Source organism: Hesperophylax consimilis, chromosome 22, assembly GCF_061612785.1.
Source record: "Hesperophylax consimilis isolate HC1 chromosome 22, BYU_Hcon_1.0, whole genome shotgun sequence".
Taxonomy (NCBI): Eukaryota; Metazoa; Arthropoda; class Insecta; order Trichoptera; family Limnephilidae; genus Hesperophylax; species Hesperophylax consimilis.
In genome coordinates, this window is record NC_142857.1 from 23,257,064 (window position 1) to 23,401,242 (window position 144,179).

Sequence of the window (144,179 nt, forward strand, 5' to 3'; positions counted from 1 at the left end):
AATAAAATATCTTGGAATAATTATTGATAATAACATTAAATGGAAAAGTCAAATAAATTCCACAGTAGACAGAATGAGAAAACTAATCTATATATTTTTTAGACTAAGAAATATTGTATCATTAAAAATACTAAAAGATATTTATTATGCATTGGCGCACTCTGTCCTACAATATGGAATCGTGGCTTGGGGGGGTGCATATAAATCATCCCTACTCCCACTGGAAACTATTCAAAAAATACTAATAAAAATCATCTTAAAAAAGCCATATTACCACCCAACTATAAATGTTTTTCAAGATTTCCCGGTTCCCCCACTTACAAAAATTTATGACAAAATTGCACTTCTACAAATACATAAAGATTTCTTTAGTCAAAATAATTTACCACAATTGAATATTAGCAAAAGAATAATATCTGTTGGAGGACTAACCGTGCCACTAGCACGAACCACAACAGCACAACATCACTATATATTCAAGGGTGTAAAATTATTTAATAAATTACCCCTTGATATACGATCGGAAGAAAACTACGAAAAATATTAAAAAAAAATTAAATTAAAATACTCTTGTACCACCTCATAACTTTACTTATTGTTTAGAAATATGTTTTTGCCTTTTAAATTCTTTGAATCATTTATTAACTAACCTATATTTTTATTACTTTTATTGTTATTTTTTGTGTTATTTTTTGTTTTATTACTAATATTTTTTGTTTAATTTAAACAAATGTAAAAATATTTTTGTTGTCCTCTCCTAAACACAAGCAGCTGCTTTATTAGGAGAGTGATTGATATATTTTTGTTTATATTGTTAAAAAAATTGTAACCTTGTTTATATGTTTCAATAAATAAAAAAAATAAAAAATAAAATTAAAATATTTAAATTGCAATATTGCTGTTTACGGCTGGAAGTCCAAATCTCTTTACTCTAAAATGAAAGGGATGCTGAGCATCTACAGCATAACCTATGTAGGTTATTAACCATATTTTGGGTTTACTAGCGCAGATCCGTGATATTATAATTCTAGGATTTGTGAACCTGAAAGTATTTATAAAATATTTGTTTCAGGATCATTGCTTATCGAAAAACAATTAGGAAGACGATCAGAAATTTACCTTTCCGTTAGTAAACTTTAAAAATCTTCAGTGATTAAGATTTAGATAAATCAAAAATTTTGTAAAAAAAAATGCACATCACAAAAATAAATAAATACTATGTCATGAAATCTTCCACAGCAATAAGCCCGGTAAAGAATATAACCGAGAGGGCTATGGATATCAATGACGATCCTATGGTGATGAATGACAATCACAATGATCTGCACCGTGGAAATGGTGTTGAAGATGACAGCAGATCGAATTATTTTTCTGACAATGAGCACGAAGACACAGTTATTAGTACGAATAATTACACTTCAATTAAAGATAAACCTAAAGAAAGTGTTCCTATTGTTGAAAAGCGACCACATCCCACAACCACTAAGGAATCTACAACTGCAGCTGCAACAACTAATAACAAAAGTGGGTGTGTCAAGCCTACGCAAGACAGAAGTGAAACTTCTAGTATTCCTCTCTCTCTATTTTCATTTCATCATCTCTATTTTCTCTCTTAGGTTAGTTTGAAAATTAGAGGTTAAATAATTCAACGACGAAGCATGGATTTGCTTTTTCTAATATTTTCTTATAGATGAATGACGTTCGATTAATGTATAGTTCCAAAAATTTTCAATTTATTCACAAGTATACAATATTACATAAATAACAATATTACAATTAAAAATTACAAAGAAATTACAATGACAATTTACCAATCATGTGCCATTTTCATTGTCAATTTCATGAATATCATTTCCTAATGTCGTGATAATTGGGTTATGGTAACTAAAGTGCGAGATATATACATGAGCACTTAAATCCTTAATGAATCGTGCAAAAACTGCATCGATTGTTGTCCCGTGTCGGGAGAGAACGTTCGTGAGCGGCTCCCCCACCTCAACAAGCGCATATGGTGAGAGAGGGACAGTGAACGGTGAGCGGTGGTGGGGGTACCCGCATTTTCGTGTCGATCCTGACTCGGTTTTACTCCGTCCCCGAATTACGCGCCTAAAGAAGTTTCACTTCAAAAAGTATGATATCTGTGATGACGAGATTTCAAACATTATCAGTAAGAAGAATAATGATCACCGAAATGGAGACGATGACACATTCTTCTTCAAAGGGTCCTACACCACTCCGTCTATAACCTCTGAAACTGCAGACTTAAATTATTCTATTTGCAGCAGTAAACCTTTTTCTTCCACATCAAGAATGGAAAACTCCAAGACAGGTGCTGGCAACACTACGAGATTGTGTGCTGATTTTACAAAGAAATACAGTTTAGCCGTAGCGGTAGCAAGCACTTCTTCGACGCAAATACAAAATAAATCATCAGTGCCTGTTCAGAAAAGCAATCCTGTTTTGTTTGATGGCCCATTTAAGAAACCGGTTGTCGTGGATAATAGAAATAATAACAAAACTAATATAATATTTTTAATATTTTAATATTTATTTTAGATTTAATAATAATATTTAATAATATTTTAGATTTTTTTATTTCCCACGACAATAGCATTACATTATGCATCAATTTTTCACATCACTGCCTTACAGCTTTATTATAAAAGAATGCATTTCGTTGCCCAGAGTACCTAGTATTGTCGATCGACAAAGGATTTATCGATAATGTCGACAACTTGTCAATGTTCCCGAGCACGACTGCAGACCACTAACGTATTTATTTATTTATTTATTTATTTAAACGCCCATTGGGCTTTTACATACATTGTTATTAGTGTTATTACATTAACTATGTGACATTTAAAAGTTTACGTACATATATAAATAAAATAGTTATTATATCTGTAGTACATAAATGTTTTACAAATAATACAGAATACCATTATGGAGAACAGTTTTTTTTTTTTTTTTTTACTTACTTAGAAAAATAAATGGATTGAAATTAATCAGCATTTATAGGGACTTAAAATCATATTCGAATTGTTATTTAAATTACAATATTAATTTGTAAAGTTAAAAACATATCGCACCTCCGGTGCTAAACTGTCACTTATGCAAGTTTTGTCAAAATTGATCTAAGTATGAGAAAAAATAACTAATGTACCTCTTTACTTGGTGTGTCATAGTCGTTTGTGTAGTGCGTATAATTTCCGCGTGAGGGTAGTTATGTCGTTATGGTTTTGGTGCAAATCTAACCTCCACTGGGAGAAACAACGTTTGATTGGTTAGTTGCGCGCGGCACCCCGCACGAATAGCAGTCTCCTGGAGCTACAACGCCACTAAGGTAATTATGACAATTCATTTTTATGATTTTGGAGCAATAACAACACTTAAGTTGGTTGTGACATGAAATAATAAAGATACTTGTGTACGTAGTGACATTGTTTCCCCAACCCTTGTGTTTTATGGTATAAAGTTTTCGTTCGATTAACAATTGTGACAATGTTCCTGATTCGTGGGGCGAAGAAGCCTGGTAAACCATTTGTTGTAAAAGAAATGAATTACGATGATTTCTTTGATTTGAAGTCACTTGAGGAAAACATGAAGTTCAATATAGCAAAAATTTAAACGGAGATGTAATCAAAACTGGTGATATTAAATGCATTAAATTCACAAAGAATTGTGAAAATTACCAATATCGAACAACTTACAAAACTGAAAACTGGGAGGAAGCAAAAGCTATAATTCAACCAAGAGGAAAAAATTTACGCGGAAGTAGAGGCAACGCCCAAAGAATAGATGACATTCCCTTCAAGCAAGCATACACTTCAAAAATACCAATTACAGAACGCAAAAAGCGTGATTTATTGCAATTAGTGGAGGCAAATATCATACCAAGATACTATGAAAGTTTCTATAATGATATCATTTAATTTTTTGTGCTTCTAACATTCTATAAAGTCACATTTCCACTTGCAGGGAAAACAAGTTTATTGAAACCACATCGTTAAAGACTCCCTGATTTTCCTGGGAATGTGACAATAAATTTAAGGTTGTTTGTTTTTTTAAGAGTACCCAATTAGTACAAAATTAATGCTAATTAAAATAATAATAATAAGTAAAAGAAATTGTATTTGTTTGATACTATTGTTAATTGCGTAATTATAGTATTTAAATAGGAACCATACGTGACCAATGACTGATTTAATATGAAACATCGCTGAAAACCGTTCGTAAAATGGTAAGAAGACTGAGATTAAAAAGTCTGATTAATAGTAAAGTTCTATATGTAGAATTATTAAAGTTTGTTATACTGCTTTGATATTTTAATTAATAAAACTTTAGAAAAGTATGATATCGTGTTTTGATTGTTATGACATAATTGCCTGGTAAATTGTTTTCTAGTGCCATAATGTCACTTCTGGGAGGGTTGTAAATTTAAAATGTTTATATTTTTTTATTACAAAGTTGTGAGACGTTTGCTTTTACTTTGATATGAAGTTTAAAGTTGTAGTTTAAATAATTACCAGTTCATTTTTTAGACAAGAAGAACTATACATTATAATAGGATGTCGAATTTTCAAACGCTTCTCCTGAAAAATTACATTATTTGCATAAGTGACAGTTTAGCACCGGAGGTGCGATATATATTAAAGTTAAAAAGTCATAAAAGAAAAGAGTGAAAAAACAGAAGCTAAAAAATGGGTTTTTTACTATGGAGTGGAGAAGTCATACATTTCAGTAAAGTGTTTATGTAGATTTCGTTTAAGCACTGCTACGGAGTCTCTAAATATATCAACAACATTACCAAATTTATTACCAAAATTTTGTATTCGATTTAACGATATGTGCGCATGATAATTAGATTTGAAATTGTCACAGAAAAAGGTGGAATTTTGTCTCGTATTTTTGGAAGGTACAAATAATTTTATTGTGGCAAGAATTTCAGGGCTGTCGATTCTATAATTAATAATTTTATTTAGTAGAACAAGGTCGGAGATAATTCGCCTATCTGATAGCGTAATCAAATTTAGTTGATGCATGAGTTGGATATAATTTATATTTTGGATTGGAATATTTAGTTTAAAGTTAATAAATCTTAAAAATTTGTGTTGTACCCTTTCAATATTGTTGGAATGTACTTTATAAAACGGGGACCAAATAGGCGAATTGAAGACCCCAAGGCAAGAAGTTGTTAACTTACATTGAAGGCATTCTGAGATATTTAGACTTTTGCGTTTTGCCTTATAATTTTTTATTTGAATGTCATATACAATGTACTGATTCTTCATGGTGTAGTAAACAAACAAAATTTTCATTACATCTTGTAATATGAGGTAGTTTTGCAGTCTAAAAGTTAAAATAAACATGTTTTCTACAAAAAAATGTAGTTAACATGTTTATGCCATCTTCAGGGATAGGTGAGGAAGATACAGAATTGAAAGGCAAGAACATGTTAAATTCTTGTTGTTTTACTTAATCAAACAAATTAAACATTTTTTTAATATAAAGTAACTAAATAATAATTATTATTGAAAAGAAAAGGTAGCAGAGCATGAGTCAATTTTTTTTTTGAGAATAAATCCACGAAAAACCTCATCCAGGTATGGTAACAATTTTTGGATATCATTCCATTTGGCCGCATCGATTTCTTTGTTATCTTTCACTTTTGATGACAGCATTGGCGGGGAAGATAATGTTTCACACCTTTTTTTTTTAAGATCCACGTCTTTCTAAGGCTCTTCTTCGGAGAGTGATTTGCGATATTTTTAATTTCCTCGCTCCTTCTGCCCCCTTCGTTTTCACTCCAAACATGGAAATATGCCCTATTTAACTCCTTTGTCACACAATGTACTCCCAAATTATAGTTTTCTTAAATAGAAAGCCACGTTTGTGGATATCTTTGGGAGAGGTAGAGTCTTTTCCAAATCAAATGTGTTTCATCAAATTCAGATGCCTTTTTCTTATCATGTTTTTGCATTTCAAATGCAGCTTTATACATATTTACATGAATTTGGTCAGATTTTTTGCTATTGCAAGTCCCACAAGTGTCTGTCTTAGGCACACCAAACGAAAAGTTGAAATCCTCTGTAAAGATCCTAGTGTAACGATTCAACGAAACAGGGGCATACTCTTTTTCTCCACAAAACATATTATAGAGCTCATACAGTTTTGGGATTGACAAATCGGATGCAAGGTACAATTTATGGAGATTTTTGTTCCTGGAATAATGCGAAGCTTCTGCAGGGAACATATTGATTCAGGGTGTTCTCTTACTTCTTTAAGCTGGTTATCTGGTGTTTTGTTAGGCCTCGTGCAGTAGCGACCTCTGTGACTTACTGCTGGTGATGAAACTCCTGCAGCTACTTTTCTCCTCGAAATATCTAATCTGCCTCTACCTATTTGGTAAATGGATTGTAAGGCTGGTTTGCAAACTTGTTCATTATTTCCTTGTATTGATACAGAGTACGTAATATTGCAGGATCGTTTGGCCGAAGTGATCCTGGTTATATTTTTAATATTCATCGATCTCAATAAAAAAAGTTGATTGGGCTTCTGAATGTAGTGAATAAAACTCTAGAAAGAGTTTTTTTCCTAATTCTTGAATTACATTTCAATCTGCAGTTGCTACCACAAAGATTTACTTCCTGTTTTGGTGTTTTAGCAGGTTTAAGGCTTTTTTTATAACTAACATAAGAATCACCTCTCATCCTAGCGTCCTGCGCTATTTCTCTTGCTCGCCCTAGCTTGGGCCTCTTCCTACTCTTTTTAGTGCCTGAAAATAATACACACATTCATATCAGTTAGCGAACAGTCAAAAATGATTTTTTTTTAAAGTTTATCTAAAATTATATACCTAGGTACAGCAAGACAAATTACCTTCTAAATGACTGTTTTCTATATTAGAAACGTTTAAATTGTTTTCAATTTCGCTTTCAGCGTCCTCAGTATATTGTTCTACACTGCTTTCCACAGCAAGAGCTGCATCTGAAAATAATAATTTAATCTTCATTACATGCAAACCAGTAAAATAAAATTCAATTCAAGTTATAAAGCCTTATCCTCACCAGTTTGATTTAAAGTATTGAGTATCTCATCTTGTTGTACGTATTCCAAAATTATATCTCCTGTACCAGTGATAGTAGCAATATACTCTAGACTACTCTGATTATCTTCTGAAAATACAAAGTACAATAAAATAATAATTTTTAGTTCAATGTTCGAAAGAATTTAGTGTCACAATAAAGTATTTTTAAGTTTACCTTCCATTAACATGACATCATGTTGAGGTATTCCTAATAATATCCCAAACTCAACACCAGTCAAAGAGTCTTGAACACTTTCTGAAACGAAATATTGTACAGCATTAATGAAGGAATTCAAAACATAAGAAAACATAAAAGAATATTCAGAGTCACAGAGTAAAACATTTTTTTTGCGTTTACCATCCATTAAAATTACATTATTTTGAGGTATTTCTAAATGCTTCTCAGGTTGTACTAAATTAGTGGACTCTTGAAAACTTCCTGAAACAAATTAATAAGCATTACAATAAAAAAATTGTTGACTTTTAGACAGAAAAACACCAAAACAAAAATGATTCACCCATTTTCAAACTACTTTAAGGATAAATTAAGATGAACGATAATGTTTTATACAGCTTACCTGATTTCCTGATCAATATTTGACACATCTTCACCATTTTTTCACCTCTGGAACTCATTTTCGATATTTTTTAAATAAAAAACACCCACTGCAAAACTTTTTAAAACCACCAAGGTAAACGTCAAAGTGAGTGAATAACATGTTAACCATAAAAATCTAAACCAATGTAGATGGGAAGAAGTTGTTAATTACAGAATTACGGCAAGAACTTGCTAACTTAGTAGTTAACAAGTTCTTGCCCTGATTTTATCAACTTAATGTCACAGAAACACGTAGTTAACATGTTCATCACATTGATTTAAGCATGTTCTTGCCGTTTTTAAGCTCTGGCATGGTGTTCATTGGAAAGAGCGTATGCGAATTAGTTTAGAGAGCATTCTAACTCATTTTTTACGAAAATGTAAGTTAACAACTTCTTGCCTTGGGGTCTTCAATTATACTCTACTTGACTTCTTACTAAAGATGTGTACAGTGTGTTCAAACATTCTAGTGACTTGAAGTCACATGCGGTTCTACATATAAAACCAAGCATTTTTAGGGCTTTATTTGTGATTTCATTTATATGCGGATTGAATGTTAACTGTTCATCAAATATAACACCCAAGTCCCTGATTTGAGTGACAGCTGTCAATTTTACATTATTAAGCGAATATTCATAAATTGTATGATTTCGTATTTTACAAAAACGAATGACCTGACATTTTTTAGTATTAAGAAACAGAGAGTTGATGATGCACCAACGATATAGTTTATTTAAATTAAGTTGCAAAGTATAACAATCGTCTAAACTGCGTATTGTTTTATATATTTTCAAATCATCTGCGAAAAGAAGAACTTCTACATCTTTAAATATGCTAACAATATCATTAATAAATAACAAAAAAAGAATTGGTCCCAGGTGAGACCCCTGAGGGACCCCACTTGTGGCTTCGAAAATGTAAGATTCCACAGATTTTATTTTGACACATAGCTCTCTTTTACTAAGATAACTTTCAATCCAACTTAACAGATTACCCTTGATACCCAACATACTTAATTTTTGTACAAGGATATGTCGCCTAACTTTGTCAAATGCTTTGGAAAAATCAGTATATATTGAATCCACTTGATACATGATACATGATAATAAACTGTTGTATGAACAACAGTTTATTTATTTATTTATTTTGTAAGAAACAAACAGCTTTTATATAATGTACAATGATAGATATAAATATACAAGTTAACTGAAGTCAAGCCACAGAAGTTTCTTATGTTAAAGTTCATTGGAAATGAAGTTTTAATGTCTTCAAATTAATTTGGTGTTAAAGGAAGGGGAGAGGAAGAGGAAAATAGGAAGAGGATAGGAGATGCTCCCGATACATTCCACACTCTCAAATTAATAATCGATCTTACGCATTACTTCATATCGATCTGTATTTAGGTTATTACCAAAAATGTTAATGCTGTAAAATTTTGTATTATATTGTTCATGGCGAATGAATTAAAAACACTTAGAACGGGTTGTTTCAGAGAATTTTAACAATTCTTAAAGTTAATTTTCAAGTTCTGTGAATTTATCAACATGGGCCAGTCACTTCACAAACCTGAAATAATAATAGAACTTGAATAGAACTCTTTTACAGTCCTTGAAAATTACTGTGAAATTTGAACAATTCATCAAATTTCAACGTTCATTTTCGGGTTCTGTAAAATTCCTATTCAAGTTCTGTTATGATATCATTATTAGCTAGTTGCTTGACAGAACTGAAATAATAATAAAACTTGATAAAATCTTTCACAGAACTTGAAAATTAAATTTGAAATTTTAAGAATTGTTCAAATTCTCCGAAACAACCCGTCCTTAGTAGTTGTGGACTGTAGTTTATTCGTTGGCGGTCTGCAGTCGTGCTCGGGAACGATGACAAGTTATTGACATTATTGATAAATCTTTTATCGATCGCCGTGCTAAATACCTTGGAAGCAATCCCAGATCGAATACCTTATTTTACATACAACAATTCAATTCAAAATACGCCCAAAACTCTTTACTCAGACGTATCTGCAAAACTTACAATTCCCTAAGAGATATTGATATTTTCCACTCTAACCTAAAATTTTTTAAAATCTAATAATATTACATTGTACTTAAACCAAAGCAATTCTTTTTATTATTCATCTATTCTTTTCATATATTGTTTACTTACAACATTAAACTGGTTTATTTTACACTCAACATCTTAAATGCAAAATTAATTCACATCTATAACTATATGCTTCCCAAATATACTCAGTTAAAAAAAAAATCACGCACATCATCACAGACAACTGAAATTACTATGTTTTAAAGGTGATTAAAATTTGATGTTACTATCTAAACTTGATTGATTTCATTGAGGCATTTCGATATTAGTGAAGTTTTTTTCAATTAAAATCAAATTTTTTTTAAGTGTACTATTATTACGCATTTGACGTCAGTACAATCTGATCTCTTTGCATTTTTTTAAAATTTGTTTTGTCCAATTCATTTAGCGTATTCAGAGCAAGTCCCAGGGTCCACAAAGCAGTCCTGCCATTCAACTCGTCAACCGGCTGAAAAAAAAGAAAAACGATGAATCTTCCTACAGATCAAGCAACTAGTCCTTTGGAAGGGATAGAGGCTGTAATTTTTAAGTGCATATTTTGATACAGTTTTAAATTAATTAATGACACAGTACCCCTAAATAAAGTCGGAATCCTAACGACTTAAGTAAAGAAGAGGTCTATAAAAATATGCGACGAATACTGGACGGATCAAGGGTCTCAATTTGCCCTAGCAGGCCTAGAAAATTGATCATTCTGCGGGGTTTATTTTAATTAATTTTGATGACTATCAAACTCATCAAGCATTCTCGAAACCTTCTGTTAATTACTAATTAATTAATTAATACTGTTAATTATTAAAAATCTGGTCAAATTATTCGTTTTCTTGTTAAAAACGAGGCTGCAGGCCTTTAACGAATACATTAACAGAGTTCCCAATAATGTATCACTTAAAAACTAATGTTTTATGAGGAACGCGGAACGGGTGTTCATACAAATATTGATGTGCTTAAAATAACATGGGCTTTCGATATATATTCTGAATTACTTATATTTTTATTTATTTATTTATTGACGCCCTATTAGGCTTTTAAGTACATAAAAATTACAAATTTGATTTTTAGCAACAGTATAAAACAAACAATAGAAAATCGAAATAAAATATAATGATTTCTCATACATTATTTACATTTAAAAAATGGTGGACTAATTTGGCTTTAAATGTATTGAAGTTTAAATTAAATATGTCAGCGACATCACTTAGTTCATTGCCCAACTTTATCAGGAAATTGGCGTGCTATCACTTTTTTAACAGGATAATTTTTCTCCGTGCAGTTCATCAAAACGATACCCAATTTCACGTTAATGTTAGGTAATTGTATTCATTTGGATGTCAGTGGTACTTACTTTTAATGTGGTGCTAGAATCAAGTTTTAGAGTATTGGAGAGTAGGGTGGATATGTAGGTGAGATCTGTACAAAGCCACGGATTGTTCTCATCCCATTTTTCACACGCTCTCTCAGAAGCGTTAGAAATATTTCCAACGGTAAATATTTGCGCTTTCCTTGGGTCAGCTAAAAACAGAGTAAAGGAGAGGTTATTGATTTCTTTAATTTTAGTAGGTATCACAATACCTGAAAGTTAATAGAAACAAAAGGATAAATGGTATGAAAGCGTACCGACCAAAGATATTAGAAGAACGAGATGTGCTATGAGCAGTTCGTACTGAGTGGAATTGTTTTGCCGAGTGTCGCCGGTTTTGTTCACCAATACTACTGCACACCTTCGCTTACGCTAAGGCATCCGCACTAATACAAAGAACAGATTTCTGTGCGTACACGTCCCGATACCGTTCAAAGTACCCTAATTAGGTAGTACTCCGGCTACGGTCCGGCGGCCAACATAGCATATCTCGTTCTTCTAATATCTTTGGTACCGACATTGACTGTCGATGACCAAACTGGACAGACTATGAAAGAAGATACAATGAAGTTATACCCTTAATGTGTAGGTAAAAACAAAAACAGGGCGCTTTTGTGCGTAGCTAGGAGCAGTAGTAATAACGTTGGACTAACTATGTTGGCGACAGTTTAGTGCCCGCGGCTCGCGGAACATCTCCCTTGTTTCTGTTAGCTTTTAAACATTCATTATTACCTGAACCAAGTCCGGCTAGTCTGATGGTGTCCAAGAGATATCCCATGATGTATATTTGCAAGCTCTCCAGCTTATTGCTATGCCTCTTCAATTTCCATTCGTTAGGGTTGTTATCGATTACTTCCGTCATTAACTCCTTGCACTTTGACATATCTATCGCAGTGCGGTTCCCAACATAATCATAAGTCTGGATTTCTGGTAGGACTCTGCAATACAAATTTGTGATTATTTCTCTATTTTAAACTTGAATAACTACAGTGATAAACCGATAGAAACGTGATATGACGCTAGTTCCTTTGATCATCATACAAGTGGGGCAAAATCAATGTCATAATCTGAATGTGCCATAATTTTTGCAAATGGCGTCAAATGTCATTGTGCTTTGACTTTTATTTTGTAGACAGATATAGAATCAGTTGACAACAAGCAACGGAGCGATACACACCTGAAGATCGCGGAATTATTGTTACAGCTTATTTGACCAATTTCCGGTCTTGGTAATTATGGCACATTCACATTATGATATTACTTTTGCCCCACCTTGTACCACGAAAAGAAACAAACAAATATACACATAAATCTTGCATTAAAATGGACAGCATTCTCACCTGACGCCTGTGCTCTAAAGATATCTGTTTGTTAAGATAAGCCGGGATTTCACCAGGATCTATTATTTTATCTATGAAATAGATCCGAGAGAACAGGCTTTTCTATGGAATAGAAACCCAAAGTTGAATGGATTTCAACTTTCTCTAAACTCATTGACAGAGACTAATACAGAAGAGATCAGGTGAGAATGCGCCAATAGGGGAATCAAATCTATCGCCAGATTTTTCACAGAGTCAAGGAACTGTTTAGATTTGTTCATGGTCAGCAGTTGTGTATTATTAATTGTGTATCGTTCATACAATATCTTTACAAATTATCTCGTACCTCATGACAGCAGTTTGTTGCTCATATTCCCAGACGGCTACGACCGAATTTCCCAAACAGACAGAGGTGCTCAGGACCTTGCAGACTTTGGGACTTTCAGACCCTCTGCTGATCCGGAGTTTGGTCAAGGATACGTGTCGGATAGTCTGTAAGTCGAAGCCTCCAAATCTGCAATAATTGAAGTAGGCAGAGCCATAGATAACAGAAACAAACGGAGATTTGTATATTTTATTTTAAATGTACATCAACATTCGTTATAATCAACAATAAACATACGTTCAATTGAAAAATATCTATATCAGGGTACAAGATATTTAATAGTAGAATTTTTCCGAACGACAATGGTAGGTTAGTTCTGCATCTCAGAAAGCCAAAAGTCCTGTGCACTTTCTATCGGTGAGGCTTCCCAGCATACCAGACCCCCTCCTCATATCCATCTATGGTTTCCAGACCAGAGGTGGTTACCAAATTCACGTACAGTTCAGAGCACTTTTGAATATTGATGAGTAATACAAAGAAAAATATACCTGTGTATGTCATTTTTTAGGTCGTTTAAGACAAGTCTATCGGCGGTCATTTTGTACATTATTTGTAATTGTTTGTCTCCCAGTACTAGTAAGGCTTTAGGTTCAACTGAAATCAAGATTAATGTATTATTGCACTGCATCTTATAATTATATTATTGCTGAATGCACTTTTATCTTTCGTGGAGAACTTTTAGCTAAGAGTGGGAAATTATCAGACATCGGAATATACATCTCTTCCTATAGCCCCTACATTAACGCGCTTCACAACACTGCCCAACCAGATGGCGACATAATTCCCCTGTCTTTTAATTGTACAGAAAGGGGTTGTCTTGTCAGATTTTTTTATGCCTGTCTCACTGGGAAATTTCCGTGTCAAGAGATACACGTGGGAGGCACTTATATAATAGGTATATTATGGTTAAATACAGTAATATTTTAAAACATTTCTTTGAGGGAAATAAGAAATGCAAGTTTACTCCACACAATATGCACTAGCAATGTCAAAACATGCACTAGCAATACCGAAATATGCACTAGGAATGCCAAAATATGCGCTAACATTGCTAAAATATGAGCGATCGTTGATAAATATTGTAGCAGTTCAATGTTGCCTGCTACGTTTTCACTATTATTATATGACGTATACACGCTGGCGCCTTCGAGAAGAGAGCTGGAGACTGACAACACGACGGGACAAATTTAGTACCATTTGGGCAGCCTTCTGGGAACCAGGCGATTCGCGGAAGGACACGAGCGAGCGCTCCAGACGACATTCTACCGACATTCTACCGACATTTTATCGGCAAGAAATAACGCAGTAGTTTTGTTAAACGTTTTCGCTGGTCATCGTTTTGCTGGCGTTGTTTGGCGCCCTCTTCTAGTTAAACAGGTCAGAATATTATGTTTCACACATTGTCATGCCTAATTCATTTGCTACCAATTTTAAATAATATCCGAGCGCCCAGAACTTCGTTCTGACGCTAACGCCTTGGGATGCAATATTTTATTTTGTTATTAAAGGTCTCTTGCTTTTGCACTTTTCGTTGTTAAAATAAATGCTTTGTTGAAATTCTAAATTTTTTCATTATTGCAAACGTAACAACCCGTTGTTGGTTCCCTTTCAGATTGTTACAATATATGCTTGAATTATAAAAACTGGTGCCTTATGTAGACATCAGTTTATAAAATCTACTATCAAAAGAGTGAAATATGCACTCTGAATATCAAAATGTGTACTAACAATTCCAAAATATGCACTATGAATTCCAAAATATATGCATAAATTATACCATTAAAAAAGTGGCCAGAGTAATTACAGAAAACAAAAGTCATGGATTCTTAAAAAATATTTAATTCCTTGGAGTCGCAAATCTTGTCTGAAAATCAATTTGTGGTTTTATTGTCAACTGTAATCAACATTTGACACAACTATTGGTCTAGCTGTGGTTAACAATTAGAATTGGAGAGGGATTTCAACTTATCCCTGGTCATTGGTATATGTCTTGTTGTAAATCGATATTATGGCCTTGGGGCACACTGCGGGTGATCACTGCTCAAGCTTCTGCAATAGACTCTAAACCAGGGCTTCCCAAACTTTTTACAACTGTGACGCCCTTGGGAAGTTGCCATATTTTTGCGACGCCCGAATTGGGACCTATTTATTAAACGGAATATTTGTCGATCTCTAATTTCAAATTCAGAATTAAAAATATCATCTTGCAACTAATTTTTCCCGTATTTTTATCAGCCACCTATTTTTTAAATGATCACAAAGTTTCTAATGAAATTGGTTCGTAACCTAGATAGTGTCTCGGATAAACCAAAGGTTGGGTTAGGTTAGGTTAGGTTAGGTTCGGCTCGGTTGGGGGGCCCCTCTACTATACCAAGTCAACCGGGCAGGACCGGTAGACCATTTTAGGGCGGTGTTTGTTTGCGGGGCTATTTTTAGAAAGTGGGAGGAGTCTGGTCGTGGAATCGTCAGAGTCGTGGGAGGAGATTAGTAGGTTAAAAAATCCGAGTGCAGATTCGGATAGAAGAGCGAATTTCAATTTTTTTTTTTTTTTTGTTTTAATTTCAAATTCAGAATTAAAAATATCATCTTGCAACTGATTTTTCCCGTATTTTTATCAGCTACCTATTTTTTAAATGATCACAAAGTTTCTAATGAAATTGGTTCGTAACCTAGATTGTGTCTCGGATAAACCAAAGGTTGGGTGGTTTAAGACGCCTGTCAACAAGAGATCCTAAGTTCGATTCCTAATTGTGTCCATTATCTTTTTATTTTTCTGGGTCTTGTTCTGTTCCATGTTTCCTTTAGATAGATTTATAATAGTAATTCAGACCTTTCAACGCATTTAATGTGATCCACCAGCTGAATTCCAACTCATCTCTGGCAATCAACTTGATATATCCACTCTCAGTGTGGAAGGGGGTCAGCCTGAGTGCAAAGATGAGAGATTTCAGTAATGTATTGTCCATATTGACATCTCCATCTTCGATTCTCAGCAGAAGCGGAGTCTTGTACAGGGCTTCTGCCGGAATTTTTAATAGAGCAAGGTCCAGCAAAGCTGCCATAGGTTGCAAACTCTGAGATAAATAATAATTCATTTAGATAGTATTCGATTGTAGTATAGAATACAGAAGAACACTAGAAATGCAATATACATGATTTTCCAATAAGAGGTGTTATTTTGATATTCAAATAAACTTTTCCCGTATAAGATCAATGGTTTCGTTGCTTGTGTGGCACGTAGCGCCGTCTTGTTGAAAGTAAACGTTGTCCAGATCAATACCATCCAATTCCGATCATAAAAAATCATTAATCATCTCTCGATAGCGATCCATTCACCGTAACTGTTGCTCCAGTCTCATTTTCGAAAAAGTAAGGTACAATGACTCCGCCGGACCATAAACCGCACCAAACTGTCAGACGTTGAGGATAGAAAGGCTTTTCAACAATAACTCTTGGGTTTTCCGAGCCCCAGATGCGACAATTTTGCTTGTTGACGAAGCCACCGAGGTGGAAATGGGCCTCATCACTCAAGAACTCAAGATGATTTTTCCATGGAATTCTAATAATTAATAATAATGAATTTTAATAATTTCAATGCGTTGTTGAAGCGTGTATCGTTCCATTTTTATTTATCGTTCATATTCAAAATAACACCTCTTATTGGAAAACCCTGTAGATTTGAAAAGAAATCAATCTGGCCACCTAGATATCCAATTTGATGGACCGGCCTATGAGAGAAAGGAGAACAAGCCAAGTGCGCGGAGCAGGGAGGGGGCACAACCGTCTCGCTTTGCGTGATTTGTCAATAAATGAATCTTGACAGACAAATAATTATAAGCAATAATTTGTCGACTGAAATAACGATACAAATTGAAAATATCTCCCGATTAAGAATAAATGCGACCAACGGGAATTCTGATGTCCGGTCAGGTTCTCTGAACCACTGAGCTATGTCGGCTTATTTCCAACCCGCCAAATGATTCAATATGTACTAGTACCTCAATCAACAATTACTGCTTATTATATTTTTTTCCACCTGTAAACAACCAACTTTATTTTTGTAGGAAAGGCTTTGTTAGTGCTAAATTTCTCACTAGATGGCGTCGAGACATATTATATCTTCATTTGTTGGTGAAATATTTTGACTTAATTTCAATTTGTATTGATATTTCAGGCGACTAATTATTGCTTATAATTATTTGTTATCCTTTGTGCTATGCATAAAAACCTTGTTTTATAAACATTAGTTTATCATTAAAAAAATAATTATAATATTTGACAAGTCAAAAAGGCTGCGTAAAACATTTAGCTACAAATCCTAAATCGGATAAAAAAAAGATCAGAATCGCTCGTGGTCGGTCAACGTACGACTGACGTTGTAGTTAATTCAAAGCATTCTCGAACCCCGAAAAATATGGTTTGCCTCCAGCTCATCGGAATGATACCCTGATTTTATAGGACAAGTCTATCGATTCGGATATCTATGGTCGCCACTGACTAAGTACCTTTTGGTTCTACCCATAAAAATTCGAATTAATAGACCTGCCCTAACACGAAATCTGGGTATCATGTTGAAGAGCTGGAGATAAACCATGTGATCATATTTTTGGCACCAGTCGAGTATGCTTGAATAAACGTTGGTCGTACATTTACCACCGAAGAGCGCACATTGAAATAACCAGACCATGTGCAGAAAATTAAAGTTCGCTAAAGTAAAGCAAAGATTTTCACATTGTGGGACTTTTCTACGCAGGATCTGAATATTCGTTATTAAACAAATCTTCTGGCGTAGCAACACAAAAATTGAGTGAGGTAACTAAATTATAACACATTAAGTGTCTAACTAAATAGTGTAACAAATTATAAAATTTTGGAAACAAGCCGTCCTTTTGTTTACCCAATTTAAGATTGTAGTTATTTTTTTACGCCGCCAGCAATTTACGCGCCACTGTAAAAAGGACTAGTAGCATAGTAATTCATAAGGAAATTTTATTTTCGAGGATCGATTGGTGATATTGCAATGCGAGTAGCCTGTATACTGTCAGATTCATTTATTGACAAATCACCGAAAGTGGGACGGTCACGCCGCCTTCCTCTGCGCAAATTGGTTTCTATTAATTTGTATGTCTATAAAGGTACTACCCCATTCAGCAAGCAGTCCGTCCCTCTTACACTAAACTTGCCTTAAAATTGTATATTGCCATCCAATTTGAATTCACAAAACATTTGATCACAAAACACGCCCACATCCCCCCATGGCATTTCTAATGTTCTTATTTACTCTATTCGTTGTAGAAATATATAACCTGGCCACATATTACGTAAATAACTAACAAACCATCACAAAGTTTCTCCGCAGGGGTAGGCAGACAATAAACCGCTACAAAGTATTGTAACACAATTCGCCATCATCAATTCAGTCTGGCACACACTCCTGGCTTCATCCACTTTCATACATGTTATCATACGTCTGAAACAGCCTGACTCAAGTATTCGATTGTCCAATTCCTTCTACCATTCACTACGGCATCATAAATAATATTCTCCTTACTTTGTGCATGTTCTACATGCCTAATCCATCTAAACGCCCCTTTCTTAACCTTATTCAATACGCTTACATCAACCTTTGCATTCTTTCCAGATCTCCACATTTTTAACACAATAATACTTAGTTTTACCACATTTGCCTCAGGGATCTTATTTCTACAGACCAACAACACACAATAGTCTACAACAAACTAGTGCCAATTTGTTTTTTTGCTGTTGTTTGTTCAATGAACATCATAATATAAGCACCTAGTAAAAATAACAACAAAAAAATACGCTTACGTCCAAACTTTCCTTGTAGTTCCCTTCTAAAATACTTGGTTGTAAGCTGTAGTTATAATCTGAATGGTATAACAGATCCCCATCTGAATAGACAAAAAACACTACATTAAAATAATTGCTTAATCTAGTGAAAAAGTATTACGGCCCGGTATACCAGTCGGTACATTTTCTCACTATGTGCGATATTCGTTGCTCAAATTTAAGCAGGCTAAATCGGCAGCTTAAGCCTTGGTATCTTGGTAAGCCGCAGAATCGTAACCTTTTGTAGACTCCGAGGCGCAGCAGTAACAAATGTCAAATACCACGTTTTCATAAGTAATTACATACTCTCACCGAAATTAGTTCCCTAATTTTATCAGTATGGACTATTATATTCATCGAGCGATGAAGAATGTTTATGTCATTAATTGATAGTGAATCAAAAATAGACAAATAGTCTGGTAAGGTATTATAAGAGAGATTTGTCAACATTAGGTCAGTTCGATTTCAGCGGTTTGTTCGTCATAATTTCATGAATAGTGCATTGAATCAAAAAAATAAATACTAATAATAAATTAGTATTCTAGCATAAAGCACCATACTGATTAAAGTGGGGAACTTTATAAGAAAATCAACTAAAAAAATACTCGTCTAAAATATTTGACATTTTGAAAGATCCACAATCTCGCAATTACATTTTAGAGAATATATTTATATACCACTCACATAGACAGTAGTTTGGTTTTACAAAGACAAAAGAAACACGTTCCTCTATTAAAATCACAGACAATACGTGTAATATTGCTGATGTCTCCGCTTACAACCTGTATACGGGTTACGTTCCTAGTCACGCTGAGCTCCACATTCCAACCAAGCCAAACCGGCCATGACTTTAAAAAAATATGTTCATATACATCAGGGGTAGGGATCCTTCGGCCAGTGAGTCTATTTTATCAGGCCCGCCACACAGTGGTTGCAAATTCTTGTTTTCTGTTTCTTATCATAAAACAAAAATGCTGATTGAAAAATTATCAATCTTTATAATTCACATTTTAAATATATATATACACTGGTTTCTTACAGATGTTTTTACCTACATGAGAACAATCTAGTTATAAGAATTCAGTTATTATACAAATAGGCACTTGCGTAAAATTACAAAAATGTACTCAGACAAAAGATACATAAAACTCACTCAAATGACAAATAATTAAAAAAAACCATGAGGCACAAAGAGATAGAAGTGATACACAATATAATTAATTGATTCTTCATTTTTGAGCGACAGCATGACATTTTTCCTGATCCTATAAATCGTTGGCGAAAATGTCTACTTCGGCACACTCCATCTTATCATAATATTACAGTGGACCCATTTGGGTCAGAGGGCCTAAGATAGGTGATATAATATTCAATTCAGGTGAAACGTGCTATGGCGTCTTACAACAGGAATTGGGAGCATTTATTATTTCAATACTGCTAAGACTTAGGACGAGTTGTTTAACAGAACTGAAAAAATAACAGAACTTGAAAATTTACTTTGAAATTCGATGAATTATTCTAGAAAAATGTCGTCATGTACAACCTCTTTTTGGGACTACAATATTTATACTCTTTTCATGTGGGTATCTAACACATTTTAATATATTTTTTAAAACGCAAACTTCTAGATACCAAAACTCACCATAATAATTCTATTTTACTGTAAAAATATAGAAATTGTTGAAAAAATAAACAGCTTAATTTATTTACCTTTGGTTGGCTTGAAGAATGAATATATGAACATCTGATTGGTGTCTTCTGTAATATCAAATATGACACAGTGATGCAAATCAACAGGACCCATTTTATAAACAATATATCTCACCATTGGTTGCAATCCTATGAAGGCAATTCCTGAAATTATTTGTACAATTATAGTGAAATGTTTATAATATGAAGGTAGTGTAGGCACATAAGACACCAAAGTTGTCAAAAGAAGGAAGACTAGCTAGCTGTCCACAATGGAATGCTGAAACCAATCCTGATGTATGGAAGTGAGGCATGGAACTAGCAGAAGAAGGATGAAAGTCGACTGAATGCTGTAGAAATAAGATCCCTGATTTGTGTTGTAAATGCATGTATTATGACGGTGTTCAAAAAAGTGGACATGCAGAAAGACTGCAAGGCTAATATAAGTTTCAATGGCAAATTTTTTACATGATGTAGGTATAAAGTATAATGAATAAGTATAAATTCAATTTTTTTCACAGTCATCATCACTAGGATTTCCTGTTCTGAGGCGGCCTGTAGTTTTAAATTTTTGTATTTAGTTTCAAGTTGTTTTTACATCGTCTTCATAATGTTTTTATGTTGAATATCACTCTGTTCTTTCAGCCATGTTTTTACTTTTGTTTCGTATATTCATTTCTGTTATTTTTATTGTTTGATTTGGTAGAGCATTGTATAATTTCGTACAATAGAATTTAATATTTCTCTCTCCGTAAGATGCATTAAAACTGGGAGTAACCAGTATATTTTGGCTTATTGCTCTGGTTGAGTATTAGTGTTGGATAGTGGAGTATTCAGATATGTTTTTTTAGTTTTAATAAGATATTTTATTGAATAAAGTTTTTGTTCGTTGTAGACTTGGAAGTTTTTAAATATTTCTTCTGTCGGAGTTCTAACTGGAACATTTAAAATTGTTTTTAGTACTCTTTTTGGGCTATGTTGAGCCGCTCTGGATGAGTGCTCAAGGCAGACCCTCAACCATTTATCCCATACTCTATTAGTGATTGACACAAAGCGCAGTATATTTTTTAATGTCATTTATGTTGAGGATATCGCGAATGTTTCTAAAGAAGTATGTGTACCTAGTGAGTTATTTGTAATTATGTCAATGTGTGAGTTCCATCGGAGATTATCATCGATTTCAATTCGATAGTAATGGTGAATATTAAAAAAGGGTGTGATGTCTGTACGAATGTGGATGAGTGCAAGCGAGATGGAATGCTTGCGAGATCTTATAAAAGGCGATGCACGTTAGTTGTGCGCCCTCTTATATCATTACAAGATCAAGTATCATTATTGTGTACCAGCTACAATAATATTCAGCCTCTACACCACATTGGCACGAGCTACATATGGCATACATTCAGAGATGTGCAAAATGGGTACCCAAAACCATTTGAAATGCAAAATGGAAATGGGTCAAAACTTTTCCATTTGAAAATGCAAAATGCAAAATGGTTTTTAGAAAAGCATTTCAAATGCAAAATGCAAAATACCTATTTTCAAAATGCATTGAAAATGCAAAATGGTTTCTCAGGTCAAACAATTAAAATAATTATAGAATTTTTAAACAGTTTTATCATTTAATAATGGACATCAATGTAGAACAAACATATTACATGATGGTAAATCAAAAAATGCCACGACTACGGATTATGAACCACAAAAAATTTGCGCGGAACAAATGTTGCCAACGTAAAAACATAGAAACTGCTATCTAACATTTAATATTACAGCGTCATGGCCCCATGTTCAGTATTTTTTGTAATGTTATCACTCAATTGCCAGGGCTTCTACCAGGGAGCAACTTGACAAATGTAAATTATCTCTCATAGCGAGGTTGAGGACCGACTGATATTTGGGGCTTATGAAAAAAAGATGAGTGGAAATAGTAGGAAGAATGTTGCAAAAAAGCATTTAAAATGGAAAATGCATTGAGAAAAGCATTTAAAATGCAAAATGCAAAATGGTTTTTAGAAAAGCATTTAAAATGGATTTATTTGAAATAAAGTACATCTCTGCATACATTATAAAGGAAGCCTTAGAAGGTTCGAGCATATGAGAGCGAATGAACAAAGAAAGGAGTTAAAGGAGAATAAATTATGATGCGAATGTTAATGGCTGAAGAATTCAGACAACAGAGGAAGACGTGGCACATCAGATGGATCAAATACTTGAGTCGGGCCATGTAAGTAGTCAAAATAACAGAAGAGTGTATAGGAATGTGAATAAAGTAAGGATTGCGTGCCGAGAAAGAGTTGTGTGAAGTTCTATCCTCTCACTCGATTTATCATGTGAAAATATGTTAAAAGTTGCATAAAAATTATCATCACTTACCTATTAATATTAAGAATGGAAACATAATCAGTATTTTGGCACCCTTAATTGATCTCCGAATACTCATTGGAAAGATTGCGAGATTATTGAAAGCCGCAATACATTTAAAAAACGTTCGCGACATTTAATAAAGTATTTTTATTTTAACTTAAAAATCTTACAACTTATTCTTTGCAACAGTTTTTAGTAAACGTGTATCTGACAGATTAGCAAGAAAAAAGGTAGATATTAAATTCCTTTTTCAAAAATTTATAACGGCAAATTACAGACAATTTACCTATTTTTTTACTGTGGTAGGTACTTGCCTTCCATTTCTATACATTTATAAAAAAAAACATAATTATTACAAGAAATACCTAAGTAGAGTATCTAAAAAAAAGTAACTTTATTGGATTCACCGATTGATGTAAATTGGTTTTAAAATGTTAACTTATGTTAATAATTAAAAGCCGACACAAAAAAATTAGTGCCCAACTGCGTCCAGTGCCAATAAAGCAAGGTGTAACGACATGTCAGCACCCTGGGAGCCTTTCCCGGGACTTCGGCCAGATTTAAACATGTTCACATTGATCCCATTCATCATCATGCCCATGTTAGAGGGATGCCGATACTGCCCGACATGCGTGGACAGGTTTACGAGATTGCCAAAAGCATTCTCTATCGATGACCAAAGGCAGAAACGGTAGTGCGCGCATTCTACCAGAGATGGATCACCGGATTCGGGACGTAACCGGAAAAAAACGTAAAGTGAGCTATTTAAAAAAAAAATTATGTTTGTATTAAAATTTTTATTTATAATAATTATATGTTTGTTTCTAAAAATAAAATTTGAAAGCTTATTTCATCACCTTTCAAAAACAGTGTTTAATTTTCGGATACATTCAGAAATATTCCAATTATTTGGATTTTATTGCAAAGCAGAAATACACACAAATTTTCCAACCTTCTAACAGCTTCTTTATTAAATATAACGGAAAATATGTCAGAGACCTTTAGAGGGGTTAAACGTAAAATCAGCTGGTTGGAAGGCCTTCTACCAACACCATCTTTCTTTCACACATCCCACGCCGATCTGGACAACTCAGACGTGTTGCACGTGACAAGTGAATTTCTGAAGCATCTGTTTTCATAGAAAATGCATGGATTGTGAGTTGTCCAGATATCTTAATGCATTACGATCGTGGGCCCAGTGTGTTCTTACCTTTAATCCGGCTGTGTGAGAATTATTACCACATATATTTTGAAAGCTAAAGACAGGCTGAATTATATTTGTAACAACAAAATGTCAAAATCCATAGTTAATTATTATTATTTACATATTTATTTATAGAGCGGAAACGGTTTACATATAATTCCCGTGAGCACTTAGGCCATAGGCTCATTGAACTATCTCCCATTTTACCTCATTACTTTAACAGTCACCCAGTCCCTTTTATAAAGTTCACCAGGGTTGTCATTGGATATGTGGCTATGTCTTCTGGTTCCACAATGTGTATTCCCAGGTCTCATCTCTCCTCTCCAATCCCCTTTGGTTCCGTGAAGGCCCCACAAGGGAAAAGATTACAGGTGTCCTCATCTCTCCTCTCCACTCCTCCTTGTTTACCTAAAGGCCCCTTATGGAAGAGGACTTCGTCTCTCCTCTCCACTCCTCCTTGGTTCCCTGAAGGCCCCGCGATGGAGGAGTCTACTCCTCCTTGGTTCCCTGAAAGCCCCATGGTGGAAGAGTCTACTCCTCCTTGGTTCCTTGAAGGCCCCACGAGCGAAGAGGGTCTTGTCGCTCCTCTCCACTCCTACTTGGTTCCCTGAAGGTCCCATGAGGAAAGAGGCCTTCGTCTCGTGCATCAAAATCCAATACGGTATAATACGGACGTGTGCACACAAGGCGACGTAACACGAAAGAGACTTTTTTTGATTTTGTACCAATTTTGAAATAATTGCAAACTGTCACCGGAACTAAAGTTGTCGTATGAAGGGGTCCTTAGTCCAAGTGCCCACAAGCAACTTTAGTTGCGGTGACAGTTAGCGAATTTTTCAAAAAGTATTCTAAATATGATAAAACCGGTTGGTATATTAGAGATTTTATTCAATCTCTGTAGCAAAAAATATTTTCAATGCATACTCAAATTTTCAGCAACCATTTGCAAGTAAACGATAACGACAATAAATATTATAAAATTGCAAACCATTTTAAGAGTAATATCTGTGTTCAACAGCTCGGTTGTAGAATGATTTGCTAGTTTTTGTGTTTCCTCCCTCCTGCAACATGGGTCTCATCTATACCCATCTTCACTTTTTCTTTCCTTGAAAAGATGTTTCACAGTATCCCCAAAGATAAAACAGGTATCGAAAGAAACCTAAGAGTCTCCTCTGTGTCGTTGAATTTAAGTTTTGAAGTCAATGGTGATTCTGTCATTCATGATTCAGTCATTCATTATTCGGTTGTTGGTGATTTAGTCATTAATGATTTAGTCATTGGTGATTTAATCATTCATGATTTAGTCATTCGTGATTCAGTCATTCATGAATTGGTCATTCGTGATTCAGTCATTCATTATTTGGTCATTGGTCATTTAGTCATTAATGATTTAGTCATTCGTGATTCAGTCATTCATTACTCGGTCATTGGTGATTCAGTCAATCATGATTAAGTCATTTATGATTCATTCTTTTGCGGTTTTGCCAAATAAATATACAAACTGAGAAATTTGGTCCATTTTATTCAATAATTATTTTAAGAATGTAAAATATTACAAAAGTATCACAACAATCATATAATTATGATAAAGATCAACATGAACAATGATATATTTACGAATTTTAAGCTTCTGTGAATTTTCTAAACATTAAGATGAGAATGTGAGACAATAAAATACTAATAATTGACATTATTTTTGACTTAAATAACAATTAAATATTTTTAAACAATGGCATAGTACACACTAGATTGCCCGACTACAGCAATAAAAGTGAGCCTATTTTAATTTTACCAGCTACAAATGACAACGATCTGCATATTCAGTGGTGTCATCCAATTTATGTAAAAATGGATTTCCAACAAAGAAATTCTCTCAATACTGTTTGTACTGCAGATATTAAAATAAAAAAAATCCAACCTTGCAGCTAATGCTATACATTATTGTTGTTGCTGGAAAATATTCCAAGAACACATTTTCTGGCAAACAAAAGTAAATTTACAGTAATTTCACAAAAATCCTTAAAAACTGCAAGACAAAGAAAAAGCAGCATAAACTGATTTCCCGAAATTTTTATTTAAAGAAAAGGGTTTCCGGAAATTCTCACTTAATTTGAGGGGAGGAAATCCAGTGTAATCTTTGCCATTGATAGTTAAAAAATTAATATTATTTATCATTTATAATAGGTATTAATATCAAAATTGAATTTTAAAAACATTTATTATATCAAAAACAGTCTTAGAGACTATGTAAAAAAATATTTTCAATAAATTATGCACACCATTATCAGACTAATTATATTTCTACTGATATTTGGGAATACCTACTACATACACAGTATTTAATAAATGTACCTAATATATGAATTTTACAATCAAATAAGGTTAAATTTACATAAAATCTGAAAACATTCAAAATTAAAATGTAAATAAATTAAGTTTGGCGAATAAAATATAAGTGTACGGCGGTAGCTTGTACAATGTAACTTCCCTCTTTCTGATATACATAACTCTTGTAACAGAGACAGAGCTCTCGGGGGTAGGAATTACTACATGTATGCAACTACTCATATCCGCAGACGACGTAGATAAATAATGGACTCAAAAGAGATATTCAATTAATCGAGAAATACATACATATGTATATGCATGTTTTCATTTCACAAACCTAAATCTCACCACTCCTCTGAAGGTAGACCTAAATGGCCAGTTCACAACCTTCGTTTTTCCCTTGCCTACTCTCTTAAAACCCTCCTGGATGGAAGAAGAGAGGCTCCTGCAGATAGCTGTCACTCCAGAAGATAATTAGAAAATTGAGTGGCAATTGGATGACATGAGAAATGCCCTCGTGCATGAGACAGCCTGGGTTGTCACTGCCTCGTAAACGCTGGTTCTCCATCAATAGGATAAGGCGCTTCCAAAGCCAATATGACCACATGATGCATAGATGGGGTCTTAAAGAGACAGCTCAGCGTGAATGCGGTGTGGTGAAGACCACCTAACATGTGGTCAATGAATTACCGCTCCGTTCATTCGCCGGCGGGATTGATGATGTCCTCAGGGCGACACCAGAGGCCACAGATGTCCCCTTCTGACCCCCCCCCCCACCATATAAAAGAAGAAGAATAACATACTCCCTTCAGACTCGCAACCCTGATTGGGGATGCTATAATCCCACTGGCCCTGGACTGTCGGGGCAGTTGGGACTCTGTGGTATTAATATTAAATGATGTGGAGGTCAGTACAGTGTGGACCAGTTAGTAGTGGACAAATAATGCATCAGGTTCGTACACAGGAGTCACAGGCTCAATTCTAAGTCCTCAATCATTGCACAAGCAACATTATCGCACTATAATATAAGAAGAAGGAATTCAAATATCTACAGACTGTTCGTAAACCTGGGAATGTTTATAATAGTAGAGGACCATTTAAGAGAAAAGTTGTTTAGATGTCACAAAGTAAAAAATATTAAAAAATCTTAACTGTGATAAATTATTTTATATGATAAATACATAATGTTATTTCGCTAATATTTTGGCTGAATTTCTATCAATTTATTTAGTTTTTTCTTCATATGAAGCGGTTACTTTGTGATGTGAAGTTATAATTTAAAATTAAACAATAACTTTGTAAACATCACTTATAGGTACATACTTAATGCCAACCGGGTTTCGCTACAACCGTAGCTTCATCAGGACAGTATAATACTGTCTGTGTAGTATTATACTATGTATTATACTGTGTAGTACAGTATATGTAGGACAGTATAATACTGTCTGTGTAGTATTATACTATGTATTATACTGTGTAGTACAGTATATGTAGGACAGTATAATACTGTCTGTGTAGTATTATACTATGTATTATACTGTGTAGTATTATACTGTCCTGATGAAGCTACGGTTGTAGCGAAACCCGGTTGGCATTAAGTATGTACCTATAAGTGATGTTTACAAAGTTATTGTTTAATTTTAAATTTATTTAGTATTGAAAAACATTTACAGAAATATATGATTTTTTAAATGCTAGCAATTAAATTGGCATAAAAATAACGCATTGCCAAAATTGGGATTTCGATAATTTTTAAAAATTATATTAATGTATTATTTCATCATCTCTGAATAAACTGTCATATTATTAAAATATACTCTTATGCGGAAAAACATTGTTTTCGAAATGTATTTAACTGCATTCACAGCAAAAACCGTTATGAAATATCAACCACAGATGACTGCACAAGATCTATGGTGACGGCCGGTAGCAAGATATCAACACAAGGCGGCCATTACTTAATTAAAACTGAACTGCATTATTTTAATTTTATTTTTACGTGCACTCCGAACTGTATGAATGAATTGATTAAAATACATAAAACATTTTTTTCCATTAATTGAAATAATTCAATGTTTATATGATATACTACAATCAATTAAAGTGTTTTTCAGTCAAGAACTCAGAACTAACTTTTTCACTTAACGCTGTTTTTCCTCATTAGGGCTAAATTAATCTGTTTCGTCATCGCACCACACTTCCCATTAATTAAATGCCCGTTTTTAGGCGATATGATTAAAGTAACTCGACGATTAGTTACTCGACAGTTTACTCAGGGGTTGTGAATAACCCTGGAAAGTTAGTACATAATAATATTATTATTAAAACATTTTTATAAAAATATATCATGATTAAATTGTTTTAATAATTATTTCCATTTGAAAAAGTGATATTTTTTTATAAATTTAGCACCTGAATTATGTACTACAGAGTACATAAAAACATAAATTATTGTACCTAAATATTTTAAAATCTGTGTCAATAGTGATAAAATAAAAAAAAAATAAACAAATTATTTACATGTGTGTTTGTGCATAAATATTAAAATGAACAAAATGGCGCCCTATGCTCTGTCTATTATACTATCATTTTAATGAAAGATGCTCTGATAAACATTAAAAATATAAGCCATCAGTGTAAAATAATAGTACATATATTTGTCTATTAACCACTCAAGTGATTTTTGGCATATTGTGCCGAGTTTGCAAAAAGTCTTGAGTGATCGCACGCCATAATATGCCATTTTTGACTTGCAGAATTCGCGCACTTAATTTTTTAATATTTTTTTATAAATCCTAAAAATGTAGGATGAACGGTAAAATAAAGGGAAATGCAATATAATCAGTTTATATGTCTTCGTATTAAAATTTAGAGGTGTGATTTTTTTGAATTTCTCGAATGCCAATCACTTAATTCATATTCCAGTTATTGATGCAAGCATTCGATTGGTTATACTAGTATTTCAATGAATAGTGCTCTGAAGAACATAAAAAATATATTGACCTTTCAAAGATTGAAATATAGACGAATTGCTTTGATAATAACATAACTTTCATCGTAATCAAAATAATTGTATTTTTTGTCTGTTATACTAGTATTTTGATAAAGTATGCACTGATGGACGTCAAAAATATAAACCATCAGTCTAATATGTCCCCATACCTATCTTGATGAAGCGCAATCTTTCATCACAGTCAAAATAATGGTACGTCTTTTATACTGGAATTTCAATGAAGAATTCTCTGAAGTAGCACTATTGATCTTGATAGAATTCGTACATAATATTTGCCACACGAGAATTAAGTAATTTGACAAATCATTTTTCCAAAAAACGTGATATAAAAATTTATCATCAAGGAAACATCCCATACAAAATATATCATATTATTTAGCTAAATAAATGTTGACTGCAGTCACTAGGAAAGACAAAATATCGGCACAGATTTAACATCTAATGTTACTAATGGTTTCAACTAGTAATATAATAATAATAGATAATAGGAACAAGGACGATGGGCCATGATCCATTATCAGTGTGAATCCGCAAGCACAGCGCGTGTCGCTAACATCGCTCACTGATACTACTGCAAATCACGTCAATGCAGAGCGGCGCCAGCCTTTATTCCTACCTACACACCAAATGCATTACTTTGCCGTGCAATTTGGACATAGCTCGAGGACAGTCTGCAAACTTCCATGCCACATCTCCCATTGTTTCTATTATCTATGTTTTAACTGTTGAGCGACTGCCGTGATCTACATCCAGTAAAGTTAGATTACGTTGTTCTAGCAGTGGCTGCAAAACGTCATAGATCACACTTAACTAGTGACTGCAGTGCTTTACGTCAAGTAAAGTTAGATTACGTTGTTTTAGCAGTGGCTGCAAAACGTCATAGATCACACTTAACTAGTGACTGCAGTGCTTTACGTCAAGTAAAGTTAGATTACGTTGTTCTAGCAGTGGCTGCAAAACGTCATAGATCACACTTAACTAGTGACTGCAGTGCTTTACGTCAAGTAAAGTTAGATTAGGTTGGGTTAGGTTAGGTTAGGTGAGGTTGCTATAGCAGAGATATGATTTAGCTATGAGTGACTGCAGTGCTATAGGTCAGGTAATGTTAAGCTAGGTTAGTTTGGGTTAGGTTAGGTTACTAGCAGAGGCTTCCTGAGTTAATTGTCCTAGTTTAGCTGCACTGTTATAAGTCCTTGACCAGAGTATTGTAAGCCAGGCCGAGCGCCCAGGATATTTCGTGGCCATCAATTTTCTTCACAAGCTGAAAAGAATGTCGTCATTAAAAATTTTATTTTGAATTTAGTAACATGAACAAAAATAAAATAAACAATTTTTTTTAAGTGAAATAAGACCACCATTCTGATTTAAAGTGTCATGTTTAGTGACTAGATTGGAATAACCAGACACTTCTCCACATTTCTCTTCTTCGTTTACTTCTCCATCCTCACGTCTACAAGTCTCGTAACATTCCACAAAGGGGGATACCGCACAAGAGTCCCAACTGCTCCCAACCGTCTTGAGCCAATGTGACTATGGCATTCCCAATTGGAGTGAGGCTGAAGATAGTTGAGAGGGGAAGGAGATGAGGAGGAGGAAGGTGGGAAAGTACTTGGCTATTCAGATCTGGTCACCAATCACGGCTAAAATAAAATTCAAGTAACATTTCATTTCCGAATGTGGTCTTTTGCCAGGGCGATACTAAGAGTATCGCCCACTCTGGTACATCCCGCAAATATAGTATATTATATTATTTTTAATGAATTAATTATGAAAAAATTGGATTAACAGTTTGGCAAGATAACCTATAAAAAAATTGTGTAATTTTTATTTTCTCGTTTTCCAACATATCTAAATATTTTTATAAAAGCATAAAAAAACACTGTAGAAGAGATTTTGCGGGGAAAAAAATCATTCATTTGCAATTCCGACTCTTCTTCTCTTCTGTTGTAGCAGTTGGGACTCTTCAATATTCATATAAAAAATTCAATAATGATGGATCGCATGTGCATATAGACATATGCATACGGGGATAGCTGTAGATGGATGACATATGCGACAGCCGCACAGCAGAACAATAAGGTTCTTTGCTCTACAAACCTCCAGTTCCTTGGAGGGGTCCAGCTGGAAGGCCTCCTGCAGCAGGATGGAGATGTAGGTGAGGTCCAGACAGGCCCAGGGCTGGTCCACGTTGGGGATCTGGCACTCGCGCTCCGAGGCAGCCATGAAGTCAGACACCTTCACCTTTCCCCCCGCTAAGGGATCTGTAAAGAAGTCACCAAATATATAATGCGCACAACTTTTATTGTTTAACCCTTTCAGCACGGCTCGATATGATTGTTCATTCGGGGCAAAACACATTCAAAGGTACATATAACACTGACCTATCATGTAGTGCGCCCTACTGTCGAATTCAGCAGCCATCTCTGGTCCGGAGCCGCAAAATACCTGAAAAAAACCCTTGACTCTGTGCAGAAACGGGCGGTCCGTTTGATAGATTCCCCAATCTTAACAAACGGACTGCAATCTTTAGAGCACAGGCGTCAGGTAGGTATGCTGTCCTTGTTCTATCGGTATGACAATGGAAGATGCTCTGAGGAACTAGCGTCATTGATCCCTTCGGCACCGGTGCGTAGTCGGGATACACGCCAAACGCGCGCCCAACATTTGTACACGGTTGACATTTGTCACATGAGAACGGGTCGCTTCTACGATTCGTTCTTAAGTTCAAGAGCTCGGCTGTGGAACGAACTGCCGGCCTCTGTGTTTCCTCCCTCCTACAACATGGGACTCTTCAAGACCCATGTTCACTCCTTCCTCTCCACAAAAAGACCCTCCACACAGCATCCCCAAAGATGACATAGGCCCTGAGGGAAATTATTCTCTTGAGGGCCTCCTGCGTGGAGTTAATATATAAAAAAAAAAAAAGTGCAGTTATGTTTTTTAAAAGGAGGGTGAGATAGAAAGCTTTTTCTTTTAATTCTACGATCTAGAAAAAGACAAGCCCTAATTATAGAAATACAAGATTTAACTCCTCAGGACTCAGGCTCATTCTGTCAGAAGGTTGGAGTGTTCCCGCCTTGCAATAAAATCCAAATAAATGAAATATATCTGAATGTATCTGAAAACTAAAAACTGCTTTTGAAAGGTAATTAAATACACTTTCAAATTTTATTATAATAAATAAACATATGTTTTTTGAAATGTAAAAATTTTGAATGCAATCATATTTTAACCAAAACTACTGATAACACACGCTTAATTATAAATCAAATGCAACATTTAATTCGCCAATCGATGATATTTGTCTAAACTCAAACATTAACAATTTTCGTATTCACTGCCCAAATTCAAATGTGGCATAATGTCAATAATATAAACTGTTCAATGCGCATACATATACACACACACACATACTATATACACACACGTCACCTGGTAATTAAAGAATAAACATACCACTTAGCAGACATTACAAGGAAATATATCACAGGTACCCAACATGAAATATGTAATTCCTGTATATTGTTTCATCACTGTAACTTTATATATATATATAAACCCAATAATTTTCACAATTCACAATTAGACATATTATAAACATTTTAATTCTACTGTGATCAACTTATAGATTTGAAAATAACACCATATTTCTCACCACAACAGTAAGAGAGATACAATGATACAATTTTTTTTCCATCCATCAGCTGATTCTATTTTCGTAATAACTTACTAGGTTCAATCAATAATTTTTTTCCATCCGTCAGCTGATTCTATTTTCATAATAACTTACTAGGTTCAATCAATAATTTTTTTCCATCCGTCAGCTGATTCTATTTTCGTAATAACTTACTAGGTTCAATCAATAATTTTTTTCCATCCGTCAGCTGATTCTATTTTCGTAATAACTTACTAGGTTCAATCAATAATTTTTTTCCATCCGTCAGCTGATTCTATTTTCATAATAACTTACTAGGTTCAATCACTAATTTTTTTCCATCCGTCAGCTGATTCTATTTTCATAATAACTTACTAGGTTCAATCACTAATTTTTTTCCATCCGTCAGCTGATTCTATTTTCATAATAACTTACTAGGTTCAATCACTAATTTTTTTCCATCCGTCAGCTGATTCTATTTTCATAATAACTTACTAGGTTCAATCACTAATTTTTTTCCATCCGTCAGCTGATTCTATTTTCATAATAACTTACTAGGTTCAATCACTAATTTTTTTCCATCCGTCAGCTGATTCTATTTTCATAAAACTTACTAGGTTCAATCAATAATTTTTTTCCATTAACCTGACAATATTTAAAAAATCTACTATTACCACCACAGTCGGTAATGTTGCTTATGTTGTGTTGGAGGACTTAGCCAGGCGAGGAATTGAACACACTACGCCTCGGTGGGACCCAAACGCGATGTCAACTCAGCCACCGACCGGCCGATCACTGTGCATTTAGCTATATTTTTCATTAATTTAGGTATGGTGTATAGTAATAGCACCGTCCTAGATGAGACCGTGTCTTTTTTTGTTTTCGTTTAAAAATCGCTTACATTGTCTTCAATAATTAAATATTACAATTTGAGGTTTTACTCATTTAATTATTCCACAAAATAAATATTTTTAATTATTTTATTTCAATCAAATTCATGTAATATAATCGATGAAAGGATTTGATAGGTAAATAATTAAATATTATGAAACCATTATTTGTCGTTTTGTAAATTATCATTTGGATAACCATAATATATTGATGTTGATTCGCTTTCACATTCCTACCATTAGATTAAGATTCCCTAGTCTGATAGTATTATTGTCCTAGCGTCTGGACGATGTTGGCCCTCTGATTGGTCGAATTCAAATTATGTGATTCGGATAAATTCTGCATTGGGGGTCTGCAGGCAAAAATACCACTCTGCCCCTCAATTTTAAGCAACCGTAAGGTTCATTTCGGTTTGCAGGCGACCGGATACAAAAAAAAAATAAGACATTAAAAATTAAGAAACGATTTCATACTGAAATAGAATCGCCACATGTAATACGATATTTCTTCAAAAATATTGTTTCTGCTCATACAATTTTTGGATAATATCGAAGAAAATATGTTTTAGAAAGTTCATAATCCATTGGATTAATTACATTACAGTGAAAATTATCCACAATTACGTGATTACGTTTGACGAAAAAAGCACGCGTTAATTCAATATGGCCGATACGCACCGCGGCAATAGGTGGCCGACAGAGCGCACCTCTGGCGGTGTAAGAACGAACCAAATGACTGGGGCGTATATTTAAATATGCAAAATTACTTGAACATCAAGCGTTTAATAATAAGATTTCTTCTGGAAGTTTATTTAAACTTTGCAATGGCATTTTTCATTATTATTTATAATTTTTTTTTGCTTATTAATTATATCTGATTTTATATTGACATGTTTTCTAATTTCTAAAATTTCAAAATTATTTATTTGCGATGCTTTAATCCTGAGTGAAGTATTTTAAGACCTGAATTTTTATCGAAAGTGTGATTCAAAAGATGATTTGCAAACTCAGATTCACTATTTCCATTTAGAACCCTGAGATGTTTTTTAGTTCTGACTTCAAAGTTTCTATTGGTTCTACCTTTGTAAAAGAAATTACAATCATCTCAATTGAGTTTATAAACTCCTGATTTTTTGTTTGATTTTCGCCATCTTTATTATTGAGAATATATTTCTTCATTCTGTTATTAGTGCAAAACGCCGGTTGAATAGTACCAGGAATGTTTTTATACATAATTTTAGAAGTATCGTTATCCACAAACAGAATTCTACGCCATTGTTTATTTATATCATAAGAAATAGTGTAAAAATACGGTTTGAAGAGAATATGTTTAATTTTTTTATTTAGTATTTCAACTATCAATTTATTAGAATAACCATTATTAAATGTTATTTGTCTTATGAACATATTGTTTTATGGTTACATGCTATTTTTTTCAGGTCTTAAAATACTTCACACAGGATATAAAGCATCGCAAATAAATAATTTAGAAATTTTAGAAATAAGAGAACATGTTTATAAAAGCAGATATAATTAACAAGAATTTTTTTTTATAAACACTCTTTTAAATATTTTCCCACTTAACTGGTCTTTCATATTGTAATTCCTAATTCTTATAAACCCAGCCTACTCTTACCCCTCCCCCCCTCCTTCCACTTCCTTTTTCCAATTGTAATCTATATTTAATTTTTGACTTCGGTGTATACTTCGTTCATGAAACATGTATTGGTTGTATTAATAAAGTGATTTAAAAAAAGTTATTTGTTTTTTAATAAAATAAAGTTTAATCGGATAACATTATTTTATCTATTTCCATTGTATATCAATGCATACGTACATAATAAAATGTAAACATTATATTTATTCATTAATTGGACAATTTGCATAGCGCCGCTTTTGTGAGATATCACCTCAGGGGCGCTAAATTGTAATAATCTACCTTTATATATAGATTTTTACTCTCCTGATGAAGGTGTATACACGGTGTCCGGAAACTCGTAGTACAAGCGGGAAACTGGAGAATCTACACCACATGGGGAACCCAAAAAAACATAAAGTTTTTTGATTTGAGCATTTTCAAAAAAAAAAAAAACCAAAAAAAAATATTTTTCGGCTATTTTAGGGTTAAAGTTTTTTCTGGTGTTTAGGGTTGAATAACAGATGTTTTAACCCTGCAGAGCAGAAATATTTTATGATTACACCGGGTTAAATGAAGGGTGATTTCAAAATAATGCTTCAAATCCGAGTTTCTTCATTTGTTTTACTTTCAAATAGTTTTAATTAGTTGGGTACTTTGATCTTCAGGAATAATTTATAAGAATTTGATTAAAAAAAAAAAAAAATAAAAAAAATCAACTTCAAACTCGATTTACTCGATAGCGAAAGCTCAAATAAAAAAAAAATATACTACAAAATCGACTCCAAATGTGATGTAGATTCACCAGTTTCCCGCTTGTACTACGAGTTTCCGGACACCCTGTATATAATCTAACTTTAAACTTTATTAGATACAGTAACAGTTTTAGGTAAAGAATTACCACCAGTTGGAGTAAAATTCACACCTTTTAATTAAACCGACTGCTGATCTCATCGCACAATTACCCTCCTTTTATCCATAAACACGGGTACAATTAACCAATATGTAATAATCTATTATTTCAGTCAACTTTTTTATAACTATCTTTAATTGTTGTGACAAACTATACGATATTGATTCAACTTATAGACATTGACGGTTGTAACAAATATTTAAGCACTGCACGTCTCCTATGAGCAAATTATATTAGGTACCATACCAGTTAATATCAGTTGTAGACATGTAGTCAATAATAGTGTTTCATTTGAAATAATCCATCCCAATACGTAAAATTTCATTTATTCAAACAACTGTCATTCTTATTATGCCTAAATTGAGCATGTTATTATTCATTAACTCCTTCCTGTTCCGTGTTTTAAGAATATATACTCACCCTCTCTCTGTGAATGACCTAATATCTATCTATTAAATGTAACTGTTGTTAGTATCACTTAAACTGGGCCAACCAAGTGCCGCCCGCAGGGGTATGTATTATTGTGACAATTATACTACGGTTTTATGCTACAATTCTGTTATAAATAAAATACACACCATTGGTAACTCTTATGCTATGTTAACTGATGTTTTTAATATGCCTAATTATTATTATTATTATTTAATGAGCAGGCAGCATTCTGCTGATGTGCTCATATTTTCATTCAGATTTCACAATAAGTTTAATAGTAATTGAGTTTTTTTTAAATTTAAGTTATTTAATCTTAGACGACAAAAACTAAAAGCTGTACTAATTAAACATTTTAGCAATGTCCTTTTTTTTAACGAGGTCACTGCGTAATAGATTGTTCTTGTTGTTGTTGTTTTTTCTTCATTTCTTTCCTTAACTCTGTATATTCGCTTTTCTTTTGTCTTGTTTACTTATATAATCTTACATTTTTTCTTTTCTTTCTTCTTTCTATATTGTACTGACTGTCAATAACTATCATGTAAGTAAATGGCACTTGCGCGGTTAATTATAAATAAATATGGTGGTTAGGATCAAACCTACACCCATTGAGAGTGAAAATTTTCCTAACCCCTTGGGTTTTTTTTGTGTCCTTTAGTACACAGAATCTCCTTGTGTTAGAAAGAGTCAATATTGTATATTGATCGCTTTGTATATTGATCTAAAAGTTTACCATACACTGATATTTTGAAATATGTAACTTATTTAGCAACAGTTTTGATGAAAATCATATCGTACTTACCGATAAGTCCAGCTTCCGAAGCCCTTTCGAAGTAGTAACTGAAGGCATTGACGTGCTGCTTCTGGAGATTTATGGGACTGGGAATGTTGGCTATCAGACCCTTCACCAGAGTGTATATGATGTTCCTGCAGACGTCAATCTGCACAATGGGAATCTTGTCTGCCACTGAAATCTGTGTTTCCGCCACGTTCAAATACGCAATATCTTTCTGGGAGCCGCTGCAAAAAGAAAACAAAACACTCAGTAACATTGGATTTTATATTTTTTCATTGTCTGCCTGTATAACATGTTGCATGGTTTATTGTATTCTGACAACCATCAAACTTGGCTCAATAAGACAAGTGATGGGATCTTACCTGACAAGATACTCCTTATTGGCATACTTCCAGGACTGTTCCCTGACGATGGGATTAATGCAGTTGGACTCGACGCTCTTGGCAACCTCGGGATTTTGCGCTAACAGAACGCCACGGCGTACCGCCATCAGCCCCAAGTTGAGGTAACTGCAAACACAACGCCACAAAAATAAATGCAAGATTGGTACAGATCGAAATAACGCCAAAAACTAAGACTATGTGGGTACCCCAGTGGAAGAAACCCCGAGGCTAGATGGAGTAAGAAGTAGATAGACTGTGTAGAACTGGTTAAAAATCTACATAATGCAGTATAAAATAGTTAACGACGGATTTGTAAGACATGTTTGAGGGGTGCCTGGAATATTACAGTGAAGCCCAAACACTAGCATTGGACATTTCCAAGTCCTTTGATTGTGTTTGACAACGAGGACTTGTCAACAAACTGCCATCTTAGGGAATTCTCACATCTAACAATATGAAAAAAAGACAAAAATAAGCCCAGTGGAGCAAAGTAAAATAGAGCGGTAAACAAGCAAGATAAATTGCCTATTATTGCCTATAGTCGAACAATTGTCTTGCCAGGCAGTGTCGTCAATATTGCCGTAACATATAAGACAAATTCATAACACAAAAAATGACCTCTTGCAATAACTCCACCATTCTTGTATAAACTAAATCGCGAAATTATTTATTAGGATTAATTGCGTTTAATTATTATTATTATTATTGTGTAAGGAGCAGGCAGCATTCTGCTGATGCGCTCATATCTGATTTCACAACAAGTTTGACAGTAATTGAGTTATTTTAAGTTTGAACTAAATCCTTTCTTCTCTCCAAATGTGAATTCAATAGAGCTTTGAATTGATTTATATTTGTTGCATCGCTGACATGTTGTGGGAGTTTGTTCCAAGCATTCACTACTCTATTTGCAAGGAAGTGTTTTCTAGGATTAGATGCAAAAGGCGTTTTGGTAATTTTTTTTGAGTGACCACGGAGATTTATATTTTTATTAGTAGTGAAGATTTCTTGGATGCTAGGGCAACTGTAATGTCCAGATAAAATTTTGAAAGTCTCGATCAAGTCACCCCTTTCTCTTCTTTCTTGTAAGGTTGGTAATCCTAGCTCCTTGAGTCTATCTTCGTATCGTAGATCTTTCAGAGCTCTTGGTATTTTAGTGAAACGTCTCTGTACTCTCTCTAACAGATTTATATCCTTTGCGAAATAAGGACTCCATTTTTGGAAAGCATATTCCAGGAGAGGTCGAACATATGTTTTATATATTTTTAACGATTTATTTAATGATTCAAGTTAATTATGACAGTTATGGTAGCAGGTTTGTAGCAAATAGATATTTTTACACATGTAATAGCGCTCTATTACATGTGTAAAAATATCTCTAACAGCAGCATGTGGACATTTATGGTTTCCAATATAACCTACTGATGATCTTGTACTAACTGTCATGCAGTCAACCTGATAACACCATACCGTCAGACCTTATTCTTTACCTGTACGTATACAGTGAGAAATTCTTGTGCGCCCCGGGAACCGACACCAGGGGCTTGGGAGCATTCAATGTGGGGGGCTCGTAAGTGATCTGCGTGGAGCCCCCGCCCAAGTCCAGGGCTGCAGCGCTGGCTTGGCCATCCAATCTCCCTGCAACAAGTTATTTACACTTTAAAGAAAGAATTATATCCGTACAGAAAATTAGACCCAGAGGCAGACCGACGAAGAGGTAGATCGAACGTGTAGAAGAGGATTGGAGCAGAATGGGAAAGACCGAGGACTGGAGGCAAATGGCAGGATCCGAGATAATAATTATATTATTTGGCTAATTTATATAGCACCGTTTTCGTGAAAAATCACTTCAAGGGCGCTGGATGTACATAGTGATGATGATGAACTTTGTACAATAATATATTTTGCTGTATGATCGTCTATAAATCAGTTTTTCAATTAAAATGCAGGTATGTTTATAAGTATCAAAAAAAACATCAGTATTTCATTGTTTATTAAATACCCACAATATAATACAAAATAAAATGCTTGATAATACAGAATGTTATGACAAAGTCCTCCAGCGTGTTTAAAATAGTTCCTTGTTTGAAACGATTATATATTTCACTATATAATGTATATTTCATTATATAATGTATATTTCTCTTGGCACTTAGAACAGGAGTTTTTTTTTAATCTGCTATAATATATTAAATATAGAAGAGTGTCCCGGTGTGGGTTTGTTTTTTATACACATCTACAGTTTCATTCTGAGATTGATGAAATTTTGCACACTTGACCTTCAAAATAGGAGGAAGATCACTGTCTACATGAGATTTCGAAAAATCACCACCCATCCCTTTTCCCAGCCTTAAAGCATAATTTTGATACTTCTTGATGAAATTTTGCACACTATCTCTAAATATTATAAAACAAAGTCACTATCCGCATCTGTCTGTGTGTGCGCTTAGTTCTTCTAAATTACAAAACACATTTTGATAGGGTTTTCACTATCATTTAGAGAATTTCTTCCGGAAGGTTTATATGTATAAAACATGCATATTTTATTTGTAAAAAGTAGAGAACAGTCGAAAAACACCGGGTACACGTCAGCTAGTTCAAAATAAGAGAAAAATTACTATAATAAAATAAAAGCTGACAGTGCCACAAAAACCTTTCATTGTAGATTGCCACGAAACCCTCTATTGTAGATTGCCAATAACACTTTTTGTAGATTAATTTTTAGGTTACAACAAAATCTTTTTTGTAGATTGCCAAAAAATCCTTTTTGTAGATTACTTTTAAGATTGTCACAAAATCTTTCCTTTCCTCACAAAGCATTTCCAAATCCTTTCGTCACAAATGTTTTTTGTACATTGCCACAAAAACTTTTTTTTAGTTTAGTTTTGTTGGGTCTCTCTTTTCAAGACTTTGGCCTCACTAAACTATATGTATATAGTGTATAAAAATAACTCAATCCTCCCGCTTAAGCCGTACATGGTGGGGGCAAGGGATAAAGGGGGGAGGGGGTAGGAAAATTTATTAGAAATTTTTTGAGACCTCTACTTATAACCAATTTTGATAAAAGATATGGTGCAAATAATTTAATATATTTGTATTTTCCAGGAAAGTAATAGTAATAAGTACTATTCTCTTTTTTCCTACGCAATACTGAGGAAGATGGGGGGAATTTAAAACCCTTACCTCCCCTCCTTCCTCCCCTTATTTTTTTATTTTATTTTTTTTTTTTTTGTACGACAGACAGGTAAGTTCAATTATGGTACAATTTTATTAAAACTAACAATACATGTACATATTTTTTTTAAAACATGGTATAGTGATATTAAACACATCTATATACGCTGGTAGGGCATTTAGCAAGGTCATACCTCTTGTCATACTATGTTGGGCAATGACATCTGTCCGACCCTGCGGTATACAGAATAGGTCGTGGCTACGATTTCGACAGTATTTATCAGGAACGAATAAGCCACAGCATGACAGGAGATATGGGCAATCGATAAGGTTTTTTAGTAACTTTAATTCAAATACCATGAGTCCGGCACTACGCCTAGTCTCCAGGCTTTGGTAATTTTTCTCCTTTAGCAGTTCCACGTGATGCATGAATTTCGGATATATTCCTTATACACGCACTTAACATCCACTTACTGTCTTTCTCCATACAAACAAGAAGTAGAAGAATGTATATGTAGATAGCTGTCTTTGATTGAATATAACTTACTCTGCAAGAAGTTGACAGTGAACCAAGAGTTGATTCCCTCATCCTGCCCGTCCATGATCTCCACGGAGTCTGCGCCGGCCTTGAAACCAGAGCTGGCCAGCGCGGCCCGCACCGTGTCAAGGAGGCGGTCGGCGGCCACCGGCTCCAGGAGTCGGAGGCCGGCCGTGGCTCGGAGCAGCAGCGGGGTGGCGGCACGGTACTGCTCAGGCACCACGGTGAAGGCTTGCTGTAGAAGGGTTAGAATGGATTGCGCACCCTGGAACACAGAATATTCATGACCTACAGTTTAAAAAAGATAAAACTATGTCATATTCAAAGATACATAATTGACAATATTCAAACTTTTTATTTTTTAACAAATGGCAAAGGGTGCTTTTTTCTTGATGTTATACTTGGAAGTAGGTACACAATAAAATAAGTCATTTATTAGATATTAAACAAAAATAAACAATTACAAAACGAAGAAACACAAACTTTTAGCAAAGAAATATTAAAATAAAAGCATTAAAAAAAGAGTTAAGCACCTGGAGACGATCAATATCAAGTGCCCATTTACACCGCGACTGACAATTATTGCTAATTGGTTGTTTACTGAGGCGATTGAAGCGATTAAGCGATTGACAGTTGAGACTTCCCATTGATGGGGAACGATGTGTATTTTAATTGAGTGCATAGACGCCACAGACAAGGGCCATCAATGCAGCGGAATGATCGTTTCGCTGTGCAATTGACAATACTTCGTTCAATTGCTACATCTATCGAGCCATTTGGAATTGAGTTTCATGGCAGAACGAGATTTCCTTTACTAATAATTGCATTATATCGAAATTGTCCAGAGATATGGAAAGTAAAATGAAAAGATTATCTCTGTACTCGTACGCTTTAGGTAATGTTTCCGCAAACGTCAACAAAGAAACTTGGGCAAAAATATTGACAGGTCGATTGAAGCTCCGTCAATCGACTTCAATTACTTGTATTACTTGTAAATGTACAACAAATATATGCTAAAAATATATTGCTGAAACTATTCAAAAATACTGAATCCTCTACAATTCCGCGTATTCATCAAACAAGGTCCAATCTTCCAGGTCATAAAACCACATTCGGGCAAAGAAATTATATTTATTTTGCGACCAAACTCCAACAACATCCTTCCCCCTGATATGAAGCGAATAGAAAATTTGAATGATTACAAATCAAGAATAAAAATCTGGCTGAAAGAGATTAATGAAAAAACTCTGAACAAAACATTAAAAAAGACATAGAAAACTAATAAAACAGAAATAAATAACTTTAGTCCGCCTCAGCACAGGTTACCCTAGTGAGGAGGAATAAGAAATATAATTTACTATACATATATTTAACATCAGTATGTACAATGTTTAAATAGTCGCTATGATAAAAAAAAAAAAAAAAAAAATAACTTCGCCGATTGATCATTTCTGTATCTCTTTATGCCGTTTTTTCTGTAAATGCCAAAAATTTTATTTTCAGGATTCAATCATACCTCACATTTGAATGTGCTATAATTTGTTCCTACATTGGTGTCACTCGATTTAGCCACAACAATGAAATTTTTTAGTTCTATTTTATTAACCCCTTCAGTAATCATTTAAAAATTAAAAATGGAAAAAAAAACAACCTTTTTTATAGTTTTTTTTATCAATGAATTTTATTTACTCAAAATATATATCCTCATATAAAAGCCATTTCGGGCCCAAAATGGGACTGAATATTGATGTTGTGGTGCATAGTGTGAAAAAATAATTAAAAATTTTCTTTAGTATGAATTCCGAATTCTGGCCGCCTTAAGAGGTTAAATAACTAAACTTTCTTGACGGCCTATTTATTTTTTGTCACTATAAAAGTACAAGACTTTTACCTGTTGAGGATTGTCTACGAAGGAGGAAAGTCCCGGCTTGACTTCATGGAATAGCTCATCATCTAAAATTAAGTGACCTCCTGAAAAATATAAAACACATATTATTTGAAAACCATTCTCCTTGCAAATACAAGCAGTTAAAGTCATATTTTTATAGTCATTTTAACAGCTAATTGCAATAATTTTTTTTAACGGATTCACTGGTGATGTCTGATGTCATGAATTTTATTTATAAATTAGGTACTGTACCAGTTATTTATTTTTCTTGAACATTAATTGTATTTTACTAATAAGGAACTGCAGTGAAAAATATTATGGCTTAAAAAATATATATTCATACAGATTAACAAACGCTGATTCTGAATATATAAGTTTTATTATATATTATTATACATAAAATTTATAAATTCTTGTTTAAAAACGAATAAAACACACTGTTGTACGACCAATCTGCTGATAAATTGCAACCAATCTTCGTCAGTATTATATCTATGGTTTAAAACATCCACATCAGTGTTGCCACTTTGTGGACTATTCCCCAAATTACGGGGAATTTTTAAGAGTCTAGAATTTGTTTTTTGCGGGGAGAACTTTTTTGTGAGGAAAATGCGGGGATTCTGGGCATTTCTTGAATATCCAACCATATTGAACAATAAGTGAGAACGCACTATATATCGTTTTCGTTCACAGCAAATTTTCAAAAAAAAGCCTATTTTTAAAGCCTGAACGAAAGAGAAAATCCGAAAATGAATAGATAATTTTTTTTTTAAATGCTAATTTTAATAGAATTTAGTATCATTTTGGAGGTAAAGGAACTTGTGGGGAATTTGAAAAATCTTTTCAATTCTAGTGAATATTTTAAAAGATATGCATTGGCAACTCTGGTCCACATTCACAATTGAACCGTTGAAAATATTTTAATGCCGGTATTTAAACATCGGTAAATTGTTTATGAGATGCGGTCATAGATGCTTTTTTGCACTTTGATTCAATACAATAACATTAGTGACGAGATGCTGACATTTTACGTAATGTTCTTCGATGTTAAAAACGAGTAATCTTGAGAATAAAAAACGGACTACCATATAAAATACAGCACCGGTTGAAAAAAGAACACAGGCTTTTTGAGATGACTCGATAGACTCGTTGACAATTCATTCTATCAACATTTGGTGGCACTCATTCACACACACAAATGAAATTGGATGACATTATATTTTAAATTTACTACTACTAAAAGCCCAAAAAATGGTAATACGTGTCATTAACAAGCGACCGAAAAGATATCCCTCCACTCGACTCCTCATAGAGTATAAGGTCTTAAACACACAAGAACTCCACCTAAAATTTTCGCTAATACATTTCTTGTTCAAATATAAAAACAAAATTCTCTTACAACACAACTACACCGCCAGAACAATAACCAACGGTCACTACAAAGTACCTTCACTACATACCACGTCAGCTCAAAGACAATTTTTCTTCCTAGCTCCTAAAATCTTTAACCTTATCCCTGAAAACCTAAAAACCGTGAGTCAACCCCATTCCTTTAAAAAACAAATTAATAAATGGATCCTTACACACGGAATACATTACAACTACAATACCCATTCATTCTACACTCTATCAATTTAATCACCTTTCAGACAAAACATAATACATATATCCTTATTCTATAGTATGTACATAATTAATTAGTGTGACCGGTCAGTGGTTGAGTGGGCATAGCGCTTGGGTCTCACCCGAGCGTCGCGTGTTCGATTCCTCGGCTGGCTAAGTCCTCCATCACAACACAAGCAACATTTTCGGCTTTCTGTGGTGGTAGTAGGAGATTTTCAAACATTGTTGGGTTATTCGTAACCTGGGAATGTTGTCTTTCTTTAAAAAAAAAAAAAAAAAAAAATATACTAATAATTTCTCAAATTGTTCATCTTCTTATAATTCTCTAACTTCTCCATCCTCTTCTTGCAACCCAAAATAGCTAAACATCATTTCTCTTTTTTATACTATAGTAATGTGTAGATTCTATGTCCGCAAACTGTAAAATTCACCCGCCATAACACAGGGTCATCCCTAGCATGGAGGGTGAAATATCACAAAAAACCAGATGTACTCTCTAAGGGGGTATTTCACTATCTCTGATTATGTTCTGACTAAGCACTAATCCGCGGATTAGTCATTTTTTCATTTTCACTATATCTGAATAACGCTAACGCTCGGGTTGAATTTCGATTTGACTAATCAGTGCTTGAACCTCACGTTAGGCGCTATTCCTCGAATCAAATATGGCGTCAAAACATTCCGAGTTTGACAGCGGAGAAGTGAGTCGAATTTTGTTGCGAATTATTATGGATACCGAGGTTTTTGATTTACAGAAGCAGGTGAAAGGGCGGCGATGCGAAAGCCGCGAGTTTTAAGAGCTCGAATGAATTTGAATGCTTGTATGATCCATCCTGAATTATTTGATTGTGTTCAAAATAAGAAACAATGTATTAATTCGACACGAATCTATCTAAACATGACAGGCGTGGCAGTAGATGGGGTAACTGCAAACATTTTGCGATGTTGCCAGACTATTTCGAGTGTTATCTATCCGGAAGCTCGGCAACAATGGTGAAAGTCGCCGTTGAATAACGAAGTTATTCCGATCTTTAAAGCCAGCCAACGGCTAGCTAGTCAGATATTTAGCCCGACATAGTGAAATACCCCCTAAATCATGCAACAATAAAATAAAATAAAAATAAAATTTACAGCAGTTAATTTACAAAATAAATGTCGGTAATATCCAATAAGGATTTTGCTTAGGTGTTGGTGGTGTTGGATTCAGTCCCTGGGAAGGAAGGTTCAATCCAAAATACATGCTTCTGATTCTTCCCAGGTGCAAAACTAACTTACCAATACTGATGCCCCTGGGAAAATGTATCAGGTTAAATAACTGAACTTAAATTCAGATTTTGTCGAGAAATTTTGGGTTTTGTCAGGATGGCTCGATGACAGTGACGGTCCTACTAGTATTGATAACTTACCAACGAATGACTGATGGAAGGTATAAGCCAGCACCCTACTGCCTGTGGATCCGGCATCAATGATGACAGCAAAGATGGGCTTGGAGTAACCCAGAGTGTCAGCTAGCCTGTTCACCACGGGGTTTAGGAGTGATGTGTACAGACCTGAAACAAATAACCAAACATCAATCACATTTAACAAAAATAATGTTTAACACAATAACAGAGTACAGTAAAGAGAGCTCCATGGCAAAACAGAACAATAACAACCGTGAAAGTATCAAATCATATCAAACCTAACCTAACCTATTATTTTATCATGTTCTGTTTTTACGGTTTCCAGTAGAAAGATAGGATGAGATTTATTTAGTAATTTGTCCTTTTCTAATACTTTTATCATGTTCTGTTTTGCATGGTTTCCAGTAGAAAGATGGGATGAGATTTATTTAGTAATTCATCCTTTTCTAGTTACTTCTCCTATTGATTTTTTTTTTTCATGTAAATACCGGAGTACCCAGAGCAAGTGAGGCTATGGTATCCCCGTTCAGGATATGTTGTGAGGTTGAAGGGAGTAGGATGGTGAAGAGATAAGTACATTATATTAATCAGATCTGGTCACTAAACATGACTAAAGTCATTTCAAACAATGCTTTAATTTTAAATTATGGTCTTCCACTGGGAGGTACTGAGAGTATCTAACACATTTAAAACATCAAATTATTAAAAAAAATATTACAAATCTTTAGTAAATTTGGTAAATTCATAAAACTTGCCGCAGTGATTTTTTCAGATTAAAATAAACTTTTTTTTAAATACCGATTAACACACCACTCGGAAAAATGATGATTGTGGTGATGTGATGACGCACTTAAGGTTGAATTCAAATTTAGGTTTTGATTATGCATTAATGGTGGCACTTGTTTGGTCGTTAATGCCATCAAATCGTTAAATTATCCAATTTTAAAACTAGTTTAAACAATATGTAACAAGAAATGTGATAGAATTTAACCTATGTTTCCTGAACATATTTGGAGTTTCTGCCATTTTGTTGAAAGATATACCTACTTTAGTTTTCAGTTAATGAAGTAATGCAAAATATGTGTTTTTGGTTTAGTTTAATCTCTTAGAAATATTTTAATTCAATAATGCCAGTAGAACACATCTTGGCCTTCGAAACAATCTAGCATTGTTTTGAAAAGTCTTTTTATAAGCCTAGAAAAAATAAAGTATTAGGCCTATAAAATCTATAATTTAGGAATTTGTTGAAATCCTAAAACTGGTTTAAAGTTAAACTGTTCTTTTTTTGTTTTTAATGAGTTTTTATTATTCACAATGTACATTTGTTACGTATAAATTTTTTATAAAATTAGAGACCGGTTTCGACACGTGGAACACGGACGTGTCGAAACCGGTCGCTAATTTTATAAAAAATTTATACGTAACAAATGTACATTGTGAATAATAAAAACTCATTAAAAACAAAAAATGTCTAGAAATTGTTACATAGTGAATGCCAAAGAAATACAAAAAAATTTTAAACTGTCCTATCTATGAACCCCTTTTCTCTAATGGTTTTATTGTATAATGTGGCAAATTAAGTTCTTTAGAAAATGATCGGACAACTTTTTAACATTTGTGCCTGAACTGCACAACATAAAATAAAACACGCTTTTGGCGATGTATTTCTTTTTGGGACCGTCGATACAAAGGACAGGGTCTGTTTTACTCTACAGCAAATCTACAATTTTTTTACGAGGTTGATGAAATTTTGCACACTTTTATTTTTTTATTTATTTTATTTTATATTATAGAAAAAACAGTACATGATTTACAGAGATGAAACAATATACAGGAATAAGATACTTCATGTTGTGTACCTATGATATGTTTCCTTGTAATGTCTGCTAAGTAGTATGTTTATTCCTTAATTACCAGGTGACTTGTGAAGTTTATAGGTGTGTGTGTGACGTGTGTAATGTATGTGTGTGTGTGTGTGTCTGCATGTATGCGCATTTTAAATTATTGACATGATGCCACGTTTGAATTTGGGCAGTGAATCCGAAAAAAATGTTGATGTTTGAGTTAAGACAAATATTATTTAGAGTATGAAGAGCTTGGTTAATCGGCGATTTAGATGCTGCATTTGTTTTATAATTTAGCGTGTGTAATAGCACTGTGTGTCGTGTACATCTCAAAGGTAAGATTTAAGATTTTCACGGCCAAAAGTATTTTTGTTATTTGTTTTTGGGGTATTATGCCGTGTTGCGCTAACTCCTTCTTTAGCCAACGTTTCGGACAGCATTGCAGAGTCCATCATCAGGGCAGATGTGTTATTTGAGGTTGTGTTAAAATGTGAGCTTATGTATGAGGTTGTGATATAGATAAAAACAAATAACAAAAAATCTCAAAGGTATGTTAAAGTTAATAAGGGACAGAAGTTCAGTACAGTCAATGTCATTGTTTAAAATTAAAAAAACAAGAGGAAGGTCACTGTCTACGTGAAATTTCAAAAACCCTGCGTGAAGCTCCGGAAACCCGAGGAATTAAACTAATCTTGATATATAAAAATTCAGCCTGCATATGTTTGCACTTACAAAACTCGAAAAGTAGTTGACCGATATTGGTAAAAGAATTCAAAGTTTGTTCTTATTAGTGCCAGGAGTGTTAAGAGAGTGGTTTGAATGGTGGAAGATGTCGGAGACGCCCGAGAAAGACATTAGCAATAGCGAAGCATTAATAACATAATAGTACATAATCTAAGATAAGTAGTTTTCCCAGAACAGCTAGTCACATCAAGAGAAATTATTTCTTAACAGCTTCCATAAAGCAAAGTTCTATATCTTATTATTGAAATCACATTGCGCAGTGAAAATAGTTGATTTGATCTAAAAATTCCAGACGGAAAAATTTTGTTAAATTTTATGAATCATCATTGAAGTTTTGAAATCACCACATAAAATACTAGTTATTATATTCTAAGCACTATATATGTGTAATAATAGAAATATTGCCGAAAATTCCCACAGGAAATGAATTGTATAGTGCAAAATCATTATTTCTGAAACTAAATACAGAGTTAGCACATTAAAAATGGCAATTTTGACGCTGTCCAAGATTATAGAATGTTAGAAGTTTCAATAATTTTTACAAAAATATGCAGCTTAATTTACTTACACAAGTGGCCAAAAAAGTAACCAACAAAAACTTTTTTATATCAGAGTTATACTCTTAGTATCGCCCTGGTGAAAGATCACCTTTCAGAAACAAAACATTACTTGAAATGGACTACTCAAAAATTGTTTAACGATGAAAGTGACACATCCTCTGTAGATTTTACATCACTTAGGCTACCATGATCATAGAATATAAATCCTCTTATTAAATTGCATAGCATACGTTTTGAAAGGTTCACAGAATATGCACGTAATATAAAATATTATTGACAGCAATCATAAAGTGGATTAGGAAAGAAAATATTACATTATGGCGTTTGTCAAGCTTATTTGTGTATTGCTTTTAACATTTGTGATACTTCCGTCAATGGTGAGTAAAATATATTTGGCTAACGCAAATAAAAAAAGATATTTGTTACAAATTTTATCATAATTATAATGAAAATATAGTTTGCATGGAAATTAGTATAGCCTGTTTAGAATTGAAACGTTGCTTTAAATGTTTGGTGACTAAATCTAAAAAACCAGGTAACTTCTCAACTTTTCTCTTCTCATATACCTCCCTTCCTCACTCCCTTTCAGATTCCCAATTCGGGATGCCGTAGTCCTACTGGCTTCCGACAGTTGGGACTTTTTTCATTTTTTCAGTTGGTTGTTTTCAGGTGAAAAAATGTAATACGTAAAACTTTAAATAGAAATCGAAAGGACACGGGTTCGAGTCCCGTTGGCGTCATGTATCTTTTGTCAGGAGATTTTTCAATGTGGATGAGTGTTTCAAGTGAATAATTATTGCTTGTAAAATAATTGTTAAATATATTATGTCTCGAAAACTCCTGCCTCTTCAGAAATAACAAGAGAAAAGATATTGTAACACATTTCATCTCGCAATTTGCAAATTTGTAGGATTCTATACTTACGATTTAGGACGAATCTTGCATTATCATCATATAGTAAAAAGTTTAATAGTGTTTTTTCAATCCACAGCTATGTCTCGAAAACTCCCGTCTCATCAAAAGCAACAAGAGACCCGTTGCTACTAAAAACATCAACCGAATAGCCAGATCCCCCGACGATAGCAGCGAAGAGCAAGACCGTTGGGGAGGTTACGGAGGAAGGGACAGAGGAAGAGATAGACATCACCATAACCAAGATAATTATTACTGGGAGAACCAACAGGGTGGTTATCCACCGAACGCTTATCCAAACTACCCGAATAACTCAAACAACTTTTACCCGTGGTATGTCTACCAATTGCTGCTGAACCAGTACGAGACTTCAGCCAACACGATGTATCCAATATATTCAACGTATCCAACGTACCCCACATATCCTACGAATCCCACATTTCCGACCATTACTCCAACGAGGGTAACACCGCCTACGCTTGCCCCGTTTCCAAGTTCAACTACTCTAACCCCTTTCACATTCCCAACACCAGCAGCAACCAGACCAACATCAAGTAAGTTAATCATATTAAACATACTAATTTCATTTATTATTGCACGGGTAAGTTGATAAGTAATGTGAAATATTCCCGTGTAACATGTAATGTTATTAAAGTTCAATTAACTTTTACAAGATTGTAACTATCGTTAGAACTACTTATCTTATTAGACAAGCGATAAAGTATATACCAATATTATTTTACCAATATAACACGGTACGAAGCACTGCAATTGCAGTGTCGATCTTGCATGATAATTTTGCTTTCGGATATTACTTTTACTAAGCTAGTTGAAGACATAAATTAAAATGTCACTTTATCAAGTACAGGGCGGGGCAAAAGTAATCACCCTATTGGAAAACGCTATAACTTTTGCAGATGGCGCCAAATGTCAATTCGGTTTTGAAATTTGTGAAGTAAACAAACGCAGAATACAAATCGATAAGACATGAATCGGTTTACCGAAAAAAAAACAAATTTCACAAACAGTACCAAAGTTTATCATAAAAATAAAAAAATTACAGCAAAAGAACATCGGGTGATTACTTTTGCCCCACCCTGTATGTCTACTAGTTGACTTAACAAAAGTTTATTTTTTGTTTATTTATTGAATTTTCTTGTCGATCTACTAAGGGTTAATAATTCTTTATTCGAAATGTGTATTTTTTCAAATGCTTGATTAATTAATTAATTGAGTGAAGATACGTTACTGGGACAATGCAAGTGATTTCACTGAACCAGGTCCAGTGGACATAATTCAGCGACCCTTTCATATACATTTTCTTTGAATGGTTACCCTTTCCATAAAGTCAGTTCTATATAAATAATTCAAATAGCAACCAAGAGGATAGGCCATGAGCCAATATTAGAGTGAAACCGTGCGCACAACAGTGTCACAATCATACTACTGCAAATCGCATCTACACACAGTGGAACCAAACTTTTGTTTCTATCTACGCACCAAACTTAAAACTCTTATTGCATAACTGCTTTGATAACAAGCTCATAGCTCGGTAACAGTCGACACACTTCCACGCCATACCCAAACAATAGTTTGTAAAAGTAGTTTGTTAACTAAGGTCATACAATATATGAAAAATAGCAGTTTTTAAACAATAATTATTGTTAATATAAAACCTTCATCTAATCGTATCTTCAATTATAGGGTTTTCCAATAAGAGGTGTTATTTTGATATTCATTCGTAAAAGATCAATGGTTTCGTTGCTTGTGTGGCACGTAGCGCCGTCTTGTTGAAATTAAACGTTGTCCAGATCAATACCATCCAATTCCGGCCATAAAAAATCATTAATCATCTCTCGATAGCGAAATCCATTCACCGTAACTGTTGCTCCAGCCTCATTTTCGAAAAAGTAAGGTCCAATGACTCCGCCGGACCATAAACCGCACCAAACAGTCACACGTTGAGGATAGAGAGGCTTTTCAAAAATGACTCTTGGGTTTTCCGAGCCCCAGATGCGATAATTTTGCTTGTTGACGAAGCCACCGAGGTGGAAATAGGCCTCATCACTCAAGATGATTTCCATTTGATTCACTCAAGTGAATTTTAATAATTTCAATGCGTTGTTGAAGCGTGTATCGTTCCATTTTTATTAATGGCGTAGTTTCTACTTGTCAAATGTCAAAAAATGACAGCTTCAAAAGTAACATCTACCGAAATAGCGGGCTATTCAAAATAACACCTCTTATTGGAAAACCTGTATGTGCCATCGAATTGGGCATGAATCATTTATTGTCCGATGAATTATAGTTATCCGGCACTTAAGCAAATTGGTTATGTGTTATTTGCATGGTGAAAACTGTATCATTCACTCGTAATAATGATTATGAATTGACTTAGTAAATATTATGCGCACAAATTTTACATATCTTTTTTAACAGGCAATTTAACTGTACAAAAATTGGCCAAGCTGAATAAAACAGAACAAGATAAAATAAGATTTTAATTACAACTGCTTATGCATAATTACTGAACACAATGTTTCATTAAAACAACCTAACAAAAACTTATTGTATTTTAGTTCTTTCAAAATTCAATATGGCCGCCAAACTAAAAACCATAAATATAAATTTTGTTCAAAAGAAATAGCTGTTTAAATTGTGCTATTTTCCATCTCCAATAACTGAAATAGTGGTTTCTTATTGTAATTAAGTTGAATCGAAGTTTTATTTCATAAAAATATGCAGAATAAGGACAGCTTGTTTCATAGAATTTGAACAATTTATCAAATTTCAAAGTTACAATTCAAGTTCTATTATCATCGGTGTACTGTGAAGCAAACGGCTCATGGTGAAATAATTTATTTTAATATGTCGATGAATTGTTCAAATTCTGTAAACAACCTGTCCTAAGTGTGGTATTAGTAAATTAAATTTTACCAATAATAAGTTAGGTTAGGTTAGATAAGTCCCAATCGTATAGAGTCAGGCATTGCCAATCGGGCTACGTTGTGAGGTTAGAGGTAGTGCGGAGGTAAAGAATATGAGGAAGTATGTGGTATCTATACTAATATTGTGCACTCAGTTTAATCAACAATAACATTTCATTTACAGATCCTCTACAAACATTACCATCAGACACATTCAGATTTGGAGACTAAATTCATGGTCGTTTGCAATTGGAGTGGAGAAAAGTGGAAGCAGCATTCGAATTGGAACATTAGAAGATTGCCTCAGTAAAATTTAAAATCAAATTTCTAACACTTTATTTTTGTACAGTACCTACCTATCATTCAAACCTAATATAATTTTTTAATCTTGTTTATTTTGGGATGTCAGGCACAGCGTTTCATTACATTTAAAAAAATCAAAAATGTATGTACATGTAAAACTATATTTTGAAAATGTTACAATAAAAAAAAATTGTGAATTATTTGAATTATTTATGCAGTTTTTATGTTTTTTTTTGTTATAAAAATTAATTTATTTTATTTATACAAGAAGTGCATAGTGGGCGTGTTTAGTGATCCAAATATTTGCCTAACCGAGGCTTAAATTTCCAATACAACTCTGTTTACGAAATTCCGATGTGATGGAGATTTACAATGGAGATGGAGTGTTAGACTATTGGGCTAAATGGAACATTTGATTCAATTCAAATTTGTAAGGAAAGCACTTCTGATTTTCTTCTTTATTCTGGCCAGAGAGAATGGGAAATCTCCAAAAGGATATCAGAACTCTTTTGAGCGTGTAAACTCGGCCACCCTGACAAATCGACAATTGTCGAGCATTTAATTGAAACTGGCCATTACTTTGAATTTATTCCTGTAGTCCCGGTAAGAACCGAAACGCACAATTAGGAAGGCAATTGAAATTCATAAAAATGTCTAGAAAATTTACAAGATGATGGAAGATAGGCAAGTAGCAGTGGAAGTCAGTGACTTTTCAGTGAGCTAGAATGGTAAGATTGAAAAATATGACATTATTGATGTTGTTATCGGTTTCTTACATAAATATATACCTATATAGATTTTTAAATTTCACTTTTTTGTATGACGATCTTCAGGATTATTTTCAGTTTGGAGAAGCGAATTGATGAACGGAAAAACAAAAAAAATTCTTACGTGGGAACCTTTTGTTGGTTGTACCTATGATCATGAAGTCTGCGGAATAATATTATTGGATGCTTATAGAACATGGTTCTATCAATAAAAATAATTAATTATTCTCTTATTCGCATGTTTACTATACTTACCCCGCTCTTTAACGGGTCAGTAAGGAATCAACATAAACCCGGTACAGTAAGAATGCGGGTAATGAAAGTACGAAATACAACTCCAGTGTCGCAGCAACTCAAGTAAGCTCACCAATAGAAATGAAACGGAGCGCTCTTGGCATCACGCTTTCTTACTGCGCTCGGTTTATGCCGATTCCTTACTGGCCCATGTCTCCTTAAATTACCACAATTTTCACAGCTTAATATAAACTAACACATAACCTCAAATCTTTCTCAACCCCACTATCTATGTTTGCTAGTTTTGCCTCCTACCCATAAATAAACAAGTCACTTCTACTACTCATTGTTCCTACCTAAACTATTTTCCCTCCAATAAAATCCATTTGTCAAAAACCAATTCTTTTGTTTTGTATACAAAAAAAAAGAACACATTTAAATATCGAGAAAGTACCTAGCGACCTACCTAATTTTTATAACATCAGTGTTGCCAGTAAGTTAATTGAGTAAGGTAAGTACTTGATGAAAAATTGATGAAATTGCTGAAGATTAGTGTTTACACCACTATGGAAAATCCAGGTTATTTATAGCAGAACAATAATTGAAAAAATGGCGAAAATCCCAACAGGAAACGAATTGTATTATAACAAATACCATTATTTCTGACTCAAAATTAAATGGGGTTAGTCCATCAAAAATCACCTTGCTGCCTTTGTTAAATTATTTGGTTTACTCCATATTATAAGATTATAGAATGTTGAGGTTTTGATATTTCAAATTTGAAATTAAGAATACTTTTTTGGTAATGTTTCTTAAATTGTTATCTATAGTATATTGTGTACAGATAGACGCCACTGTGGGCGTGAGAGCTTTCTACATAAGAAAGAGACAAAGTTATATGATAGTGTTTGCGCTAAATAAAATAAAACATAAATTTTGGTAATAAGTGTTTCCTTCAGTTCTACTCTATTTATATTTTATTGCGATTAATTGATCAATTATTGAGTTATTTTCAATTAACAGATAGAGATTGTCGCTTTTGTTGTGTAGAGATTGGATATTGCCGGTTTTGTTGCAAACACATGCGGATTGTGCTGGTATCGTCAGAAATGCAATCTTTTTTAGGTTAACACTTTGTATGGGGCGGCCATGTTGAATATTACATTTTGGATCTCTGATTGGCTCAAACAAATACTGTCGTTTTTGTTCTGTAACCTGAAGGAGATTGCTGTTGTTGATGCTGAACTTAATACAATAATTGTAAAGGATATTTTTGCTCCAGAAACCTTTGCAGTTATCAATGATATTTTTCATTCTCTATTCATCACCATATCAAACTCATTTTAGACCAATAGTGGAGATTGCCGTCTTTGTCTTAATACGCCTCATTTCAACCTTAACCCCATGTACATGGCGATAAGATTGAAATTCCATAAGATCACTTAAAACTGTGTTTTATTTTATACTGTGAAGTTCAGGCTAAACTAATATAATGTTTTCTGATAATTTTTTAAAGAAATTAATTTTCCACATTATACAATAAAGTACGAGATTTTGCACTATAAATCAGTTTTTATAGACCTGACACATTATTTTATTCTGGGCTTAAAAGAAGACAAAATCCGCTTGATTGTAGGAAAGGCCAAGATGTATTCTACTCGCAGTATTTAATTAAAAAACATAATTTTGCAGTTAATAATATAATTTAATTGAGCGTAGTATTGAAATATTTGATTGTACGCCCATCTCGCCTTTTAAATTTTTATTTGGAGTGCTTAATTTTTTTTATGCTGTTTACACAATTACAAAATTTCTTAGTTTTCATCTTGTCTTGACTTACAACCTGTAATTTTACACTGATTACATCTAGTTAGAACTAAAAAAGACTAGAAACTAAAAATAATTAAAATAACACATTCTCGATACATATTCTATCATTGAGGTAATGTAACTTCCAATGGTCAAAGATAATATAAATTCTGTTAGGTACTTGGGAAAAAGTTAGTTTGAAAGGTATAAAGTGTATGCAAACAGCATTGATAATATTATTATAATTGACAGCAAACAAAAAGAAATTGCATTCAGAAATAAAACGCGTTTACATAATGGCGTTTGTCAATATTTGGATACTGTTACTGTTATGTGTGATATTGCCGTCTATGGTGAGTATATTTTATTTTCCGTCGATTATTTTATTTAACCATAAAAAAAAGAATTAAAACAAACGTTTCTTTAGTGCAATTATCGGTACGCTGAGAAGTAAATAATCATACTACAAAGTGAACGGCAATCAATGTGAAATATGAAAGGTTAGTCAGAACCATAGGCAAATTAAAGATTTAATGGGAAACAAAATTGTCCCATTAAATCTTTAATATACTTATACATTTAATATTACTGACAAACAAAAAACGTTTTGAACATAACGCTATTTCTGAGACTAGTCATGCATAGATGAAAGAATGTCTTGCGCAATTCAGATTGATACATTATCTTGTACATACTGTTAATCTGGCCGTTGAAACAAGTATTTCATTCAATTAATCATGCCATGTCTTCTTGGGAAGTCCCCGACTTCTTATTCCATTCACAAAAGCGTAATGTGTACTCTTTAAACTCATTTTACCGTCCATTCTTTCTTGTTTTTTCAGATGTTACATCTAAAAACAATATTGATGCAAAATTAAAACTGTCTCGGTACAGATGTTTTCAAACCCTTTGCAACCGGCAATATTTTCCAAATTGTATTGGGCTATAATAGTAAAGGTCTTAGTTATGATCCCATAGGGCAGGGTGACTTACTGATTGAAACGCATGCGCGTGAAGGTACCATACATAAGCAGCTCACGCACGTTCTATCGACACTGGTTCCGTTCCCAAAAACAAATTTATTTTCTGTCAGAATATTATCAAAGACAATCCCACTCTCGTATCATCTTAGTTGTAAAGGGATAAACAACAAATTATTGGTAAACAAATAATGATCTTATTCCCTTAGGCAACAGTCATAGAATAAAGAAGAACATAAGAAATGAAATGCCTTGTGGACGTGTTTCGTCATACAAATATTCCTCCAATCGGGCCTTAAATTTCCAACCCAAAATTTCATTACGAATTTCGATGTCAGGCGAGTGTAAGTGTGACAGAGCGCTGGACTAATGGGCTATATTGAAAACTTGTTTCCATTCAAATTTGTATAGAAGGCACTTCTAGTTTTCTTCTTTGTTCTATGGCAACCATTGATGTATTATACTAGATTAGCCCTGTCTAGTTAAATTCATTTTAAAAACAACGCCACATAGCGTACGTCACAAATATGGAGATGAACTTAACAACCCAACTCTGTTTAAACTCCTTGTATAAGTGTTCAAACTCGTAAGCGAAACCACGGAGAATTTGTTGTCAGAGGTGTTGTAATATGGACATAATTCAAATTTAAATATTTGGAACTCGGTTATTTTTGTGATTGAAACAATGAACTTGCCCAGCATAGCTGAGAAGCAAAATAGACCAACAAAAGGTAAAACGCAATGCACAGTGCCCATTTCGCATTGCAACATAACGCGTGGGCCTTTTCATAAATGTGCATGTGAACCAAACCAAAATTGTGTTGGGGTTATTTTTAAATGAATATGCCGTGTCTAGTCTAATTTAGTCTATGATGGCAACAGTTAACACGTTTTTGTCTCCCCTGAACAATTCATAACTTTTTGTAAAATGTCTTTCGATTGGGAGTGCCATAGTTCCACTGGCTTTCAGCAGTTGATAGTTTTAGGTTATGCATCAAACTAGCTGACGTGTACCCGACGTTGCTGGGGGTTATCCTTAGGATATAGACATATACCTTCGTGGACTTTTCTATAGGCCTTTTTAAGATATACAATTCTGTAGTACATTATTTTGATATTTCTCCTAAGTCTTAGCTAGCGTTAACAATGTATTGCCCGAAAATATATTTTTACGACTTGATTACAAAACATCGACTATTCTCTACATTCTATAAATATAATATGAATGTATTTTATATGTAAACCTTTCGGAAGAAATTCTCTAAGTGAAAACCCTATCAAAGTCCGTTCAGTAATTTAGAAGGACTAAGCGCACAAACAGACAGACGCGAATAGCGACAAATAGCGATTTAGAGATAAATAAACTAAAATATATTTTTTCTAATCCACAGCAATGTTACAAAAACTCCCGTCTAAGAAACATCAAGAGAGATTTTAACATGGCTATCATGTCCAAAAACTATATAGTGAGAAAGGCCAGGTCCCCCGACCGCAGCGGGGGAGGCAGCGAGGACCCCTGGTGGGGGTGGGGGGACGGCTGGGGGGACGGCTGGGCTGGTGGCTGGGGGGAAGGAGTCAAAGAAAACAACAATAACAACAATAACTACTCAAACACCCAAAACTGGGAGGTCCAACAGGGCGACTTCCCATCCAATTTCCCTAGTCACTACTACCCGTGGTACGTCTACCAGTTCCTGTATAACAATTTAGATAATGCGGCCAGTGCAATATCGATACTGCCCACTTCTCCGACTAGAGTTGTGCCAAAACTGCAAACTTCTCCAACGAGGGTTGGTCCGATGACGTTCGTTCCGTTTATAAGCACCACACCACCACGTCCACTGATTTCGCTTCCGACTGCTGCAATCGCGATGAGCGGAAATACGCCAGTGACATTACCTTCTCTGCCAACAACCAGACTGCCAATATTGACAACAAGTAAGATATTTTAATACTAATTTTAATTTTTAATACCAAATCCACAGACGATAGAAACAATGATGCTTTGTGCAGATTGGTTGTAACTCGGCGACATTTAGCATGCTTCAATGCCATTCCTCCCTTTGTTACTATTATCTATGTCCAAATCAGTGCAGCACCTTCACTCTGGCTAGAATATTACTCCTGTAGAGTGTTTTTACTGAAAAAATACGAGTTACAGGTGCGCGTTCCTGTTCTCATTTAATTTAACTGTATTATAATATGTTACCATTTTTTAAGTGAAATGCACTACTGTCAAATGCAGTCACGGGCCGCCTCTGATGTATCAATATGAACATAATTCAATGCCCATGTCTTAACTGCATGTCCAATTTTGATGCCACAGTAATTAGTTTTAATATATACAGCTGGCAACATAATATCTTACAGTTGTCTCCCCAACCACTATGTACATAGTAGTTAAGAGAGATATAAATATTTAACTAGTACATATTGGTAATAGATAAATACAAACAGCATTTAAAGAAATAACTTTAAAGAAGTTTAACCCGTATACTGCTCAACAAATCAGCTCAGACATCCACCGTGCACGGCTTGGTTTTGACATTTTTTTTATTGATCATTTAAACACTTATCTTGTTTTGAAGCCTTGAATTTTTATTTACAATAACATAAACATGTAAGCTACGGAACCATCCCGTACTTTATAACTTGGCCATAGTTTATGATACAGGCAAAATATTAAATTAAATAAACAAAACTGAAGCGAGAGAGAGATATACTTATAGACTAAATGGCCTCTCCCTAGATGTCTGCAAAGCGTTCGACAAACCCTGGCATAGAGGTTTCATTTATAAAATGTCCCTCCTAGGTATCCATCAATGATTCAACTCATAGCAAACTTTATTAAAGACCGTAAATTTAGAATCAAGTTAGATGGAATTTTTTCCACAGTGAGATTGAAAAGAGCTGGAGTCCCTCAAGGCTCCATTCTTTGGCCTGCTCTGTTCAATATCTATTTAAGCGATATTCCCCGCCCCAGTATGTACAGCCAGAGCAGAAAAAATACTAAAATAGGCAAATTTGCAGACGATACTGAAATCATATTGAACGCAGTAAGTGAAATAACAGCTACCCGTCGCATTTAAGCCCACGCTCCAGAATTAGAAACTTTTTTCAAACAATGGCGAATTAGCATAAATCCTTCAAAAAGCGCCGCCTGTGTTTTTTCACGAAGAATAAGGCCTCCCAATTTATTGATTAATTTGTGTTATTTCACAAATTACTCATTTAAAATAAAATATAGTATATTTGTGGCATGTTTCAGAGTGGAAGATACTTTCAGTATCGCCCTGGTGTAAGACCACCATTCAGAATTGAAACGTTGCTTAAAATGGCTTTGACCATGTTTGGTGACCATATCTGAATAGTCAGGTACTTCCCCACCTTCATCTTCCCCATCTCCTTTCCCTCCACACAACTTCTAGCCTCACATACCCCAATTCGGGATGCCAGAGTCTCACTGGTTCCAGACGGTTGGGAGCAGTTGGAAAAGAACATAAACATATATACATATAACACGGCATATCGACTCTTTGGAATAACAACGTCCTATCTGACAAATCAATGCTATGAATTGTGAGCTCTAAAGAAACTTTCTTCAAAGCCCATTATTGGGTAACATTGCTGTGTCATGTACTTCGAAGGAGTCGACTACCACAAAATGCGTACCAGAAGCACGTGACGGAAACCGGTGATTAATTATAAAAAACAATAATACAAATACTTTCACGTGAAAAGTAATGATATCCATAGTTTTAAACTTTTGTCCTGTACGGTTTTTACAAAATTTCACGATACACTGCAACGTTTACAGGTAATAAATATAATTTTAACAGTCTGCTCACACCGAGTGGTGAAATCATACTGGCCTAGTAAAACACACTGTGTCAGGGTGTTTGTAAGAAGGTAGTCTTTCAGCGTTGGTCAGTTTATTTCTCTTACATACAGGGTTCACAGCTTATAGTAAAAAACAGAGTACAGGAAAGTTGTAGCACAAAGTAAAGTCATTTAGAGTTTAAACAATGGTCACTAACATTCTCACTAAACACTTAGCGTAATAACCTCAACCGAGGACCCGTGGTCTCTTAGTTGGGTTGAGGTTTTCCCGACAAGTAATGTCCCCGAGGGAGCTGTTACTTGAATTCCCAAGAAGGACCCGGGGGGTTCTCTCGACTTGGTACTGGGGAGGGTTTAACTGGGCAATGACCACTAGGATTCTGTGGCTTATTTTAACCAGGAGACTGGATACTCTGACTCCATATAGGAGTGTTATATACCCTTTGGGGCAGGGTAGTGCCGACCGATGACGGAGGGGTAGGGATAGCTCGGCCAATGGGGTGTCTTCCTATACGGGTGGTGAGCTGAAAGTTGCCGAGCGAGACGGCGCTATGCGTGTGAGGGAGAAAGTATTCGGATCCGTGCATCGGACCAAATATTACGCGCTACAACACCCAATTGTGCCCAGTTGAGTTTCTTTGATGTGTTGTGCCTAGTTGCCCTAGTGCCATCTCCTCTCCCTTCTTTCCTCCATGAATAAGCCACACTTAAAACCCGAGTGCTAATTAGGTAATTAATAAAATATTTCATTTCCAGGTATGGTGCCAACGACAACACCATCATCAGATGCGATAAAATTTGGAGACTAAACCTTGGCAATTTTAACAAAAAGAAAAATAATGAAAACAGTGTTTGAAACAGAAGATTGAGTCCGTAAAAACTAAAATCAATGCTATAAAAATTATTTCTGCATTGAACTATTCAACCATTAATACAAAATGATAAAACTATTTTTATGTTGTGTTTAATTTACTATAGAACGAATATAATACACAGGTATCAAAGAAAATCACAATTTGTTTGTATGTAATGATGATTACTGTCATTAAATTCGAGGTCCTACCTAGCAATTAGGTGACTAATGAATTCTGTACAGTTTCCTATAATTTGTGTAAAACGTCCATACGTATTTATTGTATTGAAATCAAAACTAATAGTCTTATTAATGTCCTGTTTACATTTGGAGTCAAAAACACTGCCATGGTCTTTTTACAGCAAACTTTGGAGTCTAAAACTAGGAAGGTTGGTATTCTGTGGACAAATTCTTTTGCGTTGGATTCCTAACCAGGTGTCGAAGGTTTAATATACTTGGAGTCTGGTTTTATTGTTGACTGTAATCAATATTCAACACAACAATTGGGGTATCTGTGGTTAACAGATAAAATCTGAAAAGGATTCGGACTTCCTTTGCCTTTTAGATCGATATTATGGCCTTGAGGAACAATGCTGGTTATCACAGCAAATGTTTCCGTAATAGACTCAAATTAAATGCATTAATGTAACATGTTCACTGAACCTCTTTTCTTAACAGACTGGATGTGTATGAATAAATTTAAAAAGTGCAATGTCACTAAATATAGGCACTCCAGACTGTCAGTCAGGTACAGGTGATTGGGTGGAGGAATGCAGGAACATATGTTAAAAGGAGATGCATATAGTTGCATCAACACTACTGCTATGTAGCTTTCATCGCAGGCAACATTTTCCGCTTATAATGATGACAGCAAGAGGAATTCAGATATTATCAGGATATTTGTAACTTAGGAATGTTTACATATCTTTCCTATTAAAGATAGAATAAGTAAATAAAACCCGCTGGATCAAGTCTTAACCTCAACAACAGGTAACTACTCAATATGGATGAAAAATCTCCGAGGGACATAGTGGTGCTATTAACACAGTTCCTACTTGAATGGCCGGTTGGTGGCTGAGTTGGCATCGCGTTTGGGTCCCACCCTGGCGTCGTAAGTTCAATTCCTAGGTCGGATAAGTTCTCCATCACAATATAAGAAACATTTTCCGCTTGCTGTGGTGGTAGTAGGAGATTTTCAAATATTGTCAGGATATTCTGTTAAATATTTGTCTTTCTTTAAAAATAACAACAAAAAAACCTGTTATTTAATTTTTATGTTTAAATAATCGCAGTTCGTCCAACATATTAATTCGTAAACACTTCACTCTAACGACCTTTAGTAAAATTTGAACAATACAATAAGTGGGGAAACTTGATAAAAACCATCAATAATTTCCGATTAACTCAAAAGAAAAGAAATCAAAAAGGGTATTGGTATTAAAATTTGATTTGATTTTTACTATAAGAAACTACATAGAAGTAATATAAATAATTTCTGAAAGTGGCTTCACCACAGTTTGATAATGCCTTCAGAAGGCGAAACAGCTGTCACACATAATAATAATTACAGAGCAGAACTTGTTTATAAACAAACTGTTTTGTAAAAAATTGAATAAAAATCATCCCATAAAAAACAAACTTTTCTTCCTATAATACATCTATTTTCAATTTTCGACCTACTTGCGCCATCTTTTGATCCGGCTAATAAAAATTTGCGGCCTACTTGCGCCATCCCTTTTGAGCTGGCTAGTAGCAATTTCAAAGAATTCGTTTTTGTTTTGACTGAGGATCGAACCTTCCTCTCCAGGGACTAAAGTCAACTGCGTTATAATCTATGCGGCATATATGCCTTATCCCATTGGGTAGGACGGACATTTATTTTGTACATTAACTGCTATAATGTCATCCGATTTCAGAGAAATGCATATATGTCCGCGTGTGTATATGTTATTGCAACTAAAATTTGATAGAATGCACTATCATCGACAACGATTCTATCTGCAGAATTTCAGTTTGATCAGATGTCGGGAAGTGGGTTTATTTCCCCTTTCAAAATTTGCATTCTTTCATTACTGAAAACAAAAGTGAAAGTCAAATAGACATATTTAAAAAGAATCTACGCAGACCATCTCTTAATCAATAAATTAAATAAATAACAGTTAGTTAGGGAATAAGTGAGTTCAGAAGTGAATGGTATTTACGTTTAAGCAAGTGTGCACAACTTGCATAATTTTAACTTGCAAGATAACGAACAATGTACAGTTTTTAACACAAGATAAGATTAAAAAAAATTGGTAACAGCGAGATAAGATAAGAAATGACAATAAGTTTTACCGGAATGAAGAAGTGACTACTACTGACAGCTCTTTTGTAAAGTCTTCCTCTTTCTCTTAACGACACGTGCAACGAAAAGAGGTAGACTTAAAATATAAACAAAATATATAAATTCTCTGAACGATTTCACGCCACAAGCAGCAAGAATGATAACTGATTTAAATGCATGTGAGGTTATGCACCCCCCTTAACTTACCACTTCAAATTATGCCAATTTGCCAGGTTAAAAAAAGTCTTACATCAGAAATTAATTCTCCCGTGAGAATGTGTTATAAAAATTACAAAATAAAGTACCACCTACCTACTGATATTTAAGTAAGATTATCAGAAAATATAACAGAAGATATGTAACAACAAATTAGATTGAGACAGAAGGATAAGTGATAATGACAAATCTTTATTTATAAAACTTCAAGTCATTCATTGATTGTGAATTTATTATCTGTATTTACAAGTATCTTAACATTCTGCTGAGTCAACACTACTTAATAATAACAATAAGATTAATATTTTATACAACCCATCCCAAAAATACAAATTACGGTTCTCAGCAGACCAGAAGTACAGCTTGAAAAAAAAATTTAAATTGAATATAAAATTTATCATTAGATACTATGGCAACACCGAGTAAAACCGATTTTGGAACAAAATATAGCAGATTCAAATGTGAGGTTACAATTGAAAGTCAAATTTTCAGTTTGACTTTTGACTGGATAGATGGCATAATTTTATTTTTTTTTAATAATTTTTTTTTTTTTTTTTTTTTTTTTAGTAAAAGATTATACATTTATATGTATTATTTAAGAAATGTTTTGACTGCCCAAATGGGAGGATTCCCGTTTTAGGACAGTCAAATTAGGATGAGTATTAACATTTTGATAAGTTGTTTGATAAGTATAGTATTAAAATAATAATGAAATAATAGGTATATGTACTTTTAACTGGTGCCTAAGCCTACTAACATACATATTTTGTATAAATATGAATAACAAAGAGAAGAAATAGAATAAAATAAAATATCCAATTAAACACAAGATTAACTGCTGCTTGGGTAGCATTCTAATTTAAAAGTACTAGGTAGGTACATATATACACATAATGATAAAGATTAGAACATAAAGGTATCTTTTACATGGTTTATTTTTTGTTGGAGTTTTTGTTGTTGTTTTTGTTTTGTGTTTGATTTCATTTTTTGTGTATTAAAAGTTCACTCTCCTTTCTACCTAATTGATGAAACCAATTAGTGGTCAATTTATGAAGAACAGCTGTGTTTTTGCACCTCTTCTATATAATTGTTATTTAATTATTTATTTACGCTTCATAATATAAATTATACATTACAGGTGGACATTTATCGGTGGTTTTTCTCGGGCGTCACGAATTTTTTCACCATTCACTATTGTATACCACGATGTTACTGTTTAAAAACTACATTAATTTGACTTTAATTCGAATCCCTATCTCATTCTAGTGCAGAGATATTCCATTAAGTATTCCTCAGGCGTCCCTGACTGTTTCTACCATTCAAACGACTCTCTAAGCACTCTAGCACTAATAAGAACAAACTTTGAAATTTTCAGCGATATCAATCAGCTTTGCAACATATTTACTGCACCGCTTTTCTTAACAGACTGGATGTGCATAAATAAATTTAAAAAGTTGCAATGTCACTAAATGCAGGCACTCCACACTGTCAGACAGGGACAGGTGATTGGGTGGAGGAATGTTGGCCATTTTCTAACGTAACCTTCTCCCTGACCATGAAAGAATTGCTACTTGTTACTGATTACTCGTTCATCTCATCACATTTATTTCATAATACCTGATAAGATCTAGGCATTGATGTGTGTTTTATCAACATTGACGGTATATGTAGTAAACATAACCGTAAAGTTATAAAATGATAATCCGGGACTAATCGTCTTTGCAAACAACAATATGACTTCAAAATTAGGTAATAATACCATGCTCGCTAATACGTAGCTTTACGGACCACTCTTTAAAAGGCTTAGATATTTAATGGCCCCTACTTATCAGAGAGGAAGGAGTGAACATGGGACCTTAAGAGACCCATGTTATTGGAGACGTGCATTCCAAATACGCATGTAGGCACTGCTACTCTATCTTATTCACATAAAATAATATTTGAATAAATATGAAATTAATTTATAAAAGAAATCAATCTACACTTCCAAAAATAATCGCGAATGGAATCGCAGTGCCATGCGCGCTCTACCGACCGCCCCACGTGTCTAAAGCATTAACTAAGTATGCAAAAGGGAGACACAGGTCATATTTAAATGTTGACCGTATTCTACACAAAAGTGTGCTTATTGCACATTCAAGGGAAGACTCGTTTGTGTTAGTGTCGAAACACGCCTAGCCTTTTAGTTAAATAACAAATGCAGCAATCAGTGCCATCTGTTGGTACCTCTATTAATTAGTACAATATTATATTTTTGACTTTCTATATATCCAATGATGGGCTTGTAATATTTGGATATTTGATACGACAGGTAATGACGTAGTCCCAACTAACACGCCTAAAGCCAGCAGTTTACCAAAAACAAAAACTTACCACGTCTGCGATAAGTTTTTTGAAAATCGATTAATTCACTGGTTTTGCAGGAACCTACATTGATTAAAACCTCTGTGCATGCCACTACATGTAAAAGGAAGGAGGAAACACAGAGGCCGGCAAATCGTTCCACAGCCGAGCTGTTCAACTCAAGAACGAGTCGTAGAAACGACCAGTTCTCATGTGACAAATGTCAATCGCGTACAATTTTGGTCAAGCGTTTGGCGTGCTTCCCGAGTATGCAACGGTGCCGAAGGGATCAATAACATTTACCTCGGCGCATCTTCAATTGAAATACTGGTAAAACAAGCAGAGCATCCTGTCCACCACACCTGTGTTCGAAAGATTGCAATCCGTTTGTTAAGATAGGGCAATCTAACAAACCGACCGCCTATTTCTGAACAGAGTCAAGGATAAATGTTGTGAAAAAAATATTAAACTCTGCAATACAATAATGCCACCCTAACATACGATTTAGAGGTTCACATGGCGACGCCTGAGGCCCTAGAATGGCTCGCAGGCCTAGATGTCCCCCTCTGACCCCCCCACCTTACGAAAGAAGAAGAAGTCAAGTTTCCAGGGGAGGAAGGAGTAATCCTCAGACAAACCATTATTTATTTTAAAGTTTCAAAAGTTCACAGCAGTTAAGAGCCGGTCCTTGGGGAGGAAGGTTTAATCCTCAGTCAAACCAAAAACAAATATTTTTATTAATAGATGTATTATACTCTCCATACTATCAAATTCATACAAGAAATATTGAATGTGTGCAGTACAAATTTTAATGATGTATTAACTTCAAAATTCACACCTATTCAACACATAAACTATGCATCATTACTTAATACGCCTAAAACAGATACCCTAGAAAATAGAAGAAAAATAAATGACATAACTTTTTTGTATAAAATTATTAATTCCAAAGTAGACTGTAGTGAACTCTTTCTGCATCTCGTCGACTTTAAAGTACCAAATCAAGCAACCAGGCTAAATATATTATTCTACAACAAAAATTCCACGCCTGACTATCGCACACAAATGCCTATTTCAATCACACACACGTCTATTTCTATCACTCACACGCGCCTATTTCTCGCCTTCATGCACTTTGAAACAATACACCTCAAATATTGACAAATTTAATATACGTTTACCATTATATAAAAGACGGTTCCATGATAACTCAACACAGTGATTATTCAACACACATTTAAAAAGTGATATAAAGTCATTAAAAATGATGTAAAATAAAAAAATTTTAACCTAACCTACTTAACTCAGTTAAAAACTTCTTGTTTCATCACTTTCCATGACTTTTTATAACTTTTTAAAGATGTGATGAATTATCATTTTGATGATTTATCCGGTCACCATAAAAGACATACCTGAATGATGTTTTTATGTAGCATTATATTATTATTTAGGAGCATCACGTTGGAGCGATTACATTTTTTTCATATTCTCTTACTATAAATTACTTGTATTCTCTTGTAAATTACGTATTATCAACCTGTCCTATTATTTTTATGCCATCTGCACTATTAAAACTATTTTTTTTCTTTTCTTATATTATGTACATTTGTATGGAAAATTATATCTACCATGTAATATGTTCGTGTTTTTTTATTTTTTTTTATTACTTAAACATTAATAAACTTCTGTTGTCACTGTATTACGCAGCAAATCTTAATCGTAAAATATATAAACATGTAAAAGTCCATCAGGGCTATTATGTTTATAAATAAAAATGTTTGTTTGTTCAAAATGTCTCTGAAAGTTCTTCAATGATCGCTTTGAAATTTTGGCATGTTGCATTCAAATATGCATGTATTTTTATATATCTATATTAAATAGATGTCACCTGTGATAAGTAAAAACATGTTTTTTTGAAAAACAGCGCAATCTGTTAGACTTAAAAGCAACATGCGCTATTGTTTCTCTATCTGCACAGACAGACTGAGCCACAGCAACGCATTGCGGGGTACATCTTGTAATCAATAAATAATATATAATTAATAAATAAAGTTTAAAAAACTTTGTTTTTTACGGGTTGACTTTTTTTTAGTACTGATAGTATTTTCATTTTAATATATTAGTGAGTAAGTACTGATAATGTTTTCAATTTAATATATTTCCTACATATTTTATCTAAACAGTGTTATAGCAGCGGACATCCTACATATCTCTTTCGCTAAAACAACATTTTTCCAAATAAATTTTGAGCACCATTTCGATTGAAAGGTTGCGTAAAAATGGCTTTATCCATGTTTGGTGACCAAATATATATGGCCAAATTCTTATAAACCTTCCTATTCCCCATCTCCATCTCCTTCCCACTACTTCAACTTCATGACATACCCTTTAAACTTTTTAACCATCCCCTTCTCGTTTCTTCATCTCGTTCTCCTTAATCTCCTTAACCCATTCGCCTCCGAATTGTTTTGTACCGAAGTTTTAAATCTGCAGTGGTGTACTAAATCTTACATAACTTTTAAACTAAACATGCAAACGAAACAATTTTTTTAAATTTACTCGTTCATTGAATTAAGGTATGCAAAAAATAAATGCAGTTTTTAAAAAAATAATAATAATATGATTAAACGAGGATATAAAAATAATTTTTTTATAAAAACAATATTTTTTTTCTTTTTTTTATAATTGGATTAAGAAAAGTTTTACACTAATCATACTTATGACCATAATATATTTTATTTCAATTTGGGCTGATGTTAGCCGCCCACCACGCATTTTACGAACAAGCTTGTCAATTCCCGAACCACACGCTATTTAAAAAAAAATTCAATGACGCTGAAATATAAGAAAATTTCAATTGTAAATATCAGGAAAAAACTGTACCAACGGAGTCCTGCCAATTACTACGAAATGAATGCTTAATTATCTACAGAGCGATTGGCATTTAAAATTTTAAACACAGATGTCAATAATGTATCCCTTTTTCGTTTTTAAGCCGACGACACCAGACACGCCGGGACGGCGTCGTTTGAGGCCAATGGGTTAACGGCAGGAGCCCTACAATTGCAGTGCTTCGGAATACAATTCTTCAACACTGCAATTGAAGTCGACCTTATACAGGGTGGGGCAGTTATAGTGGGTTTATACAGTTAAAAGTAATCACCCGATGTTCTTTTGCTGTAATTATTTTTAAAAAAATTTATGATAAACTTTGGTACTGCTTGTGAAATTTTTTTTTTCCGGTAAATCGATTCATGTCTTATCGATTTGTATTCTGCGTTTGTTTACTTCACAAATGTCAAAATCGAATTGACATTTGGCGCCATTTGCAAAAGTTATAGCGTTTTCCAATAGGGTGATTACTTTTGCCCAATCCAGTATAATAATTTTGCCGGATTTTTGTGAAAGTTTTACTTCTCCTGAGCTTGTCAAACACAAAAATCAAAATGTCAGTTTTTCAAGTATTCCTTTAGCCTAACAACAAACCTCGAATCGAGGATACCGTAGTCCCACTGTGTTCGAGCAGTAAAAAAATCGAGTAAGTTATGTTAAAAAGACTAAATCCAATGAAACCTGTATTAAACATTGAACTTATTTTTTTAGCTTCACGCTTGCTCGTTATTTATTCAAAAAGAACTAGTTAAAATGATAACGTTACCCATAAAAAAGCTGTCTAAGTACATAAATTAGCTTATCAACAAAATGAAAGATAAAAACTTGAATATTATCATTTTACGACTTGCAAACATAAGGCATTTCATAATTATTATAACACAGGCCAGTGAATAGCGAGTGGCCAAATGCGTTGGTTTCCCACTCAGATGTGGGGGGTTTAATTATTTGCTTACCAAGTCCTCCATCATTGCACAAGTAAAATTTTTCACTTATATACATTCTGATGATATAGTAGTCCCAAAGAAAGGTTGTACGTACGTCATCGATGAAAAATCTTCCTTCTCACACATCTTGTATTAAAATGAAAAAGATACAAGATACTCGAATGATGATGACCTCTCTCTCGGAATTTTTTTTGTTTAATCTGAAACTGCACAAGAGTCCCAACTGATCCCAACTGTCTGGAGCCAGTGAGACTGTGGCGTCCCCAATTGGGGTATGTAGTGAGACTGAACGTAGAGGGGAGAAGGAGATGGGAAGAGTAAGGTGGAAAAGTACATGACTCTTCAGATCACGTCACTAAACAAAACTAAAGCTATTTCAAGCAACATTCAATTCAGAATGGTGGTCTAACACCAGGGCGATACTAGGAGTATCTTCTACTCTGGAACGTGCCGCAAATTGAGTGGAACATGTGAAGGTACTGTATAATTCACTTACCTATAAAAATGACTACTGCGACAATAGTAGATATTAGGAAAACCCTTTGCATCTTCGCGGGGCGTTTCGCCTTCCTTGGGAATTTCTTCCCTCCATTGGTCGTGCCTTCTGCATCCTTTAGCTGGAAGACAATACAAAATAATAAGTAAAAACAGCAAAAGAAAAGGAAAAAACATGTTGAATCTCTTTCAAATAAAGAACAGTAGAAAACAAAAGAAAATAATGAAATCAAAGGAACACTTCCACTGTCACAATGAATAATGTTTGATATAACTAATATATATTGAACTCCTGCAACTTATAAACATACATACACCCACAGTAACAACACGACAAAATACAATATTCTACAGCAGCACACATAAGCGTAACTACATTGCCCACTCTCCGATACAACGACTTCACACCATGGGAAATCATTACTTGGGTGATGTTGACATATTCAATACCAACTTGGCAAGTTTTGTGGATCATTTAAAACATTTATTTCAACAATACTCCTAAACACATCATGTAAACCTACAAATAGCTGTAATTTTCTGTTTTTGTTTCTTGTGTTTGTATGACTTGTTGCATAGCTTTTATCAAATGTAATTTTATTCTTATTTTTTATGTTTCAAAGTATCTGTCAAATTAAAATTATAGGTACTACCAACCATGTAAAAGCCCTCTGGGCGTTAAATAAATAAATAAATATATTAATTTATAATGCATTGTAACAAAAACATAAAAAAATATATATCTTTCTTTCATACACACTGCCTAGATTTAAATATCCAATATAGATTTAATTTGCGTTTATATTTTTATTATTTTGAAAGCAAGAATGTGATGTTTTCGTTTTTTGCATAAACCCTATTTATTTATATTGGAAAATTATAATATTATGGCAACTTTAACTTCATAGTCGACATATTAATTCAAATAAAGAACAGTAGAAAACATAAGAAAATATCTGAATACATATTTCATTCAAATAAAGAATAGTAGAAAACAAAAGAAAACCAGCAGAATCAAAGGAATTAATCAAATTAAAATTCTATCAGTAAAAATTATCTATAATTTTTTTTACATTTTTGGGGTTTATGGGTATGTATTGTAACAAAAAAATATAAAAAATATCTTCCATAAACGTGGCCTAGATTTGCCTAGATGAGTGCAAAAAACAGATATATTAAATATTGCACATTTTTTATAAAACCTTTCTATACACAAAACAAGGATGACAGAATACTGGCAACTGATTTTAAAAAGCTTTCTCTTGTTTGTAAACAGAAAATTCTGAGAAAATGCACGAAAAACATCTGTGCTACTCCAGAATGTAAACAAACCGTTTTAACGTGAGGAGAAAACATGAGCTTAAATTCTGAATAAAATTCAATAAAACGCTAATTTAAAACCAAAAGGGGAAGTGAATATCTCCGTCAGAGGAATGTTACTGCGATAATTAGGTATGTCTTAGAAGGAAGAATTTAATTGCGAAAATATCAACTCAGATAAGCGACCAATAATTAGGTTATTCAAACTAAGAAACAACATTATCGCATGAAATAATAATAGTATTATAAAGACGAAACACTATCGAAAAGTTAGTTAGTTGTTGTAGAAATCATCAGCGAACTCACAGGGCATCTGACAGCATTCTTGGATTCTTATAATTCAGAAATGGTCCATTTCTTGCAAAAATATCGAAAACATCGCCATATACTTTGGCTAGTTAGGAAAAAGCTAAAACTCTTATTAGGTTTCTTTCATTTTAAACCAATAGTATGATAATGTAATATGTAATAACAAATCCAAGACGATTGAACACTGAACTTACCACAAGGTATCTGTAAGTATTGAACTTTCCCATTATGCGACAGCATTCCTGGACTATTTTATAACTCAGATATGCTCCATTTTATGCAAATTATCAACAACATCGCAACATAATTAGACTAGTTAGTAAATTATCTAAAAGAAATCTATAAACAGTCCATTTGCCAACTGACAGATCGCAAATGTCAAGGTGACAGCTGACAGCTACATAAGAAATGAAACTACTCTAGAAAAAAGGTCTTTTGTTCAATTCGACACTACACAATTACACATGTGTGACGGTTTATTTGCCTACATTTCAATTTATTCACGTGGATCTCGCGTTTTTTAAACGCTACGAGTATAGTGTGTTCTTCGGTTAACGCGACAGCACCACATTTTATTATTTTAATTTACAAGCGGCGCCAGCGGCAGTCATAAGGTAAGCAACAAAACGCGGCGCCCGTGTAGAAATATTTACGTAACTCAAAACAGTATGTGTGAATTATTAATACGCACCTTTCTTTGACGGAGTTGGTTGTGCATGCTTTATGTATAACTTCAACAATTTATTTTTACGCCTCGACGATTTGTGAAAACACCATTAACTTTTTACCGCAATATGTTATTTCGAGACTGCAAAGAATGGGAGGTGAACGATGGAACATTCCGCGGAGAAACTCAATGCGGAACTGCCTTTTTGTCAGTATCAATCATAATCATTATCTATGTCTTCTGGACCTTGAACCGTAGCTAATTACATGGTATATTTATGCATTATCATTACATCAAGGTTTTTAGGTGGTTCGCTGTCCGTTGCCTCCGACATTTCTTACGCTAGCTACCATTATTCAGATTTTTCCGGGGATATCTCTAAACGCAGAGCGTTTTAACACAAAAGTCAAAACAAGGAGTTTACTAAGTTAATTGTATGTATTATCGGCGATTTACGTGTGTTATTATTTAAATAAATTACTGTTACCAAATATAAGACCGTAGACCACCTCGCTTATACCTTTTGAGGTTAGAGACGAAACCATTTATTATTGTAAATAATAGTTACCAGATGGGATCATTCTATAGGTGTGTAATTTTTTCCCGTTTTTTTCAAGCTCAATACTAACTAGGTCAATTTCTGAGTAAAAATAGACTGCTGTTCATAAAATTGTTTATTTCTGGGGATTAATCCTAGAACTGCCTATAGTCAGATTTTGAAAGTTTCTGAAAACGAAAGATAAACATTCGTGGGCTACGAACAATCATTACACATTATTTGAAAAACTTCTACTACCTACTACCATCATAATAAGCAGAAAACTTTGCTTGACAAATGATGCATGCGTGGGAATCTGACGCATTGGTCAACTCATCTACTAACCAGTTTTAAAAATTAGGTACCTACCTATCAGAAATTACTCATGTTAACCGCTCAAGATAAACCTTTGGGTAATTACTCATGTTAACTGCTCAAGATTAACCTTTTGGGTTATTATTTACCTAATCGATGCATTTTCAGGCACAAATTATGCTAATTACATTTAGTTTCAACAATTACTACAAGAAACAACTATTTACATATTAAAAATAGGTTATTTTGTTCTTAGTTAATATTAATTAGAAATTTGTGCTTATCTAGATTTATTCGAAACTTTCGCAAGTGTTACTCCATACTAAAAATAGAGGAACTAAATAAAGGATCGTTTTGTAAGGTAAATTTTTAACTTGATTGAATAAAACTTGAATAATTAAGTTTGTTTAACTGTAATAAACAGTTTGTGTAATTGTTGTTTGTTTGTTGTAATAATTAAGTTACAAATTGTTGTTTGTTTGTTGAAATAATTAAGATACAAATTGTTGTTTGTTTGTTGAAATTATTAAGTTACAAATTTGAAATGTTTGTTATTAAAAGTTTGGAGGTTAGGCAAATATTTACCAACCTTTAGAATGCCGACATTCTACGACTTAATACCTCCGTGGTGTGCCGAGGGTAAAAATCCCATGAAGAGAATGTATCAATGTCAGATTACCATAATATGGATACATCTGCGCTCGACAGATACAAATTTTTCTTATCCATCTTTTGGCGCTTAACGTGAATGTTAACCTGTCGGTAACCCAGAATTTTTACTAACCCAATTTTTACATGCTCCTATTACCAACCTTTGTCGATTTGACTAATCATTAAAAAAAAATGATAATTATCTAGGTACGTAGGTACATTAGACAAGAATTAGCAAAATTGTTATTAACTTTTTAATTTGAATAATGTTTATAAAATTATCTAAGAAATCAGTTGGTCAAACTAAAATGAAATACAACGACGCCACATGATTCCTTAAAAGGAAAAATAGGTTACTGAGACAATGCCCGTGTCTTCACTAAACTGAGTCCAGCGGACAAACTGGTGATTTACTATGTTTAGTATCGCACATAAGCCTTCCTGTGCTTTTGAGATGTGCACAAATCATTTTCGAGTGAAAACCAAATCTGATGGAGTTTCTTTCCACTGGCATGTACTCAAAAATCACTTATCATTTCAGTAAATACAATTATTCACAATGCTTTTCGAATAAAATAAAGTGAGAAAGCGAACGCAGAAACACAAGAGTATGAAGGACAGACAGTACGTAGTATTCTACTACTCTGCTCGCTAGTTTGTTCATCATGATTGAGGGCAAAGGCGGTTTACTGACGGGCGAACACGTGCGGGGAGAACAGTCTCGACGAATTACGTTGATACAGAAATGCTCGTCGCTCGCCTGTGACGTCATGCTTGCAGCAGACATGCTCAAATATCGGTTGGTTGCTTTAAGCTCGCAACTGGTATCGCGAGTAGACAAGAGAAATGAGGAGTGTTGTTAATAATATAGCCGTTTCACCCGTACACATATTCTTTGAATGGCTATCTCTTTCTAATGCGTTCTGTTCATTTAGCTATGAATGATGTTATTTGTGGTCATTTCATTTATCACACAATTTCGGGGTAAAAATAATCTCGTCGAATTTAATGTTTCAAAGACCCAATCCTGTCTGATTACGTCTAAAAGGGATCCAAATGATAATCTAGTCTCCTTCAACGGAAGCAATCTTCCGAACAGGCCTTCCATTGATATGCTTGGTGTAACTATAAGTGACCAGCTCAGGTACGGGGGCTCCATCGAAGCCAGAGTAAAGTTGGCCTCTCAGAAGCTGGGCGTACTGTACAGGGCCCGCAGATACTTTAATAGTACACAACTGCTGACCCTGTACAAATCGCAAGTGCGCCCTACTGTCGAATTTGGCAGCCATCTCTGGTCCGGAGCCCCTAAATACCTGAAAAAAACCCTTGACTCTGTGCAAAAACGGGCGGTCCGTTTGATAGATTCCCCAATCTTAACAAACGGACTGCAATCTTTAGAGCACAGGCGTCAGGTAGGTATGCTGTCCTTGTTCTATCGGTATTACAATGGAAAATGCTCTGAGGAACTAGCGTCATTGATCCCTTCGGCACCGGTGCGTAGTCGGGATACACGCCAAACGCGCGCCCAACATTTGTACACGGTTGACATTTGTCACATGAAAACGGGTCGCTTCTACGATTCGTTCTTAAGTTCAACAGCTCGGCTGTGGAACGAACTGCCGGCCTCTGTGTTTCCTCCCTCCTACAACATGGGACTCTTCAAGACCCATGTTCACTCCTTCCTCTCCACAAAAAGACCCTCCATACAGCATCCCCAAAGATGACATAGGCCCTGAGGGAAATTATTTTCTTCAGGGCCTCCTGTGTGGAGTTAATATAAAAAAAAAAAAAAAAAATGATGTGCGTTTCCTTACTCAATTTCAATCTGGAAACGGGAATGTGCCATGTTTTATTTCCGATTAGTATAAACATAACGCGTCTTCATATTTATGTCAATGCATGAATCAAGCATAAAGTTGGAAGATAAATAAAATATATAAATTATAAAAAAATTCATATTGTTAGAGTTCGCGGATTGGTTGTTATGCAACATTACACCTGATATAAAAAATTAGGTTATACTATTACAAACCTTCGCCGATTCAACGACGAGTGTGCTTCGACATGCTGTTAACGTGAACCCGATGTACGAAAAATCTGCACCAGTTTAGTACTGGATGCCAAATTAGATTACAAAAAGCAATGACATTACAAACTATAAACATGTACAGATCTCAAAAGTGACAAGCGAAGATACTGTAATTGTCTTACTTTCGATTTAGTAGTTTAGTCGCATGAGATTGCGTGCTATCTCTAACCAAATTGCATGAATGAGTGCCAGAGTGCCCTCGTGTATTATGAGAAAGTGTCAACATAACACGGCAAACACGAGTAAGATCCAAGGAATAATATTTAAACTGTAAATACACACAAATTACTTATTATAAATAATACAAATATTTCCCTCAGAAGCGCCATTAGAAAAAGCGAGATAGTCAACGTAGCAACACAAGTATACGAAGGACAGTTTATCCACTCGAGCGATTGGTGTGGATATATATTATTTGATTAATATCATTCCTTAAATTATTAATATGGAAACATACAAAACTACTTACTGCGGTTTAAAGCCAATGAATCCACCTAGATTTCACTGTTTATTTCATATTTTTAGGTTCTATAAATTTTGAACGGCAAGCGATCGCTCGAAAAGTTCAAAAAAATTTGCCAAAAATCACTCTGTGGATATATACTGGCAAAAGGTCGCTTCATACAATATTCATCATCTCATTATTGTCATCTCAATGACATCCATGATGAAGAATATAGTATTCACTATTCTTTGAATGTCTATCTTTGTCGTACATGATCAACGTTTGAATTAAAAATTTACTGGAAACTTCTGTTTCTTAGGGTCTTACAGCACTCGGTTTATGTCGATTGCTTACCGACCCGTAGGACGACGGGCTTACTTGCCACATTTTGTGTTCATTTTTTAAGACAATAACAAATCTAGACGTATTGTAATGTCATTGTATTTTGGTAGTTGATTCGACTAAGGTTACTGTTCTATGGTTAAATTGATTGTTTATTATTGTTAAACGTTTTGAAACATAAACATACCTTCATTTTTACATTATTTATGAAATAATATTGTCACCTGACAAAACAAATTTAGATTACCTACATAAGTAAACAATAAATTTTACTGTCACTGACAGAAAAAATTATTTCTTATAAATACATAATTTTACATTCAATTGTTTCACTCTGAATTCAAACTCTGTCCAAGAACTTCTGTCAAAGTTAACGAAACATCTTCTATTGTAAAAGTATTAAAATAAGTTTTTAATTTTTCCATCAAATTGCTTAGGAATGATAAAGTTTATTTAATATAATAATATGTGAATTGGTTGTTAAAGTTAATTTTGTGTGTTTTTCTAGTTATGGAGGTTTTGAACACCTTCATCGAGGATCTGAAGAAGCACGGAGTTGGTCGTAGAGCTCCTGATGATGCATTCTTCAAGGATAATAAGCTGTATCCGCAGTTGGCCAAACGTTTGGGATTAACCGACATTGATGACGAGGATTTGTGCCACAAACAGTGAGTTTATCTTTTGACAATAATTGATCAAAAATATGATTTATTCAAATAAATAATTTTAGTTAAAATATTATATATTTTAGTACAGAAAGCATGTGTCTGTCCTTACAAGAAAAACTTTCCCATTTTAAAATAGTCAAATCTGTAGTAGAAATTTTTTTCTACAGCTGAATTCTGCTGCACCAAATAACCCTTGGTTTCTACTGAATTATTACAAGACCCAACTATTTATTTCGAAGGAGATGATAAAAGATGTATCAAAAGCGTTTTAAATAAATACACATAAATTATTTAAATATTTCAAACTAAGAACATAATGTTTTTCCATCTCCCCCATCTTAAATAGTTGTTTCCAGTGGTAAAAGTTTGAAATCAAGTGTTATTTCATTTAATTGCATGCGTACAGTGGAATTCGCCAACTTTTCTAACTGTTTAAAAAATAAGTCAATACCTTATATTCCATATAAAAAACTAATTATTATTCTACCTGCTTAAAATTAGTTATATGTACTTCTTTTAATTTACAAATTTTATTGTTACATAATTATTATACATTTTATCTATCTGTAACCTCTCAGGCCTCTCACATATTGACCGTTACATTTCTTAAAGATGCTGTCAGAAAGCCAGAGAATTTGTGTGTATTTCTGCTTCTATATAAAATGCAAATTAATGGGATATTTCAGAACTATCCAAATCGAAAACTAAAAACTGTTTTTGAAAGGTGATTAAAAACACTTTCAAAATTTACTATTAAAAATAAACATCATTTTTGAAATATTAAAATTTTAAAACATAAAAAGTTTTAAAAATGGCTCACATGGCTTAGGTTTTTTCTTCTAAACATTGCACTAAAATTACTGATAACAAACTGATAAACGTACATACACATTTACTGTCACCTCACGTTTTTGTCATTTCATGTAAAAATAATTAATTAAAAAAGTTTAATAAATTTTTGTCAAATTGTTGTCGGAAACTTTACTTTTAAATAGGTGTACTTCTTTATTATTCTATGGTTAACTTTTAGATTTGAATATAAAGCTTTGTATTTTCTCTTTCTAACACCGTTTAGTTCATATTTCTAGAAGTAATAGCAGGAACAGGACACTATTGTATTGGTTTCAGTATTGTCTCCGTGTGATCCTGGGATTACTGTGACGGTAAGGAAGATACAATTACAAAGGAAGAACAATTTCTATCAGACCATATGAGCTGTTCCGAAAAGCGAACAAATTAACTCTACGGGTAATATCAGTTTAATTACCACGAGGAAAAACTATTTCAGTCCACGGAGAAGCAAATTAATGCATTTTCATTAAAGTAGTGAATGGTTTAAAAGTCGGGGACGCCTGAGGAAGACGCAAACACGAAGACACATCAAATAATTATTTGTAGTAAAGTGAGGCGTACATGACGAACGAAGAAAGAGGTGTAAGAAGAATGTATGATGTGGAAGGGAGTGATTGAAGATGTCGTGGACGCCCGATGAAGACAAAGGCCTAAGTAAAACGTTAACATTGTAGAAGCCTGTTTTATGTTCGGGTTAAATCTTCCCCATAGAAAAAACTAAACCCTTCCACACACTTTTCCACAAATGATCATCTACTCAATCAACATTATGCCATTATATAATCAAAATAAATACAAAACAATACAAGAACAACACATCAACTCACCAGAGATCAAATGGGAAAATAATTCACCGACTCCAGATATTTTCATATCAGAGGGTTCGGCTCGGTAGAACTCCTAACTGGACCTATAAATCCTACTGATCCCTCAACATAAATATTTTAAAAATCTTTCGTAATCCTACATGTATTTAAAATGATTTTTGCATTTTTATATATAAATTTTTTGATAGATCTAATACGCCTAAATTTTGAATGAGAGAGCTAGGTATAATGCCAGTAGCCGAAATAACAAATGGTAATATTTTTATAGTCTGAGAATGTCAAATTCTTTTTATCTCATTTCCTAAATCTGTGTATTTTCTTATTTTTCCATTAACAGATTTTTGAATATTACAGGAATTTGGAATAGCAACATCACTGATATAAATTATTTCAAATATAATTTTCAATATTATTATTTTTTTTTTTTATTCACAAAAAAATTATGTTACATAATTTACAGAAAATATAGTAAATATTTCATCTAATTTTAAAAGTAAGATGTGCCACTGTAATAAATCTAGGCCAATAACAATTTTATTGAATAAAAAAAAAAAAATTTAAAAAAAGTTAGGCTTGTGTGTATGGGGGATAAGTATTCAGTTTATGTTTTCAGTGCATTTTTTAACGTAAAGTTTAAAATCTTTGTTGTTATTTAAATTTCGAATACTTTCTGGTAGTGAACTAAAAAAAATTACTCATATTTATAGTTGATTTGCCTATTGTTTTTTTACATTTCAGATTATATAGCTTTGAGATATTTTTAGAAAATATAACACGTCTTCTAAGGGTTAATATTTGTTCATTTTGAGGCCATTTTACCAAGTGGATGTGACATAATATGAAATGTAGATTCTTATGTTAGTTTTTCCTTTCCTTTTTTTAATAAAACCCAAACTAAGAACCTATTAATGTATTTTTCAAAGTAGATTCTTTGTATGAACTTCGGGAGGCTATAAACTCCACTGTTATTTTTCTACACAAAAATGTTTTTCAATATTAAAAAAGGATTAATTTTTCCATACAAACAATTTAACTTTTTTTTACCAGAATGCTACCTTAAAACGTTGGAATTTTCGAAAATGTTGGAATTGTGTTTTTTTTACTTGTACTATCATGTAGTCAAAATAGTACAAGTATGAAAGATAAATAAGTTTTTCCAAAATTTCACACTTGTAAGGTAGTTTACAGGTACAAAAATTGAATTGTTTGTATAGAGAAAATTATATTCTTTTATGAACTAGTAGACTGAATGCTGTAGAAATGAGATCCCTGAGTCGTACGTGTGGTAAAACCATGTATGATCGTGTGAGAAATGTGTGTGTGTGTGAGATCCGCAAAGAGCTGATTTAAGCGTAATGAGTAAGATCAAGAAAGAGACGCTTAGATGGTTTGGGCATGTAGAGCGAATGAGCGAAGAAAGGAGTGTAAGGAGAATATACGATACAAATGTGAATGGTAGCAGAAGTCGGGGACGCCCGAGGAAGACATGGCACGATCAAGTGAATCAGATACTCGAGTCTGGCCGTGTCAAGAGTCAGAATAATAGAAGAGTATGTATGAGACGATGTATGAATGTGAATGAGGCAAGGAGTGTGTGCCAAGACCGAGTTGTTTGGCCGTCTGTCCTATCTGCTTTCCCCTACGGTAAACGGCGTGATAGTTAGTTAGTTAGTTAAAAATATATATTTTTGTATAGGAAAAAACAAAGTAATTTAAAAAAACAATTTACCTTTTTTTAACTTCTACCATCATGTAGAATTACCTCCCGAAGTTCATGCACTTTACCCCAGACACCCTGTATAGAGGTACATATGTACCAATCGTCTAGTATTATTCGTCTTATATTATTCGTCTAGTATTATTCGTCTTATATTCGTCTCCCGAAGCTCATGCACTTTACCCCAGACACCCTGTATAGAGGTACATATGTACCAATCGTCTAGTATTATTCGTCTTATATTTTTCGTCTCCCGAAGCTCATGCACTTTACCCCAGACACCCTGTATAGAGGTACATATGTACCAATCGTCTAGTATTATTCGTCTTATATTATTCGTCTCCCGAAGCTCATGCACTTTACCCCAGACACCCTGTAGAGAGGTACATATGTACCAATCGTCTAGTATTATTTCTGTTTGACTAATTGGTTTATGATTTACCGTTCTAGTGTGGACATCACTTGTGAGATTCCCGGATGCGTCACTAAATGCACGACGGTTATGGACTATGAGGATCACTACTACAAAGGTAATCCCCAATAACCCGGTAATTTACTCTCGTAAGAATTTAAAAGTCAGTTATTGTAAAAAAAAAAAAATGTATTAAAAATATTTATTAATTTTGAAACCTCTTGTTTTTTTTACTAATGGTACAGAGAAACTCTCTTAAAAGGCTTTTAATTTTACAAAAAACCATAATAAAGAAACATTTTGGTACTTTCGTGTTTTATCATCTTAGAAGACGGCTAATATTTTGTAAATATCTCAAAGCCAAATATAATATTGAAAATTATTTATTTATTCATTTTCGGGAAATCGACAGTTTACATTTAATCAGTTTGTACATAAGTATTATATAGCAAAATAAAACCAATTATGGATTTCCTCCTTGTGACTTTAACTGAGACAGCATAATATGGAATAAGTTATTTAAATTTGTGAGAAAGGAATATGAATTGAAAAATTTATACAAAACAAAAGATTATATAAAACGAAAAATTTACAAAACAATACATTTATAGCCATGGAGAGAGGTTTTAGATATAAATCAAATCATAATCGAGATATTAACAATAGAGATATAAAAATTATTCACAAACCATCAGAGAAATATTCTTTTATGGACCTCTTGTATTTGGTAAGTTCGCAACTGAAAATATCAACCTTGGATAATACGCTATTGTAATTATTACATAGTCTGTTCAGGCAAGAATTCTGCTTAGAGTTCGTTTTGCTTTGATCAACCCTGAACAGGACACAAGAGCGTGTTGAAAGCGCAGGTACATTGAATGGAATCTTGTTTAGCAACTCTGGGCATTGAATATTATTGTAACTAACTACTTTATACAGGAATAGAGCATCCAATATGATGCCTCCGTACACTCAGTGAATCAATTTTAAAGAATGAAGCTGCCTCTGCATAATTATTAAATCTTAAATCATATTTGAAATAATTGACAGGCATCTACAATGTCAACGTTTTACTTAGGAATTTTCATGGATACTATTGAAATGCGTTCAAAACTTCTAATACCTACCTCTATACACTGCACATTGCAGTGCATCTGAAGGTGGTCACGATTTCACTGAACTGCTATTGTAGTTGGTCGTATCCTAAGGGTTAAATTAAAATAAATACAAAAAAGTTTTATTAACCTAACCCAAATAGTTTCATTGTTAAATGTGAAAAAGAGAAACAATTGAAAAAAAAAAAACAAATGAATGAGTTTTTTTTTGTTTAATTTAAAAGATTTGTCAATATTATAAAATTAATGTACCAAAGTTTTGTTAATTTTATGTTTAACCACTCAGAACATTAGAACGTCAAAAGGCGTAAATATGATAATAGCGGTCAAGACATTAGAACGTCTTTTCACGTAAACGCGCGAGATTTTACGAAAATTGATTTATTTCCATCACTAGTATACGGATTGCCATGATTTAAAAAACAGAGTATCGATAATGAATAACGCTACGCGTCTGTATTCAAGAATATCTATGGAACGTAGAGGTGCATTATCTAAGCCGTTTGAAACTGTCAAGATGTTCGTTAATAATTTATTGCGTTTCTAAATAATTTATTAAAAATATTTTAGTTTAGACGGTTAATATTTTGAGGTGACTAATAGTTTTTAAATATATTTCTTCAATATATAAAGTGTTATTCCTTTATGCTACTCAGAAAAAAGTACATTTTTCAAGGCTTTGAAATAATGGTAAGCGATTTTTACATATTTTTGACATTTTCATAAAATGTATATTTAGAAATGCAAATATTTACGTATAACAACACAATGCGATAGTGGATTTCATAATCTTTCCAAAACATTTTTTAAAATGAGGCTACGTTTCCCAAAACGTGAGTTATGAAGATTTTAGTAAAACTCGTAAATAACACAAAAATTATCACGTTCTGACAGTTCTCAAAGGGACACATAATAAATAAAATTCTATGTCAGAGGAAAGCGAGAAAAGAACAAACCTCTCCTCATGAAAACTTATTATGTAAAAATCTTGTAAGAGGGTTTTACTGTATTTATTTCTTTAGGTCTATCAATTTTAACAATCTTCATTACAACATCCATACCTAACAGTCCCCGCATATTATAATAATATATGTGATAAGACACATATATATTTTTAATATTCTTAATTCTATATCTAACCCGCAACCTGACTTTAACCCCAATGCTTAGATCTTTGTGTACTGTGGAAGTTGTCAATTTGCTAATTATTGAGGAAATGTTTTTCGACTATTCTATTCTGCGAAATAATATTTATTTGGATGATTTGTATAGTGCCGTTTTTGTGCAAAATCACCTCAAGGGCGCTGTACAAATATATAATACATTTCTACAATGATCTATGTTATTACTAACTATATATGGAGATAATATACAGTATAATACTTACCTGGTAGGTCAATTGAGATTAACACTTAATTAACATTAACGAATTGTATATTAGCGAAAATAAATACATATACAAATGCCCATATTATTGTGGTAACATAAATAAGAACATATAAAAACAATAATTCAATGTTGTACATATATCGTAATACAAAAACAAATATATATACGATAATAGGGATAAATTCGGAATGATTTCACTTAAGGGTCTTTCTTCAGTCAGACAATAATTTCATTCAGGAAGCTTTCCGATTTCGTTCTGCCACTTTCTATAAGCCATACGGTAATTTGCTTTTGAAGAGGGTCTGTTTTAACCTTACTGCATTGCTGCTTGATCCCATTATACACCTTAGGAGCCAGGAATATATGGAAACGTTGTCCATACGATGTATTCATTTTTGGCACTATCATCCTTTGATCTGATCTTAGTCTTGTTTTGTACCTGTGATCTACAAGACTATGAAGCTTGGGATTGTTCGTATAGTACATTATGAGTTCATGTTTATAAATCTGTCTTACGTCTAATAATTTTGTTTCCTTAAATATAATATTATAATAATGTAAACAATAATATTATAAATAAAATTCAGTTATGATTATCGGATACACTATCTAGGTTACAAACCAATTTCATTAGAAACTTTGTTTCCATTAACCACTCGGAACATTAGAACGTCAAAAGACGTAAATATGATAATAGCGGTCAAGACATTAGTACGTCTTTTCACGTAAGCGCGCGAGATTTTACAAAAATCGATTTATTTCCATCACTAGTATACGGATTGCCATGATTTAAAAAACAGAGTATCGATAGTGAATAACGCTACGCGTCTGCATTCAAAAATATCTATGGAATCTTGAGGTGCATTATCTGAGTCGATTGAATCTGTCAGCTTGTTCGTTCGTAATTTATTGCGTTTTTAAATAATTTATTAAAAATATTTTAGTTTGGACGGTTAATATTTTGAGGTGACCAATAGTTTTTAATTATATTTCTTCAATATATAAAGTGTTATTTCTTTATGATACTCAGAAAAAAGTACATTTTTCACAGCTTTGAAATAATGGTCAGCGATTTTTACATATTTTTGACGTTTTCAGAAAATGTATATTTAGAAACGCAAATATTTACGTATAACAAAACAATACGATAGTGAATTTCATAATCTTTCCAAAACATTTTTTAGAATGAGGCTACGTTTCCCAAGACGTGAGTTATGATGCTTTTAGCAAAAGTCGTGAATAACACAAAAATTTCCGCGTTTTGACAGTTCGCAAAGGAACACATAGCATACAAATGCCTTTGTCTGAGAGGTTAAAAAGGTAGATGCCAAAAATAAGTGAAAAATTATTTGCAAGATGATATTGTTAATTCTGAATTTTAAATCCATAAATATGACGTTTAATAAATAGGTCCCAATCACAGACATAGGAATTAATAGACGAGAAGATAATGGCGAGGGGTAAAATCAACTGTTGAAGAACGAAGGGAGTGAAGCTGACTGTGATTCGTCAATAAATCAATCTGACAGTAAATAGGCATCTCGCATTATAATATCACCATTTACTTCTTAAAAGTAAAATCTGCTTTTGAATGAATAGACATTTTTACATGGGAGCGCAAATTACTCGCCACGTTATGAACAAATTTGCGAAGTCCAAATTCGGCAAAAAAATTCGATTGTATTTTCAGAGTCGAATATTTCGTTTAAGTATTTAGTTAAGACACTTTTATAAATGTTCATAATTTACTTCCCAGCAACCAACCAGCTTTGTGTTTCGCGTCCAGACGTTTCTCGATGTGATAGTAACAACTGATTCATATTATACGATGTGAATATGCTTAAAATAAAGTAAAATAATGCTTATATATGGAATGTAATACGACAATTGGGTTTATTCTCTTTTTCACATCTATTTTTACAAGTTTTCATAGTACAAGTCAACATTTTGCCGTGTTATTTCGTAAAATGAACCGATGATGCCTCGACCATAGTTCGCACAAGAATGATGACGTCACGTTTTCAAATTTCACTTGAGGCCATACGCGAGCACAGCCGGCTCCAATGGAACCGGTATGGGGAGTGGGGATAATACGCTTTTAATCACTTAGGGCAGGTCTACTAATATTCATATGTCTATGGTCCCAATGGTCAAGTTGGTTAAGACGCTTGTCCCGGTAAGACAAGAAATCCTGGGTTCGATTCCTAGCTATGTCTGTTATCTTTTTATTTTTCTACGTCTTGTACTGTTTCATGTTTCGTTTAATTATCTTCTTCAATAATATCAAAATTCAAAAAAATATTTATTGCACAAAAATACAGAGTACAAAGGGTATAGCTTATAGGTTACATCCTATTTCTTCCAACTAACTCAACAAATACACATTATATTATATAACCCAACAATTACATGTTAACAAATGTACGTAAATAAAAAATAAAAAACAGAGGTATTAAAATTTATGTAAGGTATTCATTTAAGGTGTAGTGACATTTGTTTAAAAGAAAAATTTTTAGTGATGATTTAAATTTAAGTATGTCAGTTATTTGTTTGATGCTACGTGGAAGGTTGTTATATACTTTAATGGCCATGTAGTGTGGTCCTTTTTAAATATATATAGTCAAAATTTTGTATGAATAGCAGCACTCACTAAACTTGTCCTCGCAACCTTCCTCTTTTTCATCTCCTTACCTTCCCCACTCTCTGCAGTCTCACAATATACCACAATTAGGGGTGCCATAGATCCTGTCGCTACGGATAGCTGGGACTCGGTGTTCACATAAAAATATAATAAACACTGTAATTTCAACTGTGGTTCAAAACGCAAAAAAAAAAGATATTTCATTATAGTTTCTAAAATATACATATACAGGGTGTCCGGAAACTCGTAGTACAAGCGGGAAACTGGTGAATCTACATCACATTTGGAGTCGATTTTGTAGTATATTTTTTTTTTATTTGAGCTTTCGTTATCGAGTAAATCGAGTTTGAAGTTGATTTTTTTTTTTTTTTTTTTAATCAAATTCTTATAAATTATTACTTAAGATCAAAGTACCCAACTAATTAAAACTATTTGAAAGTAAAACAAATGAAGAAACTCGGATTTGAAGCATTATTTTGAAATCACCCTTCATTTAACCCGGTGTAATCATAAAATATTTCTGCTCTGCAGGGTTAAAACATCTGTTATTCAACCCTAAACACCAGAAAAAACTTTAACCCTAAAATAGCCGAAAAATATTTTTTTTTGGTTTTTTTTTTTTTTTGAAAATGCTCAAATCAAAAAACTTTATGTTTTTTGGGTTCCCCATGTGGTGTAGATTCTCCAGTTTCCCGCTTGTACTACGAGTTTCCGGACACCGTGTATATATATATAAAATGTTTGGTAAAGTCTCCAAAATCTGCCTCACGCTGAAGAGGAACGGCTGTACCGCCTTTTTCATACTAAATTTAAATTTGGATTTGAAGCCAAAATACCCAACCGAACTGAATAATTATTATTTAAATCAAAAGGTTTAGAAAATATCTAGTATGGGTATGTACTATAACAATTTTTTTTAAATATCCTTAAGGATGTTGGCATGCAAAAGGTTAAGCTCGACTTGATTGGAATGTTGAGCCTAGTATGGCTTAGCATATAAATCTGTGTATGGGTCGTAAGCATAGATTTCACCGATACTATGCGCTTTGTCTATAATTTTAATAGAGAATGTGTTTCTTTTTTCTTTGCAAAACCAAACTGCTGTCATCACAATGTTTAAAAACGTCAATGACCGCAGTTAATTTTTGATAAAGTTCCCCACTCCAATCAGTATGGTGCTGTATGCGAGGTTACTAGTAGTAAATAGTGTCTGTTTTGCAGGAGTCAGTGCGCAAGTCATTTTAAAATTACACTCTCAAATAACCAGAGATGTGCTTTATTTCAAATAAATCCATTTCAAATGGAAATGCAAAATGGGTATTTTCCATTTTGCATTTTAAATGCTTTTCTAAAAACCATTTTGCATTTTGCATTTTAAATGCTTTTCTCAATGCATTTTCCATTTTAAATGCTTTTCTCAATGTATTTTCCATTTTAAATGTTTTCTTGCAACATTCTTCCTACTATCTCCACTCATCTTTTTTACATAAGCCCCAAATATCAGTCGGTCCTCAACCTCGCTATGAGAGATAATTTACATTTATCAAGTTGCTCCCTGGTAGGAGCCCTGGCAATTGAGTGATACCATTACAACAAATACTGAACATGGGGCCATGACGCTGTAATATTAAATGTTAGATAGCAGTTTCTATGTTTTTACGTTGGTAACATTAGTCCCGCGCAAATTTGTTGTGGTTTCATAATCTGTAGTCGTGGTGTTTTTGGATTTACCATCATGTAATATGTTTGTTCTACATTGATGTCCATTATTAAATGACAAAATTGTTTAAAAATTCTATAATTATTTTAATTGTTTGACCTGAGAAACCATTTTGCATTTTCAATGCATTTTGAAAATAGGTATTTTGCATTTTGCATTTGAAATGCTTTTCTAAAACCCATTTTGCTACCCACTATCGCTCTCAGCCGCTTGCAAGTTTTGTTTATTTGTGTATCCCATTTGAAATGACAATCAACAGTCACCCCCAAATAAACGTATTCATTTACCAGTTCAATACTTTCACACATACAGGGCTGTAAAATGTTTTGATGAATACATATAAAGTTATGTGAAATTATTTTAGGCATGATCTGAAATGAAGCATGTGGAGACCGTATGTACATCAATTTAGTTTTCTTGGTATTAATGATTAGACCTGCGTCACTGCGTCACTGTCACAATGAAGCATGTGGAGACCGTATGTACATCAATTTAGTTTTCTTGGTATTAATGATTAGACCTGCGTCACTGCGTCACTGTCACAATGAAGCATGTGGAGACCGTATGTACATCAATTTAGTTTTCTTGGTATTAATGATTAGACCTGCGTCACTGCGTCACTGTCACAATGAAGCATGTGGAGACCGTATGTACATCAATTTAGTTTTCTTGGTATTAATGATTAGACCTGCGTCACTGCGTCACTGTCACAATGAAGCATGTGGAGACCGTATGTACATCAATTTAGTTTTCTTGGTATTAATGATTAGACCTGCGTCACTGCGTCACTGTCACAATGAAGCATGTGGAGACCGTATGTACATCAATTTAGTTTTCTTGGTATTAATGATTAGACCTGCGTCACTGCGTCACTGTCACAATGAAGCATGTGGAGACCGTATGTACATCAATTTAGTTTTCTTGGTATTAATGATTAGACCTGCGTCACTGCGTCACTGTCACAATGAAGCATGTGGAGACCGTATGTACATCAATTTAGTTTTCTTGGTATTAATGATTAGACCTGCGTCACTGCGTCACTGTCACAATGAAGCATGTGGAGACCGTATGTACATCAATTTAGTTTTCTTGGTATTAATGATTAGACCTGCGTCACTGCGTCACTGTCACAATGAAGCATGTGGAGACCGTATGTACATCAATTTAGTTTTCTTGGTATTAATGATTAGACCTGCGTCACTGCGTCACTGTCACAATGAAGCATGTGGAGACCGTATGTACATCAATTTAGTTTTCTTGGTATTAATGATTAGACCTGCGTCACTGCGTCACTGTCACAATGAAGCATGTGGAGACCGTATGTACATCAATTTAGTTTTCTTGGTATTAATGATTAGACCTGCGTCACTGCGTCACTGTCACAATGAAGCATGTGGAGACCGTATGTACATCAATTTAGTTTTCTTGGTATTAATGATTAGACCTGCGTCACTGCGTCACTGTCACAATGAAGCATGTGGAGACCGTATGTACATCAATTTAGTTTTCTTGGTATTAATGATTAGACCTGCGTCACTGCGTCACTGTCACAATGAAGCATGTGGAGACCGTATGTACATCAATTTAGTTTTCTTGGTATTAATGATTAGACCTGCGTCAACTGTTTAAAAATTTTATAATTATTTTAATTGTTTGACCTGAGAAACCATTTTGCATTTTCAATGCATTTTGAAAATAGTTATTTTGCATTTTCAATGCATTTTGAAAATAGGTATTTTGCATTTTGCATTTGAAATGCTTTTCTAAAAATCATTTTGCATTTTGCATTTTCAAATGGAAAAGTTTTGACCCATTTCCATTTTGCATTTCAAATGGTTTTGGGTACCCATTTTGCACATCTCTGCAAATAACATTCTATCAACCAAGTTGAAAAATTGTTGGAAAGTTGTTATTTTTTAGAGGCGAAAATATGGCATAAAATATTTATGTCTGTGTGGGTTTATTATTTACAGCCAAACGGTGGTTACTTTCCGAATAGCCTTAATAAATATTTATTTTTAGCTTAGAACAAGTCTAGAGTGACCTCGTTGAGTAAACAATGCTGTAAAAACCATTAAAACCAAGTATGCATACACAAGAGATCGTTGATGAATTGATTGGTTAGCGTTCCGACGAACCCAGATATATTCACCTTTTGTAAGGATTAGCACCATAAATCTTAGGTTGAGTTGTTTCAACCTTCGTGACATTTGATCGATGATCTTAGGTTGAGTTGTTTCAACCTTCGTGACATTTGATCGATGATCTTAGGTTGAATTGTTCCACCCTTTGTGACATTTGATCGATGATATTAGGTTGAGTTGTTTCAACCTTCGTGACATTTGATCGATGTTCTTAGGTTGAATTGTTCCACCCTTCGTGACATTTGATCGATGATCTTAGGTTGAGTTGTTCCACCCTTCGTGACATTTGATCGATGATCTTAGGTTGAGTTGTTTCAACCTTCGTGACATTTGATCGATGATCTTAGGTTGAATTGTTCCACCCTTTGTGACATTTGATCGATGATATTAGGTTGAGTTGTTTCAACCTTCGTGACATTTGATCGATGTTCTTAGGTTGAATTGTTCCACCCTTCGTGACATTTGATCGATGATCTTAGGTTGAGTTGTTCCACCCTTCGTGACATTTGATCGATGATCTTAGGTTGAGTTGTTTCAACCTTCGTGACATTTGATCGATGATCTTAGGTTGAATTGTTCCACCCTTTGTGACATTTGATCGATGATATTAGGTTGAGTTGTTTCAACCTTCGTGACATTTGATCGATGATCTTAGGTTGAATTGTTCCACCCTCTGTGACATTTGATCGATGATATTAGGTTGAGTTGTTTCAACCTTCGTGACATTTGATCGATGTTCTTAGGTTGAATTGTTCCACCCTTCGTGACATTTGATCGATGATATTAGGTTGAGTTGTTCCACCCGTCGTCACATTTGATCGATGATCTTAGGTTGAGTTGTTCCACCCTTCATGACATTTGATCGATGATCTTAGGTTGAGTTGTTCCACCCTTCGTGACATTTGATCGATGATCAGCGCCATTTTGATTTTTTTATAATTTGAAAAGACTTTCATATGATTTACAGCTTCTTTTTTAATTAAATTATTTTATTTTTGCAATAACTTAATGAGTAAAACCTCAAATTGTAATATTTAATCATTGAAAACAATATTAACGACTCTCAAATGACATTTAGTTCAGGAAAAATCTTGCAATCGTACATAAAGATAGCAGCCAGTAAAAATATGCATTAAGAAAATGAAGATACTGTTGGTAGTTCTTGGTCGAAGTATGATACAGTTAAACATGACCGAAGGGAATAGGGTCGTATTAGCTCGGTGGTTAGAGCAGAGCTCCAGCAAGGCAAAGGTCCTCAGTTCAATTCCTTGATGCGACTGTATCTTTTTCTGATTTTTCTATTTCAAATTTTCGTTTGAGAGTCGCGAACTAATTTTAAAGGTTTTTTTATTAAAATTCAATTGGTGAAATAAATCATTCAAAAATTTATATATTTCTTCGCACCCCAACCCCCAGAGGTTGCAACATGAGTCAGAGCCAAGGAATTTACCACTCTGCCATAAAATTTGTTCAATTATTAACCTTGTCAAAATTACGAAGTAACAGATTTTAAAGTGTATTTCATTTTGGTTTTCAGTGCATCGCTTTAAGTGCCATGAGTGCAAGAAAAATCTTCCTAGCTCCCATCTCTTAGAACTGCACATTGCGGAACACCACGACTCATTCTTTGCCGTCCAAGCCGAGAGAGGAGCTGCCGTAAGTTTTCCGTCTTAACACTGTTTTTGTTTTTTTTTTCAAATCATTCCCAGGTTCAGAATTACCTGACAATATTTGAAAAAACTCCTGCTGCCATCATTGTAAGTGGAAATGTTGGTTGTGCAAAGATGGAGGACTTAGCTAGTAAAGGATTAACCATGAATTGGACCATTCGAAAACTCCCTCTTCCCTCGTGGGGCCTTCAGAGAACCAAGAAGGAGTGGAGACAAGACCCTCTTCCCTCGCGGGGCCTTCAGAAAACCGAGGGGGAGTGGACTGCTCCATCGTGGGGCTTTTAGGGAACCAAAGAGGAGTGGAGAGGAGAGACGAAGGCCTCTTCCTTTGTGGGACCCTCAGGGAACCAAGGAGGAGTGGAAAGAAGAGATGAGGCCACCTCCGTGAACTCTTCCCATGTGGGGCCTTCACGGAACCAAACGGGAATGGAGAGGAGAGATGACGCTTTCTTCCCTTGTCGGGCCTTCGGGGAACCAAGGGGGATTGGATAGGAGAGATGAGACCTGGGAACACACATTGTGAAACCAGAAGACATAGTCACATATCCAATGACAACCCTGGTGAACTTTATAAAAGAGACCGGGCTACTGTTAAAGGATTGAGGTAAAATGGGAGATAGCACAATGGGCCTATGGCGTAAGTGGTCACGGGAAGAAAGAAACCGTCTCCACTCTATAAATAAAGGATTGAGGCGGCGACACCTGGGCAGGAAGACGACCCATTTGTCCTCTCGGTTACGAACTGGTCGTGAAGTCTATAAATATCTTGATAAATTATTGTGAAACCTGAGCTTCAATCGAAGATCGATGCAAAAAAATTATAATAAAATCGAAAATACAGCTCTGCTTCTCTAATTTTTTATTCTTATTCTAATTTATATTCACTAAATACCTAATAATGAACAGTCTGCTCCTAAAATACATAGTAGCAAAGATGTCTTTTCAATATTTTTTACAATATATAGCTTAGATGTTCCACGATATTTTTATAAGAATTTGGTCACAGGTGTGGAGGTTCGACCATTCAACTCTATATCCTTATCCACTCGAGCGATAGCTACCCAAATTTGGGTAGCACCACTAGCGCCCTTAAACGATAGCTACCCAAATTTGGGTAGCACCACTATTGATACCTTGAGCGATAGCTACCCAATTTTGGGTAGCACCACTAGCGCCCTTAAACGATAGCTACCCAAATTTTGGTAGTTGATATTTATGAATAAAAATTAATTTATTTTGAACTTCCTGCATTTTGCTAATGTTTAGTCGCTAGCTTGATTAAGCTTTTGTCTTGAATACCAAAAGACGTCACTGATGTTCCTTTATTGGAATATTTTAGATAATATTTTGTATCATATAATCTGCATGTAGAAGTCATTTAAAATTGTTTTCTAAAAATTGAGCATCTGTTTCCAAGTTAAAAAATGCATAGACAAAATACAGAAATAGTAATATTCAATATTGCCCTGAATAAGTAGTACAAAGTAGGGCAATTTTGGTAACTAATATATAGTTTTATGATAAAAAAAAACATGAACCGAAAACCCTGGACAGATCATTAGTACGATTTTGTATGAATGGCATTGAAGCCAAATCTAGGGCGAGGAGAAATCGCCTGGCAGCCATCTTGTATGACAAACTTTTTTAATGATTTGTATGCGAAGTGGTATTATTGTTAACTATTTTATTTTATTTTCATATTTTTAATGCAACCGTTTAACCGCTTATGATTTTTTTTTGTATTTTATAAGATCATATGGGATATGTTATTCAAAAATTCAAGCAGGTTTTGGCATTTTTCATACATCTTCCCCTTCTCCCCGCGGCTTCAATTTTATCTCGAATAGTTCTGTCCAGGGCTTATTAAGTCCATGATAAAAAATAAATAAATTATACAACCTAAAAATATGATATAAATGGATAAATATGGGTATATTCATTGGCTTAAAACCACAGTAAGCAGTTTATATTTTTCTTTATTGATGAATGATCGCAGCTGAATCCAAAATCGTAAAAACCGTACGCCTGAAATCTCTATTAGACTGTGCAACATTGTAATTACCAAGTTTTAATCTTTAAAAATATCTTTCACAGTTTTGCTGCTATGTTCAACAGTGCTTCATCAAGTTCCTCAACCCCGAAGAGAGGCGGAAGCACTGCATCGATGTCCACAAATTCCCAGCGGACTTCAGATTCGATCGTCAGAAAAAACAGCAACAGAATAAGCGAAAAAACAAGCATCCCAAAAAACATACGGTAAATTCAGACGAACAAATGGTCGTCGATGAAAAAATTAATTCAAACGAAGCGTCGTGTTCTTCTAGTTCGAATTATATTCAAAATGTTGCCGCACCTGTAATAAAAAATTTCAGTTTTGGCCATTCGAAAAATAGGGGTTTTAGCAAAAATGCCTACACTGGTAAAACATTCACTAACGATAATAATAATAGCATCACTAATAAAAATTTGCCAGAAAAGAGTGCGTTGGACTCGGAAAATATGTTTGTAGATTTGATTGCGAATCTGCCGGATTGTTGATGGTTGATGTACAATCTGTTTTAATTTATTTTCTATGGTTTTAAAAAAGTACCGAGTATCTAAAATTTCACAAAGGTAATAATCACAAATCTATTTATATTGATTTTCTATGGGTTTTAGTGTCATTCTTTTGTGGCGCTAACAATTTTAAGACTCTAACTTTGTAACCAACCCTCCTTTACAAATGCGGTATAAATATTACGCTGTGCGTAACTTCAGAACAGTGAAGAACGGTCTTAAACAAGGCTCAAGGCCGGCTTTACCACACCAACGTTGAACGGGCGTGTAAGAATCTAATTAGTTAGACTGTAAGTTAGCATATCGTCGCTATGGAGAGAAAAGTCAGTAACTAACAATAATTGACAGTTTCGAGATAATCGGTGTTTTGTGGTTGCAATCATTTTAAATGTCTATTTAAAAGTGATAATAAAAGTTTTTTCAATAATTATGGTTTCATTTAATTGGTTAAGTCTTGCACAATCAGATCTTTAAATTGTACATTAATTACATTAAAAAATATATGTTTAGTGATTTTTCGCAATACTGGCTTCTTTGTATATTTGTGATTTTTCACAAGTGATTTTAGTGTTATGTTTTGTTTTTAGAAAGGAGTTAGTTAGTTTTTGTACCTAACCTAACCTTTTGTTGACCTAACCTTACTATTATTCCACTATCTTTTGTCTTTCTTAGATCCGTCACACTGCAGTTTATGGGATCAATATTATTTCTTATTTCAATTGTAGTTTTAACATTTTCTTGTTTATTTTCGGTTTAATCATTACCATAGGCTCATGTTTTTTAACTTTTCAGAATAAAATTTTTTAATATCATTTTTTAGGTCTTCCTTTTTATTTTTTATGTTTTCGGAGAGACATTTATTCTCTTTCACACAATTTTTTCCCATTTTGTGTTAAGTTCATCAATTTCAGACAATATGTTCATTTGTTTCAGAATTATCAAATTTTTCTCTAATATTTTGTCCTCACACATTATGATTGCTCTTCTAAGTTATTTTCAAAGAATGTTTTCATTATCTCAAACTCCTTTCTGAATATTTTTAGGATACTGTCAGATAGATTTTTTTCAATTGCGTCTTACATTGCATTTGCCCTGATTTGTGCCCGGTGGCGTTATTCTGATTGGTTGTCATTCTATTACATCCTTTCGCACTGACTTATGCACAGTGCATTACGGGAGCAATTGTTATAATTATGGTGGTAATTATTTGTTGTTATTATACACCTATTGCCATCAGTTAACAATAGCGGTTAGTAGTATTTTATTAAATTTATATATTCACTGCCAACTATTGTCAAGTAGTGTAAAATATTAATTTATTTTCGATAAATCTATGTATCTACTGACATCTATTGATAAGTAGCTAAATTTGTTGTAATACGTTTGTTGAGTGTTTGTTATCACAGTGATTTGGCTTTTAAAATTATTTTTCTTACCAAGAAAGCACACTCAAACAGCATTTTGTTCAAAATTACTGCAACATTGCGATGCCACTGTTACAACAACGTTATAGATGAGATTTTAATATTTTAAACGGAGCAGTATAATATTTGACATCTGTCATTTGCAACCATAGACAATTTAGTGCAATACTGTGCTTTTGGTGATTTATGCCGATCAACTTTACCCATAGAAACGTGTTTCAAAATAAAGTACTTTTTCGAATCTAACTCATTTTTACCAACTAAGACTTTTCACTCCACGACGACGATATGGATGTTATTGGTTCAACTCCTATTGGAGTGATTTATTTTTTTTTTGTATGTTAATGTACAGATTTTGAAACGGGGGTAGCAAATGTTACTTTTTAAGTAAAAAAACATTGCTTTAATCATAGTTCATAAGTAGATTATTTAATTATTTATTTCTGCATTTGTATGGATAATGTAAAAAATTAGGTAAGTTTTTAGTTTTGTTGGTATCCTTGATGGTAAGTTTATTTATTAACTTTACTTAACATATCACTGCAAGTCTGAAATATAATGACTTGTGGGGATACGATATAATACTTACAATACATCGCCTGTACATTCTCGGTCGCGGAGTTTATGTTAAAAGAAAAGAACACTATTGGAATCACTTGAATTTATTCAATGCGCAATGGTATTACAAAATGCACGACACAAGATTATAAGAAAGATTTTTATATGGGGAATTGAGAACTAATTTAAACACCGTGTCGATCGAACAGATTTCCCAGCCAGAATAGTAGGAACTTGCCTCGCGGGCAGTTGGTTAGGGTCCGTCATTGATTCATTTATTTATACTGGGTTTTTACAGATGTTCACACTTACGTGAGAACTATCCAGTTACAAAAACTCAGTTAAGTTACAGACAAAAATCTACAAATTACATACATACAGGTAAAAATGCAATTAAATACAGGTTACATACAATTAATAAACCAAACAAATAATAAAATAAAATTATACATAAGCTCAGTAAAATGACAAATAATACTAGGAGAGTTACTGTGATACATAATATGATTATCTAAACATATTATTTAATTGCAGCAGAACATTTTTTTGAATCTGTATAGATTATCAACGAAAATGTCTACTTCAGCACATCTAGGTCAGAGGGCTAAAGTAGGCGATATTATTTTTTAATATATTCAGGTGAAAAATGCTATGGTGTCTTAAACAATGGGAATTGGGGTAATTTATTTCAATATTGCTGAGAATCCTCATTATGAAGACATAATGAGATATCAAGATGGCCGTGGATAATTTTATGCAAACGTATTAGGTCAGTCAATTGCCTTCTTATTTTGTGACGCGTAAACCGGTGTTGCCAGGAAAGGAATGTTGGGCACGCAAAAATAAATTTACCCGATTTTGTAGGTACATTCTCAGTTCCCCATAGACAACAATCCTTAAAAAACGTTTTTATTTACTATTGTAGAAAGGTTTATTGTCATCTGAGAGGTTGGAATAGAACCTCGCAATTTACAAAACTTCCTAATCTGTAAATCGGTATTCATTGGTTGCTGTAGAGATGTTGATTAAAACTCTCAAATTTACTAACGATAAATTTATTGCGAGAATAATTTTTACGAGAGGATTTGTACGGAACTCGCGGTGTAACTATGGTGGGGAGTAGTCAATCGCGGGGTTAGGACGCGAGATACAAAATCAACTATGCCAGTCACGGTTAGCAGCTACTGCTCTTGTAGTGATACCAGTGGCATAAAATATGGTTGAGGAAAATATTTGTAATATAAATTAAAGCAGTCCTTCTACACTATAATACATATGTTAATATTATGTTGTGAAATAGTTTCGACTGTTGCGCCATCATATCATCCGATTTCAGAAAAACGCATGTGTGTGCATGAATACCATCAAAGGTTGATAGAATGCATTGTCATCAACAGCGAGTCAATCTGCCGAGTTTCAGCTCGGTTGAATGTCGGGAAGTAGGTTTATTTTCACTTCAAGATTTGCACTCATTCATGAAAACAAATAGATGCATTTAAAAACAACATCATCTAAATTAAATGAAACAATTACTTTGTTTTACAACACTTTTATTATACGTAATGCTATTATGTGTGTTTGGAGGATTGTGATTATCGCCAATTTAAATGGGTTGTTGGCTGAATGATTCTGTGGTTCTCCAATCCGCAGAATCCAAGGTTGCGTGATTACTCTCTGTGTGCAAAAATGAGAATTCGGATATTTTCCATTTAGTTTTTATTTTTACAGAACTCACGTTACAATAATTTTATGAACAAAACAGATCGCGTGCGTTAGAGAAGATTTAGGGCTAAACCGGCAGCTAGACCGCTGGAGAGAGAATGAAATAATTGCCGTGCGAGGTATCGCGCGCAGGCTTACAGTGATACCAGTCTCACATGAATGTAGGTAAAAGTAATGTTGTTATTATTTTCGAGAGATGTAAACTCCCTATAATTTACCCTACATGTGCATGAAAGGGAATAACATGCGAGCGAGAGGGAATGCTTGCAGACTAATACATATACACACCTTTTACCGCCACAAAACTCTGTCTTGAGACGCACTCCTTGCTTCAATTCCATTTATACTTACTTTTCTGTTATTCTGACTCTTGACTTGTCCTTTATATACGCTTAGAATAATTTCATTGAAATTTCAGATGTTTAGGTGCATTACCAAAATGCCATCAAAATCTTTATTTTATTATTTTTATTTTGGTACCCTTTATACGCCCATAGGGCTTTTACATTGGGTTCATACGGTTACAATTTTTTTTTATACAAACGTTAGTAATAAAAAATGGTTTCAAACGGTAAAAAAATTGGATAAAATTAAAGCAAATACAATAATCTAAACATTTGTATTAATAGGTAAGTATTTGTTTAGGTGTATTTATAAGGTTCACTAAAACATGGTTTTCTGTAGCAAAATATTGAAATATTTATTAAGTTATAATATGATATTGAGTATTCATTTGGGAATTATGTATTAAACAACACATCTGGGAAATGGCCTCCACGGCTTTTCTGGAACATGTGCACTCTTTTGGAAAAATTGTGACAAATCGACATCCCTGAACTCTCGGCCACACTTTCTCAAACTGCCGTGATGTTTTGTTCTGAACGACCCCCACGAGCTTGTGTCGTGTGTTTTTGGTTGAATTTTTTTCTTTTCACAGTAGATGAATCAGGAACATTATTTCAACCGAATATTGGACGTACTTTACGAATCGTGGCAATCAAACTTTCACCATTTTGATCAGTCAGGAAGCGTTGTTCTATCGTGTAATGCTCCATGCTTACTCCTATCGATCTGTCGTGTCATAATCTTGTGACATCATGTCAATCGGGCGCGCATTTAAATATTGCACTCTTGTTGACAAACACTTTGTATTTGTTTTCTAAACTATGTGGGCGAGGAATTGGCAGGTTTGCTACATAATTTGTTTGTGAACCGTGACAATAAAATAGGTCCTTTGCCTTTTAAATTATGTATTCGAAAAACTTTGCGACTTTCAATAATTACAATACAAACAAATTTATATGTATTGTCTTCAGAAATTATTATTTAATCAGTATCTTTGCACTTATATTCTTGAACTATATAAGTTTGTTGTGTCGCCGGGTTTTGTCTTACAAACTCTTAAATAAAAACCTCTGGATTATTAGTGATGAATGCAATGAGCGCTGATGGCTTCTTTAAAATAAAACAATGGCACTTTTTCAGCGCTTTGAACCAAGGAGCCGCTGAAAGTGTTTGCGACGACTTTCGTCCGTAATTATTGAAATCAATTTTTTTAAATTTTTTTTTATTTATTAACATTCAAAGCCTGATAAACTACTTATGTAGTTTGTCAGCAGGTACATAGTGACAACATTTTTGTAATAACATGGTACAATGGTAAACAGTATGTAGGTATGTATAATGTTGATGATAAATTAACAATAAAGATAAGTTGATTAAATTACAGAATTGTATAAATATAAATATGTAAAAAGCAATATAAGCCTCATATAACAAACAAGCACAAATGAATTTAATATGAAGAAATGAATATAATCAACAAATACTTCTATGGTTTTAATATACATAAGGTAATACAAATTTATAAAGATTTTCCATTTCCTTAGAATGTGAATTCCAATTAGGAAAACAAGGTCTTCAGTAGTGCATCAATATAAATCCTCAGTATCTAATAGCCATTTCCTCAGATTATATTTGACTTTAACTGTAAAAACGTTTATATTTTTAATTGTCATTAGTAGTTTATTAAATATTCTGGGTACAATAAAGTTTAGGTTCTTTCACCGTATTTATTGGTACATTTCGGGACCACCAATCCTTCATTTTGAGTGAATATTGTATTATGTTTATGGAAAACTAATATATATTCCCTATACAAGGAATCGGACAATATAAGATGTTGACTTAAAATATTATAATTCAACAATTTTTATTTATTTATTTATTTATCTATCAAAATAAAGTTTATTACGTGTATTTATCGACATCTGTCTCACTTGGGTACACCTGTGTCGAGACAGACGTATTCAGATACTTAAAGAATATTTACATGCATAACTAAATCAAAATACATATTACAAGGTTGTATACACTTTAAACTATGGAGTGGGTACAGGTACGACAATATTATAAATATATATGAAAAATAAATACATTTAGTTGGAGGACGTAGTTACAAAGGGGTTTTTATAAAATTATTGATTCTAATATTTTATTTTGTATTTGAATTGTTGTTATTGTTTACGTGTAATTTGGTTTACAGATGTTTGCGATAGTGGGACGCCCAATACTTGTTATCCATTTATTTATTTCATGTTTGAATTTGGTTATTGACTCTGTTTGTCTAATCGTGGCTGGTAGTGTATTGTATAGATTACAAGCTGTGTATTTAAAATGTCTTTGCCCAAAGGTGGTTCTAGCAAAAGGAGTTTGGAGAATTTCTTTATTTTTGGCTCGGGTATTGTGTATCGTTTGAGTTGGTTTGTATAATGTTTTGCTGTTTTGGTGTAAATTAATCAAGATGGATCTTGCAAAGAGCTGTTTTATGTCCATAACGTTGATAGTATTGAAGATAGTATCAGTGTTGGTAGAAAGAGAAAGTTTGAGAATTATTTTTATGATTAATTTTTGTGCTTTAATAATGGGGTCGAGGGCATTAGAAGAAGTATTATTTATATCACCCCAAGCTAAAATTCCTTATTCTATATGTGATTGGCATAGTGAGAAATATACTGATTTTAAAAGTTTGAGGTCAAGGAAATTACGTGTTTGTTTGAAGAAGTAAATAGATTTACGAATTTTGTTTGTAATGTTATAGATATGTTGTTTCCAGTTTAGGTGTGTGTCAAAGGTTAGTCCTAGATATTTGATATTGGATGCTTGTTCTAGGCATGGGCAGTCACAATTCCGGTCAAGGGGAGAATTTTTGCAAATGTGTATTTTTAGAGTTAGGTTTGACATTGAAATATTGGTGAGACTAAACAGTAAGTATTTTGTCTTAGGTACATTCAGAGTTAGTGAATTAGAGTCGAGCCACTGTTTAACCTTTTGAATTCCTTCCTCCGCTTTGGCGTATATGGTAGTCTATTCTTTCGCTTGGAATAGTAGGACTGTGTCATTGGCGAAACTGACAATAGTGGCATCGATATCAAGGTTACATAACTCATTGATATATATCAGGAAGAGGGTTGGACCTAAAACACTGCCTTGTGGGACACCGTAACTAATTGGCAGATTATGACTCTTTGTTGTTCTGATTTTAACGCATTGTGATCTGCAAGATAAGAAGCTAGAGAGAAGGTCTAATTCCTTATTTCTAATACCTATATTGAACATTTTGCGTTCTAATTTGATATGTGAGATTGTATCAAATGCTTTGCAAAGGTCGAGGAATACCGACAGACATTTCGAGCCCTTATCAAGATGGCCAGAGATATAGTCAGTAACCGTGGCTATGGCATCGTTAGTGCTTTTGTGTCTTCTGAAGGCAAATTGACGTGGCGATAGTAGTTTGTTGGTTTCCAAGTATTCTATCAGACTAGTGTTAACGATCTTTTCAAACACTTTCGAAAGGGAATTAAGCAAAGTAATAGGGCGATAATTACTGACGTCAAGTTTGGAGCCTGTTTTTAAAATAGGGATAATAAGACCTTGTTTTAGAATTGTGGGGAAAAGGCCTTGGCGGATGCTAATATAAAGAAGATGAGTTAGTGGTTGAGTTATACCGGGGGCAATTTTTTTTAGAACAGTATTGGGTATTTCATCTATGCCGGAAGATGAGGAATTTTTGAGAGACTTTATTGCTATCGAAACTTCATTTTCTGTAACTGTTATAAGAACGAGGCATGTTGGGAATTCATCCTTGGCTGCGGGGTTGGTAGAATCAAGTGTATATTTATTTGTTTTGATTTTATTTGCTAGTTCTGAACCTATATTTGCAAAATAATGGTTGACATGATTTGACAATTGTGTTAGGTTTGGATGTAAAGTCTACAGTGTTTTCATTGATTTTGAGAGAGTTTAAGACGTCGGTGGTTTTGTATGAATTGGTAGCTTCCTTGAGGACTTTCCATATTTTTTTAGGGTCATTGTTGCATTCGGAGATTTTTTTATTGTAGTATAAATTTTTGGCTTTCCTGATGACTTGTGTGCAAATATTTCTGTATCTTTTGTAGAAATTGTGGAGTGTGATATCGTATGGATTGGTGGCACATTTTTTGTGTATAGTGTTGCGTTTCCGAATGCAGTTGATAATAGTGTGGTTAATCCATGGTTTAAGGGGTTTGATCGCTCTAGGAGTGTTTATGGTGATGATTTTGGTGTTCTGGTTAAGGCTGTCTTGTAGGTAGGTAGAGAAGTAGATCCAGGCATCCTCTGTGTTTGTTATATTGTACAGTATGTTCCAGGATTTGGAGGTAATCGTTAAATTTAGGTTGTCATAGTCAATTGTTTTCTTTACAATTGCAGTTGGTCCTTGGTTTTGTTCTTTATATTTAGAGCCCATTGTGAAAGAAGTGGCGTAGTGATCTGTAATTGATGACTTATGAATTTCAGAGGTGTGTCGGTTGGTCGATTTTACCATAACATGGTCGATGAAGGAGAATGAGTATTGCGTGTAACGTGTTGGTGAATTTATTGTGCTTACCATTCCATGAAACATTACAGTATTTAGGTAGTCTTGGCATTGGGGATGTTCGTTGTTTTTTAGAATGTTGATGCTGAGGTCTCCAATTAAAACTAGGTTCTTTATTTTATTTAACTCAGTGAGACAGTAATTTAAGTCTTTCAAAAATGGGGAGATATTTGGTATAGAAGGGGATCGGTAGAGTGCAATGATACATGTGTTGACGTTGTGTGTTATTTGAAGGCAGTTTGAATTAGTAATGGCAATTTCTTTGACGTTATACGAGTTATAAGTGTTGTTTAATGTGTATACCACAATGCCGTCATTTTGTCTGATGTGATTTATTATTTGGTGGTGGGTGTAATTGGGGATGTTTTTGGGGGTATAAGAAGGTGTTAGCCAACATTCTGTTAGGATAATTATTTCATATTTGATTTTCGTAATATCGAGTTGGATGAGAAATTGGTCAAAGTTTTGGTTTATTGATCTAATGTTTTGATGGTAGATTGATAGGTTAGATTTGTTAGATATGTTAGATATCATATTATTTGTTGCAGAGTCCATTTTTAGAGGGCCATTATACTAAACCTTGCGGTTGTAAACATCGCAATTGACCATGAATTAAATGGTTTAAGATAACTTAAAGTGATAAATAGGTTAGAAGGATTAGAAAAGTAACAAGAATGATGATAAAATAAATTGGATAATAAAAACAGTTAGAACAATAAAAATTGATGGTAAGATAATTAGAATAATTTGGGTGATAAAAATATTTAGAATCATAAATTTTGATGGTGACATAATTAAAATAATTTGGATGATAAAAGCGTCCAGAACAATAAAATCTGATGGGAAAATCATTAAAATTATGTGGGTAATAAAAACATTTAGAAAAATATAATTTGATGGTAGAATAATTCAAATACTTTGGGTAATAAAAACATTTGGAATAATAAAATTTGATGGTAAAATCATAAACATAATGTGGAAAATAAAAACATTTAGAACAGTAGAATTTCATGGTAGAATAATTGAAATAATTGGGGCAATAAAAACACTTAGAACGATAAAATATGATGTTAAAATGGTTAAGATGATTTGGATTATAAAAAAATTTATAACAATAAAATTTGATGGTAAGATAATTAGAATAATTTGGGTGATAAAAACAGTTAGAACAATAAAAATTGATGGTAACATAATTAAAATAATTTGGATAGTAAAAACCTTTATAACAATAAAATTCAATGGAAAAATCATAAAAATCGTGTGGGTAGAATAATAGAATTTGATGGTAGAATAATTCAAATACTTTGGGTAATAAAAACATTTAGAATAATAAAATTTGATGGTAAAATCATTAAAATAATGTGGGCAATAAAAACAATTAAAACAATATAATTTTCTGGTAAAATAATTGAAATAATTTGGGTAATAAAAACTTTTAGAACGATCAAATTTGATGTTAAAATGATTAAGATAATTTGGATAGTAAAAACATTTAGAAAAGTTAGTGTAAATTAAATCATTAGAAATGATTAAGTAAATGAGTGTTTTAAGAAAATTCCATAATTGCAATAATTGCATCTCGTATAATAATTCTGCCATAAAAGTTGTAAAGTTGTGGTAGGATGGAGATCTATACATTGCTAGTATGCATGTGTCACCGTACAATATTTGAAGACAATTTGCACCCGGGATTAATAATTCCAAAGTCTGAACATTCAGTAAATTATTTACGTATATAATAATGCCATCATTCTGGTTGTGATGGGTTTCTGTGGAGAAGTGAGTATAATCAGGAAGGTGTTTGGTACATATAGTTCGTTAATCCAACATTCTGATAGAATAATTATATCAAATTCAACCTTTAGATTATTCAGTAATGAAAGAATTTCTTCCCAATTTTTATTTATGGATCGAACACATTTATATTTAGTCTATGATCGAACATTATGGTGGAAATTTTTTTGGTTCGTGTAGTCTTTCATTAGTAAATTACAAAATTTTATATCTGAAGATACATAATTATTAATTTTATCCGAAAATACTGTTTCATTATCTAAAATCAGTCTAGCCATTTTTAATTTAATTTAATTTTGTATAGTTAGTGTAAATGTAAATTTGAAGCTTTAGTGATTTACGAATGTGTCTCTATTTTTTTTAGATCGTTTTCATGTTTAATTTGGATTGTTTTTTCCCCGGGTCTTTTGCGTACAAGTAGTCTGTTGGCTTTGAACCACACAAATTGGTAGAGCATTTTTTTTTGCCGTTTGCTTTGTTTTCCACAATAGTTCTTTATAATATGGTGTGAGCACTTCACTAATATATATTGGCGAGTTCGAGTTTTGTGTTTTAGCCGCATTTTTTAGTGAGAGAATCGTCTCCCTAGATTTTGGGTTGTTAAAAGAGATATGCAATTTATCTGGGGTATTCCGCCTACGGTCTTGAGTCCTGGTCACCAGACGAATGTCATGTTGTGGCAGGGACAGTCCCAGCGAGCTGGCTACCCGAAGTACAGCTTCCTTGGGATGTTCGCCCGGCTGCAGCCCCACACCCGCCATCTCCACACTGTCAGACAAATTATCCTGTTCCAGTTCTGCAAGTCTGGATTCAAGGCTCGAGATTTTTATGTTCTTCTTGTCACTCTCCTCCCGTAAGAACTTAGTTTCTTTGTGAAGATCCTGCATTTGTTTGAAGCTTGAGACTAGGTCTTCATATTGGTTACCGATGAATTCACTACTTCTCTTTAATTCGCTTATATCTTCTTCGAACATTTTTTTCATTTTAGTTATTTTACTGTCAAAATGTTTGGTGATTCGTTCAAATAATACATCAGTATCTGTACCGGAATATGAAGAGGGTGAGCTCGGTCGACTTTTGCATTTCGGACAGTTCCAAGATAATTTATTTTTAACTGCCATTCGTTTGAAATTTGAATCTGAGATGTTGACGCAGTGATTATTGAACGAGATGTTACAGTTGGCACAGGTGAGTGCATTGTCGTTTTTGGATAGCGTGATAAGACAGCCTTCACAGTTCATTTTGTTTATATGTTTCACACTGTTTACATGTAAGGAGTCACAACACTGTTTCAGGTTAAACTTATGATGTATTAAATCACAGAACTGGAGTATTAGTAGCTAATTGCACAGTGTTCTCTGACAATTTGTGTACTGCAACGGTGTTTTTAGTCACTTTTGAAACATAGAATGCAAAAATTATAACAGAGCAATTTCTCGAGGTTGTTTACAGGATGACATAGTATTATTGTAGTATGTACCTGCAATACAATTTACTGAGTATCCCGAATTTTCTACAGGAGCGTGTATTGAAGTCTGTATAACTGTTTTGTGTCTAGCTGCTGTTATTTGTCATTGTCGATTCGCATGAGCTACAGCTTCTAGATCACGTCACTAGCTACAATTATTTGAGGGTCTGTACTCATACTAGCTACAGCTTTTGGATCTTCTTGACTGGCTGCCGCTGTAATCTGAGACTGTCCACTTGTACTAGCTAAAGCTTCTGCGTCTTCTTGTCTGGCTGTAGCTGTAATCTGAGACTGTCCACTTGTACTAGCTTAAGCTTCTGCGTCTTCTTGTCTGGCTGTAGCTGTAATCTGAGACTGTCCACTTGTACTAGATAAAGTTTCTGCGTCTTCTTGTCTGGGTGTAGCTGTAATCTGAGACTGTCCACTTGTACTAGCTAAAGCTTCTGCGTCTTCTTGTCTGGCTGTAGCTGTAATCTGAGACTGTCCACTTGTACTAGCTAAAGCTTCTGCGTCTTCTTGTCTGGCTGTAGCTGTAATCTGAGACTGTCCACTTGTACTAGCTAAAGCTTCTGCGTCTTATTTTCTGGCTGTAGCTGTAATCTGAGACTGTCCACTTGTACTAGCTAAAGCTTCTGCGTCTTCTTGTCTGGCTGTAGCTGTAATCTGAGACTGTCCACTTGTACTAGCTAAAGCTTCTGCGTCTTCTTGTCTGGGTGTAGCTGTAATCTGAGACTGTCCACTTGTACTAGCTAAAGCTTCTGCGTCTTCTTGTCTGGCTGTAGCTGTAATCTGAGACTGTCCACTTGTACTAGCTAAAGCTTCTGCGTCTTCTTGTCTGGGTGTAGCTTTAATCTGAGACTGTCCACTTGTACTAGCTAAAGCTTCTGCGTCTTCTTGTCTGGCTGTAGCTGTAATCTGAGACTGTCCACTTGTACTAGCTAAAGCTTCTGCATCTTCTTGCCTGGCTGTAGCTGTAATCTGAGACTGTCTACTTGTACTAGCTACAGCCGTTACCTCCTCTGAGTCATGTAACATTTCAACATTGTTTCAATAGCTCTTGGAATATACCGGAAATATTTGCGGCCGCGAGTTCTTTATAAAATATAGAATATCGAAAGGGGAATGAAATAGATCTATGAGACAATGCCACCAGAATAATGAAAGTCCTGAAGAAGCTGGGTGGGATCCGCACCACACTCCGGCTAGAAATCTTAGGGGATTGATGTTGCTTTCACATTTTGTAATAACGTGATTTATATGAGAGTTCCAAGTAAGTTTGGAGTCCAAAAACATTCCGAGGAACTTAACTTCCTTAGAGATAGGGATGACTTCATCGCCAAATCTCACCTGAATATCCGGAAGCTTTCGTCGACGAGTGAAGATGACAACTTTGCTTTTGGCAGGGGAAAGTTCAAGACCATTACTATTTAACCACGTCAAGAGTTTTCTAAGAGCTTTGTTAATTGCTGATGCCGCGGTGAAAAGATTAGCGGATATTTTGTAAAACGTTAAGTCGTCAGCATATTGGAGTATGTTGCACATGAAATGAATAGATTTTTCCAGATCGTATGTGTAAATATTATACAGTATCGGGCTTAAGACAGACCCTTGCGGGAGTCCTTTGAATATTTGTCTTATGTGGGGAGAGGATTCGGATCCATCTACAAAAACAGTTCTCTCGGAGAGCAAATTGATGATGAATTGAACCAATTTAGGAGGAATACCAATCGCCAGTAACTTTTCTTTAAGAACGGGGATATTTACATTGTCGTATGCTCCACAGATGTCTAAAAATACTGCAATACAATATTCGTTTTTAGATAACGCTAATTTGACATCTGTAACAAGAGAGGAAAGGTTGTCAAGGGTACTTTTACCCTTTCTAAATCCAAACTGGGAAGGGGGAAGAATATGATTTTTCTCTACAAACCAGGCTAATCTATTCTTAATCATTCTTTAAGCTTCTTTGCAAAGTGTTGAAGAGAGAGCAATCGGTCTGTAACTTGAGCCTAGACTTGGATCTTTGGTACTTTTGCAAATGGAAATGATTTTTTGAATTTTCCAGTCCGGGGGAATAATAGCAGAGTTCAGAAAGATATTTATGAGAGAGAGAAAGTAAGAAAGGGAATCGTCATCAGTGTGGCAGATAGATATGTTCAAGATCTCGTCATTGCCCAGAGTTGAGTCTTTTAGGTCTTCCGTGGCTCTAAATGGAGCATCTAACCAAGAAGAAGAATTTGGGGAGTAAGATAAAACAGACAGTTCGTCAAGATTAGGTACATAAGGAGGAGCAATTTTGTTAAGAAAGTCAGAAATCCAAATACCAAAATTGTGAGATGACTTCGGCAGGGAAAAGGAAGACCTAAACCTGCGAATCATGGACCAAACCTCCCCCGCCGGAGTAGCAGGAGATATATTAGTGCAGAAATTACGCCAGCTGTTTTTTTTTTGGTCCTGGTGTCCTCAATGTTCCCTTTTTCTGCCAGCACGTAAAAAAACTCCACGGCGTATTGTACTTAACCCAGAATTGCAACCTAACAACCTGTTATCAGAGGCGGTGCAGAAATTGTACTAGTGGTACTTCCCGTCTCCCGGTGACAAGTTTAAAAGGTAGGGAATGAATTATTGGAAATAACAATTGGTTACATGCCTGAACACACATCATAAGTATTTGTAAAAAGCATTAACTTTGTGGTTCGTCATAATGTACAATAAAAAACACATAAATTTGTTTTTGACCACTTTAATTTTACTTAAACTCTACCGGCTGCGGAAGAACACTTCCTTCATCTGGAGAATATTAAAAACTAATCTACAATACAAAATATTGACACATAATCTCCCGCCACACATCTCTCACATTCCTCAATTGACTTAATTCATATAAAAAATAGCACTTGTCAATGTTTAATTAATTATTTTAACTTGGGTGGTGGTGTGCCTTTTTTGTGCCACTGCATAGAGTCTTGTTTAGACTCAGGTTCATAATGATGAACCCAAGTTTCATCGCCAGTAACAATTTGAGCCAACACTCCATCTTTGTATTCCCTACAGAGGTCCAAAAATGAACGAGAACATTAACTTTAGTCATGCCAAGATGGTCGTGAAGAATTTTGAAAATGGTTGTATCTGATACTCCAACCATTTCTGCGAGCTGTTTCTTCTTTATTCGGGCATCTTCCTGGCCGTGGGTCGTCTTCAAGCGACTCCCTGCCTTGTTTAAAGAGGGTATGCCACTTGCAAACCATAGTTTTACTTGGACAAGAGTCCTCGTAAACGGATGACATCTCTTCCAGTATGATCTTAACTGATTTTCCTCGCTTGGTAAGGAATTTTATAACAGCGCGGAACTCGATTTTCTCCATATTCACAATTCTCCCCTTGATTGACTTGTTTGGTAATGAACTAATTATGATAAAACCCGGTATTTATACTAATAATGATTTGCTCAATTAGTACCTAATTCAGCGACACCCCCACTAATCACCTACCTACCCATTCCGCGAACTTAGTTACGCCCCCTCGTACATGTGTATTTTAGAAATTAATTAATAATACACTACAAAACCCAAGAATCAAGAACTAAGGAATGAATAAATCTCAGGGCGTGTACATACAAGGTTCCTTTAGAATCGCTTGTAAGTTGGTCTAATTGCAAAGCATTTATATCCTACATGTATTTACATCCTACATTATGAAACTAGAAGTACTAACCTTTATATACAATTGTCAGGCGCCGTGTGAGTCAAATGATTGACACCACAAATAATAATAAAACTAAAATTACGATAACCCGTATCGAATAAACTAGATGACTCCTTTCCAGAGATTCACCCATCAGTTGTTTCCAGGGCGACCGTCTCCGTGGACTCTCCGCTGAGCAATGAACTCACTAGTTGACAGCCGATGACGCTGTTCCGTTATGTCATATTGTTCACATTCTCCGAAACAACCCGTCCTAAGAATTTATTTTAGTTAGGATAACCATCTTCATTTGGCATGCTTTTATTAACTTTTTAGATCTGTTTGAAATTCATTAGTGAGATCTCTTGTTAAAATAACGTAATCGTCACTTTTTACGAAGTCTTCCATTTTACGAAATCTTCCATTTTACACTGGTAGTCCAATTTGTTCATTATAATAACAGCGTTTCATTTGTCCGCCCTGGTAAGCACTAAATCCTTGAGCCAATGTTTTGCGAATGTTATTGGTGCATAAAATTCTTGGACGGATGACTTTTTAAATTTCATTTTTGGTTATTTCATTTTTAATAGTTTCGGCACTTTTGTACAGAAATGGTCTAGGTTAGTAAGATAGAGCTGTTTCAATGTCCACTGCTACATTTTCAATAGCACTTTATATGTTAAATATTAAAAAAGGAAACACTTTGTTTAAAGTCTACCGGTTTCGGTACCTCTATGGCAGCGATGTGTGGAGTAACCAATGTGGCGGTGAGGTGTGTAATTTATGTAATTTACGGTGGCTGCCGGTACCGTAAATCAGTGTTCAAGGAATTTGGATGATTTAAAGATAAAGGTCTGCGGTCTTAGTTGAATTTATTTGCGATAGTGAATTTACAAGTTATGCGAACGCGGAGACGGTGGTAGTGAAGAGTGGTGGTCTGGTCGAAAGTTGGAACTAGAATGCCGGAGAGTTCTCTTCCCGCTCGCGCCTAGCTCTTCCGGGGCTTCAGGCGGCGGAGTAATTATAAAAGTGTTACCACATGTGGAATGAGTTAAAGCAGTCCCACATACCTCCCCACCAGCGTCTCTACGCGATACAAAGACATATAGTATATATTTACAACAATGAATATTTTATAATGTCAATAATAATTTATAAAAACACAAGTCTATTTATAATGTAAGGTACATACTGTTGTAATAATATTGCGTACGGTTTGCGACAGGAAAATAATAACAATGGTAAAATATAGCAGCAATGGTAAAATAATAATAATACATTGCACGATGCCGCCGCTGCATAGTAACTGCGTACCTATGAGTGGCCTGACTAATATCAGTATGTAGCAACATAAAAATAAAGGTAAACATGATTGTGCTGTACATAGTATTGGCATATTTGTTGGTTACCGGCGAGCGTTAGTCGCAATGTACTTAGAGTAGTACCGAGCTACCTGTGTTTACTATGATTCTTTTCACTTTTGATAGAGTACATAGTATTGTGAATATTTACATAATAAATAGTTTATTGTAGGATGCTTATATATGCGTATTATTGATTGTAATTTTATATTGTTTTTTTTTGTTTTTTAGGAACAGTAATTTATTAGATTGTCTGACATTTGCGATATGATAGTTACAAAATAATTTATGAAATTTATGGATACGTCAATATAAGGTTTCTGGTTAGTTTTTTTTACTAATTACTGTGCCTTAATTGTGGTATTGCCAAATTGTTACTGCGCTTGATATCTGTCCGGGAATTGAACATGTCTTCCGGATCGAGTTGTCATTTTTGTTATTGGAGGCTGTGTGACGGTTCCTCTTGATGGAATTTCTTCTGTGCTTTGAAAGAATGCAGGTTTCAGTCGATCTATTGAGACTCTTTTTGGTTTACCGTTGACCATGATAACGTAAGTTTTATCGTCACGTTCTTTGACTTCGAAAGGTCCTTCGTAGGGGTTTTGAAGTGGTTTCCTTACGGCGTCGGTGCGTAGGAAAACGTGTGATGAATGCGGTAAATCCTTGTGGATGAAAAATTTTCCAGCGCTGTGATTACTAGCGGGAATGGGTTTCATCTCATCAAACCTTTTTTGTAGGCGTCCGACGTAGGTGTCGGGTTCTTCGCGGTGGGTTGTGGTGAAGAATTCGGATGGTAGCTTAAGTGTTCTTCCGTACGTGATCTCAGCAAGTGAGCATTTTATGTCTTCACGGACTGTTGATCTCAAACCGAGTAGGATGATCGGGAGATTTTCCAACCAGTCCGAGTTATCACGCGCCATCAGAGATGCTTTAAGGGTCCTGTGCCACCTTTCAATAATTCCGTTAGATTGCGGGTGGTAGGCGGTGGTTCGGTTATGTTTGATACCGAATTTTTGAGTAAGGCTCCTGAAAAGACAAGATTCAAATTGTCGTCCTTGGTCTGTGGTGATTGTTTCTGGAACGCCGTGTCGAGCTATCCATTGTGACATTAAGGCTGTAGCTACGTTCTCTGCGGACATATCTTTTAATGGCACTGCTTCTGGCCAGCAAGTGTACCTGTCAATCATTGTTAGGAGGTATTTGTACTCATTGCAAGCTGGTAGAGGGCCGACCAAGTCAATGTGGACGTTTCTGAATCGGTCCTCGGGCAGGATAAATGTCGCTGTGGGTGCAGTTGTGTGTCGTGATACTTTGGCTTTCTGGCAAGCGACACACTGTTTGACGAAGGTTTTGATTTCCTTTGCCATCTTGGGCCAGACGAATCTCTGACGTATGGTGTTGGAGGTGCCGGAGGCGCCTGGGTGGCATACGTTGTGTACGTTGGCTATAACTTGTTCTCTCATGTCTCGAGGAACAAAAGGTCTCACACGACCAGTGGAGATGTCGCACCATAATAATTCGTCAGTGTCGGAAATTATCATTTTCCGCAAGACAAGGGAGGAGTCCTCATGCGCCTTAATAAGATCGTCGTCGTGACTCTGCTCTTTCCCCATACGTCTGTAATCAATAGCAGAGGGGCTGTTTATCTCTTCTATTCGAGACAGCGTATCTGCTACGGTGTTGAGATGACCGGAGATGTGCTTGACGTCGGTGGTGAACTGTGAAATGAAATCTAGTTGTCTTTCTTGTCGCGGTGAGCTTGAAGCGCGTTTCTTGCTGAACGCAAACGTAATCGGTTTGTGATCGGTGTAGACTGTGAAATTTCTACCCTCTATTTCATTTCTAAAATATTTAATTGCTTCGAATAATGCTGTTAACTCCCGGTCGAACGTGCTATATTTACATTGAGCGGGTGTAAATTTACGGGAGAAAAATCCTAAAGGGTGCCATGCATCGCCTTTGAACTGTTGGAGGGATGCGCCGATTGCCAAATCAGACGCGTCGACCATTATGGTGATTTTCGCCTGAGGATCCGGGTGCGCGAGGAGGGTGGCGTTTGCCAGCTGATTTTTGCATTCCTCAAACGCAGCTGTCAATTCCGGAGTCCAAGTGAGGATTCTTTTGTCATTTTTCCTGTAGCCTGCTGTGAAGTCAAAGAGTTTAATTTGGGTGCTGATTGAGTTTTTCAAAAATCTCCTGTAGTAGTTCAGCATTCCAAGAAAACGTCTTAAACCTTGCATTGTTTTGGGAAGTAGAAAATCTTCAATCGTTTTCACCTTCTCCTTAATGGGAGTGATACCGTCCGGTGATATTGTGTGTCCTAAAAAATCGACGGCTGGTAGACCAAATTTGCACTTGTTGAGGTTTATTATCAGGTTGTTTTCTGTGAGGCGTTGGAAAAGGGCATCTAAATGTTTTATGTGTTCTTGCTCGTTTTCTGATACAATTAAAATGTCATCTATATACACGAAACATGATTCTAAATCTCTTGTTACAGCGTGCATAAATCTTTGGAAGGCTTGGGCTGCGTTAGATAGTCCAAACTGCATCGATGTAAATTCGTATAAGCCAAACGGTGTTATAATTGCGGTTTACGGAATGTCCGCCTCGTCGACTAGGATTTGATTGTAGGCGCGCACTAGGTCAATTGTAGAGAAAATCTTCGCCTTATTTAATTTGTGTGCGAAGTCGTGGAGCTGTGGCATCGGGAATTTGTCCGGCGTTGTGATTGCGTTTAAACGCCTATAATCGCCGCAAGGGCGCCATTCCCCGTTGGATTTTTTCACCATGTGTAGTGGGCTCCCCCAGCTACTTTTGGACGGCCTGCAGATCCCTTGCTCCATCATAAATTTAAATTCCTTCTTTGCGGCTTCTAGCAGTGCTGGTGCCATCCTGCGAGCTCGTTCAGTTACCGGCGGTCCCTTGGTTTCTATGACGTGAGTGACATTGTGACTCGGAACGTCTTGACTCTTGATGTTGGGTCGAGTCAGTGTTGGGTATTTTATAGGATGTCCCGGTATTTTTGACTTGTAGACAGCGTCGATATGCCAGATGAGGGTCCTTGCAGCGAAGCTCCTCTAATCTGCAATCCTGTTGACTGGTCCGTTAGGGTTCCTTTCTTTAAGTTGACGCTTAAGTTGAAGAAGTGTAAGAAGTCTGCTCCTAAAATGGCTTTCGAAACGTCTGCGATGATGAACTTCCACTTCATATCGCGGTTGAGGCCAAATTGGAGATTTATGGTTTTTGTACCGTATGTTTTTATATTTTTCCCACTAGCACTGTATAATGTGGTGGGGCATGTAGCTGTGGTGACCGTATTGGTCGTGTTCCCGCTTGATCTTGGGAGAACAGATACGTCGGCACCAGTGTCAATTAAAAATTTCTGTCGCGTCACGAGTTCGTGGATGAAGAGACGACAAGTTTTTTTAGGAAAATCGCACGTCCCTACTGCGGGTTTCCATTGTCGTTTCCCGACTTGTTATTAATAAAGGTACATGGTTTAATGCAATTATGTGATTTGTTACCGAATTTTGCGTGGTACCTGCAGTAGCCGTGTGCGGTATTATTGGTGTTTAACGGTCTACCGCGTGACCTGGAACGAGGTCGGTGCGCGGAATTTGGGTACGATGTCGATGGATGACGCCATTCGCGGCGGGTGCTGGGATTTCGGTTTTCGAAATTAATGTTTGCCTGTCCATGATCATCTCTCCGAGTCGTTTTAAGTCGACTGACTTCTAGAGTGAGTGCCAAAATTTGTTCTTGTAAATTTTGTAATAAAGCACTTATGTTTGGATTCGAGTTCGGGATGCTATTGCATTGTTTACTGTCCATAGTTTCACATTCAGTTTTTTGATAAACTTCCGAGATTTTATCTGCTGCAGATGCTAGTTGTAACAGATTGTCGTCGGGTAGTGCGGTAAGTATGGCCTGAATGTGTTGCGGGAGTCTTTGCAGCCAAAGTACGCGTACAATTGGGCTCTCCGATAGCCCGGGACCAGCGAGTTCATGGATGAGTCGAAGCAGTCCAGAAGGTTTCCTGTCCTCGAGCTGTAGTCCGGTTAGAAGACGAGTGAGTCGCTTTTCTTCAGAATCTTGTAATCTCTCGATGAGTGCTGATTTGAAATGAGTGTACTTGTCTGCTGCAGGAGGATTGATAACGACGTCGCTTACGGTCGTGAGGGTCTCCATATCCAAAGCGGCAACAATAATGTTGTACTTGGTGACATCATCCTTTACTCTCGAGTTAGAAATTTGGCTTTCAGCTTGTGCGAACCAAAGTGCAATGTTGTCGCGCCAGCACGCGGGTAGTTTAACCGAGACAGAGTTTATTGTTGTGTCCATTGTGGAATTATTACCGTGGATTTCGTTCGATGTCTGGTTATTCTCGAATGACATATTGTTTTGATAATACGGCAAGCAATAGGCAGTATAAAATAGGCAGATGTATGTGTAAAAATAGCAAGGAAACAAAAGCAATGACGACAGTAAATTTAGATTTTGAAAAAAAATTTAAAAATTCAAAAATGTTAGATTGATGGTATCCGAAAATTTCAAAAATCCCTTAATCTAGAGTGCATACAATGTAAATAATGTGAATGTACTGTGACGAGTTCAACTTGTCTGGTCACTTAATTTAATAAACATGTAACAATATTGTACACTTGCAAAAAATTTATTTAAAAAAAAAGGTTATTTTAGAATGTTCGTATTCGGAAATTTAGCTGTAAGATCACTGTATGTAGTATTAATTATGGTTCGTTACTTGGTGTTGATTACTGGGCATTGATTTGTGGCGGATGTTACGAGTTCCGGAACTGGAGTTCTGCCTGCGTAGTAAATCCGGTAGATTCTTGATCTGCGATGAAATTGATGTTGGTCTGCAGAAATTGTTGCGTTCTGCGGTGAATTTGATGCCTTGTCTGCAGCTGCTGGTGCGGTGTTTCACTGAAATTGAGATTTTTTGGCACTATACTATTCGAATATACGAGTTTTTTGGTTCAGATTAGTGGGTATATTTGATATACTTAAGTATCAGAATTGGTGGGACAATAATGTTTTTTTTTGAAATGTGCTTTATGATTCGACAATCAGACTCTAATAAATATACTGGACTTAAAAATGTAGAAAATGAGATTGAAAGTAATGAGATTGGAAGTTACTTACTCAATTGTCCAGGATTCCAGCTTCAACGTTCGACCTACCGTGTCCACTAAATATTATTATCACCCAAAGAAATGTCGAGGGTCACCAATATGGCAGCGATGTGTGGAGTAACCAATGTGGCGGTGAGGTGTGTAATTTATGTAATTTACGGTGGCTGCCGGTACCGTAAATCAGTGTTCAAGGAATTTGGATGATTGAAAGATAAAGGTCTGCGTCTTAGTTGAATTTATTTGCGAGAATGAATTTACAAGTTATGCGAACGCGGAGACGGTGGTAGTGAAGAGTGGTGGTCTGGTCGAAAGTTGGAACTAGAATGCCGGAGAGTTCTCTTCCCGCTCGCGCCTAGCTCTTCCGGGGCTTCAGGCGGCGGAGTAATTATAAAAGTGTTACCACATGTGGAATGAGTTAAAGCAGTCCCACACCTCCGTACCATCATCAGGACTGTTATAAAAATACTAACAAATACAGAATAATACACATATATATAAACCAATAGTTAAGAGAGAAAGAGATAGAAAATCAGAGAGAGACAGTGTCAGTTGCGGGAGGGAAGTGGGGTTGGGGAGTTTGGGATAGCGGGAAACATACTTATTGTAGGGCTGAATGTTAAATTTAATTGATTATTGATGATTTCAGCCTTTGAATTAACTGATTTTTTTTATTTCCAATGCTTCCAAATTGTTAAGTCGTAACCCTATCTCATTTTTGTGTGGGACTTTAATACCCGTGTCACGGTTAAAAGTGTGATCTTTATTAATTAGATAATAATAATAATAATATTTGGCTAATTTTTATAGCGCCGTTTTCGTGAGAAATCACCTCAAGGGCGCTGTACAAATATATTTCTTAAATAGTTAATACTAGAACTACTGACTTATCTCTAAGACTTATATCTAGTGACTTACGACTAAGGCCTATAACTACTATCTTAACGACATATCGTCGCTGTGAAATCAAACCGGCATATCTGCAAAATGCTAGTTTTTCACCAGAGCGCTTTAAAGATTTCGCATATGATATTTTCCTTTTAACGTCCGTTTGGTTCACCTCAAAGCCACCGTATGAATGAATAAAATTTAGACGAATACTGCTTATTGAAGTAGTAGTTGCAAATAAATCGAAAATTGCTTAAATTAAGATTAAAATGCAGATATGCCAGTATGGCTTTAAAATCAGTGTAATATTTGCTTTTGTGTCATAGTGGCTTCTTCTTTTGGAACCTGTTTTAGGTATAAAAAAAAGATAATGTTGTCAATGAAAAAATAATTTATTGCTTCACAATTTTTTTATAAACAATTAACATAAAACTGCTCTTCCCTTTGCTGGTAACTTCAAAGTTTCCCAATAGTTTATGGAAATCTGAATAAATTGACGGTATTATCCCGGCGGTAACTAACTTTAAGATACCATTTTTCTTCTTCTCATCAATGGTCTCTTGGAATAAGCTTGCATCAGAACAGGATTCACGCTCCCATTGCCCCGTTTATTCCTTTTCTTCGCCTCCTCCCAGGCATGTGATCCGTAGGATGTTTTGAAGTAAAAGTTGCCGTCGTTGTATCAGACAGAAGTGTGTGACTCACACTTCTGTCTGATACACTATAAATGGGCCGGTGATCCCAATCCGTGGAGGCGGAAGGCGTCGTCCTTCAGTGGCGTCGGGGGGTAGAGCGGGGCGTCTCTGTAGCCGTTGTAGCTGGTCCGATGCTGAGTCTCGTCCTTGTCGTAGGGTCCGGGTCTGGTCGTAGAGGCAGAGAGGTCCGGGTCTGGTCGTAGAGGCAGAGAGGTCCGGGGTGAGGCGAGGGGCAGAAGAAGAGAAGTCGAGTAGAGGCAGAAGTCGGAGCGAGGTAGAAGGCAGAGCAGAGAGAGTTGTAGAGCTGGTGGAGGTTGCTGGCTATCTGCCTTTCTGAGGGCCTGTTGCCCGTTCTATAGGCCGCCGGCGGGCGCGCGACGCTCACACGGGCCCACTTTCTCTTTGATTCCTAGAATCGAGGGCCGTGTTTGTGACGCAACCGCTGCGCGCCGCCGGTCCATTTACCGCCTCTTGGCCGGTTTTTTCGGGCCCGTGGTCGAACGCGACCACGGCCTTTCTTTGTTCAGGCACGATCCTCAGAATCGCGCCTGTGGAACGTTCTGACGGAAAATCACCTCGCACGCCATGACGGCGCACGGCCCTTTGAGCCGTGGCCGAACGTTCCCTCTCGTATAGGCACGATTCTCATAACCGTGCCCGAATTAAATGCTATTATGATATCCACCAGCTCTCCCAGTATACTTCTCTGCCCGTGTCCCCTAGCCAAGCTCCGACGTTTCATTTATTGTTTTTGTTCAGACTTTAGCCAAGAATCAAACCAAACGAAAATGCCACCTGTATCTGTATTGAGTAATTGAAATATCCGACAGATGTCTCCCCTAAGGGCAATAATTGTGATTATATATACCAATACATTCAAATTAATTAGGTTATAAATAGGCTTGCAAGCCCATTTTCTTCCTCTTCTCTCTCTAAATAACGGATCAATAACAACCATGAAATAATTAAGGAATTCGAGGGTCGTTGTTTTTTGTTACCAGTGATGTGTGTTCTAAGGAATAAAACTTATCAATTATTTTTCTTGGTATCATTAATTTAACGAGGCCATTACTGTAACATATGGTCCTTCGAGCCGGATGATGTGGTAAAAAATATGATCTCGCATCGCATTCGGATTTTCGGCACTCTTCCATATGACCCAATTGTAAATATTCTCTCATAAACATGCTATATTGACATTTCAATTCTTTATTGGTGGAAAATTTTCTTTCCAATGTATGAAACCTTTTTTCAGCCATTGACAAAGAACTCCCTAGTTGGTCTATACAAGGGCGGGTTGGTAAGGCTACCGTAAATCATATATTACATTTTCATTTTTACATAATTTCATACATAGAGGTTCATGACAGTTTAATTTTATACATTTACATATTTCTTAATTTAGGATTTTATTTTATCATTTTAACGTGGGTGACTGCGGCCGAGCCCAGAGCAGTACGTCCGTTACACTCCCCCCGTGGAGCTCGGCTACACCCATTTTAGCGGGAGGCGTGCTGCGATTTGGTGCGGCGTAGTCCCCGGCGTCCGGTCCCCCTGAGGTGGCGAGTTCGTTGGGGCAGCGTCTGGACAGGTCCCTTGAGTGTGTCCTTAGGGGCGGGATCACAGGCCGGCAGGAGGACCGCGATCTTAACTGCTGGTCTGACGTAGGTCCCCGTGCTGGTTTTGACCTTCACGGTCCTGACCTGTCCGTCCGGGGCTGGAGTGGCCTCGAGGATCCGTCCCCGTGGCCAGCTGTTGCGGGGCAGTGCCGGGTCCGCAATCAGCACCAGGTCGTCCTTTTGTAGGGGCTGCACTGGCTGCTGCCACTGCTTCCTGGCGGCGAGAGTAGGCAGATACTCGCGGACCCAACGCCTCCAAAACATGTCCGCGAGCTTTTGGCCAATCCTCCACTGCTTCCTGAGGCAGACCTCCTCCTCGGCCGCCCCGTACATTGCCAGGTGGGGCCGCCTCCCCGCTGAGCCCATGAGGAAGTGATTGGGCGTCAGCGGTTCCTCGTCTCTGGGGTCGACCGATAGGTGTGTGAGCGGTCGGGAGTTTACTGTGTATTCCGCTTCGGCCAGCGCCGTTAGGAGGGTCTCCTCTCTTGGCGCTCTCGCCTTTAGCGTAGCTGAGAGCGCCCGCTTAACAGAGCGTACGAGCCGCTCCCAAGCTCCCCCCATGTGGGGACTGCGGGGCGGGATGAAGCTCCACTCCATCCCTTGCGTGGTCGCGTAATTTTGGACCCTTGGGTCTCGACAGATGTCTTCCACGGCGTCCCTTAGTTCCTTGTCTGCGCCGTGGAAGTTGGTTCCGTTGTCGGACATCAGGGTCGCTGGCTGATCTCGCCTTGCCGACATCCTTTGTATTGCCATTATGGCAGAGTCGGCACTCAGTGTGGTGGCCAACTCAAGATGCACCGCCCTCGTCGATAGGCACGTGAAGAGGGCGACGTATCGTTTCTCCTTCCGGCGCCCGATGGTTACTTCCAGGGGCCCGAAGTAGTCCATCCCACAGTTGGTGAAGGGCCGCACATGCCGTGCAAGCCGTGATGCTGGTAGGGGTGCCATCATAGGGGGAGACGGCTTGCCCCGCCGCATTTTACAAGCGGGGCACAAGTGTTTAATGTGGCAGAGAACTGAGCGCAGCTTTAGGATGTGGAAGCTGGTGCGCAGTTCGGCCATCGTGGTCTCCACACTCACATGATCGGCTCGGGTGTGATATTGGTGCACAAGCAGCCGGGTGTAGCTGTCGCCACCGTCCAGGATGATGGGTGACTCGGGTACTCCCTTCACTCCTTTGATTCTCGAGCCCATTCTTAGCACCCCGTTGTGGAGGTGGGGTGCGATGGAGACGAGGCGAATGCTGCTGGACACGCCCTGCCCCGAGTGGAGCTGACATAGTTCTGCTCCAAAGGCTGCTCCCTGGGAGTGCCTAATTTATTTACTTATTTATTGACGCCCTATTGGGCTTTTAAGTACAGTGGTGCCTCACACAACGAACTTAATTCGTTCCAGGAGCAAGTTCGTTATGCGAAAAGTTCGTTATGTGAAACGCGTTTTCCCATAACAATACATGTTAAAAAAAATAATTCGTTCTGTAGCATAAAATATGGTAAGATGACATAAAAAAAGATACATTTTTTGTTATTATTTTTATTTAGATACATCTAAAAACATAATGAAAAAAACACACATTTTTTAATTTTAAGAAATAATCGAATCTTGCACATCTTCATCCATTTTCCGCCGATGGTGCAGTGAAAAACCTGTCCAAAGTCGTTTGTTTCTCTCTTTTCTTCAACATCTGCCGGAAATAACGGACAAGAGTATCGGAGTACAGGTCGTTGATCCTGTTTGCTTCAGCGGAATCCGGATAGTGGGCATTGGTAAACTCCTGAACTGCTTTCCATTTGACCAGGATGTTCTTGATGTCAGCAGTTGGAATTGGTTGATTGTTTGATTGTTGCTCCTCGTTATCAGATGACGCTTCCCTTTGAGCATTGTCCTGTTGTTGGGCCAGAAGTGTTTGGAGCTCTTCAGTTGTCAGCTCTTCTTTGTGTTCCTCAATAAGCTCCTCTACATCCTCTTCCTCTACCTCTAATTCCAACCCTTGGGCCACTGTGATGATGTCCTTCACCACTTCTGTGTCATCAACTACTGCTTCTTCCTGAATCCACGAAGGCACAAGCATCTTCCAAGCAGAAATGAGGGTCCTTTGTGACACTTCTTCCCAGGCCTTCTGTATAAGTCGTATTGCCAAAAGGATATCAAATTTCTCCTTCCAAAACATTCGGATAGTCATATTGTCTCCACCAAACTCGCATTCTTCAAACACCTTATTAAAGAGGGCTCTAGTGTAGAGTTTTTTAAAGTTCGCAATAACTTGCTGATCCATTGGCTGGAGAATGGATGTGGTGTTTGGTGGCAAATTCTGCACCTTGATAAAAGCAATTAATCGGCAGTGATCGTAGAAGATCGGGCGACTTCGTTGTGTGAAGCGAAGTTCGTTGTATGAATCGTGAAATGAACGAAAAGGAAGTTCGTTGTGTGCAGCATTCGCTGTGCGAGGCGTTCGTTGTGTGAGGCACCACTGTACATAAAAATTACAAATTTCATTTTTAGCAACAGTATAAAACAAACAATACAAAATCGAAATAAAATATAATGATTTCTCATACATTATTTACATTTAAAAAGTGGTGGACTAATTTGGCTTTAAATGTATTGAAGTTTAAATTAAATATGTCAGCGACATCACTTAGTTCATTGCCCAACCTATGTATTCTTTCTAACACAGAATTCGTAGCGAAGTTATTGTTGTAGAATAAAATATTCCGTCTAGTATATTTTGGAGGTATATGTAAAGATAGCAAGTTTATAGTGTCAGGGCAGTCTAACCTCGAATGAACAATTTTATATAATAAAAGAAGATCAAATATTTTTCGCCTTTCAGATAATTTCGATAAGTTAAGTTTACTGCGTAAATTGACATAATTGATTTCAATAATAGGAATACTAATTTTGAAATTAATAAAACGTATAATTTTTTTTATTTCAGTTGTTTTTTTAACGCCTTTTCTGGGGTATACATCCTTAGTTTATCATGCACTAGTTCAGTGTGAAGTAACATGATAATAAAAACCACTCGACTGGTTGTAGATCGCGCACTAGTTCAGTGTGAAGTAACATGATAATAAAACACACTCAACTGGATGGAGCTCGTGCACTAGTTCAGTGTGAAATAACATGATTTTAAGTTTCATCCCATTTCTCTGTTTAAGAGCACTTTTCAAATGTTCTTTTAACCAGGCAACTTTAGCTCAGTAAACAGGACTGTTCGAAATTGGAGAAGAAACGCACATTTTATTGAATTTACTGTTAATATAATTTGGGAACACTTTACAATAATTAAAATAAAATAACTATGTTTGAATACCACTTTATTATATATATTTCTAACCAACCGGTTTCAGTTCAACCCGAACCTTCATTAGGTTTATAAAAACATATTAAATTAATTACAGAGGTGTATGGGTACTTATAGTTAAGCTGGAAGAGGGAGAGAGAACATCAACTTTGGTGGGGGGTGGGGGCGTGGAAGAGTTTGGTAAGAGAGAGGGGGTAAACATAGGTGCAGGGAAGGGAAATATATTTAAAATGGGACTGTTTGTTAAATCTAATTAATTATTCAATAAATTGATTTTATTGACTTTTAGGGATTTTTTTATTTCAAGTGCTTCTAAATTATTAAGCCGTAGACCTATCCCGTTTCAATTTAATACATCTATACCTGAAGATTTATTAAATGAGTGATCTTTATCTATTAAATGTGTTGCAAATTCCGAAAAACCTATGTTGTTTAAGCATCCCAAGTGCTCAACTACCCTCGTTTGAACATTTCTTGCAGTTTTACCAATTTAAAATGCTTCGCAATCATTACATTTAAGTTTATAGATGCCGAATTATAGCGAAGAATTATTTTCTTTATCCTTTGAATTAATTAAAAGTTTACCCAGGTTATTATTGGTATAAAAAGCGGCTTTAATTTCTGTTGGAAATTTTAAAACACATGAAGATGAAAAATTATTAATGAAAAAAATTCTACGCCAACTGTGGTTTTTATTGACTGGGATGTTGGAGAATTTATTGTACAGGAATTTATTAGTAGAAACGTCTTTGTTTTTTTTGCAAGGATTCTATCAATTGAGGTTTGGGTATATCCATTATTTATGGCGATAGATTTGATTACAGAGAGTTCAATATTAAAGTTAACTTTAGATAGTGGAATAGTGACAAATATTTGGACCATAGAATGGAAAGCAGAATGTTTATGGGAAATGGGATGGTTTGAAGTACTATGAATAACTGTACAGTTAAAGGTAGGTTTTCTATAAGTATTAAAATTGAATTTATTATTCATAATGAATAGGGATAGGTCTAGGAAATTTAAACTACAATTAGTACCTATTTCTACTGTGAACTGAATATTTTTATGGAACGAATTAAGGAGGGACAAGAAGGAAGTTAGTTGACGTTCTGTACCTTTCCATATGCAAAAAATACCATCAACATAACGTTTCTACATAAATACATTATTTAAAAGAGGTGAGTTAGAACTAAAAATATTTTTTTCCAGGTTATCCTGAAGATATCAGCAAATAGAGGACTCGTAAGAAGACCATGGTTAACCTGTATTTTTTTGGAATATAGCATCATTAAATTTAAACTAGTTTTGGTTAAGACAGATGTTAAACATACGGGCAAGATCGTCAGAAAGATCTTTTGGTAGGTTGGGGAATAAATTTACTACATCGAAGGAAACTAATTTACAGTTATTAGGTAGAGTTAAATCTTTTAAATTATTGACTAATTCATAAGAATTCTTAATAGTATACATCGGGGAAAACACATTTGAATTATTAAATAGGTGTTGATGATCTGGATTGTAAGCCACACAGATCATCCGGGGATTAAATAATTCCCTATGAAAAAATGGGTTGATTTCAAAAATTCACTCTGCAGGCAGCGTAACAAATTATCATCCAGCCACCAAATACATAAAACACAGAACTCACCGAATATATCACTCGCATTGAGATTGGCAGCAATTCCTTATCCTCAAGGTTAATCTCCAAATTCGGCAGCGGACGGCAATCAGCACCATAAAACTTGCATTTGCACCATGAAATAATGATCTGTCACGACAAGCTCTCAAGAGAGTAGAATTTTGAATAAATTGAATTAACACATTGTAATTCAAAAAGTACTGTCACTTTCTTGTGACAAAAATATTTAAAATCAGGACTAGTGGTGCCCTCTTTTGTCAAACAACATAATTTAGATGAATCCAGCTGTTTAATGCACAGATGACTGAATTTCATTGTCACTCACCTGCAGAGCAAAATCTATACAATAACTGACCAGAGATGTCTATAATGTCAACTATTTTTAATTTTCAAATTTTAAGTTAACTAATTTTAAGTCTGCTTCTCCAATAGGTGGGTCACAAAGGGGGCTAATTTTTAGTTTGGGGAATTCCAGCATGGTCCAGCATACTACAGGTCTAATAGGGCTATTAGTTTTGTGGATTTTTAAGAATCCATATAATCTTGGGCTTTTTGGGTTTTTCGTGAAAGTCTTGAAAAACTGCGGATTTACAATCTTTTAATACATTTTTGATGTGTTGTTGAAACTTATTAGTAGGGTCAGTTCGTAGAGTTACGATATTGTCTTTATTGATGAAGTTATGCACTTTTGAATTATATTCCAAATGGTTCATTATTATTGTTGTATTGCCTTTGTCGGCTTTTGTTAAAATTAAATTTTCATTAGTTAACGTTTTGCGAATATTCTTTGCTTGTTGGTTTTCTGGATTAAACTTTGGATGATATTTAGGGATTAAATCTTGTAGAATTTCAGCACTTTTTTATTGGAATGTAGTTGGAAAGAAGTGTAGTGTCGTCTGCATGTCCACTGCTACATTTTCTTCACTGTAGTGAAGGTTATGTTTTAAACCTTTGGAGAGTAATTTAATCTCTTTTGGGGTAAACTGTACAGAAGATGAATTTTGTTTTTTTATTAAACGTTTTTTGAATGATTCTATGGAAACATAATTCATGATTTTATCATCAAAGAGATCCCATTTAATTAGGATTATGCCCTAATTCAATGTTATTTCACTGTTTATATGCATTAATTAAATCTTCTTTTAACCACGCCATTTTGGCTTTATGAATCGAAGAGGACACTGATAAATTATTATTAAAACTTGAAGTCAAATAGTTGGGGAACACTTTCATTTTAATGCACTGTAGATAGAAGTTGATATTGAATACATTTTATACATTATTGCTTGTTTAGCCGTACTCGCCCATATTAATTTTTCACTTGTAGCAAACACTTTGAGGGTATACATAATACACCTTTGTGGGTTTACACTTTATACACCGCTGGTAGAAATATATATCTAATCTCAGCATTCTGTATTTAATAGAAAAGTTTTTGAATAATGTTGCTTTGTTGGCCGTACTTGCCGATATTACACATTTGTAAAAAGCATTTACTTTGTGGCTCGTCATAATTTACAATAAAAAACACATAAATGTGTTTTTGACCACTTTTATTTAAACTCAATTTTTTTTAAATATTCTCCTGATGAAGGAAGGGTTCTTCCAAAATAGTTATTAACTACCGCATACATCCCGGTCAACTGTCGATTGAAATATGTGTTCGCATTCATTATCTTCCTTATTTTGAATTATTTCATTAGAAATCTCCTCGACTGCAGTTAGAGCTGACGTCACAAAGGTCGGTGTCAACTCGTGACCTTGTACACCTGAGCCCGAATAATAATTCAATAACATTTTTTTTTATTCTTGTTTATTCCAGATCTCGGGGAGGGTGGTGCAATCCCACGAGCTCCATATTATACATAGAATATATAAATTAAATATAAAAAATATTGTTATATAACACAGTAAACGAAAAAAATATATAATAATACAAAAAAACAAATGAAACTAAAATTTGTTTAAAAAAAGAAAAAACATATATGTATTTATATTTTTTTAATCTACGACATCAGGAATTGACTCCATCGCTTGTAGATAGGTCCCTGCCAGAAGTGCAGTGCTGCCATCACAAGACCGTTTTCGCTCGTGGCTAGTCGCATTCGAAAGCTGGTGATCCGTTGTTTCATTAGTGCTCGGAATCCGGGAGCACGCCCTTCTACAAACATGCTAATTCATCATTTTATTGTATCAATGGAATCGTTTTAATAAGAGATAACGCTGTATCCTTCACACTACTTATCATATAGTGCAATTTCTCCGTGTTACTTGGAATGCTGCTTTCATGCACTAAACTCTTAAATGAATTGAAAAACGGCAGCCAATCTCGAATGGGCCCACTAAATGATGGAATTTTTATTTTCGGAGCCAAAAACCAACAACAGCACGTTGTACCTCCTCGTATAATATATGATGATTGTAGCGTGTTCTATTACACTTTGAGTGAACTGTAAAAAACGATAACTAAAGCTCATTCAATTGGTTTGTGAATAGCACCGGAATAAGTGGAAGAAGGAAAACAGCCTACCTGAACTCCCATGAATCCGGGCAAAAATACGGGCTCTCGATGCACTTTGCACTGGTGAATTTTCCTCCACAACGAGACGAACGAAAAAACGAATTTATTTTGGTATTTCCACATATGATACGACGACAAAACCAAGGTGGCACCTTCCTGTTGAACGACACGAATTCGACTGGTATTTGCGACAATTAGTGCAACATAAATGTTCATAATGTCCACTGTGGGTAGGACTGTTTATAGGGAAGGAGATGGATAGTAGGAAAAATAGTAGGTAATATTCAAAAGCTGTTTCAATACTAAACATTCCGCCCGCCTTGAGGAAATGTACAAATTTTCTCAACAATCGACATGAAAAAAGAAGATAAACAAAATATATATAAACTAAAGTTAATGTAACGAAAACTAAAATTAGAGACTAAATAGAACAAAATTTATTCGATAGGTAATCGATATAGTTTCACCACGGGACGTTTAAAAACACCCTGTGGCGTACGAACTGAAACGACACGAACAATTTTATCAGCGCCAGGAAATAATTCAATAACTCGCCCAACGGGCCCACGCATGGGCGCAGAATGTGAGTCGTTAATCATTACTAGATCGCCGACTTTCAGATTGGGTGATGATGACGACCACTTGTTCCGTTGTTGAAGAGTGTGTAAATATTCTTTTCGCCAACGATTCCAAAAATGTTGAGACATTTGTTTCAATAATTGCCAGCGCGATAGACGGTTCATTGGTACGTCCACAAAATTTTCTTCAACAACAGAAACTAGAGGGGCTCCAATCGAAAAATGCGCTGGAGTCAGGGCGTCCATTTCAGATGGATCCGTTGACATCGCACCAATAGGACGAGAATTTAAGATTGCTTCGATACGAGTCAAAACAGTAGCTAGCTCTTCAAAAGTGAGTACTTGATTTCCCACCACCCTTTTCAAATGATGTTTAGTTAATTTAATTCCAGCCTCCGATACTCCGTTAAAGTGTGGGGCGGAGGGAGGATTAAAGTGCCAGATAATTGAACGAGTGGCAGTAGCGTCTATAAGTGTGTTATTGTTTTCAGGTAATCTTAAAAATTTAGAAAGACCTATATGATATCTATTGGCACCGACAAAGTTGGTACCACAATCGCTTTAAATGTTTTGGCAAAGTCCACGACGAGAAATGAATCGATCTAATGCTGCTATAAATGCTTCAGTGGATAGATCTGACACTAATTCCAAATCAACGGCTTTGGTCGATAAACAAACGAAAAGGCGTAAATAGGCTTTATAGGTTTTAGCGCCGCGACGCCTACTTTCGCGGACTACAAACGGACCTCCATAATCGGTTCCTACATTTAAAAATGGACGACCTTCTCGAAAACGGGAAGCGGGCAAGTTACCCATCAAGGGTAAACTACCACGCGGGTTGTTTTTAAAACAAGAGATACATTTGCTCAAACGATGTCGAATTACGTTACGAGCCGAAATTATCCAATATTTTAACGATAGTATAGATTGCAATGCACGCGGACCAGGATGAAGGTACAAACGATGGTAATAATCTATTATTAAAGCTGTTAAATGACATTGCTTTGGTAAAATAATAGGATGTCTAGAGGTTTCCGACACTACTTGTGCAAAGCGAAGACGTCCGCCCACCCTTAATATTCCAAATTCATCGATAAAGGGAGCAAGCCTTTGCAGTTGCCGTGAACACGCGTTATGCGAGATTATATTATCTATATCTTGTTTAAAATAAATATTTTGAACGAATTTAATGCAACAGGTCAAAGATAAATTAATTTCTTTCAACGAGAGTGTGTTGCAACTTATATTTGATTTCAAATTTAATCTATTAATAAATCGACGACACCAAGCTATAACCCGTAAAAATTTCGATAGTGATGAAAATTTCAATAAAAACTCTTGGTCACGAGTTGACACATTAGCTGATAATGAAATTAGATTCTTCGATTTATACTCTGGTATTTGTTCTACCGGAATATCTTGAGGTTTAACAAAGGACCACTCCTCTACGGGTGAAGATATAAAGCGTGGACCATACCACCATAAGGAAGATTCGGCAATTTCACTTGGAAAAACTCCTCGTGACCCCAAATCTGCAGGATTTTCTTGCGACGAAATATGAAACCAATGTTCATAAGGAAGAATTTGAATGATGGTTTCAATACGATTTGCAACGAAAGTTTGCAAACGAAACGTAGGTGTTTTTAACCACGCCAAGACAATAGTGGAATCGGTGAAAGCTATAATGTTTTCTATTTGAAGTCGATCTTTATATACTTCTTTACAATAGGTTAATAGCTGTGCCAACAAAGCTGCTCCAAGCAGTTCAAGCCGTTGAATAGATATCACCTTAATGGGTGCAACTTTTGATTTAGATAGTAAAATGTGGCTTGAAATTTCTCGATTATTGATTACAATCAAATAAACAACTCCACAATATCCTCGTTCAGAGGCGTCAGAAAAACCAACCAGTATACAACGACTTTTTTGAGACGTAGTAACAAAGCGATCAATTCTTAACTTTGATAGGGAAGGAAGTTCCGTTATATATTTCTTCCACTTCAAACTCATTTCCATGGGGATTACCTCATCCCAACCAAGTTGCAACTTCCACAATTCTTGCATGAAATATTTAGCGACAAAAACGACAGGGTTAATGAATCCCAATGGATCATATAATCGTGCTATGGTAGATAGCATTGTACGTTTAGTGCAGTGGTCACTAAAAGCATTATTAATTTTATATGTAAATTTATCGAGCGACGGGATCCATTGAATACCTAATATATTAATATTTTTCTTATCACCTTCAAATTCAAAACTTAATGGTACTTCCCGATAATTGAGAGGAATGTCTTCTAAAACTTCAGGATAGTTGCTAGTCCATTTTCGTAATTCAAAACCACCCTTTTGAAGTAATGCATTCAACTCCATGATGTAAAATCGAGCGCTTTCCAAAGTTTGCGCACCACTGACAATGTCATCTACATATGTGTCATTAATTAATATGCTTGCAGCCTTTGAATAGTTAGTACTTTCATCAGCTGCTAATTGATGCAATGTTCGAATAGCTAAGAAAGGGGCACTTGCTGTCCCATATGTGACCGTTTGTAATTCAAATTCTTTTACGGGATGATTGCGCGACTCCCGCCATAATATATGTTGATAATTACATGAGTTTGAATCCATGAGGATTTGTCGATACATTTGACGTATGTCAGCTGTAAAAACGACTTTGTGTATACGAAAATTACACATCAATTCGACTATGTCCTTTTGTAATTTTGGACCCACTAAAAGTATATCATTCAATGCAATACCCGATGATGTTTTGGTACTTGCATCAAAAACGACTCTCAAACGAGTTGTAGAACTTGTCTCCTTGATTACGCCGTGATGTGGTATGAAATAGTTTCCAACTGGTGACCGAGATGGTATTTCAATCATATGTTCCAAAGTTAAATACTCTCTCATAAAAGAAATATATTGGGATTTGAGATCAGGATTTGCATCCAGCTTCTTTTCTAAATGCATGAAGCGCGACAATGCGGTGTCATATGACTTTCCCAATTTCTCTGGGCTTTCCTTAAATGGTAAAGCTACGACATACCTCCCGTCTTTGTTACGGTAGGTATTTTCAATATACAACTTTTCACAACGAATTTCTTCAGGGGATCGAATTTCTTTCAAAGAGGGGACATTTTCGATTTCCCAAAAACATTTAAGTTTATCCTCAATTGAGTCATCCATTGAAGTAAAAAATGAATTTATCGAATCATTTGACGATCCGACATTTCCCATTAAAACCCATCCTAATGTTGTTTCGATGGCAATAGGTTCATTTTCTTTGCCGACCAATTTACCTGGGCCTAATAATGATGCAAAAATATTACTTCCGAGTAAAATGTCAATTGCTGATGGCAAATAGAAGGTTGGGTCTCCTAATTTGAGTCCTCTAATATGTTGCCAGTCATGTTCAACGATATGAGACGACGGCAAGTACGATGAAATGTTATTGATAATAAGGAAATCTGTAGTAATACCAGAATCCTTCGAGGCGACAGGGCGAAAATTTGTTTTTACCAATCCGTTTGATCCAATTGTGCGAGCGTCACCAATACCGATGATAGAAAATGAATGTTTACTTGAACGAGAAAAGCCGAGGCGTTTTGCACACTCCTCCGAAATGAAATTAGCCTGACTCGCCGAGTCCAAAAGAATTCTTGCTTTTTGAAAAACGCCATTTTTTCCTAATATTTCCACGTAGGCTGTGGACAACAGTACCGATTTACTATTTTTATTGTAGAAAGTTGTTAACGCAAGTGGTTCAGAATTTTCTTGATTTTCAGAATTTTCCTGATTTTCAGTATTTTCAAACATTTTCTTTGGAAAATGCAATAGGCTGTGATGTCTAGCTTGACACTCCTTACAAGAGAAACGAGACTGACAATTTTTTGCATTTTGTTTATTTTGTAAACAGTTGAGACAGAGCTTGTGCTCCTTGGCGAATGAAAACCTGTCTTTTGGTGACAGACGTAAGAATTTGTCACATTTATTCAGATAATGTGACGATTTACAAACAAGGCATTTATTTTCGACATTTGATACAAAAGAATTAACATTATTATTGTTATTCGAACGATTTTTAATGTTATATGATTTCGAGGGGGTTTTATTGAAGATTTACTTTTGCGACAGATTTTCCGGAAAAAATGCCTAAAGCGGTCTCTTTAGCTAGACATTGTTGTTCCAAAAAATTTAATAATTGGTCAAATGTAGGTATTTTTTCCAATTTATTTTGAATCTCAAATTCAATACGAAATTCTTTTGGTAATTTACGTAAAACAATATGTAATAATAGGAAACTCCATTCATGTACTGGAAAATGTAATGCCATTAAAGCCGCTACGTTTTCCTTCAATATTGAAATAAATTTCCTCAGTTATCATTGGCTTTGACAATTTGAGATGACAATATTAACTCTATATGGGTATCTGCTATTAACCGAATATTTTCGAATCTTGTCTTTAACAAATTGTAGGCAACTTTATAATTTTCTTCTGAAATCGGAAGATGTTTAACACAAATAAATGCTTCTCCAGATAAACTACTAATTAAATAATGCATTTTTGTACAGGATTTAAAGTATTATTTGAATGTATTAACGAATCAAAAGTATTTATGTAATTTACCCATTCTGTTGAAATTCCAGAAAAATTTATCAATTTAATTTTCGGTAGTGAAATATTTGAATTCTTAGTAACGTTTTTGTTTTCCAAATCATTTCCTAAGTTTTCCGGAAACAACTCACTGTGATGTGACTGTATTTCGTAATTAATATCTTGAAATTCAGAATATTTTGTTTGCAAAGTTGCAATTTCAGATTCTTCCTTTTTCGAAGTTTCCAAAAGCATATGACATTGTACGAAATTATCTCTAACTGTTGTTAAATCAGAAAAACGTGCTTTAAAAATCTTCTTATCTGATAACTCCGATGTTTTTAAAGCCTTAACCGCCGACGCGCGAATACTTTCTTGATCTAAAATTGCCAATTTATATTTAATTGCATTCGATGCCATATTTGCAGATTTAAGAAAAGTATTTTAGTAAACAAAATTCCGAAAAACAACAACAGACTATTTTGACAGCTAGATAATTTGTAAACAATGTATTCCAATATGGCCGTCCAATTGACAGCTGACTACTCAGTAGTACAAACTTAAAAACCAGCCACTTTCTGATTATTGAAACAATCTGTTTTACCGACACGACAATATTCAAGAATATAATTGTACCTACCTACTTCAAAATTTGGAGGTAACAAATTTAAGATTACCCACCGAATTTGCAAACAATATTGACAATATTCTAGGTACTAAATTTATGCTTCTATTATTTAATAATGATTCTAAATTGTTGAAACAGCTTTTAGACAGGAGAATGGATGACAAGGTTGTGATATTCAAAAAAACAATTGAATGGGTAACTGAACCGATGTTCAATATCCAACCAGATCGATATCCGGGGAGAGGACCAAACAATGTAGCGTGTTCTATTACACTTTGAGTGAACTGTAAAAAAACGATAACTAAAGCTCATTCAATTGGTTTGTGAATAGCACGGGAATAAGTGGAAGAAGGAAAACAGCCTACCTGAACTCCCATGAATCCGGGCAAAAATACGGGCTCTCGATGCACTTTGCACTGGTGAATTTTCCTCCACAACGAGACGAACGAAAAAACGAATTTATTTTGGTATTTCCACATATGATACGACGACAAAACCGAGGTGGCACCTTCCTGTTGAACGACACGAATTCGACTGGTATTTGCGACAATTAGTGCAACATAAATGTTCATAATGTCCAATGTGGGTAGGACTGTTTATAGGGAAGGAGATGGATAGTAGGAAAAATAGTAGGTAATATTCAAAAGCTGTTTCAATACTAAACAATGATAACTTGGACCTGCAGCGTTAGTATAGCGTGCTGAAATAACCCCAAAATATAATTCCTCAAACTGGCGAAAAACCTCCTAAATGTCGTTCTTTGACTCGAACTCTGAAATCTGATAATTCACATTGAATTATTTCAAATTCATCATATTATGAATATTCCACTTTTTCCATTATTGCCTTCAACTGACATAATATATCTTTGTTGTCTTGGAATTAACCAAATCATGTGCGGTCTGTATACGACCGAACAATGATTGCCTTTCTAACTTTAACAAACCAATCTTAGTAGCTATGTTATCTGTAGTGTTTTGTGTTTAACTACACTTTTTATTGAACCGCAAGGCTCGTTGTGTGATTGAAACACGGATGGTTCGTATTCAGATTCATTACGGTATAATGTTATTACAACCGAGCTGTACCATCTTAGTTTGGTAACGTGTGCTCGCTAGCCGGGTAAATTTCCGTCTGGCGGCCGGCTCCGCGCAGCGCTCGCTGTTTACGCGACTGGATCAGAAGCGCTCGGCCTTTCCGAACGGTTCCGATCCGCCTGTTCAGTGTTGCTCAACACTGCACCTTCCCACCTTTAAACAACCGTTACCAGTACAATGACACATCTAACTATTTTCACTATCCAAAAAAATATATTATTTTTATTTTCTACTCTGGTATTAAATATCTTATGTACACGTTTACAATTTTAGATTCTATTACATTTACATGTTTACAATTACGATTTCTTAAATATTCCATTATTACACATTATTTATAATTCAAATTTATCCACATTATTCACACTATTCACACAAGACAATTTGTATTTTTCTTGGGAAGGATTCATCTCGGTCGAAGACTTCTCGACCATGGTTCCGAAAATACTTCCTCTGTACTAGGTATTGGTTCCGAATGTACCCCCGAAGTACTAGGTATCGTTCCGGCACCATCCAGCATCGCTTCCTCTCCCTCTGTCAAGCTGGAATCAGGAGAAAAAACCGTTATCTCACTCCACAGGTTGGAAAATTCCTTCTCAGACAGCTCAGTCCTCGTGTCATCAGACGCGGAATCTGACAAATCTAAAATGTCTTTGCTCCAGCTGATAGACAAGCTCCTCATCTGATCTACAAGTCGCTTCCATACTAAATGTGAATCACAAGCTTCAATCAAATACAATTTTTTTCTAATTCTACGTGTAATAATTCCCTTTACCCATTATTGTCTGAAGTGTTTCACCAGACATTTCATTCTAAACAGAAATTTCTTGTTTTCATACCCCCATAATGTTAAGCTTGCCTACGCTGACTAGCTAGAATGTTTTTATTTACCCACTCCAGCTGTTTAGATCCCCCTTGCTCGGTCTCTGTCGGAATCAAGCTGTCAAGCGTAGACCTTAGTTTCCTACCAAACAGTAATACTGCTGGTTCGACTCCAGTCGTACAATGTGGAGTATTCCTATAATCGGACAGAAAATGTAACAATTTATCCCTATAATCCCCCTGAAATTTATTTCCTACCATAAGTTTTTTTAGGAACCCCTTGGTAGTTTTTACTGAGTTCTCTGCGAGACCATTACTCTTGGGGTGCATCACGGGTGATGTCATGAATTTAATATTATTTTCCTGTAGGAAATGTTAAAAACTTTCACTCGTAAATGTTGTTCCGTTATCTGAAACTATTAGTTCAGGGTTACCAAAATTATTGAATAACTTCTTCAATTCAAATATTGTATTAGCTGAATCTGCCCTTTGAACCTCTATATAATCGACCCATTTCGAAAATGAATCGCAGACGACCAAAAACATTTTCCCTGCCAATGGCCCACAATAGTCTAGGTGTAACCTACTCCAGACCTTCCCTGAATTAGGCCACACAGATAAATGACTTTTTGGAGGTGACTGCTTTGTCGACGCTCAGTCTGGACATTCCTGGACATTTTTTCTAAATCTTTGCTCAGCTACGTCCACCAAAAACAACCTCTGGCCAAACCCTTCATTTTGACTATTCCTAAGTGTGAACGGTGTATAAGTTCTAAATTTTTTTTATGCAACGAACTTGGAACGAGGATCCTATGTTGCCAAAATAGACAATCCTTCACGATCGAAAGTTCATTCCTTTTTATCCAATATTTCCATATGTTATCTTCGCGCCTAATTCGTTTTGGCCAGCCCTGCCTCAAACAAGTCAGTACCCCTTGAATTTCTGCGTCAGTTTTAGTGGCTTCCGTGATCGAATTGACGTCTAAGTGCTCACAATTGCTAACATAACTCACGAAATCTGACCCGTAATCTTCGTTGAACTCTTCAATAGAACTTCCTACCGGTAGACGAGACAGAAAATCTGCCTGATTCTTGCAGGATCTTACGAATTCTGTTTTATAACTAAAACCTGCTAAGATTATTCCGTACCTTTGGAGCCTATTAGCTGCAAGAATTGGAATGTTTTTATGTTCACCGAGAATTCTCATCAAGGGCAAATTGTTCACGCACAGCGTGAATTCTCTGCCATATAAATACTGAAAAAATTTATTCAATCCGAAAACTATAGCTAAAGCCTCCAAATCTTGTAATGATTAAAAATATATAATCATTCTAAAAAGCCACGTTGAGGGCCATTGTAACACCTTTTATAGTGTGAATAAATAAATATCAGCCAAAGAATAACAAAGGTGAATTTAAGCTATTAAATGTAAGAATAAGGAGGATGATTATCTTAAATAAAAGATTCATATTTAAGAAATATAATTTATTGTAAAACAATATAGCATGAGACTCAAATTAAAATATAAATAATCTTAGGGTGCGACTAACCTTGAAGAAGCGTTAGTAGGTCGGTCTTATTTTACGTAAAGATAATTAACATGGTGGTTGATGATAAGTTATACTAAATTGTAGGTAGTAAAATAATGAATTATAATTATTAATATCATTACGATTAATAATAAGGGCGCTAGTTCCATATATAAACGATAGAACGAAATTTATAAATTATAGTAAACCAATGTTGAAAATAGAAAGAGAAACTAAGATTGAATATTGAAATGCATAATGATAAAACTAAAAAACCTCCCGATTCCGTGTTGAACGCCATCCGCGAAGAGTCCTTTCTTCCCCGTACGTCTGATTGCTGGATCCGCCACCCGAATACTGAAGACGAAGCTCATCTCGTTCCGTCAGCCAACTCCGAACCTTGTCTAATAGTGTCGCCGTTGTAGGACATCCACACCAAATGATAAAACTAAAACCTCCCGATTCCGTGTTGAACGCCATCCGCGAAGAGTCCTTTCTTCCCCGTACGTCTGATTGCTGGATCCGCCACCCGAATACTGAAGACGAAGCTCATCTCGTTCCGTCAGCCAACTCCGAACCTTGTCTAATAGTGTCGCCAGTTGTAGGACATCCACACCAAATGATAAAACTAAAACCTCCCGATTCCGTGATGAACGCCATCCGCGAAGAGTCCTTTTTTCCCCGTACGTCTGATTGCTGGATCCGCCACCCAAATACTGAAGACGAAGCTCATCTTGTTCCGTCAGCCAACTCCGAACCTTATCTAATAGTGTCGCCAGTTGTAGGACATCCACACCAAATGATAAAACTAAAACCTCCCGATTCAGTGTTGAACGCCATCCGCGAAGAGTCCTTTCTTCCCCGTACGTCTGATTGCTGGATCCGCCACCCGAATACTGAAGACGAAGCTCATCTCGTTCCGTCAGCCAACTCCGAACCTTGTCTAATAGTGTCGCCAGTTGTAGGACATCCACACCAAATGATAAAACTAAAACCTCCCGATTCCGTGATGAACGCCATCCGCGAAGAGTCCTTTCTTCCCCGTACGTCTGATTGCTGGATCCGCCACCCGAATACTGAAGACAAAGCTCATCTCGTTCCGTCAGCCAACTCCAAACCTTGTCTAATAGTGTCGCCAGTTGTAGGACATCCACACCAAATAATAAAATTAACGGGTACTTAATTTATCCCGTTACAATCTAAGATGCTATATTTCTTTTCCGCGTTCGTTAAACTTCTGGATGAGAAAGCTACAGGTCTCAATGTTCCGTTTGCGAAAAAATATACCAGACAGGCCCCAAGCCCTGAAATTCTCGCATCCGTATACAATTTTACTGCAAGGTGTGATGTTTTGAATATCCACAAAAATAAACGATAAATAATAAACGAACGTGCTCAAAAAATTTTTTTGTTTAGACAACGACGGAAGATTTATTGACAGACAGGCCTGGAGTAAACAGATTCCCACGGGAAAGGAGAGACCGGAGGGAGTCGAGCCTTGAACTTGGGTGCATTGACAGCCCCGAGAAATGGATACAAATCAGAAGTGTTGTTTGAAATTACAGTTAATTATTGAATTCAAATGGTATTAGAGAATATTGTGGAATATTGAATTAAAGTGAAAGATTATTGATCCGGTGTTTGTGTGAAGTGAAAGTGGTTCGACTCAGTGAGAAAACAATTAATAATAATGACAATAATAATAATTGGATAATTTGTAGAGCGCCGTTTTGTGAAAAATCACCCCAGGGGCGCTAAGGGTTGGGCGATCGCGATTATAATATAAAATGTGTTAAATTAAACGTGATTTCGTAAATATGTAGTTCAAACTAAGTGACTTGTCTTAAAAACATGGAAATGATAAAAATAATGATTGCGTTTTTTAAAACAGAGTGAACATATAAAGGCAGGAAGTGTTTAATCGGGCTAGGTTATTGATTTGGCGAGATGGCATTCTATCCACGGAGACCGAAAACCAGAGAATCAAATAAATTATTAACTGTGGGTTCGAATCCTGACAGATTAGGGAGGTACAATTTTATTTACAGGAATATTTAATTACCCTTTTATAAGCGTAGGGAGGAGGTCGAAAATTAAAGTGATTTAGCTATATAGTGTAACCAGGTAAGCTTCACGCTGAGAATGAGAGGTGACTAACTGGGTGAGTTTTATATTATTTATTAAATTTCAGAGGACCTTTTTAAAAGACGGATACAACCGAGGTACAGGAACTAAGTTTACGACACCTGCCGCCCAAATAATGTTATCATTAACAGGGATGTGCTAGGCGAACCGTCAATCAGCTGTGAGCGAGAGACGAGTCAACGACCTTTTCATATATAGGACAAGACGCAGGTACAGTCAGTCAAAGGGGAAGTTTTGCTAGCGTATGACCGCCCAAATAGAAAGCGATCGGATGCAACCAGACAAAACACAATGAAAACTTTTCTTCTGTTATTTGACTTTTCTAATTTAATACTTTTCATCTATTGTTTGACTTTCTAAGTTACGAAGTGGGATGCACAAAAACAAATCTAAAGTCGGAAGAGGGAGATGGTAATCTCCGAAATAAAACTACCAACCGAACAACTTTTCTCAACAGGTACCTTTCGAGAGGTAGGCAGCCTCTTTAAATTAAATGCAAAAATCAAACCAATTATCCGTTTATACCTACCTGAGAGGATAGGTATTCAGTAGGAGTTACCCATACCTAATACACGAGGATGCTAGTAACCTCATAAAATAATTACTAGAACCGAATATTAAAATACAGACAGTCCTCATCCTAAATTTGGCATTTCGAGTAGACCTTACATATATCTCACATGATAATTGGCTGAATGGGTAGGCACACAACCTATCGTTAAAAGGCAGGCTAAATGTCGACAAGATCGTCGTGTGTTATCTATGTATTGACCTAGAAAGGGATGTAAATCCCCGACGGCGTGGGAGTTACAATGTTTTCTAGAGGTGGCTCGTAACTTAGGACCTTACGTGTCACATTTTCGCGACTAGATTCGTGACAAGGGATGTCATGGCTTTCCCCTTCTACACTCAGTAAAGTAGGTTATCCTGGAGGTGTTTGAGATTGGGGCAATTCTGAAATTGGTGATGAGACCTGGTTTTCTTTATTCTGGCGTGAAGGTTGCCGATTTGGAACAAGGGGAGACCCGGCCGGTTGTGATATCCAGACACGCAGATATCGATCGCCTTGCTCAAATTATCATCCATCAGTTTTGTTTGGTAAGAGGAGGAGTCAATCTTAGCTTGAAAAAAAATTCATTTCCTTTCCTCTCCTTCCCCTCCCAAAATATATACATGGATGGCGCCGACAACTAACACCATAAATTTATCGTATGTATATCACATATATAAAATCTAACACTTTATTATATTCACATTACCCTACGATAGGTAGAATCGAGTGGGGGGGGGGGAGCAGGCGACTTAGAAGATAAGGTTTATAAAACGGTTTTAAAACACAGCGGTAATGGATTCAACTCACTCTATCTCAAAAGAACCAAGGGATACCACACATACATAAATAACTAGGTTTCTAAACCGAGAAACAAAAAACCAACACAACGTTCGGTGAAGCCTTTTTATACTGAACCGTCACGTGAAATGAGTACGTTCAAGGTCGTACGTCACGTAGACAAACTAGGATGTACACTCTTGAAGGGGTGTGTAATAAAGAAAAGACGGCAGGGAGGACCTTCCCTCCCCGGATATATATATAACCAAAGCCTTATGGAAAAGTTACCTACGGGACTTAAGGAAAATTATCGTAGAAAGAAGAAAAGGAAAAGTTTAAAGAAGAAAGGGCAGATCATTACAAAGGTGAGGTCGGTAATTCGTCAATATTGTATTTCTACACAACAGATTTTTTATCGTGTCCACTGCGTTAATGCATTCTCTAGAAAAAACCCATTTGACCTCCTTTTTTAAAAGATTATGAAGTTGCTCCAATATTGATGACATAATATTAGGTATGAAACTCCGATAAAAATTGACAAATCCCAATAAACTCTTTAATTGATGAATATCCGTTGGATATGGTTCGTTTTTAATGGCTTCTAATTTATCCGTTTGCGGTAGAATTCCCTTTTCAGATATACCCCAAAATACCCCAAAAATTCTAATTTTTTTACAAAAAATTGGCATTTTTCAGTATTGACACATAATCCGCATTCTTGTAAACGCTTGCAGACTGCCATGATGTTTACCAATAAATCATTTTCATCGATGCCCGAGATGATAATATCATCTAAATAAAATGCCACTCCTTTCAGTCCTTGTAAGCAACCAGCGATAGTTCGAGCGAAAATCGCCGGAGCAGACTTGAATCCAAACACTAATCTATTGTAAACAAACAACCCTAGATGCGTTTTAATCGTTGTGAATTTTTTACAACTATCTTGTAATTCTAACTGTGAATAAGCTTGTTTCAGATCCAATTTTGCGAAAATTTTTCCCGAACTAACCTTGTGAATAACTTCTTCGATTCTAGGAAGAGGGTATTTCTCTAATTCTGAAACCAGATTTAAATTGCGTTTATAATCTACACAAATACGAATCACGCCGTTTTTCTTAACTACTGCGTATTCAGTCTCAGCATATGCTGTTTGGAATTGCGATTTGGGTAACACCCACCTATTTTAGTTTTCACAACTGCGCATAGGGTTTTGATTGTCGCTAAGATAGTAATTTTAGATATTTCACTTCTTGCGTTTGCTACATCTGTTGATATTATTGAGAACTAAAATTAATTTTACCAAAAGTTGGACATACTCTCCAAATTCGCCGTGAATTTAACGGCAACACGTAGTAAGGGTCGACAGGCGTCCGCTGATCTTTAGGTATTTGGTACTTGATAAATAAACTTTTATTTCGGTGGACCAATACTAGCGACGTTACTTGACCTGGACGCGCGCGGGACTTAAAACGCCTACAATTCTCAAACTAAGGATATTACAGATTTAATTAATTAAATCTTTTTTATATTAAATTAAAATGTAACTTATGTATATACTTTTATAAAAGTATATACATAAGTAAATAATTACATATTTTAAAAATATTTTTTATTGTTTTAAGCTTTTTTATATCAAGAGGGTTTGAACTCTAGGTTCCTCCTAAGGACTTGTAAAACAGAAGACTTCTTGTAATTATTTATTTATTCATTTAAACAGTACAATAATTTTAAAGAGTTATCTAATATGTTTTCATAATAACATTATGAACTACAATCTACCATATTTTACCCCATTACGACGTATATGTGCTGACGGAAAATCGGCTCTACTTGGAAATAAAATCAACAGAACTCGGACTTAAGGCGAAGCTCAATTAATGCTAAATAGTGATTTTCCATTAATCTTTATAACGAATTTGTTTACATTATGAATACCAAATAAAATGCTTTATATAAATTGATGGTTTTCTTATCTTTTCCCTTGAGGAGAATTCAAATTAAAAAATTATTTACTCCATATAAAATATAAATATAAGCTACTAAAAAATGTATTTATTCAATAAAAATGTATGAATGCACAAATGAATCAACTTTTACAAAATATCATATTATGGGTAAGATTACTGTAACAGTTTCCTTTGATTAATTTTTTGCGCACTTATAAATTTTTATACAAAATAAATAAAAACCACTTTTGCGCATGAAATCGAGTGTTTCTTGACTCCATTTTCCAAGCGATTTTAATGCCTATTACCTGTGTATTCGTCACGAAATAAGGCAAACAAAGAATATACATATTTTTGGCTTGTAGCTTCCTCTTAAGACGCGGCATTCTGCATTTCGAATTGTAGATGGGCGACGCCCACCACTTTTACTTGTCATAGAGTTCGTATAGGGTTACCAATTCATTGTGTTTTTTCCTGTAGAACAATATTTTTCCATAGAAAAATATTTATTTATCCTTTAGTTTATTAACTTACTTACCTGAAATCGACCTTAAAGCGTTGGAATTTCGAAAAATTAACATTTTATTTTTTACTTGTATAAACACGCAGAATTACCTGCATCCTGTGTGGAGTTACGTAACAAAAACATCATCATCATTTAATGGCCAATACAAAACAAACTTACTCGGTTTCTACAGTTATCAATGCATTGACGGCCGGCATAGTCCAGTGGTAACGCATTGGACTGCCATTCCG

At 35.0% G+C, this 144,179-nt stretch overlaps 4 protein-coding genes across 12 annotated transcripts; 1 reads left to right on the plus strand and 3 right to left on the minus strand.

The window, feature by feature from the left end:
• Positions 1-10,104: 10,104 nt before the first annotated feature.
• On the minus strand, positions 10,105-12,031 carry LOC149413270 (nucleoside-diphosphatase uda-1-like). The gene is made up of 3 exons (XM_089645448.1): positions 11,881-12,031; positions 11,134-11,300; positions 10,105-10,236 (listed from the first exon to the last, which is right to left on the minus strand). The coding sequence occupies exons 1-3, from the start codon at positions 12,029-12,031 to the stop codon at positions 10,105-10,107; spliced, it is 450 nt and encodes a 149-aa protein (XP_089501574.1).
• Positions 12,032-27,923: 15,892 nt separating this feature from the next.
• NTPase (ectonucleoside triphosphate diphosphohydrolase NTPase) lies at positions 27,924-74,075 on the minus strand. Of its 2 annotated transcripts, none has more exons than XM_089644828.1 (10): positions 73,938-74,075; positions 71,619-71,739; positions 46,632-46,775; positions 43,606-43,685; positions 41,724-41,979; positions 39,493-39,640; positions 37,985-38,131; positions 37,629-37,846; positions 31,401-31,564; positions 27,924-30,564 (listed from the first exon to the last, which is right to left on the minus strand). In XM_089644828.1, exons 1-10 carry the CDS (start codon positions 73,962-73,964, stop codon positions 30,487-30,489), a joined length of 1,383 nt encoding a protein of 460 aa, XP_089500954.1. In that variant the 5' UTR covers positions 73,965-74,075; the 3' UTR covers positions 27,924-30,486. The 2 variants fall into 2 exon arrangements, with proteins under 2 accessions (XP_089500954.1, XP_089500953.1); XM_089644827.1 differs by lacking the exon at positions 73,938-74,075 and adding an exon at positions 73,441-73,572.
• Positions 73,431-96,525, plus strand: l(2)k10201 (zinc finger protein 511 lethal (2) k10201). 8 transcript variants are annotated; one of them, XM_089644835.1, is made up of 5 exons: positions 73,431-73,452; positions 78,802-78,961; positions 82,808-82,887; positions 93,316-93,434; positions 95,543-96,525. In XM_089644835.1, exons 2-5 carry the CDS (start codon positions 78,804-78,806, stop codon positions 95,984-95,986), a joined length of 801 nt encoding a protein of 266 aa, XP_089500961.1. In that variant the 5' UTR covers positions 73,431-73,452; positions 78,802-78,803; the 3' UTR covers positions 95,987-96,525. The 8 variants fall into 8 exon arrangements, with proteins under 8 accessions (XP_089500961.1, XP_089500955.1, XP_089500956.1 ...); XM_089644829.1 differs by lacking the exon at positions 73,431-73,452 and adding an exon at positions 73,521-73,860 and having other exon boundaries at positions 95,543-96,523; XM_089644830.1 differs by lacking the exon at positions 73,431-73,452 and adding an exon at positions 73,872-73,912.
• A 24,637-nt stretch (positions 96,526-121,162) lies between these two features.
• LOC149413273 (uncharacterized) lies at positions 121,163-123,353 on the minus strand. Its single transcript, XM_089645449.1, has 2 exons — positions 123,001-123,353; positions 121,163-122,594 (listed from the first exon to the last, which is right to left on the minus strand). The coding sequence occupies exons 1-2, from the start codon at positions 123,351-123,353 to the stop codon at positions 121,163-121,165; spliced, it is 1,785 nt and encodes a 594-aa protein (XP_089501575.1).
• Between the last annotated feature and the right edge of the window lie 20,826 nt (positions 123,354-144,179).

Coding starts and splice junctions, on each gene's coding strand:
- LOC149413270 (XM_089645448.1), bottom strand. CDS start 12,031: ATGTCAAAGTGCAAGGAGTTAATGACGGAAGTAATCGATAACAACCCT. Junction 11,301..11,880: donor ACTAGCCGGACTTGGTTCAG/GTAATAATGAAT, acceptor CTCTGTTTTTAG/CTGACCCAAGGAAAGCGCAA. Junction 10,237..11,133: donor ATTCTAGCACCACATTAAAA/GTAAGTACCACT, acceptor CTTTTTTTTCAG/CCGGTTGACGAGTTGAATGG.
- LOC149413273 (XM_089645449.1), bottom strand. CDS start 123,353: ATGCTTGTGCCTTCGTGGATTCAGGAAGAAGCAGTAGTTGATGACACA. Junction 122,595..123,000: donor GCAAACAGGATCAACGACCT/GTACTCCGATAC, acceptor TAAATAAATTAG/GCACTCCCAGGGAGCAGCCT.
- NTPase (XM_089644827.1), bottom strand. CDS start 73,473: ATGGGAAAGTTCAATACTTACAGATACCTTGTG. Junction 41,980..43,605: donor TCGTAGACAATCCTCAACAG/GTAAAAGTCTTG, acceptor TCTGTGTTCCAG/GGTGCGCAATCCATTCTAAC. Junction 30,565..31,400: donor ACCCCTCCAAGGAACTGGAG/GTTTGTAGAGCA, acceptor CATTCTTTTCAG/CTTGTGAAGAAAATTGATGG.